Below are 144,179 nucleotides of genomic sequence, written 5' to 3' on the forward strand. Positions count from 1 at the left end.
TGCATTGCTGGCTGTTTGGGGTTTTTGGCTGGGTTTCTGTACAGCAATTTGAGATATCAGCTGATGTACGAAGGGCTATATAAATAAATTTGATTTGATAATAAGTTATTTTCAGAGTGAGTATAATTGCACTTAAATTGTTTCTTTTTTGTATTTTATTTATATTTGTTGTATGTTTGAGCATTGTTAATACCTGTGTTTGGTTTGCTAGACATGTTTGATGTAGCAGTGTAAGTTGATTTTTGTATTATGAATAATAAATAAAAATATATATATTTTTTTTAAATAGCTACTTTCCATGCTGAGGAGTTGGCAACACCGTTTGCAACCCTACTTGCAATGGGTACTGGTGCTCGAAGTCCCGTCCTCCCACGTTCCCATTGAGCATGTTTAGGGATCAGATCTGTTTTATTTTTTTACATAAAAGTTGTTTGATTTAGTTTATTATTATTATTTGATAGTTTGTTAGTTGTTTTGGTGTTTTGTTCCTTTTTTGGGAATATTGTTTGCATCCCGCACAGTAGGTGGCAGAATGCAAATTAAATTGTGCGATCGCTAATATAACAGAAGAACTACAATAACTACAGTAAGTACGGTAATGTATGGTCCTGAATCATAATTCAAAGGTAACGCGTAGCATATTCACCACTTGAATAATGTGATTTGAATGATGATTTCCACCTTTTAATCGGTTGATTGTAGTGTAATCGGGTTCGGGTTTCTGCAACAAATACTTTTTTGTTGAAATCGAAAGTAAATCTTTTGAATGACACAGCGGATCTGACTGCTAAGCTACCAGGCTGAGGACATTTTGCTGGGTGTTGGCTTCTAAGGTTAGTGTTGTTGTTTTTTAAATTTGATTTAATGGTGTGTATGGTTGTTAAATAATTGCCATAGCCTACTGTGGTGGTAGACCAATATATTGTACTTTTAGCTGATTTTTAGAGTGTCTGGCCTTGTTGTGGCCTATAGGTTTGCATTCATTAAAATAGTTTTGCTTTTCAGCTATATGTATGTTGCAGACAATGTTGTAGTAATCGGTCTCGAGACGACAATTTGCGTGTCTCGGTCTTGTCTCGTTGTCGGACACAGTCGTACTGGGTCTCAGCCAGTGATGTCGGAGAGTGCACCTTTTGTAAAACACAAGGGGACAGTGGTGTAGTGGATGCTATGCGCAGGTATACGCCTTATACCTACTTTTTTCAGTGGGCATTGCGTATACTCATTTCTTAATCCCCACTGATGTATATCAAAGTCGTTTAGTGGAGGTATATGAATGATTAATTATGTAGTACAATAGTGAAATCGTGCACAAAGTAGCCTACACAATCGCAAAACACGTGAAATATATTCACATGCGCGCCGTACACATTGTCCAGTTTCAGGGGAATATCATCTGCATTCAGCAAGAGCGCGCAGGTATGGGATCAATATCATGCCAAATGTATTGTGAACTGACAGCATGCTTTTTGTATTCGTGTATCATGATCTGTACGAATAAGTACCAATCCACAAATGTAAATCACCAATCCGCATATCTCTCCTATGTGCAAATCTTTATGGAAGTCATTTTACTTACGGCCCTTGGAAATGACCTGCATATCTGCAGTTATAAAACAATTCTAATGCAATATATCGATTTACAAATACAAATCAAACGGTGTTTGTTTGTGGATAGTGAATTGCATTTGTGGATAGTGATTTACATTTGTGGATTGGTACTTATAGATCACTACCTTACAAGTTGTACTTTATAATACGTGTTTCACTACTTATTTACTATGTACGTGAGTGATAAGTCACGACTGATGTTGACTGATTTCCTTATATGAATTGTAACTCAGTAAAATCTCTGACATTTTTGCATGTTGCATTTATATTTTTGTTCAGTGTACATAATATTAAATTGTCTTTATACTGTATTTCACTCAATTTTAGGTCCCACAGGCTGTCCCAACAGATAATGACATGCAATTGAATTCTGACAGTGTAAAAGTCCCCTAGTTGAATCTAAAATGTTATATTCTGTACTGATTTGAAGAGAAACAAGTTATTACTGTGCTTGATAAGATTAAAGACTCTCTCAGGGGACCCTATTTTCATTTTAGGGGAACCCATGTGGGTCCTGGACCCTAGGTTTGGGAACCACTGTACCCACTATACTACTAACCTCTCTCCCTGCTTGCTTCAATGCTTCCTCTCTCTGTGTATCTATTTGCCTCCTCCATTGCAGCCTGATTCACCACCGTCTGTCTCACTAGTCTCTATAAAGAAAAGGTATTTTGTTATGAGAACTTATAGTAGCCCATCTTTTGATTATAGCTAGCTTAATTCCAGTCAACTGCTCCTGCTGAGGTCAGGCTCTGTTCAACGTTAGCTGCTAATGTCATCCTTCTAGCCACCTAGTTATAGCTAGCTACCTGGCTAATAGCCAGAGTCCTGAGGTAACTAGCTAGCTAGACATCTGACTGAAATATCAGCGACTATTTACCAGTTGTACACTCATTTTCCAAGAGTCACGGGGGTTTGGGGGATGTCTACTGACACAGCAAGAGTCGAGGGATGTTAAATTAATTCCCACTGACAGTGTCATTGTAGGTCTGGGCTGAGGTACACTACATGACCAAAAGTGTGTGGACACCTGCTTTTCGAACATCTCATCCCAAAATCATGGGCCTTAATATGGAGTTGGTCCCCCCCCTTTTGCTGCTATAACAGCCTCCATTCTTCTGAGAAGGCTTTCCATTAGTTGGAACATTGCTGCGGGGAATTGCTTCCATTCAGCCACAAGAGCATTAGTGAGGTCGGGCACTGATGTGGGGCAATTTTACCTGGTTCGCAGTCGGCGTTCCAATTCATCCCAAAGGTGTTCGATGGGGTTGAGGACAGGGCTCTGTGCAGGCCTGTCAAGTTCTTCCACACCGATCTTGACAAACCATTTCTGTAAGGACCTCACTTTGTGCACAGGGGCATTGTCATCCTGAAACAGGAAAGGGCCTTCCCCAAACTGTTGCCAAAAAGTTGGAAGCACAGAATCGTCTAGAATGTCATTGTATGCTCTAGCGTAATGATGTCCCTTCACTTGAATTAAGGGGCCTAGCCCAAACCATGAAAAACAGCCCCAGACCATTATTCCTCATCCACCAAACTTTACAGTTGGCACTATGCACTCCGTAAGGTAGCGTTCTCCTGGCATCCGCCAAACCCCGATTAGTCTATCGGACTGCCAGATGGTGAAGTGTGAGTCATCACTCCAGAGAAGGCGTTTCCAGTGCTCCAGAGTCCAATGGCGGTGAGCTTTACACCACTCCAGCTGACGCTTGGTATTGCTCATGGTGATCTTAGACTTGTGTGCGGCTGCTCTGCCATGGAAACCCATTTCATCAAGCTCCCGACTAATACTTCTTGTGCTGACCTTGCTTCCAGAGGCAGTTTGGAACTCGGTAGTGAGTGTTGCAACCGAGGACAGATGATTTTTACATGCTTCAGCACTCAGCGGCCCCGTTCTGCACTCGGCGGTCCCGTTCGGTCCCGCTTGTGGGGCCTGCTACTTCGCGGCTGAGCTCGTTGCCCCTAGGTGTTTCCACTTCACAATAACAGCACTGACAGTTGACCGGAATACCTGTTCTAGGTACCCAGCTCGTCTCTGTCTGAACTACGTTCACTGCTTCTGCATACGAGATGTTACACTCACTTCTCACCTGCTGCACTTCCACCTGTCTTTTCATCACTGCACAACTCTGATATGCCACACTATGGGCTCCCCCAAAGTTACAGCACTTTAACTGGAGCCCATCTCCACATTCCTCATATGCATGTTCTCCCCCACACCACTCCTCTTGCCTGTGCACACCGTGACCAAACCTTTCACAATTATAGCAACGCAGTGGTTTCTGAACATAAGCTCGCACATAGTAACTCATATGCCCAATCCTAACTTTTCCTGGCAGTACCAGACCCTCAATGTTTAGTCGCACTGACAGGCTATCCACCTTCTTCCCATCTTATGTCATCTGGAGGTGCTTTGCTTCATTAAGAGAGCATTCCCTTCAAGTGGTCCTTTATTTATTTAATGTTAACTATTTCTGGAACTCCATTGGCTCACTGCCGTCCGGTTTTATCCGGCATGCTACTGTCAACCACACGTTTACATACCTGCTTGAGTTTGAGCACCTTTTTGATGCTGTTTAGCATTGATATACACCACCAACAACAAACTTCCATCGCAAAGAACTTAATCGGCTGTATGGCCAACAGCCGGCGCTTATGGAAAGCACTGTTGTTCATTGTTGGTTGATAAGTGTATTTCCCGTTGATCTGTTCAGTCTGTAGGTGTGACCCACTGCCTCTAAAATGAGTCTCTCTGGGGAGAGAGAGGAGGAGACCGCTGCCTCTAAAATGAGCCTCCCTCAAGACATCATTTCTGAGAGGTAAAACGTTCATTCTGAAATATACATTTTCTTTTATGTAATTAAAAAAAAAACGTACATACTTACACGTACAAAGACAACATACAGACGCACACAAACATCAATGACTTCACACCTGCTCAGACCCACCTGTTCTCACCCCTATCTTCAATACCTGCATTACTGTCCGCCACAAGTCCTCAAATTGCACCATTTTGTTTCTCTCCGTCACCCACACCCTTTCAATATTTAGATAATGAAGCATGTGATTTTTCCATTGTATACGGAAAATAAGTATACGTATATAAGTATACGTTTTTTCAAGATGATTGACGAGAAGAGTATCCTCCAACCCATCGGGTAGCTCACTGCACCCTCATATTTTGGGACGGCAAGTAGCCTAGTGGTTAGAGCGTTGGATTAGTAACCGAAAGGTTGCAAGATCGAATCGCTGAGCTGCCTATAGAATTTGTGAAATGTGTCTGATATATTCCACATGTTAATTTTTGCAGGATTAAGTGTACATTTTCATTAACTCATTTCGTATATTGTGTTCCAACATTCCCTCCATTTTGTGCCAATATCAGTTATTTTTAAGTCTTGTTCCAATAGTTTATATTATTTAACTAAGAGGTTGTCAGTTGGATATGCTCTCTGCAAGGTTTTGTATAGCTTACATACCTATCATATGAACATCCTTTTCTGACTAAAATAGGATTCCCTCAAGATTGCTCCAATGTCCAAAAGATGTATACATTCTGAGTTACAGTTATGCAACTGTTGAAACATAGTTGTTGAGGTGATCTGTTTCCCTGTTTTGTTTAGTGTCCAGCATCACCGAGCAGAGTCACCTACACCCAGCCTGTTATCAATGAGGAGTGACCACTCAATGTTTCTTCCACCTACTTTCAACCAGGAAACACAAACCGCTGACAAAGGGTATGATAAGATATAAGCTACACTTGGGTAGACGATGTGTAATTGATGAAGCTTGGGTAGAGGATGGGTAATTGATGAAGCTTGGGTAGAGGATGGGTAATTGATGAAGCTTGGGTAGAGGATGGGTAATTGATGAAGCTTGGGTAGAGGATGGGTAATTGATGAAGCTTGGGTAGAGGATGGGTAATTGATGAAGCTTGGGTAGAGGATGGGTAATTGATGAAGCTTGGGTAGAGGATAGGTAATTGATGAAGCTTGGGTAGAGGATGGGTAATTGATGAAGCTTGGGTAGACGATGGGTATTTAACTAAGAGGTTGTCAGTTGGATATGCTCTCTGCAAGGTTTTGTATAGCTTACATACCTATCATATGAACATCCTTTTCTGACTAAAATAGGATTCCCTCAAGATTGCTCCAATGTCCAAAAGATGTATACATTCTGAGTTACAGTTATGCAACTGTTGAAACATAGTTGTTGAGGTGATCTGTTTCCCTGTTTTGTTTAGTGTCCAGCATCACCGAGCAGAGTCACCTACACCCAGCCTGTTATCAATGAGGAGTGACCACTCAATGTTTCTTCCACCTACTTTCAACCAGGAAACACAAACCGCTGACAAAGGGTATGATAAGATATAAGCTACACTTGGGTAGACGATGTGTAATTGATGAAGCTTGGGTAGAGGATGGGTAATTGATGAAGCTTGGGTAGAGGATGGGTAATTGATGAAGCTTGGGTAGAGGATGGGTAATTGATGAAGCTTGGGTAGAGGATGGGTAATTGATGAAGCTTGGGTAGAGGATGGGTAATTGATGAAGCTTGGGTAGAGGATGGGTAATTGATGAAGCTTGGGTAGAGGATGGGTAATTGATGAAGCTTGGGTAGAGGATAGGTAATTGATGAAGCTTGGGTAGAGGATGGGTAATTGATGAAGCTTGGGTAGACGATGGGTATTTAACTAAGAGGTTGTCAGTTGGATATGCTCTCTGCAAGGTTTTGTATAGCTTACATACCTATCATATGAACATCCTTTTCTGACTAAAATAGGATTCCCTCAAGATTGCTCCAATGTCCAAAAGATGTATACATTCTGAGTTACAATTATGCAACTGTTGAAACATAGTTGTTGAGGTGATCTGTTTCCCTGTTTTGTTTAGTGTCCAGCATCACCGAGCAGAGTCACCTACACCCAGCCTGTTATCAATGAGGAGTGACCACTCAATGTTTCTTCCACCTACTTTCAACCAGGAAACACAAACCGCTGACAAAGGGTATGACAAGATATAAGCTACACTTGGGTAGACGATGTGTAATTGATGAAGCTTGGGTAGAGGATGGGTAATTGATGAAGCTTGGGTAGAGGATGTGTAATTGATGAAGCTTGGGTAGAGGATGGGTAATTGATGAAGCTTGGGTAGAGGATGGGTAATTGATGAAGCTTGGGTAGAGGATGGGTAATTGATGAAGCTTGGGTAGAGGATGGGTAATTGATGAAGCTTGGGTAGAGGATGGGTAATTGATGAAGCTTGGGTAGAGGATGGGTAATTGATGAAGCTTGGGTAGAGGATGGGTAATTGATGAAGCTTGGGTAGAGGATGGGTAATTGATGAAGCTTGGGTAGACGATGGGTAATTGATGAAGCTTGGGTAGATGATGGGTAATTGATGAAGCTTGGGTAGAGGATGGGTAATTGATGAAGATTGGGTAGAGGATGGGTAATTGATGAAGCTTGGGTAGAGGATGGGTAATTGGTGAAGCTTGGGTAGAGGATGGGTAATTGATGAAGCTTGGGTAGACGATGGGTAATTGATGAAGCTTGGGTAGATGATGGGTAATTGATGAAGCTTGGGTAGAGGATGGGTAATTGATGAAGCTTGGGTAGAGGATGGGTAATTGATGAAGCTTGGGTAGAGGATGGGTAATTGATGAAGCTTGGGTAGAGGATGGGTAATTGATGAAGCTTGGGTAGAGGATGGGTAATTGATGAAGCTTGGGTAGAGGATGGGTAATTGATGAAGCTTGGGTAGACGATGGGTAATTGATGAAGCTTGGGTAGAGGATGGGTAATTGATGAAGCTTGGGTAGAGGATGGGTAATTGATGAAGCTTGGGTAGAGGATGGGTAATTGATGAAGCTTGGGTAGACGATGGGTAATTGATGAAGCTTGGGTAGAGGATGGGTAATTGATGATGCTTGGGTAGAGGATGGGTAATTGATGAAGCTTGGGTAGACGATGGGTAATTGATGAAGCTTGGGTAGACGATGGGTAATTGATGAAGCTTGGGTAGAGGATGGGTAATTGATGAAGCTTGGATAGAGGATGGGTAACTGATGAAGCTTGGGTAGAGGATGGGTAATTGATGAAGCTTGGGTAGAGGATGGGTAATTGATGAAGCTTGGGTAGAGGATGGGTAATTGATGAAGCTTGGGTAGACGATGGGTAATTGATGAAGCTTGGGTAGACGATGGGTAATTGATGAAGCTTTGGTAGACGATGGGTAATTGATGAAGCTTGGGTAGAGGATGGGTAATTGATGAAGCTTGGGTAGAGGATGGGTAATTGATGAAGCTTGGATAGAGGATGGGTAACTGATGAAGCTTGGGTAGAGGATGGGTAATTGATGAAGCTTGGGTAGAGGATGGGTAATTGGTGAAGCTTGGGTAGAGGATGGGTAATTGATGAAGCTTGGGTAGACGATGGGTAATTGATGAAGCTTGGGTAGATGATGGGTAATTGATGAAGCTTGGGTAGAGGATGGGTAATTGATGAAGCTTGGGTAGAGGATGGGTAATTGATGAAGCTTGGGTAGAGGATGGGTAATTGATGAAGCTTGGGTAGAGGATGGGTAATTGATGAAGCTTGGGTAGAGGATGGGTAATTGATGAAGCTTGGGTAGAGGATGGGTAATTGATGAAGCTTGGGTAGAGGATGGGTAATTGATGAAGCTTGGGTAGAGGATGGGTAATTGATGAAGCTTGGGTAGAGGATGGGTAATTGATGAAGCTTGGGTAGAGGATGGGTAATTGATGAAGCTTGGGTAGACGATGGGTAATTGATGAAGCTTGGGTAGAGGATGGGTAATTGATGACGCTTGGGTAGAGGATGGGTAATTGATGAAGCTTGGGTAGACGATGGGTAATTGATGAAGCTTGGGTAGACGATGGGTAATTGATGAAGCTTGGGTAGAGGATGGGTAATTGATGAAGCTTGGGTAGAGGATGGGTAATTGATGAAGCTTGGGTAGAGGATGGGTAACTGATGAAGCTTGGGTAGAGGATGGGTAATTGATGAAGCTTGGGTAGAGGATGGGTAATTGATGAAGCTTGGGTAGACGATGGGTAATTGATGAAGCTTGGGTAGACGATGGGTAATTGATGAAGCTTGGGTAGAGGATGGGTAATTGATGAAGCTTGGGTAGAGGATGGGTAATTGATGAAGCTTGGGTAGACAATGGGTAATTGATGAAGCTTGGGTAGAGGATGGGTAATTGATGAAGCTTGGGTAGAGGATGGGTAATTGATGAAGCTTGGGTAGAGGATGGGTAATTGATGAAGCTTGTTTATTGCAACTCACTGTATGGTCGTAAGAAATGCCTAATAAAAACACTATTTTTGAGAGGTAAACATCAACATGCATCTCATGACTTGTCAGGACACAAATAAAGTGAATATGACAATGCATTGCAATAACACTCAACGTATGGCTCATTTATGCCTTGTGATTCATTTGCATTGAACAAGCAGGTTGAGAAAGACATATAAACTGTTCTTCCTTCCTCATCTCTTTAGTGGGCTAACAATAGACCTGTGTGCCCTGTGTGAAAGAGGGCCAAAGGATCAAGTATCCATTCCCTGTGGACACAGTTACTGCAAGCAGTGCATAAATGTCTTGGTCTCACAAAAACCTCTCCAACATCAACACTCCGAGTCAAGTCACCACTACGCTGGACCTGGAGATGTGGCCTGTGATCTCTGCACTGAGAAAAAGCTCAAAGCTGTGAGGTCCTGTCTGATCTGCACTGCCTCCTATTGTGAGAGCCACATAAGGCAGCATTACATAGTAGCAGCACTGCGAAAACACACCCTGGTGGAGGTGACAGGAAACCTGGAGCAGAAACTCTGCCAGCTGCACCACAAAGCTCTGAAAGTCTTCTGTAAGACCGACCAGATACTCGTCTGTAATGTATGTGCCGTGGAGGACCACAGAGGCCACAGAAAATGCTACATAGAGGTAAGAAATGATGTTCTGTATCTAATTCTTACTAGAGGAACACAACATTGAATAACCATTCCACTGGGAAAAAATGTTGAATCAACGTTGTTTCCATGTCATTTGAACACCCCAAAAAGAAATGTGACGACGTTGAGACAACATGGAAAACTGACTGGATTTGAAAAGTCATCAACGTAGCATTTCGGCTTTTTTTTCACCCAAATTTTAACCTCAGTCCAATGACATGTTGAGGTGTTTTGTAAAATTCACGTTAGTTGACCACTCAACCTAATGTAAATCAAAACTAGACGTAGAACTGACGTCTGTGCCCAGTGGGATCTAGCCTTGTAGGCTGAACAACTTTTAAATCTTTCTCTTATCTTGCAGTCTTGTTTATATATTGACAGCTTTTTCACCAGATTGCTTTCTTCTGCCTTTTTCGTAGAACCCCATGTTGTTGGACACTTCATCTCTACTTGGTCAGTCACTGAAAAACATGAGTGATTTGAATCTCTTCAAAAATCATCTGATCCATTGTTACCCAGAGTGCTTTGAGACCCAGCTGGACAATGAAGATGTCCGAGATTTGGTTGAGAAGATGCTGGAGAGTTTTGGAACAGAGGGTGCCTTGAAGATCACACTGAACTTTCTAGACATAAGAAGTAAGACTGCATTTCAGACAAAGGATCAAAGGGGGTTACAACCACCATCTCTTACACTTCAACCTCCATTTATCGAAATCACTTCTAATGAGCAGTGTCTTGATAATCTAGTTTCACTTTTGAACTACTGTATCTTCTTGTTTTGTGGTAACTAATATCAATCATATTCTTTTCCTAGATAAAACTCTTTGGAAAGCCAGAGAAATTAAAACTAAACTGGGGCAGAAGTTTCAACAAATATTTCAAGGAATTGGACACCATGGAAAGCAAACTCTCTTAAATGATATATACACAGAGCTCTACATCACAGAAGGTGGAAGTGGAGAGGTCAATAATGAACATGAGGTGAGACATATCGAGGCGGTTTCTAAGGAACAAACCACACAAAAGACCGCAATCAAATGCAACAACATCTTCAAAAGGTTACCTGGACAAAGAAAACCTATCAGGACTGTGCTGACCAAAGGAATCGCTGGCATTGGAAAAACAGTTTCTGTGCAGAAGTTCATCCTTGACTGGGCAGAGGGAAAAGCAAATCAAGATATTCATTTCATATTTCCTCTTCCTTTCCGTGATCTTAACCTGAAAAAGGGTCAATATAGTCTGATGCAACTTCTGCAATACTACTGCCCAGATCTAAAAGATATTGACAGCATTCAGTGTGGTGAAATCAAAACTCTTTTCATTTTTGACGGTCTGGATGAGTGTCGACATCCTCTAAATTTCCAGAACAATGAGGACCTGTATGACATCACAGAGCCAACCTCAGTGGATGTGCTGCTGACAAACCTCATCAAAGGGAATCTGCTTCCCTCTTCTCATCTCTGGATAACCACACGACCAGCAGCAGCCAATCAGATACCCTTTGAGTGTGTTCACCAGGTGACCGAAGTAAAAGGTTTCAGTGACCCGCAGAAGGAGGAGTACTTCAGGAAGATAATCGGTGATGAGGACCTGGCCGGCAGAATCATCACACAGATGAAGACATCAAAAAGCCTCTACATCATGTGCCACATGCCAGTCTTCTGTTGGATATCAGCCACTGTCCTTGAAACAATGCTAAAAGAAACAAAGAATGTCGAAGTCCCCAAATCTCTGACACAGATGAACACCCACTTCCTGCTCATCCAAACCAGTGTGAAAAACAAAAAGTACAACAAAGCCACAGAGAAAAACCCTAAGAAACTGTCTCAGTCAGACAAAGGCATGATCCTGAAACTAGGAAAGCTGGCTTTCCAACAGTTGCAGAAGGGTAACCTTATCTTCTATGAGGAAGACCTGACAGAGTGTGGCGTCGATGTCACAGAGGCATCAGAGTACTCAGCCTTGTGTACAGAAATGTTTAAAGACAAATGTGGGCTATACGAAGACAAGGTCTTCAGCTTTGTGCATCTGAGCATTCAAGAGTTTCTGGCAGCAGTATATGCTTTAGAGTCATGGCTGGGGAAGTCTGAAAATGTGTTTGATGAATCATTCAAGTGTGACAAGTTGTCTGACTTACACATGAGTGCAGTGGACAAAGCCTTGCAGAGTAAGAATGGACACCTGGACCTGTTCCTTCGATTTCTTCTGGGCCTCTCACTGGAGTCCAATCAGAATCTCTTAAAAGGCCTTCTGACAAGGAGAGGAGGTCAAACACCGAGCATTGAGGAAACATTCAAGTACCTTTCAGACAAGATTAAGATGGAATCCTCACCAGAAAGGATCATCAACTTGTTCCACTGTCTGAATGAACTTGGGGATAACTCTGTAGTTGAAGAGATCCAGACCTCCCTGCGATCAGGAACTCTTTCAGAAACAAAGCTACAACCTCACCAATGTTCAGCCTTGGCCTTTGTGTTACTGATGTCAGAGGGGGTGCTGGATGAGTTTGACCTGAAGACATATAACACATCAGTGGAAGGTCGTCTGAGGTTGCTGCCGGTAGTGAAAACCTGCAAGAAAGCATCGTAAGTTGTGTTGTATAATGAGATGCCGGACACCCGACATTAAACTCAGAAAATATAGGTGTTGATTGACCATCATCTGAGCTACTCTACACATTGCATTTGTTTGAAGTAAGAGACTCATTTTTCATTGTGTTTATGCATGTCATATTATTATTATTATTAAGGTTTTGAATATCTAAAAGTGTAATACATCTCTTTAGACTGGCTGGCTGTGACCTCACATATCCATCCTGTTGGACTTTGGCCTCAGCCCTGCGGACACCAAACTGCCCCCTGACAGAGCTAGACCTCAGCTACAATGACCTGGGAGACAGAGGAGTGAAGCTGCTATTCAGTCCACTCCACAACATACAGACACTTATGTGAGCATCCTGTGTGTGTGTGTGTGTGTGTGTGTGTGTGTGTGTGTGTGTGTGTGTGTGTGTGTGTGTGTGTGTGTGCGTGCGTGCGTGCGTAATGTTCAAGTGTGTCCTCCTTTCCACTACAGTCTAGGTCCATGTGGTCTGACAAAGGGTTGCTGTTCATATCTGGCCTCAGTCTTGAGTGCACCCAACTCACAACTGAAACAACTGGAGCTGAGATACAACAACCTGCAGGACTCGGGAGTTACACTGCTGTGTGCTGGACTGAAGGATCCAAACTGCAAACTGCAGACACTAGGGTACGTGTGTGTGTGCGCGCTGCATGCACATGTTTGTTTATGTTCATGTACTATTGTGTGTGCGTGTGTGTGTGAGTAAGATCGTGTTAGCTATACAATGTTCCTCTACTCCCTCCAGCCTAAGTCAGTGTGGTCTGACAGAGGGTTGCTGTTCAGATCTGGCCTCAGTCCTGAGTGCACCCAACTCACAACTGAAACAACTGGAGCTGAGAGACAACGACCTGCAGGACTCAGGAGTTACACTGCTTTCTGACGGTCTGGTGGATCCAAACTGTAAACTACAGAAACTAGGGTAAGTGTGTGTGTGTGTGTGTGTGTGTGTTAGGGCTAGTGTTGCACAGTTTACCAAACGTAGGTGCTTTTTCAATACTTAACATGAAAAATGGTTATGTTCTTACTTTCCTCCGGCCTGCCCCACTTAGCCTGCACTGTGCTGCATCATGTTAGCACCCCACTTAGCCTGCACTGTGCTGCATCATGTTAGCACCCCACTTAGCCTGCACTGGGCTGCATCATGTTAGCACCCCACTTAGCCTGCACTGTGCTGCATCATGTTAGCCCCCCACTTAACCTGCACTGTGCTGCATCATGTTAGCACCCCACTTAGCCTGCACTGTGCTGCATCATGTTAGCACCCCACTTAGCCTGCACTGTGCTGCATCATGTTAGCACCCCACTTAGCCTGCACTGTGCTGCATCATGTTAGCACCCCACTTAGCCTGCACTGTGCTGCATCATGTTAGCACCCCACTTAGCCTGCACTGTGCTGCATCATGTTAGCACCCCACTTAGCCTGCACTGTGCTGCATCATGTTAGCCTGCACCCATCATGTTAGCACCCCACTTAGCCTGCACTGTGCTGCATCATGTTAGCACCCCACTTAGCCAGCACTGGGCTGCATCATGTTAGCACCCCACTTAGCCTGTACTGTGCTGCATCATGTTAGCACCCCACTTAGCCTGCACTGTGCTGCATCATGTTAGCACCCCACTTAGCCTGCACTGTGCTGCATCATGTTAGCACCCCACTTAGCCTGTACTGTGCTGCATCATGTTAGCACCCCACTTAACCTGCACTGTGCTGCATCATGTTAGCACCCCACTTAGCCAGCACTGGGCTGCATCATGTTAGCACCCCACTTAGCCTGTACTGTGCTGCATCATGTTAGCACCCCACTTAACCTGCACTGTGCTGCATCATGTTAGCACCCCACTTAGCCTGCACTGTGCTGCATCATGTTAGCACCCCACTTAACCTGTACTGTGCTGCATCATGTTAGCACCCCACTTAGCCAGCACTGGGCTGCATCATGTTAGCACCCCACTTAGCCAGCACTGTGCTGCATCATGTTAGCACCCCACCTGTACTGTGCTGCATCATGTTAGCACCCCACTTAGCCTGTACTGTGCTGCATCATGTTAGCACCCCACTTAACCTGTACTGTGCTGCATCATGTTAGCACCCCACTTAGCCTGCACTGTGCTGCATCATGTTAGCACCCCACTTAGCCTGCACAGTGCTGCATCATGTTTGCTCCCCACTTAGCGTGAACTGGGCTGCATCATGTTAGCTCCCCACTTAGCCTGCACTGTGCTGCATCATGTTGGCTCCCCACTTAGCCAGCACTGGGCTGCATCAAGTTGGCTCCCCACTTAGCCAGCACTGTGCTGCATTATGTTAGCTCCCCACTTAGCCAGCACTGGGCTGCATCATGTTAGCTCCCCACTTAGCCAGCACTGGGCTGCATCATGTTAGCTCCCCATAACGTGCACTGGGCTGCATCAAGTTAGCTCCCCACTTAGCCTGCACTGTGCTGCATCATGTTAGCCTCCCACTTAGCCAGCACTGGGCTACATCATGTTAGCTCCCCACTTAGCCAGCACTGGGTCTGCATCATGTTAGCTCCCCACTTAGCCAGCACTGGGCTGCATCATGTTAGCTCCCCACTTAGCCAGCACTGGGTCTGCATCATGTTAGCTACCCACTTAACCTGCACTGGGCTGCATCATGTTAGCTACCCACTTAACCTGCACTGGGCTGCATCATGTTAGCTACCCACTTAACCTGCACTGGGCTGCATCATGTTAGCTACCCACTTAACCTGCACTGGGCTGCATCATGTTAGCTACCCCTTAACCTGCACTGGGCTGCATCATGTTAGCTCCCCACTTAGCCAGCACTGGGCTGCATCATGTTAGCAGGCCACTTAACCAGCACTGTGCTGCATCATGTTAGCTACCCACTTAGCCAGCACTGGTCTGCATCATGTTAGCTCCCCACTTAGCCAGCACTGGGCTGCATAATGTTAGCTCCCCACTTAGCCAGCGCTGGGCTGCATCATGTTAGCTCCCCACTTAGCCAGCTCTGGGTCTGCATCATGTTAGCTACCCACTTAACATGCACTGGGCTGCATCATGTTAGCTACCCACTTAACCTGCACTGGGCTGCATCATGTTAGCTCCCCACTTAGCCAGCACTGGGCTGCATCATGTTAGCTCCCCACTTAGCCAGCGCTGGGCTGCATCATGTTAGCTCCCCACTTAGCCAGCTCTGGGTCTGCATCATGTTAGCTACCCACTTAACCTGCACTGGGCTGCATCATGTTAGCTACCCACTTAGCCTGCACTGTGCTGCATCATGTTAGCTCCCCACTTAGCCAGCACTGGGCTGCATCATGTTAGCTCCCCACTTAGCCAGCGCTGGGCTGCATCATGTTAGCTCCCCACTTAGCCAGCTCTGGGTCTGCATCATGTTAGCTACCCACTTAACCTGCACTGGGCTGCATCATGTTAGCTCCCCACTTAGCCAGCACTGGGCTGCATCATGTTAGCTCCCCACTTAGCCAGCACTGGGCTGCATCATGTTAGCTCCCCACTTAGCCAGCGCTGGGCTGCATCATGTTAGCTCCCCACTTAGCCAGCTCTGGGTCTGCATCATGTTAGCTACCCACTTAACCTGCACTGGGCTGCATCATGTTAGCTACCCACTTAGCCAGCACTGGGCTGCATCATGTTAGCTCCCCACTTAGCCAGCTCTGGGTCTGCATCATGTTAGCTACCCACTTAACCTGCACTGGGCTGCATCATGTTAGCTCCCCACTTAGCCTGCACTGTGCTGCATCATGTTAGCCCCCCACTTAGCCAGCACTGGGCTACATCATGTTAGCTCCCCACTTAGCCAGCACTGGGTCTGCATCATGTTAGCTCCCCACTTAGCCAGCACTGGGCTGCATCATGTTAGCTCCCCACTTAGCCAGCACTGGGTCTGCATCATGTTAGCTACCCACTTAACCTGCACTGGGCTGCATCATGTTAGCTACCCACTTAACCTGCACTGGGCTGCATCATGTTAGCTACCCACTTAACCTGCACTGGGCTGCATCATGTTAGCTACCCACTTAACCTGCACTGGGCTGCATCATGTTAGCTACCCCCTTAACCTGCACTGGGCTGCATCATGTTAGCTCCCCACTTAGCCAGCACTGGGCTGCATCATGTTAGCAGGCCACTTAACCAGCACTGTGCTGCATCATGTTAGCTACCCACTTAGCCAGCACTGGTCTGCATCATGTTAGCTCCCCACTTAGCCAGCACTGGGCTGCATAATGTTAGCTCCCCACTTAGCCAGCGCTGGGCTGCATCATGTTAGCTCCCCACTTAGCCAGCTCTGGGTCTGCATCATGTTAGCTACCCACTTAACCTGCACTGGGCTGCATCATGTTAGCTACCCACTTAACCTGCACTGGGCTGCATCATGTTAGCTCCCCACTTAGCCAGCACTGGGCTGCATCATGTTAGCTCCCCACTTAGCCAGCACTGGGCTGCATCATGTTAGCTCCCCACTTAGCCAGCACTGGGCTGCATCATGTTAGCTCCCCACTTAGCCAGCACTGGGCTGCATCATGTTAGCTACCCACTTAGCCAGCACTGGGCTGCATCATGTTAGCTCCCCACTTAGCCAGCACTGGGCTGCATCATGTTAGCTCCCCACTTAACCAGCACTGGGCTGCATCATGTTAGCTCCCCATTCATGCTGCTCAGAAAACACACTTGCATATTTTAACACGTCATTGAAACTATTCTTCACCAGAGATGTGGACTCGAATCACGTCACTTGGACTCAAATGCTACTCGAGTCGCAAATTTTGCAACTTGAGACTTGACTTGGTAAAACGAGCAAACATTTGCCACTGGACTTCGACTTGAGCATCTATTATGCGTGACTTAACTTTGACTTCATCTGAATGACAATGTAGGCCTGTTTGACCTTCATATCGGAGTGCTGCAGATTCTGTGCGTTCTGTTCTGTGCCTTGACCAATCAGGTTCACTGAAATCACAGGTCCTGCAGGCTGGACACAAAGCAAGTCTTCTAGCAAAGCGCAAAGCGTGTGCCCCTCTCCACTGTCATCCGGGATTCATTTAGCAAACTTGATAACACATCACAGACACAAGAAAGAACTCTTCACAGAAATGTTGCAGCATTCTACACCTGACCCATATGGGAATGTGTTTTTCTTCAGCTGCAGGCTACAGCTCCCTGTCCCTTCTTGCGCTCCGGCCGGGGTAAACGCAGTGGGAATGTTATGTTTATAGCCTGTTTATAGCCCATTTATCTGTGTTAGGAGAAAATGTGAACGAGATCAAATTTGGTTTAGTCTATATTCAAACTTGGGCTGGCTAGGCCTCCTTGACTTTTTCAATCCAAAAATTGTTAATTGAAATGAATCAAACACAATACTGATTACATAGACTGTGTGAGTTACTTTTTAATTACATATGCAAATGCTCGGCCCTCTTAGTTCTATTGTCCAACTGCAATGGTTGTCTCCGTGTCTGTGTGAAGGAAACCCCTGTTAGTCAAGTTTTAAAATATAATTCATATGAACAAGTACAAGGTTGCTGCAGTTTGACATCGTCCCTAGGGCCAGAGGTTTTTACAGATTTTTTTTTTTTAAACCATGTGACCTGATTAGAAAATCTCTGGTCCCACTCCCAACATTGCCCATAGAGAAAAAAATAAAAACGTTTTTACAACTGATGAATCACTCAATCAAAGCCAAAATTCGGGTATCAGGACAACACTAGTTAGGGCTGCGCAATTAATCTAATTCACATCAAAATTGCAATACTGACATGTGCAATATCCATATCGCAATATTTTGAAACAGCTGCATGTAACGTCCATTTTTATAGTTTACTCTGTTTGTCGTCTCTCTCTCCCTCTCGCATCATGCAGCTGCATCCCACACACATAAAGCCTCCTCCCCACTTTTAGATATGTTTGCATGCTGTTCTGTTAATTCAAATGCAGTCAACCGATTGCTCCAAACAAGAACGATGCTGCTTTAAAAAACTGCTTCATACATTTCTGTGATTTAATTTTTTTGCAGAAGTGTAACGATGTATTCTATATCGCAATTACATTTTCTGGCCATGTCATGCAGTCCAAGTGTGTTTCTTTTGCTCTTTTTGTCTATATATATAGATATATATATATACACACACACACACACACACACACACACACACACACACACACACACACACACACACACACAGTCGGGATGTATTCAGACCCTTTCCCTTTTTCCACATTTTATTATGTTACAGCCTTATTCTAAAATGGATTAAATAGATGTTTCCCCCTCATCAATCTACACACAACACCCCATAATGACAAGGCACAAACTGGATTTTATACATTTTTGCAAATGTATTACAAATAAAAAAACTAAATATTCAGACCCTTTACTCAGTACTTTGTTGAGGCACGTTTGGCAGCGATTACAGTCTCGAGACTTTGGTATGACACTACAAGCTTGGCACACCTGTATTTGGAGAGTTTCTCCCATTCTTCTCTTCTCTGTGCCAGGTTTCCTCCAGACGTGACGCTTGGCATTCAGGCCAAAAAGTTCACTCTTGGTTTCATCAGACCAGAGCATTTTGTTTATCATGGTCTGAGAATCCTTTAGGTACCTTTTGGCAAACTCCAAGCGGACTGTCATGTGCTTTTTACTGAGGAGTGGCTTCTGTCTGGCCACTCTACCATAAAGGCCTGAAGTGCTGAGAGATGGTTGTCCCTCTGGAAGGTTTTCCCATCTCCACAGAGGAACTCTGGCGCTCTGTCAGAGTGACCATCGGGTTCTTGGTCACCTCCCTGACCAAGGCCCTTCTCCCCCGATTGCTCAGTTTGGCCGCTCAGCTCTTAAAAAAGTCTTGGTGGTTCCAAACTTCTTCTATTTAAGAATAATGGAGGCCATTGTGTTCTTGGGGACCTTCAATGCTGCAGAAATGTTTTGGTACCCTTCCCCAGATCTGTGCCTTGACACAATACTGTCTCTGAGCTCTACGGACAATTCCTTCGACCTTGTGGCTTGGTTTTTGTTCTGATATGCACTGTCAACTGTGGGACCTTATATAGACAGGTATGTGCCTTTCCAAATCATGTCCAATTAATTGAATTTACCACAGGTGGACTCCAATCATAGAAACAACACAAGGATGATCAATGGAAACAGGATGCACCTGAGCTGAATTTCAATTCTCATAGCAAAGGGTCTGAATACTTATGGAAATAAAGTGTTCATGTTTTTGCTACATTTGCAAACTTTTCTGGAAAAAAACAACAGTTTTTGCTTTGTCATTATGAGGTATTGTGTGTAGATTGAGGATTTTTTTTTTCAATCCATTGTAGAATAAGGCTGTTAATGTAACAAAATGTGGATAAAGGGAAGGGGTCTGAGTACATTCCGAATGCAACGTGTGTGTGTGTGTGTTTATCTGTAATTATCATGAATCCATCCTCAATATACTCTTGTGAACCCATGCTGCAGCCTAAGTCAGTGTGGTCTGACAGAGGGTTGCTGTTCATATCTGGCCTCAGTCCTGAGTGCACCCAACTCACAACTGAAACAACTGGAGCTGAGAGACAACGACCTGCAGGACTCAGGAGTTACACTGCTTTCTGATAGCCTGGCGGATCCAAACTGTGGACTTCAGACACTAGGGTACGTACAGCTGTTTAAAGAAGAACAATGTTATGAATTATTTCTGTTGTCATTATTGTCTGTCAAAGTCTGGTTTTGTTTGTGTCATGGACAAACGTATACTGTAGATGCCACGTGGTAGATCATTACACCAACCTAGACAGCTGTTGTGTCTGTCCCTCTGTAGACTGTCTGGCTGTGAAGTCACAGGGGAGGGCTGTGCTGCTCTGGCTTCTGCTCTGAGGTCAAACCCCTCCCACCTGAGAGAGCTGGACCTGAGCTACAATCACCCAGGAGACTCTGCAGGGGGACTGCTTTCAGCTGGTAAAGGGGATCCCACATGCAAACTGACGAAGCTGAAGTAAGAAAACAATTCTGCAGACAGTAAGACCTGGTAGTGTGATGAGCTTTTCTATCACGAGTGCGCATGTGTGTTCCTTGTTACGTAATCACTGTGTTGTTGTTTTTACTACAGTGTGAATCACGGTGCAGAGTGCAGGCTGGTATCCGGGCTGAGAAAATGTAAGTAATGTAATCAACTGCATCTTCAGAACTACAGATGTAGTAACTAATGCATACTTCCACGTACAAAATAACTGTCAGGACCCGGTTACGAACCTGGGTCTCCGGAGTGAGAAACAGTCACTTAACCAACTGAGCCACAAATAGTCAGCAGAACCCAGAAGATGAGGCAGACACAGCAGTACTTAAGACGGTGTATTTAATAAAGTAAAAAGGAGAAGTCCTTCAATACAAAAATGGCAAATCCAAAAGGTGGTAGGAATAGCACAAAAAAGCCTCAAGAGATACTCAAAAACAAAAACAGAATTCCACAAGAGCATCCACCGGAATCGACAAGAATACACAGAACACTAGGGCTGGGTGCTAACATACAAACACAGAGCACAGAACTGAGGGAAACTAAGGGTTTAAATACAATCAGGGGAAACGAGGCACAGGTGCAAATAATAATGGGGAACAAGGGAAAAAACATAAGGTCAAAAAGCACAATGGGGGCATCTAGTGACCAAAACCCGGAACAACCCTGGCCAAATCCTGACAATAACATTATATACGATTTTGTTTTTTCGGCGTTGAACAAACAATTGACCTATTTTTTCATATCCCATTCAGTATGCCTTACCAGTGTAAGAGATCTTAATTGAAGGGGCAATGTGCAGTTCAAACGACAGCAAGGTGGTAACCCCACCACCGTTTTTGGTAAACAGCTGAGGGATGAGGCTGGAGAAATTGAATCACTTTCAAACTCATAGAGCCGTGGGTGCAAGGACTGACAATCAATGAGATCAAAGTTATAGTTTTAACCATGTTTTGAGGCTATAAAGTGTTTGTTCACAAACATTGGAGTAAAACAAGCTTATATTTTGGGTTCTGATGGGGTATGACCATTGAACTAAGCTCACAAGTCATTTATTAGTTATATTCGTCAAGAATCAATGGATATATAATATACACTGAGTATACCAAACATTAGGAACACTTTCCTAATATTGAGTTGGCCAACATACACAATCCATGTCCCAAGGCTTAAAAATCCTTCTTTAATCTGTCTCCTCCCCTTCATCTACACTGATTTGAAGTGGGTTTAACAGGTGACATCAATAAGGGATCATAGCTTTCAGCTGGATTCACCTGGTCAGTCTGTCGTGGAAAGAGTAGGTGTTCTTAATGTTTTGTGTCCTCGGTGTATATCGCTAACTTAAAAGTCCAAAGATGTATGTAGCAACTGCAGATTGCCCCTTTAACCATACCAGTGTTATACATGCAGTAGAACCTCAAATAACTCTGGTTCTGGATTTACCTCAAACCCTGTAGTAAAACATAGCTCTCGCGATCATTGGGGGTAATAAAAAAAAACTGATTGTCAAAAACGATGCAAAGTTTCCAGCCAGTAGGTGTTTGCCTGCTCTCCGTGTTACTGCAAAAAAATAAATCCTTTTTTTATATACTTCTGATTACATCATTGAGAGTAATTCACTTAGTTTGACTACAGAACATAGAAAATGACTCGTTTCACTTATGTCGACACTGGTAGGGTGCTGGAGATAATGAATATGATCACGTGTCCCCATTGTCTACAGATGCCTGTCAGCTCTCCATGGACCCAAACACAGCAAACGCACACCTGTTACTCTCTGAGGAGAACAGGAAGGTGACACGGGTGGACAAGGAGCAGCATTACGAAGACCATCCAGACAGATTTAAATGGCATCCCCAAGTTCTCTGCAGAGAAGGCCTATCTGGATCTCGATATTACTGGGAGGTGATGTGGGATTGTGGAGAGCCTGACATTGGAGTGACTTATAAAGGAATGAGTCGGATGGGATGGGGGTCTGACAGTTGGATTGGACAAAATACCAAGTCCTGGAGTTTGAACTGCGCTGGTGAAGGTTACTATTACTTTTACAATGCGGGAGGCAATATCACATTCTTCCGTGGTCCTGTTTTGCACAGAGTTGGTGTGTATCTTGACTGGCCAGCTGGTACTTTGTCCTTCTATAGTGTGTCCTTTGGTAAACAGAAACACCTTCACACATTCTACACCACATTCACTGAACCCCTCTATCCTGGGTTTTGGATATACCCACACTCTTCCTTGTCTACATAAGTAGGGGTGCTGCAGCTGTCCCTGAAAAATGTCAATAATTTTACAAAAATGTACAGTGTATAAATACAAATGTTTTCCCCTAAATTATATTACTCCTGTCTGAACAGACCAACAGACTCATTAAAAATACTAAACCAGAGAGCAAAAATTAGAGAATTAATAGCATCTAGAGCTGGATTTTATCATAAACACTTCCAGTCAGGAAGGCTGCAGCACATGCAGCAAATGTAGAACAGCTTGTTATGGGGCGGCAGGTAGCCTAGTGGTCAGAGCGTTGGGCCAGTAACCGAAATGTTACTAGATCAAATCCCTGAGCTGACAAGGTAAAAATCTGTCCTTCTGCCCCTGAACAAGGCAGTTAACCCACTGTTCCTAGGTGGTCAATTGTAAATAAGAATTTGTTCTTAACTGACTTGTGTTAGAATTGCGTCAATTCGAATCTGGTATCAGGATAAATATGACAATGAGTCACCGATTGTATACTATGTATTTTTTATTAGCTAAGCAATAAGTGGTAAATGCAATTTTCGTATATACGGGCTCAGTCCCACCTCGCAGGGCAAAACAGAGAACTGACAAGACGTATGTAAAACAGTATTCTTTATACTGTGATAGACAGTTCCAACCCGTCTGTTGGCCTATCACAGTAGAGACTGGGCGTGGTTTAAACTTGTCCAGACTATTGCAGGTGCTCAGGCGGGTCCCCGCCTCTTGGCGCTTCTGTTGATAGATGTAACTTGCTTGTGAAGAACATCCAGGTTCTCATGCTTCATACCGTTATCTCGCACCTGGCTCCTGTTATCTAACAAAAGACCGCTTGTTCGCGCAACACCCCTCTCTGAATGTGCCCCCCTCCCAACTCATTGAACAGTTCCTGTCTTCATGCTTCTCTGTATTTTTCCATCATGAGAAAGTCCCATGGCCCTGATACTTTTAACCATGTTTCAAGTCAGCTATGTTGCATAACACATACATACATCCACACAAGCCAACAGCAGATCATATTCAATCATATATATGGTAATGGGCTATAGTGCATAACACAGAAACCTCATAATTGCCTAGTTAAATAAAGGTCATAAAAAAAGGACGTTGTGGTCATGTTGTCAATGGGAACTGCCATCTATGGATTGTAATTCTATGGTTGGTTGCGGCTGTCAGTTTGCCTTAAACACATTTTTAAATACAATAGCGACAAAAAAATATAGAAGACTAATCTGTAGAAGCTACAAAACAGCTTTTGAGCTATTTCTGAAGGAACAGCAATGTTTTTCAAAGTAGCTTATCTTGAGATAAGCTATCGGGGGTCGCCTGACTATAAAATTGCACTTTGTTCATAGAACCGGGGTTACCTGAGTAACCTCCTGTAGTCACAAAATATGTTATTTATTTTTTTGTTCCTAAATGTGGATCTAACTTAACGGTTTAAGCTACAAAACATTATGACCCCATCACTGAAAGCTAATACTCTCAGGCACACATATACACACACAAAGGTATGTGGACACCCCTACAAATTTTGTGATTTGGCTATTTTAGCCACACCCGTTGCTGACAGGTGTATACAATCATGCACAGCCATACAATCTTCATAGACAAACATTGGCAGTAGAATGGCCTTACTGAAGAGCTCAGTGACTTTCAACGTGGCACCGTCTTAGGATGCCAAACGAGTCAGTTCGTCAAATTTCTGCACTGCTTGAGTTGTCCAGGTCAGCTGTAAGTGCTGTTATTTTGAAGGCGAAATGTCGAGGAGCAACAATGGCGCAGGCATAAGGTGGTAGGCCACACAAGCTCACAGAATAGGACCGCTGAGTGATGAAGTGCCTAGCTCGTAAAAATTGTCTGTCCTCGGTTGCAGCACTCACTACCAAGATCCAAACTGCCTCTGGAAGCAATGTCATCACAAGAACTGTTCGTTGGGAACTTCATGGAATGGGTTCCATTGCCGAACAGCCACGCACACAAGCCTAAGATCACCATGCGCAATGCCAAGCATCGGCTGGTGTGCTGTAAAGCTCGCGGCCTTTGGACTCTGGATCAGTGGAAATGCCTTCTCTGGAGTGATAAATCACACTTCACAATCTGGCAGTCCGATGGATGAATCTGGGTTTGGCGGATGCCAGGAGAACGCTACCTGCCCTAATGCATAGTACCAACTGTACAGTTTGGTGGAGGAGGAATAATGGTCTGGAGCTGTTTTTCATGGTTTGGGCTGGACAGTCCCATAGCAATACATTGTCATTATGGGGTAGTGTGTGTAGATTCATTCATTTCATCCATTTTAGAATAAGGCTGTATAGTAACAAAGTGGGAAAAGTGAAGGGGTCTGAATACTTTCCGAATGCACCAGGGTGGCTACTTTGAAGAATCTCAAATATAAAATATATTTGGATTTGTTGAAACTTTTTTGGTTACTACATGATTCCATGTGTGTTATTTCATAGTCTTCACTATTATTCTACAATGTAAAAAAATAAAGAAAAACCTTGAGTAGGTGTTCTAAAGCTTTTAACCGGTTGTGTGTGTGTGTATGTTTGGAAATATATATATAAATTGCATGTCTGTGCATGATTGTATACACCTGTCAGCAACGGGTGTGGCTAAAATAGCCAAATTACAAAATTTGTAGGGGTGTCCACATACCTTTGTGTGTGTATATGTGTGCCTGAGAGTATTAGCTTTCAGTGATGGGGTCATAATGTTTTGTAGCTTTAACCGTTAAGTTAGATCCACATTTAGGAATAAAAAAATAAAATATATATATGTGTACAAAACAAAGTAACACCTGCTCTTTCCATGAAATAGACTGACCAGATGAATCCAGGTGTAAGCTATGATCCCTTATTGATGTCACTTGTTAAATCCTCTTCAACCAGAGTAGATTAAGTGGAGAAAACCGTTTATAGAAGGATGTCTAAGCCTTGAGACAATTGAGACGTGGATTGTGTACGTGCCATGCAGAAGGTGAAAGCTGGTGCAACCATATTAGGAAGGTGCAGTCAGTGTATATATTCCTCTTAATATTGTACAATCTGTATGTTTGTTCATTGGCCTGGGCTATTGGTTTGCATTCAAGTCCAGGTTGTTTTTATTGCTCTGTTTCACTGTCAGAGTAGCCACTCATTTCAGTCAAGCTTTTTTATCATGTAAATTACATATAATTGCTTTTTTTTTTTTTCGCTGATTTTTTTGTGTGTGGAAATTCTATTAAAAAAAACTCTGCTCAACTGTATGCCACTATGCAAATGTGATTATAGATGCATAGAATGCTTTTTCTCCCCACACCCCCCTTGAGTTGTTTTATTCCCATTATTATAAATCATTCCATGCATTTTATAATGCGATTTATAGGGGATTTCAACTCAAGCTATGCTTGTCTACCCAGACTCATTCATGTTTGCAAGAAAAAGTTGTCTATCCTTTCTTTTGTGAAAAAGATCAAAACCGATTTTGTACGATATCGGGCCTGTTCATTACCATGTTCCTTCCCTGACTTTAGCGTCGAGGACCTGGCATTATGATATTAAAAGGTGGCATAGTTCGGCAAGGTTATAATTCAAACCCCCAACGTAACAAATAAATGCACAAATAAGAATACTCTTATGAAAATATACTATCCAAAGAGCTTGAAAAACAAGTGAAACAGCTTTGATGTTGGTGAAAATGTTGACATGTTAAAGTAGCAACACATTTTCAAGTTAATAACACATGCCTTATAAATGAAAGTTGTGGTAAAGTGTTATCGGATAGGATAAGTATTCTTGGTAGTATAATTATGTGTTAATATGGTCTGTACCTCAGAAGCAGTGGAGGCTGGTGCGAGGAGCTATAGGAGGAAGGGCTCATTAATGGCTGGAGTAGATTAAATGAAACGGTATCAAACACAAAACTATGGAAACCACCTTTTGACTCTGCTCCATGTATTCCATTCCAGCCATTACAATGAGCCCGTCCTCCTATAGCTCCTCCCACCAGCCTCCATATATAAAATAAAATGTTGGGACAATAAATGTTCCCCTAGTTTTCCACTCGTATTTTTCACCTGGAATCTCAAACAATTTTGGATATCAGAAACCTGTTTATGACGATTACAAGAACTTTCTGCGAGTTTTGCAGTCTGATTTGGATGACTTTCTGACTTTCCTGTAATACAGAGAGAACACGAATGCAATGTAAGCCTAAGGGCTAAGTGCTTTATTCGGCCCTGTTTAAATACTTTAAGAATGTTTCCTTCCTGCCTGCCTGGATAGTTGAAACCTACAGTATTGTGCTATAACTATTTACTTATACCTATCAATTAGTGTTAGATCAGCGATTACTCCCGAGGGAGGAAGGAATGGTCTGTTTTAAAGTATTCAAACATTTTCCTAGATTATCTAGTGCTGCTGCTTCCTCTTCTCAAGTTTGATCCAGATGCCTTTCTCGGGGCGAAGTATGAGCTCCCCTAGTGGACGGAGGTCCTCGCGCTTCTGACACGCCTCCACGTTGAAGTAGCGCAAGATGGACGCCAGGATCACCTTCTCCTCCATCACGGCAAATCGCTGACCTGAGGGTAGGGATGTAACCAAAGCATGTGAGGATGACATCTTTCATCGCACAAACTTTTAATCGTCCATTTTGTTTTCACTATTTCAAATGCCTTATCAACCTTAATCTGTAACCATTTATTAAAGTAGCGAGAGCATGTGAGGATGACAACCTCATCGGACACACGTTTAGAGGCCCACCGTCGTAAAAAGTATGTTCCAAGCTGGTAAAAGATAGATCGATAAATACGAGTGATGTTCTACAACAACGTGACAAATCCTATGCCGTTGATTCTCAAATGTTCTAAAATGTTTGTACTATAAGCACTATTTAGTTGAATGTCTTGAATGTTTCCTGTTCTCACCGATGCAGTTGCGGAGTCCAGCAGAGAAGGGGATGAAGGCATAAGGATGTCTCCCAACGCAGTTTTCCGGCATGAAGCGTTCTGGGCGGAACTCTTCAGGCTGGGGGAAGTGGCGCGGGTCGCGGTGAAGGGAGTAGGGCATGATGATGGCATTGGCACCTTTGGGAACCTTGAAACCATCTACAGGCGCAAAAATGTGAAACAAGTTAGGTTATTAGGTCCACAAAATGTACACGTGAATAAATTAACTAATTAACACAACCACAAAAAAAAAAGAACTAAACAATATGACTGAAATGGAAAGGCGCTGGATAAACCAGGGTCGTAGGTTCATCTTCCACATGGCACAGGCCACCCATTGTGAATATGTACATTAATTAGTATGAATTAAAAGTAGTGTATGGCTAAATCCTGTAAATGTAAATCAGTTAGAAAATGAATGACAGACTGAAATAAACATTAATGGTTAAGATTGTGTCACTCACTGATGTGGCAGTCTTCACAGATGCTGCGGGCGAAGAAGGGGACAGAGGGGAACAGGCGCAGGGACTCTTTGATGACACACTCCAGGTAGTGCAGCTTCTTCAGGTCCTCTGTGTTCATTGGCCGGTCGGACACACCTGAGCACGGGGGGGGGGGGGGTACAAGACTTCAGGTTGCATCCCATTATATATGTTCTGTGGTGATGGGGCAATCGGACACAGCTACGAATGGAGGTAGAGGAATGGATGTTATGTTCTTCTGTCATCGATCATGGTAACTACACCGAACCTGCATCTACTGTCAAAGAGATACTCGTCATGGTAATATTGGAATGCTCGTTTGGATGCCAGGTCTGCCATGGCAGGGGTGGAAGACATTCCAAAAACGCTTCACAAATCAGGCTATTACTGTATACAACAGCCAATTTTGATATGCCACAGAACCTAATTCAGTTCATTAAATACATTTTGCTTTGGTGAGACTTTCCACACTTTCCCACTGTGCTTGATTGAACTCGCTTTGACCTGTGAGAGAAGGATTTGATTTGAATCAGGTGATAAGAGAAGCGAGTATAGTGACGGGAGGCTATGGCATTAGAATTACCAAGTACTTCCTTCAGAACCTATGGTCGAGCAGTAATGCGTCCAGCTTCTCTAAATACTTCTCCGAGATCAGGGTTCAATCCCAGCGTCTTCTCATTCTGACTGTCTCTCCCACTTACCAGTCACCATTGTCTAAATCAAGTGCAATAAAACTCATTCCACGGAGGGCCGAGTGGCTGTGGGGTTCTCACTCCACCTTGTACTTGATTGATGAGGAACTCCCCATACTGTACCTGGCTGTCTATGGCTTAACTGAAAGGGGGGGGAAAAACCTGCAGAAACTAGGCCCTCCATGGAATGCGTTTGACTACTGCATATGCATAATGATAGAACCATGCAAGAAAATGTTGGAATCTGTTGTTGTTTTTTTACTTAAAATGGCCCCAAATAGGCAAATGTAAAATATTATTTAGGAGTGTTTTTTTAAGTGTCATTTTAGGATTTTTTTGCCGTTATGGCAACACTGTGCGACAACGGTAAAAATATAAAAAAAATTACCCTAAATAAAACTATTGATAACATACAATTTTTTATTTTCTTATATAAAATGAGGTGTTTGAATTATAATTTGATTGTTTTTATTCCTTCACAGTATCATATTTATTTTGTTCTTGTAAAAAATAATATACTCTGGCCATATTTATTTTTAAGTTAATAAGATTATTCTAATGTAATTCAAATTTAACAGAATTGTTTTATACACCCTTATATAGCAAAAATATTATTTATTACCCCAAAAATACAGAAAATTATGATTTCACTGTGTTTTGCTTGGCCCCTCTCACCTGAATGGCAGTTCCACTATCGCCCAGTGTTGCCGTTTGCCAACAAATGCATTTGGTCAATTTCCCGATAACAAATTCTAGGGAAATTGTATTTAATGTTTAATATCACCTCTTAACTATCATGAGATCGGCAACAGCAGGCAATAAAGGGTTAAAAAAATAAAGGGTTAAAAAGAGGGTTGGATTACCGAACACCTCCTGAAGCTCTTGTTGAACCTTCCTCTGAACCTCTGGATGGGAGCCCAGCAGGTGAATGGCCCAATTCATGGCTGCAGCTGTAGTGTCATGACCCTGTTAGACGGGGACAATAAATACAACACCAATGATAAATCTGGAACACATTCTACATGGAGCATGTGATAGTGGTTTTGACATCTGACCCTGAACATGAAGGTGTCCACTTCCTCCTGGATGTCCTGGTGGGTGAGCTTGTTGCCCTCCTCGTCCGTGGTCTTCAGCAACATGTCCAGAAAGGCCCGCCTCTTCCTCATTCCCTGGTCCGATTCGCTGTCCGACTCGATGTAGGCAATGTATTCCGCCCTCTCGTAGATGACCTGGGGTGTTTTCAGTGAAAACATTTAACGTGTTTCTGAACATTGCAGATAGAAATGTAATGAATAGAGCTGACAGGACTTCTTATTTTATCGTATAGACAATCATTGATGTTCTACACAATACATTTCTATCTGAACATTCTGTAATAGTCATCCTTCCGAACAGGCCCTTGGCTGGATGAATGAGTTCTGATGGATGACAGCATATTTCCCTGGGTGCAGCTAAATAGTCAAAAGCCCATTTTTGATTGACTGATGACTCACATTGGAGGTGAAAGAGTGGACAATCATTCGTATAGACAATCATTGATGTTCTACACAATACATTTCTATCTGAACATTCTGTAATAGTCATCCTTCCGAACAGGCCCTTGGCTGGATGAATGAGTTCTGATGGATGACAGCATATTTCCCTGGGTGCAGCTAAATAGTCAAAAGCCCATTTTTGATTGACTGATGACTCACATTGGAGGTGAAAGAGTGGAGGACCTTGAGGCTCCTGTTGTGCTCCCAGCCCTCGCCAAAGTAGTTGTAAAAAAAGTCAGGCCAGAACCACGGCATCCTCTGTCGCCGTGTGATGATGTCACTCATCCTGGGGACAGTAGGAGGGATGCAAGGTAGAGTAAATTATGTTCATTTGATGCAATTTGATTCCACTCTATTACATTTTCTGCAATTAATATTATCCCCAAATGTCTGTTTATTTGAAACACTTACAGAGTATAACATGTGTGGTACAAGATGGCTACAACTTGCAACCAACTACCAACAGTGCAGACAGAAGGAGAGAGAGAGAGAGAGATGCAGGGACAGGGAGCAATGGTTGGCTGGCAATGCCCTCTACTCCAAAACAAAAACGGGCATGACAACATCTGTCTGTTGCATTCAGGACGAGGACTCACTTGTACACACATCGGACATACTCTGAGTCATAGTTACTCTGAGCGTAGATTTTCTTCCCCATTGCAGTCTCTGAAAGGAAAATCATATGCAGAGATATTTATTGCAAGATTGGTAGCAATTTTGATATATCTTTTTAGTTGATTTGAAGTGGCCACAAGAATGTGAAATCTTTTAACCCACTGAGCCTTTGTTCCCGCTAGAACCACCCCACATCCAGACCCGGACTCACCACAGATGATGTCGAGAGCACAGAGGGTGATGTGGTTGAAGCAGTTGAAGGGGCCCTTGCCTGCCTCCTTGTCCAGCTTCTCCACCAGCACCTCGGCCTGCTCGTTCATCACCTCCAGGAACTCCGTCAGGATGGAGAAGTGGAAGGTGGGGGTGAGCAACTTCCGCCGCCGCCGCCACTTGACCCCCGTGCTGGGGAGAGGGCGGTGGGGAGCGAGGGAGGGGGGGGGGATAGAGGAAGAGACAGACAGAGGGGTGAGGGGGACAGAGAGAGAAAGAGAGGGAAGGTGACAAAGAAAGAGTGAGACAGACAAATAAAGGGAGGGAGATGCAGAACAAGTGACACAAAGAGAGACCGTGTGAGAGAGAGAGAGAGAGACAAACGATGGAGTTCAGAAAATATGGAGGGAATGTGTTGACTGGAAAGTATTGACGTTTCTCAGAATGTATTGTTCTTTGTCATAAAATAAGTGCTTTCCCAAGACTTGTCAAAGGCTTATCTAAGAATTCCACGTTCCTATCTTGCGTTATAATACATATTTTCTGTCGTCTCAAATGCATATATGCGTTTGATCTTTCTCAAATGCAATCTGTTTTGAAACACCCACCTGGTTAGTAGCCCAGTGCCGAGCCAAGGGTGCAGGAACTTGTAAGCATAGGCCTTGTCCATATGAACAGGGTTGTTGAGAACCGTCTACAGAGTCGAATAGAATAAATAGAATCAAATAGACAATCAAACAGAAAATAGAATAGAATATGGTTGGCCGGATGTATTTCTATGAGGGAATGTTGGTCATTGGCATGGCATCATCAACAGACAGTTAACAGCAAATACATAACTTAAAACCCCAAGTACATAAAAATAATTGTTAAAGTTAATTATTTTTGCTTTCGTAAATTACGTTTTTATGGAAAATTCAACTCTTCCTCTAGTATAGCCACGCTATTGTTTTTTTCTGCTGATCAGTAATTATTTGTTATTCTTCTCTCTTACTTCTTGGGGGGTTATTTCCTTAAAACTGCATTGTTGGTTAAGGGCTTGTAAGTAAGCATTTCATTGTAAGGTCTACTACACCTGTTGTATTCGGCGCATGTGACAAAAACGTTGATTTTGATTTAGTATTCAATACAGTCTGTGTTTGCATTGGTACGCTTAAACCCAAAACAGCAGGCCAGAATGGGTTTTTATATTTGATAGCAGTAACCATACATTGTCAGGCTACCTGTATGTGGTGTAATTACTACCTTATTTACATAGAGTAGATTTCCATCTCCGTAGTGAAACGATGTAGTGTTCAGTAGACAGAAATGTTGAGGTTTCAAAACAAGTGTGACAACTTGTATGTGTCACCCTATTTAAACACTTTGTAAAACATTCAGGTGTTATGCATCAAGTTGATTCAAGTCAATTATTTGATTAATAGCCTACCTCAATGGTTTCTGCATGGAACAGAACGAGGAAGGGTACTGGTCCGATCCAAATCTTCAACAGTGGGGAGTCCCTGAACTGCTCTGTGTAGCCAATGACTTGACGGAAAAAATCTGAAACCAAAGAAAGATAACTCTGAAGTCATTCACTAGTTCATGCTTCTGACTGAGGTAATAGTAGATACATACAGATGAAGTCGGAAGTTTACATACACTTAGGTTGGAGTCATTAAAAATCGTTTTTCAACCACTCCACAAATTTCTTGTTAATTAACAAACTATAGTTTTGGCAAGTCGGTTAGGACATCTACTAAGTTATTTTTCCAACAATTGTTTACAGACAGAGTGAATTATAAGATAAATATTATATCACAATTCCAGAAGTTTACATACACTAAGTTGACTGTGCCTTAAAGCAACTTGGAAAATTCCAGAAAATTATGTCATGGCTTTAGAAGGTTCTGATAGGCTAATTGACATCATTTGAGTCAATTTGAGGTGTACCTGTGGATGTATTTCAAAGCCTACCTTCAAACTCAGTGCCTCTTTGCTTGACATCATGGGAAAATCAAAAGAAAAAATTGTAGACCTCCACAAGTCTGGTTCATCATTGGGAGCAATTTCCAAATGCCTGAAGGTACCACGTTCATCTGTACAAACAATAGTACGCAAGTGTAAACACCATTGGACCACGAAGCCATCATACCGATCAGGAAGAAGACGCATTCTGTCTCCTAGAGATGAATGTACTTTGGTGCGAAAAGTGCAAATCATTCCCAGAACAACAGCAAAGAACCTTGTGAAGATGCTGGAGGAAACCGGTACAAAAGTATCTATATCCACAGTAAAACGAGTCCAATATCAACATAACCTGAAAGGCCGCTTAGCAAGGAAGAAGCCACTGCTTCAAAACCAACATAAAAAAGCCAGACTACGGTTTGCAACTGCACATGGGGACAAAGATCATACATTTTTGAGAGATGTCCTCAGGTCTGCTGAAACAAAAATAGAACCGTTTGGCCAGAATGACCATCGTTATGTTTGGAGGAACACCATCTCAACCGTGAAGCATGGTGGTGGCAGCATCATGTTGTGGGGGTGCTTTGCTGCAAGAGGGACTGGTGCACTTCACAAAATAGATGGCTTCATGAGGTAGGAAAATGATGTGGATATATTGAAACAACATCTCAAGACATCAGTCAGGAAGTTGAAGCTTGATCGCAAATGGGTCTTCCAAATGGACAATGATCCCAAGCATACTTCCAAAGTTGTGGCAAAATGGCTTAAGAACAACAAAGTCAAGGTATTGGAGTGGCCATCACAAAACCCTGACCTCAATCCTATAGAACATATGTGGGCAGAACTGAAAAAAATGTGTCTGAGCAAGGAGGCCTACAAACCTGACTCAGTTACACCATCTCGGTCAGGAGGAATGGGCCAAAATTCACCCAACTTATTGTGGGAAGCTTGTGGAAGGCTACCCGTAACGATTGACCCAAGTTAAACAATTTAAAGGCAATGCTACCAAATACTAATTGGGTGTATGTAAACTTCTGACCCACTGGGAATGTGATTAAATAAATAAAAGTTGAAATAAATCACTCTCTATTATTATTCTGACATTTTACAAGTGGTGATCTTAACTGACCTAAAACAGGGAATTTTTACCTGGATTAAATGTCAGGAATTATGAAAAACTGAGTTTAAATGTATTTGGCTAAGGTGTATGTAAACTTCTGACTTCAACTGTATGTAGGTAGATTGGGAGAGCAATGAATGACTGAATGATTGAGTGACTGTTCGAAACTCCCCTCCCTAAACTACTGTCCTCTCGTCTCTCTTCCCTTCTCCTCGCTTCCCACGTCTCCTCTCCTTGTTCAATTCCGGCGTTGAACTGCAGTGCAATCCCTATGAGGGGGTATGTGCCTTCAATCTCTGGTATGGACTTCATCTCCCTCCATTTATACAGGTAACTGCTGAGTAGCTGGCAGGTGGCATAGGTCAGCATTGCAAAGAAGAGGCTCACCCCCTGCAGTTCCAAATTGTAAGCCCCCAAAACGATCACCATCTCTGGGTAGTACGTGGCCTAAACATCCTCACTGGATGTCTGAAACCTGCTGGCTTCACCTAATGTCAGGTGGACTTTAATCCTGACCTGTTCCCCAAATTTCCATGTCATTCCGGCTGCTAGTTATGATGAATGATTAACCAATAGCGATGGGTGGATGAGGTAAACATGGATGTTTATTAAGGCATACTATTTTTGTCATGCACACGCATACACACAGAAACACTTAAATATGCAAACAAACACACACACTGACAAAGATTGAAACATCACAAATGTATTCACTTGGAAATAATAATTTTAGATGTTGCTTACAATGCTGCCCTGCACATTTATATAATTCTCTAGAATCTAGATCGATGCTTCCTCTTTACGAAGTTATAGAAGAAAAACCATAGCTTTAAATAGTAGCTTTTCAAACCATAGCTTTAATAGTTGGTCGCCCATTCCTTGCCCGTAAAGTTGGGCCCTCTAATGCATTTCACAGTCACAAGAGATAATGCCCCGTATACATCTCATTACTCCATACTTCATTTTCACGCAATCTTGTCCTGCTTACTGGACGGAGAGCATAGGATTTCACAACGCAAGACGAGATGGAGGCTAGTCTCTCGTCAGAGATCGCATTTATTTTGGGAGATTGCAAAATATGACCTTTTCATTCAAGACAGAATAAACATATTGTTTCAGGTGATAATAAAACATGTTTTGTCAAGTTATTTTTTTCTCAACTTGTTTCTCTAACTTCTAGCAAGTCACGCTAGAGTACATATTAGCTAGCTAAAAGCAAGGCTAGGTTGACTATACTGTAGCTAGCAACTGCCACCTAATAACTATCAAAAACAAGCGTCAGTACCTTCACAATAAACTTAAGTGAGAGGCAACAGCCATGTAATATAATTGGTTAACAGTATTTAACATTACTATTAAAATAGTATTCACTTATCGGAGTGGGTAATTGTTTACAAGTTGCTTGCTATCCCATAAAGCCATCACCGAAAGCCACACATTTTCATCTTCTTCTGCGGTTTGGTAATTTCCTGTTCTATTGACAGACTGGCTGCGCTAAAGATGACACAAAGTTGAAAAAATAATAATCGTATTCGGAATCCGTTTCGCAACAGAGCCTTCAAAGCAAGGGGGTGCTGAGATATCACAGCAGCAACATTGTGCTACCACTCCATTGCAGACGGTCCCCATTGAAATAAATTACATCCAGCGCAACGCAATGGACTGCTCAGGTATAATGTGAATGAGGCTTACAAGCCTGGTGCCCACTAGTTGTGTCAAACTGTATGTGTTCTGGCAGAAGTCCATTCATTCCAATGGGAGGCAAATTCGCACAATTGCGATTCATCTGCCAGACTGGGATGCAGTGCAGTCTTGTATGCATTGGAGTTTTTCCAACTTTTGTGCATTTCTTTCCCGTGCGTTATCAGGAACGGAAGTAGAAAAACCACAGAAGTTGCTAATGTGTAGTGTGATCATTGTTGTTGTGATGCGCCGCATGTATTGTGAAGACTCACATTTACACGAGTCTCACTCAGTACAGCAACAATGCAGACAATATATTGGGTTTATAACAAGTCTCATTTCTAGGACAGATTAACATGATTCACCATTCAAATGGGATATTTGATCCACAAATCTTTTGAATCAATGGATTTAATTTCTCTCGTGTTAACAAGTACTTCTTCAAGTTATTATGGAAAGGCTGGCATCATTTGTCATCATGGTTAGAACCCAAATGTTAAACTAATAAAAGCAACCCCTCTTCAAAATACCCTTCTCGACTCCTTTCCCCCACCCCCCCTCTCCTCATAACCTCTCCTCTCTCACCTCCGGCGTTGGATTTGAACTGCAGTGCGTTCCCTATGAGGGGGTATGTGCCTTCAATCTCTGGTATGGGCTTCATCTCCCTCCATTTATACAGGTAACTGCTGAGTAGCTGGTAGGTGGCGTAGGTCAGCATTGAAACGAAGAGGCTCACCCCCAGCAGCCCCAACGTGTAAGCCCCCAAAACTATCGCCATCTCTGGGTAGTACGTGGCCTTTAACAACCTCCAAATGAATGTCTGAGACCTGCTGGCTACACTTCATATCAGGTGGACTTTAATCCTGACCTGTTCCCCACTTTTCCCTGATATCCCGGCCTCCAGTTATGAATGATTAACCAGTAGGGAAGGGGTAAGAGGTAAACCTGGATGTTCATCAAGAGATAGTATTTTGTATTGTCATGCACCCACATGTAGTACACAGGACAAAAAAGTATGAAAATGTATGCACTCTGTATTTATTGTAAGTTGTTCTGCTAAAGGACTAAAATGTAAAATACAAATGTAAACATGCAGACACAGACAGGTGCACACACACTCAGATGATAACTCCCTATCATAACACAGCAACGTTTTAGTCACAGCCAGTTATAAACCAAAACATGGTTAAAACTATCATTTTTATATCATGGATGGTCAGTCCTTGAATCCATAGCTATGTCTATAAAGTTGAGTGGTTACATTTTCCAGCCCAATCAGTTTTTTACCAAAACAGTGGCGGCTTGACCGCTGTTGTTGTTGTATGAACTGCAGATTGCAGGGGGGGGGGGCTCCAAAATATTTAGGAGTCACACCAGGTCTGAAGAAATTGCTGTGCAACGAATCTCCATACAGCAAAACCATGCAGACAATATATTGTGTTAATGAGAACAGCCTAATTTCTAGGACATTTGGGACAAACAGATTAACCTGATTCACCATTCAAATCGGATATTGTATTCACTTATCTTTTGAATCTATTTATTTTCTTTCTTTAATGCTACAAATGTATTTCCTAAAGATCTTATGGATGGCATAATTTAAGTCTTCATGGTTAGAAGTTTCCCAGTGCTGAATTGATAAAAAGCACACCCTCTTCAAAATTCTCATTATTCTTGGTATAGAAAAAAAAAGATATACACCTTACCTCTCGCATTACCTTTAAATGACAGAGTACTGCCCAGAAACGGGTAGCTGGGACTTATCCCTGGTATTGGTTTCATCTGGGACCATCTGTGCAGAGAGCTGCTGGGGACCTGCCAGGTGAAGACGCTGGTCAATATGGTCAGGAGTAAGACCAAAACGATCGAACCAATCAGCACCGATATCCACAGTCATCTTGGTTAGTTAGGTGGTGGTCCAATATTGACTCATAAATGTACATTTGCTTCAGAGTCTCATTCTTTCGCAATAGCAGACAAAAGGTTCCGTGTAATTATGGAAAGATATCCAACCACTGACCTTGTAATGCTCCTTGGTCAGTGGTTGGTCAGAAATCGGGTAGGCTACCCCTACGAGTACCCCTGAAGTGAGCCACAATAGCAGGCTACAAATACAGTCAACTTGCTTAGGATGCAGGCCCCCTTGGCAAGCCACAGTGAGATGCCCTTAAAAAAGGGGTGTTACTTTTGTAGCGAATGAAGGGGGAAGAGCTATGATTGAAGCTTGAAAAAGTATCAAATTGGGAAAAGGGGCCCACTTGCAATCCCCAAAACAAATTGGGTGGGTGTTGGACTTCCAATGAAGGCCTTGGACACTTTGCAACCTAAGGAGGGAGGGGGTCTGGGCTTGAACTAGCAACCCGGCAGCGTAAGTCTCATTTGGGCCTCTAAGGTCTTAAGGTCCAGACCTCTTGGAAGGACTTCGTGATATCACACAAGGGAACATTTCATTCTTAGGATGTATTTTTTTTAATCAATAGTACATTTCCATAATCTATACCCCGCCATCTCAACTCTGGACCTGGAAGCCAGTTTTACTGGATTTTGTCATTGTTCCCTTCTAATCAGGGACTGATTTAGACCTGGGACACCAGGTGTGCACAATTAATTATGAGGTAGATCAGAAAAGCATCAGGCTCCGGATCTCGTGGGGTAAGAGTTGATGACCCCTGCTCTATACTATTTCCAAACATTTCTGACACACACAAAGGAGTCTGGCAAGACTAGCCCTTGGTGGCAAGACTAGCCCTTGGTGGCAAGACTAGCCCTTGGTGGCAAGACTAGCCCATGGTGGCAAGACTAGCCCTTGGTGGCAAGACTAGCCCATGGTGGCAAGACTATCCCTTGGTGGCCAGACTAGCCCTTGGTGGCCAGACTAGCCCTTGGTGGCAAGACTAGCCCTTGGTGGCAAGACTAGCCCTTGGTGGCAAGACTAGCCCTTGGTGGCAAGACTAGCCCATGGTGGCAAGACTAGCCCATGGTGGCAAGACTAGCCCTTGGTGGCAAGACTAGCCCTTGGTGACAAGACTAGCCCTTGGTGGCAAGACTATCCCTTGGTGGCAAGACTAGCCCTTGGTGGCAAGACTAGCCCATGGTGGCAAGACTAGCCCATGGTGGCAAGACTAGCCCTTGGTGGCAAGACTAGCCTATGGTGGCAAGACTAGCCCTTGGTGGCAAGACTAGCCCATGGTGGCAAGACTAGCCCATGGTGGCAAGACTAGCCCTTGGTGGCAAGACTAGCCCATGGTGGCAAGACTAGCCCATGGTGGCAAGACTAGCCCTTAGTGGTAAGACTAGCCCTTAGTGGTAAGACTAGCCCTTGGTGGCAAGACTAGCCCTTGGTGGCAAGACTAGCTCTTGGTGGGCTAAAAGAGATCCGAATAGATAAGCATAGTCCAATGTGTTCCCCCAAGCATAAACAAATAGGGTAATATCATGTAGAGTATAATACAGAACTGATGAATTACTGGTTGTTTATGAATGAAAATATGATTGTGTAACTAATAACCCACTGGTCAAAAACTGGTTGAATCAATGTTGTTTCCACGTCATTTCGACCCCAAAAATCTATGTAATGATGTTGAATCGATGTGGTAAACTGCTTGGATTTCTTTTTTTCCCACCCAACTTTGAACCTAAATCCAATGACATGGTGAATTGTTTTTGTTGATTTGACGTTGACAACTCAACCAATTGTAAATCAAAACTAGATTTTAAAATTATGTTTGTGCCCAGTGGGAGTGTTCATTATCAATTGAACCAGGGGAGAAGGTTAATCTACCAGCTGTATCTCGGTAGCAATTAGCCTGTGAATTAAGTTGTTGCTAATAGAAATCCAACACGTGTGAGAAAGGACAGTGTTTATCCCTTTTTCCTCCCTTTCTTAATCCACAAACCCTTGAAGTAAGCCTCCTTTCTTTAAAATGAGCAACGTTGAGTTATTCCTCTCCTTTAAAAAAAAATACTTTCAGGGTCCCATAGTTCCTGTGCCGTTGGTTAGAAGTCTGTTTTAAGGATGAGGCCAGAAGCTGGCTAGTTTTTGAAATGTCTTTTTATTTTTTAAGTTATTCATCGAATTAAAAACAAAATGGGAGAATGTCACATTTAAAACCTAGCTTTTTCTCGACCACTTGAGGGCAGAAGATTTAGGATTTTAGTTCATTTGTAAAAAATTTCACAAAGTTTTGAAGTAAAGACTAATAATACGAATGTCAGAATCCAACTTTACTGAAAACTTTAAAGACATGCTGAATAGCATACAGATGGAAAAAAACACAATGTGTTCAAATATACTTGCAGTTCACTCAAATCAACACTATGTCTCATGCGACAAATACAAACGGGATTTTGGTTGAACCATACTCTATTAAACAACATTGTAACTGTCAAGTAAGTGTACAAAAGTGCTGAAACAAATTTAATATAGAGCTGTCCCAAACCCCTAACCTGAAATTACCTAATTAAAGCAGTTCCCACAGTGGAAAAACAAGAATATGTAGGTTTGTTAAAAGTTCTAAGTTCATCTGACATTTTGGTTATGAAGAGAACATTACATGGCTAATGAGTGCAATAGTGGGTTATTTTACAGTGGAGTTGTAATACTCCTGCTAGCAATACTAAAGTAATGCTGTAAAATAACCCTACTGTAATTGACCATGAAACCACATTTTAAAGCATTTTGTTAAGTCAATGATCTACTCTGTCAGTGATCTGCAAATCACCTTGTAAATAACTACTCATTATGATTTGGAGATCAGTCAACGATCAGCGGCAGCTCTCTGCACAGATGGACCCAGGTGAAACCAATCATGGTTTCAATTGACTGACAATTCACTTACAATTAGTGATGTGTTTTTTCTTACCAAGCTAAATGACGTTAGATAATTTAGCTTGCTAAGACAAAATATATATTTTTCTTATCAATAATTTAGCTTGGTAAGAAAAAAAACATCTTCTATTTGAAAATATATTTTTCTTATCAATCCCTCAATATTCAAAGATATTTAGGCTTGCTTAGATTTCACCTTTTGCATGTCACTCGGCTACTGAAACTGTGCCACTTAGCCCATTAAGTACACTTACTTTCTCATTCAGCGGTTAAATGAGACGTGCAATATTGCACACTTTCTAGTGAACACTTCCTCAACCATTGTTTGAAACCTACAGTATTGTACTTTCAAGTACACTTCCTTAAAATCTTATCCACTGAATGAAAGCTACAGTCGTGCACACCGCTAACTTTACAATGAGAGCAACAGTTTTGCACACTTTCCACACCCTTGCACCCACTGTCATTATTTAAGAAATAGAGCCAAGTATTACATAAACGTAGTAATACCGTCGGCAAGGCTCTCCAGAGTGTGGTGCGGTCAGATGTCCTGGAGGGCACACTGCCTGCCCTACAGGACATCTACAGCACCCGGTGTCACAGGAAGGCCAAGAAGATCATCGAGGACCTCAGCCACCCGAGCCACGGCCTGTTCACCCGCTACAATCTAGAAGGCAGAGACGGTACAGGTGCATCAAAACCGAGAGACTGATAAACAGCTTCTATCTCCAGGCCTTCAGACTGTTAAACAGTCACCACTACCCGGCCACTGCCGCAGTATCCCGCTCTGAACTTTAGTCACTGTTACTAGCAGGCTACCACCTGGTACTCTACCCTGCACCTTAGAGTCATTGAACACTGGTTGCTATAATAATGTTACATCCTGTTTGACACACTTCATATGTACAGTATATACTGTATTCTAGTCAAGGCTTATCCAATTGAACTACTGCTGTGCACACCTTTTCTATTCATATCCATACACACCATCAAATGCATTCAGTATATATTCATATTCCAAACTCTGACATTTCTTTCTTTACATTTTGGGGATTTGTTTGTATTGCTAGGTATTACTGCACTGTTGGAGCTAGAAACATAAGCATTTCGCTGAACCTGTGATAACATCTGGAAAATGAGAACACGACCAATATATTTCAAGTAAAAGAAGTAAAATTGTCAGTACACTTCTAAGCATAATGGCATGGAGAAAGTTACTGCACTCGGTTGGTGGTGCCCAGGGCGATGCGGAGCCTCTGGTGGAAGGCGGGCACCCTCTCCCTCTGCAGGGGCCAGTTGAGGAGGCAATGTGGACGAAGCATGCCCCTGCGCAGGAGCAGACAGCGGGACAACCTGTAGTCCTGCACATCCTCCAGGAAGACCAGCACCACCGAGTCCCGGCTGTCCTCGATCACCTGGTGCAGCGCGTGGTGGGCCATAAACCTGGGGGGGGGGGAAGGGAGAGAATGGTGGGAGGGGAGGAGAGTGAAAGGAAATGGGAGGAAGTGGTTTCCAGGGAGAGGAAAGGGGAGAAATGCAGAGAGACAGAAGAGGGCATTTGTCAGAGCGGGCAAATAAAAGAGGCTCAAAGTACCGAAGCATAACAGGAATTACATTTCAGATCTCAATCATATACACGTAACACTTATCCAGAGAGACTTGCAATCAAATCAATCAAAAGGGTGAAACATGAAGTGCTAGAATAAAATACAATCAAAGATATTTTTTTTAATGAAAAAAATCAATGAATGGCAACATTTAACACTGGTTTATACTGTACTGTTAGAGCAGCTTTCAAGAACACAGATTAAGCCAATAACCTCAACACTTCAAGGGTTTAGACAGAAACACCTGCCTTGGATCAGTGCTGTGGTGATACTTTAAATATACATTCATCACTTAGACATTCTTTGAGCATTATGGTCCATAGCCCCAAAAAAAAGGTAATGAGTACAGAATCATTGCATTTTACATTTATGTAATTTAGCAGTCGCTGTGGATATGAGCGTCTTTAGTTGTGGGTGTACCTACATAGTTTACACATTAATAGAATCTTTAGAATCATTATTGAATTGATTGGGGGGGTTTTCAATGAAGAAATGGTTATCCAGACGCTAAGATCATTTTCTGTGTAAAATGTTTTTTTTTACTGCTTGTTTGGGTTTCATATCTTCTTCCAGAATTGCCCAAACTCACTTACCCACTTCACACAGTCCACTTCCCCTGTTTGAGTAAAACTGGTTCAGTTCAATTTTAAAACAGAAAAATCATGGTATTATTACTATAATAACACATTAAAACGTCAACATTATTTACTTTCATTTCCTGAAATAAATATCCCTGCAGATTTTCCAACCACTGTCCTTATCAATGTTCTCTTTTCCATGACCAGTGACCACACATGCTCTACCAACGTTTATGCAACGTGAATGTTCGAAAAAAAATATATCAATGTTCATTCTACTTACTGTCGACACATGGAGTCTTCGAGAAGAGTTTCGGTGACCACAAATAGTATTTTCCTGGACCTTCTCATATTCTCCACAATGGACTCCAGTCGCGAATCACCTGGCACTGCATCTCGATCCTGCAGATAAAATGTATACCCCTGTTCATTCTCTAGAGGGAGCAAGCTTCGTTCCACCCAGGTTTTATCCTTTGCAGCATGAATGACGTACGCGTCGTAGTTGAACTCTCTCCCTTCCCCGGAACTGTTATCGCTCAATCCGAGCGTACGGTTGATCAGAACGTTCCAGTAGAACTGAATCCTCCAACCCTGGAAGCGCACTAGGAGTGAGGTCACCATTAAAGTCAGGACCACAGTGCTGGTGAGCACGTAGAGCGCCTGGAATGGTGTCATGTCCAGGCAGGAGAGCCTGTCAAACTCCATGATCGAGTGGTTGTAGTAGGCTTGCGGCGTGTTGCACACATACTCATCCCTGAGGCCCGGCACACTGGCGTGTGTTCCGTTCAGCCACGCCACAAACCACAGGATGCTCTCGCAGGTGCAGTCGAACGGGTTCTTCTCCATGACCAGCTGGCTGAGGTTGGCCAAAGCCGGCCCAAACACTTCCTTCCTCACCGACGTGATTAGGTTCTTCTGGAGCCGAAGCACCCGGAGCGACCCCAAGTCGTTGAAGACTGAGTCCCTGAGTTGGTTTAGGATGTTCCCACTGAGGCTGAGCTCTTGAAGGTTGGTTAATCCATGAAAGGCCTCATCGGGGATCTCATCCAGACCGTTGAAGTCCATCTCCAGGGCAACAAGGCTGCGGAGCCCCCTAAGAAACAGCACCGGCCCACCCGGGTTAGCACTCTTCCACAGCCGGGCCAAGTTGTTGTGCTGAAGCTTCAGCACCTTCAGATTCCCTAGTCCATCAAGAAGATCAATTTTTATGTTGGCGATGTTGTTGTTGCTGAGGTCCAGGATGGTGAGGTTGGACAGAGGCTTAAACGGAGAGGTATTCATATACAGGGTGCTGGTCAGAGCTCTCCCCAGCATCAGAGTCCTGAGAGCGGGCACATGGACGAACGACATAGGGCTGAGGATGAGCTTCTGGTTGCCGTAAGAGAGGTAGATCTCCTGTAGCTGGCCCAAACCCTGGAACTCTTTCCCCGTCAGGGTCTGGGAGATGGAGTTGTTGCCCAGCAGAAGGGTGGTGAGATTGCCCAGGCTGGAGAAGGCTCCAGGATCTAGACGGGAGATTGCTGTGCTTGTAAGCTTTAGCATAAGAAGTGGTGAATCTGCGAGGGACACAAAGGTCTGGTTGGTGATGATTTTGAGCGACATGCAGCTGGCCCCACTCAGGTGGAGTTGGCGGAGACTCATCAAACCCGCGAAGGTGAGCACCGAGATGTTTCGAAAGGCAGTATTCTCCATGCTCAGGCTCTCCAGGGCCCCTAGTGGCTGGAAGGAGAAGTCGTCGATAATAGGGTAAGAAGAAGTGTGACTCTTCACCAGCGCCATATTCAGGTTGAGCCGTGTCAGATTCCCCAGCCCGTTGAAAGTGTTCTTGGTCAGGCGCTTGAGGTTGTTCTGCTCCAGAGAAAGAACTTCCAGCATGGACAGCCACTGGAAAGAACCATCACCGATCTTAGCTATGCCGTTGTGGGATAGATCCAAAGTAGTGAGGTGGGTCTTCCCCAGGCCTTTGAAGGTGGTGTTGTCTAGTGTAATGAGCTGTGTCTTCTGGAGGGAGAGGCTGCGGATCGCTGTCCCAGAAAGCTCTGTGCAGAGTTTAGACGTGAGTGAAGGGCCAAGTTTGCTCCCAGTCATGACTAACTCATATATGCTTGCAATGGGCTTCAAGCAATCAGGCTCAAACTGCAAGGGGGAGAAAAAAAAACACTGATTAGTTGCTGCACAAGATGCTGCCATAGACTGTAGATACGTTGTCAAAAGACCTTGAACCTACTACTTCCTACTTATTTATAGCATCCCATTGGGCACAAACTGGTTCAATCAATGATGTTTCCATGTCATTTCAACTAAATTACGTTGAACCAACGTGGAATAAATGTTGAATTGTGGCAAGTGAGCTGTCGAGTCTGTGGCAAGTCTGTGGCAAGCGAGCTGTCGAGTCTGTGGCAAGTGAGCTGTCGAGTCTGTGGCAAGCGAGCTGTCGAGTCTGTGGCAAGCGAGCTGTCGAGTCTGTGGCAAGTGAGCTGTCGAGTCTGTGGCAAGCGAGCTGTCGAGTCTGTGGCAAGCGAGCTGTCGAGTCTGTGGCAAGCGAGCTGTCGAGTCTGTGGCAAGTGAGCTGTCGAGTCTGTGGCAAGTCTGTGGCAAGCGAGCTGTCGAGTCTGTGGCAAGCGAGCTGTCGAGTCTGTGGCAAGTGAGCTGTCGAGTCTGTGGCAAGTGAGCTGTTGAGTCTGTGGCAAGTCTGTGGCAAGCGAGCTGTCGAGTCTGTGGCAAGCGAGCTGTCGAGTCTGTGGCAAGCGAGCTGTCGAGTCTGTGGCAAGTGAGCTGTCGAGTCTGTGGCAAGCGAGCTGTCGAGTCTGCGGCAAGTCTGTGGCAAGCGAGCTGTCGAGTCTGTGGCAAGTCTGTGGCAAGCGAGCTGTCGAGTCTGTGGCAAGTCTGTGGCAAGCGAGCTGTCGAGTCTGTGGCAAGTCTGTGGCAAGCGAGCTGTCGAGTCTGTGGCAAGTCTGTGGCAAGCGAGCTGTCGCATTATCACAATCTTTCATGTGCGGCGTCATTGTATTTTTTTCACCATCATTTGTATTTGTCCGGACCCTGCCTTGCTCTGTTCCTCTTTTGCCTAATTTGGCATCAATTCGTTTAATATGAAAATGGCGGTTCAAAATGCCCTAGATGTTAATTTGGTGGCTTTGCACGACGCCTAGAAAATAAGAGAGGAAACACTGAAGGTATCTTGACAACATAAACAAAAGGTGCTTATTATTCCTAGTGTCAGCAGCTGAAAGCATGAACAGCCTTTTATTTCCCATCTCACAGGATCTTTTGTACCTTTGCTAGAGTTGTTAGATTCGACAGGTGGAGGACTCGTAGGGATGAGGAATTACTGAGAAAATAGAAGTCATCCTTTTTGAAGGTTGATATGCTGTTGCTAGACAAGATGAGAGTCACCAGGCTTGGAAGCTGAAGGTGGGTGCCCAAGTTGGCTGTCTTCAGGTCATTTTTGGACACGTCCAGCAGTGTCAGTCTCTGGTGAAAAATGGAAAGACATTCTTAAGAGGGTTTGAGAGAAAAATGTAACTGAGGCAACTGCAATCAAGTCATTATTTGCCTATGGTTTAGGCTTGAAAGAGAACAACCCAAATCCAATTCATTTGATGGTAAATGAAAGAATCAAAATAAAATGCTCCCAAAATATTGTCCTGCAGAGTCAAGAGCATCCCCTGCTCTCTCATCTGTATCATCATCTAGTACTGTATATCATCATTATCAACACATCCACAACCCCTGCCATTCTTGTCTTCACCATGACACCAGGCAGATCCCTACCTGTAAGGCAGCAAAGGGCTCTTCCTGTAGCTTCAACCTGTTGCCAGCCAGGTTAAGCTCTGTCAGATTGGTGCAGTTGCTCAGGTCCTTCTCCGTCAGCCGATGTACCTCGTTGTGCTGTACGATCAGTGTCCTCAGCAGGCCCAGGGTCTGACACAGGCTGTCCTCCAGCTTGGTGAGGCTGTTGAAGCCCACGTCCAGGTGCACAAGCCCAGGGTAAGTGGCCAGCGATGCTGGGGGTAGATCCACCAGCCTGTTGTGGGAGACATCCAGACCAGTGATATTCCAGGGCAGGTTGGGAGGGATCGCCTTGAGGCGGAGGTGGCTGCAGTCCGCCCAGCCATTTCGCACCTGGCATTCGGATTTCTGACGCTTTTGAGAGGCGTGGCATAGGGTAGGGCCAGTGATGATGTCACCCAGGTTGACAGCCAATAGAATGAGGATTATATCTGGCCAATTCATGGCTTCAGATGGTTTTAACAGCGTTTCATAAAAACTACAAAAGAAATGGATAGGTATATAGTAAGCAGAGCTATATAAAGAGTTCAATTATTTGTCAATTAATATTTGTGAACAGGTTTGGCAACGTATTTTTATATGGTGATTTATCATGCGTCATCAGCGAGAGAGAGAGAAAACAAACATAGCTTCTCCTATATAGTATACAGTTGCACTATCAGAACCATTGTCATCTTGCACACAAGATAATCACAATCTACATTTTGATCAATTGAAACAGTTAAACTGACAACTGCAGAGAGCAAAATAAGCTACACATTGGCTACAGAAACCTATTTCGATTCTAACATTTGAAAGAAAACTGAACATACCAGATGTCGTTTATTGAGACGGAGAGTGTTGCTCGTCAGTCATTTTGAACGTAAAAGTTGCAGAGTTATATACACGGTAAAACACGAGGAAGCATAGAAGGCTTTGAGACATGAACAGCTGCCGTGTGGGTGGCTGCAGGGTGTTGTGGAAGTGAAATGACATGGATCCGCATATCTGTAGCAGTGCGTTGTTCCGTCAGACTACGTGCTGGCCAACAAGACAATTTTTAATTTCTTCAAAAACGAAACTGGCAAGGAGCCAAAGTTTGTGGGTACATTTGGATCTTTGGCGGCCACTTTCGGTGTTGGCGGGATGGCATTGGAAAGTTCACCCAAACAACTGTGCAAACCTTTTAAAGGCATCACCTTTGAAAGTTTCTGTTTCATGTCCGGGTCTGTGTAGGTTATGTTAATGTACTTTAATAGACATGCAGTTATCAGTCATAGAAAATATGAATTATGTTTAGAAGATAGTTTTCCATAAATGTATATATTTTTTTGCTCACTGTTAGGACACTTGAAGTAAGCCTATAGTGAAACATGTGCGTCGCTTTCATTGCCCATCCAATTACACAAGAGTCTTGTGTAATTGAACTGTCTAGGGGGGACTTTCACAAGTATTTGATACACTGCCGATTTTGCAGGTTTTCCCTCTTACAAAGCATGTAGAGGTCTGTAATTTTTTTTATCATAGGTACACTTCAACTGTGAGAGATGGAATCTAAAACAAATATCCAGAAAATCACATTGTATGATTTTTAAGTAATTAATTAGCATTTTATTGCATGACATAAGCATTTGATACATCAGAAAAGCAGAACTTAATATTTGGTACAGAAACCTTCGTTTGCAATTACAGAGATCATACGTTTCCTGTAGTTCTTGACCAGGTTTGCACACACTGCAGCAGGGATTTTGGCCCACTCCTCCATACAGACCTTCTCCAGATCCTTCAGGTTTCGGGGCTGTCGCTGGGCAATACGGACTTTCAGCTCCCTCCAAAGATTTTCTATTGGGTTCAGGTCTGGAGACTGGCTAGGCCACTCCAGGACCTTGAGACCTTCTCCAATCGGCAGTGTATCAAATACTTGTTCTCCCCACTGTATATACATAAATTAAAGCTATAGTCTGCGATTGGTGCATCAATTTGTTTACTTTTAAACTAATGATATATTGATTATTGAAGAATATTATATGTAAATGCCAAATAACCTTAGTTCAACTGAACCCAAAATATAATGGCTATTATTAATTCTAAGTCCAAAAATGGACCAATTGCAGACTGCACTTTTAATAATATTTGATGAACTTAATGTCAATGACTTGTTCAACCTTGTGATAACTGCAAAGCTCACTAAACAGGGTCAGCAGGTAGCCTCGTGGTTAGAGCATCAGGCCTGTTGTATCCGAAAGGTTGCTGGAATGAATCCAGACCATTTCTAAACATACTGGCTGTTGTCCAGGAGATGGCGATAGTGATCAAGCAAAAAGTTAATTGGAAAATGAGTAAATTAATCAAATAAGTAGGTTGCTAATAGAAAATGACTCAAGTCAAAGTCACTCAGTTAAAAAAAAATTAGTGAAAGACTAAAATTATTTGGTTTTAAATATATTTAAATATGAAAAGTAAAAATAATTTCAAATTCCTTACATTAAGCAAACCAGACAACACCCTTTTCTTGTTGTTTTAATTTACAGAGGCACACCAACACTCAGACATCATAAACAAACTAAGTATGTGTGTTTAGTGAGTCCGCCAGATCAGAGGCAGTAGGGATGACCAGTGATGTTCTCTTCCTGTCCTGCTAAGCATTCAAAATGTAACAAGTACTTTTGGGTGTCAGGGAAAATGTATGGAGTAAAAAGTACATTATTTTCTTTACGAATGTAGTAAAAGTAGTTTATAAATAGTAAAGTACAGATACCAACAAAAATATCTACTTAAATAGAGAACTTCAAATGAATTGTGTAAACACAATAAACTGTTCCATTACAACAATCTACCATTTCCTTAAGTCTATTTTCATTTCCCTTTTTGGTCTATTCTTTGTGTATCGGGATTTCCCCCTCAATCCCTAAAATAGCAGATTATCCCTATTAAGAGTAGAGTAAGACAAAGAGTAAGACAAAATTCCACAATTTATTCCAAAATCAGCATGGCTATGAATTCATCTGAATCTAAGTAGTATAAAATAGTTTGGTAAATAAACAGAACTCTAATTTCTGCTTTGTCATAGTCTGAGATTTCTAACTTCTCTGTGGTACTTTCTCATCCCCATTCACACTGACTAATATGAATAAAGTTATTTCAGTTGAATTTACACACAATTACATTTGAGGGGTTCATTTGGCTACCAAACGTTCTGATTTCTTTCTCTATTGCTGACCAGGAAGTGAAAGTAGACCACATTGTGAATTTACAGAACCCCATGTTTTTTTATTACCATCTGAATCAGAGGTATTGTGTCGACAAAACAATCTCACTCCTCGAGCTAATCCATTCCCCCGTCTCTAGGAAATCCCACAGGTTTGTGTCAAATCTAGTGATTGATAGGGGAGTCAACTATGCTATCCACTTCTCAGCACAGGTTTACTCAATTGGCTGTAATAACCAAGATTCTATAGGCAAGTGGTTTTCAGCCCCATCCATTCTGAAACATTGGCATTCAACTCTCAAATGTACATTTTTGTTATCGTCCAGCACAAACACACCTGGTTCAACTAATCATCAAGCCCCTGACTTTTTTAATCAGGTATGTTAGGAGTGTTAGTAGTTGTAGTGACTTCCTTACCAATTGACCATAGCCACTGCCCAAGCCTGAAGTGTGGCTGTTTCGGACGCATACAGTCCACATAATAAGTTCCCAAAAGCCAAAAGGCAAAACATTCAATGAGATCCAGGGATATGGTGCAACAACAACAAAAAGATGAATTCTTCTTATATATAACACAAGATTATTCTCCAATCAACTTAAAGCACATTAGCTTACTTGAAGTGAAAATCAATGATATGGTTTATTTGTATTTATCTATGGTCAAAAGACTATACCGCTCCCGAGTCTAGCTCGGACTACAGTACCTTCGCCCACGAAGGCCCAACTTCCTGCCTTTATCCTGTCACTAACACACTTACCACAGTACAATGAATGGGCAAGGGGGGGTGCTAAGGTACACTAATGCCAAAGGAATATACCTCAATCAGGCAAATACAGATCGTAAAGGTACCTACCTAATATATTTTTTCACATACTTTCATATATTTACAAATACATACATGTCGCTCTGTATGTTCTGTCTGTAATACAAATATGTCTAAATCGGCTCTAACAGTGCTAGTCTGGAACAAAAATGTGGAAACCGTGTTGAACACCATTGCCACAGAATCGTAGATCTATAGATTCTAGACTGTATTGATTGACTTATTTACTCATCGCATCGTTGCCTCAGAAACAAGCCAAATAGGGAAAGGATCCATACCTACCATATCTACCATACGACAACTTGATTGAAACATCAACTTCTGGATATACACCCATTGATTCTTGTGGAATATAACTTACAAATATCTCTTCTTCCTTTACTGCCTCTGATCTGGCAGACTCACTTAACACATGCTTCCTTTGTAAAGGATGTCTACGTGTTGGAGCGTGCCCCTGGGCTAGCCGTAACTTTTCTTTAAATAAAGAAATGGTTTGCCTAATATAAGGGATTTGAAATTATTTATACTTTTGATACTTGAGTATATTTTAGCAATTACATTTACTTTTGATACTTAAGTATATTTAAAACCAAATACTTTTAGACTTTTTTTTACTCAAATAGGATTTTACTGGGTGACTTTCACTTTGACTTGAGTCATTTTCTATTAAGATATACTTACTTTTACTCAAGTATGCCTCTTTACAAATGTATGGTACTTTTTCCCACCACTGCCAAAATGTAAGCCTGTTTAACTGTACTGTTCGTAAACAATGCAATTGTAAAGCTTCAAAACATGGTTCAAAGTATAATTGGGACCTCATGGATGGTCAGTCCTTGTGTCCGTATCTTTGTGTCTGAATTTGAGAGTACTTACATTTATCCTGCCCCATCCGTCAGTTGTGGCACTTTGTTATTGTATGAAATTCAGATTTCCCCTTTAAGTGTGCATATCGGAACTGTTCCAGTCTGGCACTAAATTACTTTGAAACATGTTAATTGCAGAGCTGTCTGGGAGCTTCCCGTGTGAAATTACAGCCCCCTGATTCGCAGTTGTGTCGTTACCTGGCAACAACAGCAGGAAGAGAGCTGCGGTGACAGGAACTGTGCGGAGATAACTAATTGACAGAGCGCTTTACAGTTCCTGAGAATAGATAAGAGGATGAGGAAACTGTGGGGCTCAATTTGCTCAAACTTCAACTGATTATCACTTTCCTTTGATGATATTCAGAATATGAAGTCTGTAATGATGAGGATGAAGTTCATTATAACTCACTTTGAATCTTCGGTAATTGGAGAATGAGTTGACCCTGTCCGGCGGGAATGATGGCAAAGGTTGAAGGATCCGTTTGCCTGCTCTGATTGTGTCTATGAGTATCATTTCCTCAGAAAGTCTTACATCTAATGGCCTTCTTTTCTCTCTCTCAATCTGTCTCTCTCTCTCCTCCCTCCTCTCTCTTTACTCTGCCATTTCTATCTCTCTCTGTCTCTATTGATCTCAGTGGCTGCTGGAAGTAAATGGGGTGGGTGGGGGGGGGGGGTGGCACCAACTCTGCTGTCAGTCTGCAGTCTTTCCACTCCAGCTGTTCTGCAGGGCCAATCACTGATCAATCCTTCGGCCATATGAATCTCTCCCGTCAAATGGAGTACTGTGCTACCGAGTGACAGAGGATGTTCAATATGCTAGCCTGGTGCTATAGAGCGTGTATCATGTTGTATTTGTATACCTTATTGAGACAGGTAAGAAGTGTAGAAGGGGAGGTAAAGTCAGATGGGTACACATGGGGATTGAACTCCGGTCTCCGGTGGGGAGACACACACAACATATTATGTGACTAGCCATAGCTTTGGACATACAGTTGTGAACTGCTATTTGTGTTTTATTTCAGCAATATCGTCCTCATTGATATAATAGGATGACTGATGCCATTGAGATTAAAAGCATCCTGGATTGTAATGGAGATGTATCCCAAGTGTGTGGAAAGCTACCAATTAACAATTCAAGTCTTACAGTTCACATAATACACTTTTTACACATTATTTGCTAAATATGATTGGAAATGTACATTATGTTTATGGTAGTTTTACCATACACTTATTGTAATACATTTTAGGATAAGTTACGGAACAAAAGGACTCAAGTTTTTGCCCGACTAAAACTGCATTTTAAACAGATTCAATGTAATTACTTGTTATAGAGACAAAGGGTTCCTATGAGGCGTAGAGGGCTCTGTAAACATCAATAAATGACGATAACCACATTCTCTGTCGATACTTATCACAAACACAAAATTAATCTGTTTTTATAATACGCACCCGAGAGTCGTAATTTTAAAGCACATTGGATCGACGGGTGAGGTTAGGGCTGTTGTAAGCAAAAGCCCAATTAGCCCCAAGTCCCGGGATTGCACTTGATCGGAGTTTCTGGATGTATTTATTGATCGCAATGTGGATATTAGATTCTGGCAAGGTACCTATTAAAAAGATACGGAGGAGCCGAACAGTAGCTTGTTTGTGAACGTTTCATTGAGATAAACAGCATTGCAGTGGGATTCAGAAATCCCTGTTCATTCACAGTCAGTGGTTGCTTGACTTATTAGTTGTGTATAGCTCAACTTTCTCTTCCAGTATGTCTGTTATTAGTGTGTATGCTGAAACCAAGAGCACTAGTGTTATCCACCATACTTATTAGTACTGTATGCACTACTGTAATCCACTTTACTCATGAAACATAAACAAGTCATGTAGCTGTCGTTTTGTTCTTCATTCAACATTGCATTACACTCCATACATGCACAACCAACAATAGTATAATATTATAATCACTATTTCACGTGACCATTAGAGATTTCAGTTGAGTTTGAGAAATGCTATTGACAATTAATTTATTGTACAAATAATTATTTCGAAATTTCTAGGAGAGGAACACCTCCCTTCAAGTGCCTCCCGAAACAGCTTCTAAGTTCCCTCACTTATTCATGTGCACAGCAACACATGATTTGCCCGTCTGTCTCAGGAGAGCTGAACCTGCTTTTGTTCCCGCTCTCTTTATGATCCCCCCCTTTCATTCCATCTCTCCCATGAGACCTTTCACTCAGAGCTGTGACCCTACCATGACCTTTTGTCAAAACACTCTCTCGCTCTCTCTTTCAGAAACCTTTGAGTCATGTTACTGTGAAGGGGAAGCATAAACATAATCACACAAACTATGTTGGTTCCCCTGTAGGGATTTTGGTTGTGTTATTAGAAGCAGCTATATCCAAGATAATCAGTGACATTTGACGTCATTAAGTAGTAGCCTAAATTGGTGTACAGGCTAGCAGGAAGCATCAACACAAGCACACTGTTGGTTCTCTTACGGATGTTTTGTGTGATTTGAAGGAGTCATATCCAACCTGATGGATATATCTTGGAGGTTTAGGAGTATCAGCCTGTACTGGTGTATACTGTAGTCTACCAGGGATTGGCTCAATTCCATTTCAATTCAGTTCATTCAGGAAGTTAATTCTCATTCTCATAGAATCATTTAATTTGATTTCAATTCTGGTTGCAGTACTTCCCGCCGTGACTGAGTTGAAATGGCATGAACCATGCTGTGAGTGGCTGAAAAGCAGAACATGATTGGACCATAGGTCAATGCATAGGTCAATGCAGATGTTCCTCTATTGGTCTTTTTTATTTCTAATTGTCATACTTACACATACTGAATATTTTCAGGTCTTGGGGTAAATACGGTATTTTATTGGTTCAAGGTTATTAAGAACCATGGTCAAACGTGCACCTCTTGAACCCTTCTAGGATTCCGGTACAAATGAACATTTGCCTCCATGATCTGTAATTTGAATAGAATGTTATTACAGCAACATGTGTTGGAAAATTCATGTCATTCAAAATGTTTCATTGCACGTCTCTGTAAGGAACGACGCTGCAGAAGAGAAGCAGGTGGCGGAAGTTTACATTTCATTTGGAACGGACATTCAACAGGACAGGAACAGCGTCAGAACCGGGAAACACAATGACAGACGACAATCAATGCAGCAGCGGGGAACTGACACATACAGGGGAGGTAATAAACAGGTGATTGAGTCCAGGTGAGTCCAATATCGCTGATGCGCGTGACGAGGGAAGACAGGTGTGCGTAATGATGGTGGCAGGAGTGTGTAATGCAGGACAGCCTGGCGCCCTCGAGCACCAGGGGGGAGGAGAGTGGGAGCAGGTGTGGCAATTTCAAACACTCTCACGTACACTATCCACATGAGCCGCAGTATGGTGGAGGCTGCTGAGGGGAGGACGGCTCGTCGAGGCTGGAGTGGAGCAAATGGAATTGTAACAAACATCTTTTTTTGTGTGTTTGATACCATTCTATTCACTCCATTCCAGTCCCAACACTCCATTCCAGCCATTATTATGAGCCTATCAAGGCACAAGGCAAGAAAAAGGAGAAAGCAAAAAGCAGGAGAACGGGAAAACCGCTGGTTGACTTGGAACACACAAGACGAACTGGCACAGAGAGACAGGAAACACAGGGATAAATACACCGGGGAAAATAAGCGACACCTGGAAGGGGTGGAGACAATCACAAGGACAGGTGAAACAGATCAGGGTGTGACAGAGTCGTCCTCCCCTCAGCAGCCTCCACAGCCGCAAAAAAGATGGATTGCCCGTCTATAGTGAGCCGCTCTATGGTTGCATCCTAAATGATAGCCTATTCCCTATATAGTGCACTACTTTTGACCAGGGCCCATAGCGTCTCATACCCTGGGTCAGTGTCTGTGGATACAGGACAGTACCTTGTAGACATGGTGCAGTAGTGGGGCCCAGCTATTGAAAACTGAGGTTGGCTGTTATAATACTAGCCCTCCTGAGACAGGTTTCTATAACTGTGCAAGATAGTTGCAGCGATAGAGAGATATGAGGAAAAGAGAGTGAGGATTTAGAGGTAGATAGAGAGAGCGATACTGAAAGGGAGACCAGAGAGGAAGAGAGAGAGGCAGATAGGAGAGGGAGGCAGATGCCTAGAAGGATAGACAGACAGAGGGAGACGGAGAGAGGAGAGGGAAGCAGAAAAGGAGACAGTGGAGAGGGGGAGTTAGAAAGACAGAGAAACTGACAGTGAGGGGGAAAAAAGAGTAGAGCGAGGGAGATAGAGAGAGAGGGAAACTGACAGTGAGGGGGAAAAAAGAGTAGAGCGAGGGAGATAGAGAGAGAGGGAAACTGACAGTGAGGGGGAAAAAGAGTAGAGCGAGGGAGATAGAGAGAGAGGGAAACTGACAGTGAGGGGGAAAAAGAGTAGAGCGAGGGAGATAGAGAGAGAGGGAAACTGACAGTGAGGGGGAAAAAGAGTAGAGCGAGGGAGATAGAGAGAGAGGGAAACTGACAGTGAGGGGGAAAAAGAGTAGAGCGAGGGAGATAGAGAGAGAGGGAAACTGACAGTGAGGGGGAAAAAGAGTAGAGCGAGGGAGATAGAGAGAGAGGGAAACTGACAGTGAGGGGGAAAAAAGAGTAGAGCGAGGGAGATAGAGAGAGAGGGAAACTGACAGTGAGGGGGAAAAAGAGTAGAGCGAGGGAGATAGAGAGAGAGGGAAACTGACAGGATTCCAATGCGGATCAGATATCCCCACAGGAGTGAAACGACTTGCACTGGAGCCAGTGAGCAGGGGCTTGTGGGAAGAGGAGTACACCCAATCGTAGTACTTACTGACAGGCACAATGTGTTCTATCTACTGCAAGAGAGGTTAGTGTGTGTGCATGCGTGTGTGTTTGTGTTTGTGCGTGCAAGTGTGTCTGTGCATGTTTGAGTGCACTCATGCAGAAGGGATAACTGAGGGGGTGGTGGATCCATCATTGATCGAGTGTGTGTGTGTGTGTGTGTGTCACGCTCCTGACCTCCCCAACCTGGTTCAAATCCCCACTCTGTCAGTTGCCGAATGCATCTCTCGGGTGCTGGAATACCACGCAAATGACAGAAAGTTTTACATTCTGCTTCTCTTGTGTTTTCACACACTTGGTCTTGTGCGCAGTGTGTGTCACTGTGTCTGTGATATGGTTGTGTTTCTGTGTAGTATGTCAGTTTAATCTATATGTTTACATGTGTCTCTGCATGTTTCCTCTTCCGACCGTGGCCGATGTGATTGGCTATTGATTTCAGTGGTGTTTTCCTAATTGCATTGTGGTCAACCTAACACTTTTTAACATGTACTGTATGGTGCATTGCCTGAGTTTAAAGGCACAATCTGCAAGTTTTCCTGCAGTTCAATAGTTATTTCAATTGGATATACGATATACGATAGTTTCAAGTACCGTTGTTATTGTTTGTTTCTGTTCATTTGACTCCTGAGGACCTTACAGATGTAGTCATTAATTTGATCGCCCTGTTGCCGGAAAACTTTAAAACTTGCAGTCTATTTGAGGTTTAAAGAGGCTTCTGAAGTTTGTAATTACCACATCGATTTCAGACTTGACAAAAATGTCCATGAATTGTAAACCACATAATAATTCACATTTCTTGTTGCTGCAAGATTATTTTCCTGCTGTAGCAAACTGGCTCAAATTAAGATACTACACCTGTGTCTGAAAAATATCTTTGCAATTGGATTAGGAACATTACATCGGATAAGCAAATGTAGTTAAATAACAATCAAAAAGACACGTGCTCTTATCATCTTATGGGAAGTCACATAATGTTAGCATAAAGTATATTTTCTATGTAAACATGGTAATTGAACAGGCAGTTGCAACAAGGGTTCCTACTGAGCAGAACAGCTGAGGTAAATAGAGCCCTCAACAGATCTAGGATCGAGCCTTCAACAGATTTTCCAACCCCAGGAGGGTAGAGAGTGGCAGGAGGAGAGGGAGAAGAAGAGAGAGCAAGCAGGAGAGGAGAGGAAAGAGAGAGGGTAGTAACGCGAAAAATATAGAGCGGAAGATGGAGAGATTAGAGACAGAGAGAGAAATAGAGAGGGGGTACATCAAAAATGTAGAGACAGAGGGGAGAGCCTAGTGCGAGAGAAAGAGGGGGAGAGCAAGTGGGAGAGCAAGAGAGAGCTAGGAAGGGGAAGGAGAGAAGGGGGAGAGAGGGAGAGGTGAAGCAGGAGAAGGGAGGAAAAGAGAGAGGGCTAGCGAAAGAAACAGAAAGATATAGAGACAGAGGGGAACAGAGACAGAGTGAGAGAAAAAGGGAGTGGGATAGGGGGAGGGAGAAGGCAGCAGTACTACATTATCTCTCCTTGTAAAAAAAGGAAAATCTCTGCAGTACAGCTCCCCCTCCTCATTTGCTGACAGATGATGTTTAGAGATCAGACACAGGCAGGTGGCAGCGATGGGATCCAGAACACACTGGGCTTGCATTCCCAATTTCATCCTATTCCCTACATATGAGGTCAAAAAAAGTCCAAAGTAGTGCACTATTAAGGAATAGGGTGCCATTGGGGACAGTGTCTGGGTAGTACTGGATCAGAAAGTCAAGGACACAGAGTGTGTCCCAAATTACACCCTAGTCTCTATGTAATGCATTACCTTTGACCAGGTCAAAAGCAGTGCACTATGGGCCATGTTCAAAATTTGTGCACTATATAGGAAGTATGCGGCCATTTTGGAATCATCCAAACACAAAAACATGGTGTGCTCAGAGCCATACTGCATGACATAGCCATTAGTCATAGTGACAAGGGCTCAACATGCTGGAAAATGGATTATAGCCATATACAAATATTTAAATTTTTTATGCCTATATGGTGACTTTCAATATTCAAAAATCTGAAGTCATGTTCATCCATTTCTTATACTGTGTAGTTGTGACTCATTTGATTAAAACAATTCAAATACAAAATCAAAGTATTGCATCTTCATTATCATTTCCCGCCAATCCGCTATCGACCCTAATCAAAGAGCCCCTACTGCATATACAGTAGCCAGCAGGCGCTGTTATTATCAATGAGGTCAGTGGCATAGTGATTTTGAACAATGGCCGATGGTGTGTTTTTCTCATTGTTGGCTCGTAGAAAGGGACAGACTGGGACCAGAAATAGGCCCTGGCATTTCTAACACACTGGCACAATATTTTTTCTTGAGGGCCCCACACTTTCCCATTTTGTTTTCCCTTGAGGCTCCATTATTAGCCAAATCATGTTATTTCTGCATGAAATCTCAAACTTAGACAGACCTGCTGGGCTATATGTGGACCAGCCCATCTGGCATTTGCCAGACTTTCCCTATGGTCAGTCCATCTCTGTCCGGGTGCTGAGTCAGGTCTCTTCTCAATCTAATGCCCTCGGGGGGGTGACAGAACATCAATAACTGAACTGGGATCAGCAGCGTGGCTACTCTATGCTCTCCCCTCTGCACTGCACTGTAATGTAATGTAATAAGATGACATCAACACTGAACTGGGATCAGCAGTGTAGATCTACAGTACTAGGATCTCCCCTCTGTAGTGTATTGCAAGTAATAATGTAATGAATATTGGTGCTACATGACATCAATACTGAACTGGGATCAGTACCGTGGATCTACATCACTGTGTTTTGCTCTGTACTGTAATGTAATGATATTAATACTGAACTGGGATCAGTAGTATTGATCTATTAGGCCCGAGAGCAGACAACTTCAATGTCAGTCTGTGTGCAGGGCCTTTTAAATGGCAGTTTGATACATATGCAAATCAAACGATAAAAGGCCAGTTGATTTGATTGATCATTGCTCTAAATCCCATGCACAGTGAGGTGAGGGTGCATATATGTGTGTAGGTGTATGTGTGACTAAGGAACACACTCTCTAAGTCAAAATGTGCAAGCCCTCAGCAAAAATCTCCTTTCCACACTCTCACAGGCTCTCCAACCCTGAGCTCTGACAGATGTGTGTGTGCATGTGTGCTTGTGAGTAAGTGCATGTGATTGTGTGTGCATGTTTCTGTATTTCCTCACACACACCACACACACACACACACTCACGCACACACACACTCACAAGCACACATACACACACACTGTGCATAGCCTCAGATCTCTTGGCCTCTGCCGTGTGAGATGTGTCTGTTGGGCAGATAGAGGGCTTGGTGGTGAAAGTGAGTGGTGGTAGTGATACTGACTGCTGGTGTTGGTGTTGATAGTGAGTGGATGTGGTGGTGGTGGTGGTGATAGTGAGTGGATGTGGTGGTGGTGGTGGTGGTGATAGTGAGTGGATGTGGTGTTGGTGTTGATAGTGAGTGGATGTGGTGGTGGTGTTGATAGTGAGTGGTGGTGATAGTGAGTGGATGTGGTGTTGGTGTTGATAGTGAGTGGTGGTGGTGATAGTGGTGGTGGTAGTGAGTGGTGGTGGTAGTGAGTGGATTTGGTGGTAGTGGTGGTAGTGAGTGGTGGTGGTGGTGGTAGTGAGTGGATGTGGTGGTGGTGGTGGTGATAGTGAGTGGATGTGGTGGTGGTGGTGGTGGTGATAGTGAGTGGATGTGGTGTTGGTGTTGATAGTGAGTGGATGTGGTGGTGGTGGTGGTAGTAGTGAGTGGATGTGGTGGTGGTGATAGTGATAGTGAGTGGTGGTGGTGGTGGTAGTGAGTGGATGTGGTGGTGGTGATAGTGAGTGGTGGTGGTGGTGGTGGTAGTGAGTGGATGTGGTGGTGGTGATAGTGAGTGGTGGTGGTGGTGATTGTAAGTGGTGGTGGTGGTGGTAGTGAGTGGATATGGTGTTGATAGTGAGTGGTGGTGATGGTAGTGAGTGGATGTGATGTTGGTAGTGGTGGTGATAGTGAGTGGTGGTGGTGGTGATTGTAAGTGGTGGTAGTGAGTGGATGTGGTGTTGATAGTGAGTGGTGGTGGTGGTGGCAGTGAGTGGATGTGATGTTGGTAGTGGTGGTGATTGTAAGTGGTGGTGGTGGTGGTAGTGAGTGGATGTGGTGTTGGTGTTGATAGTGAGTGGTGGTGATGGTAGTGAGTGGATGTGATGTTGGTAGTGGTGGTGATAGTGAGTGGTGGGCATTAGCACCAAGCAACTAGCTGTGGTGCAAGTGGCTTTATCAGGGGGATGATTACACTCAGACAGCTTTAAGTGCACCGAAGCCAAAGAGATCATGATCCTTAGTGCCCTCAGCTTACCTGCCAGCCTGGCAGAGTCTGTCTACCAGCTGGGTTGGGGCTTGATGCATGGACATCTCATTGGAGTAGGCAGATGGTAGTTAGAGCATGGTAACATTAGGGTTCTGGGTTTCTTTGCTTAATGGGTCAAATATACTGAATATGTGTTTCAAAGTTATTTGTAAGTCAAATGACACCCTATTCCCTAGATAGTGCATTACTTTTGTAGTATTTTAATGTTGGAGAACTCTGCACACCTGGACAAAACCACCACTGATGATTATACATGTGATGCAGTTGCTTTACTTCCTGGTCATACATTGACAGGGTTACATGAGAATATCCCAACCTGTACAGATTTTTTGGAATAATATGCCGTTTAGCAGACACGTCCAAAGCGGTGCTTGCATACATTTTCCTGTGGGTGGCCCCAGCGGGAATTGAACCCACGATCCTGACGTCAGAAGCACTGCGCTCTTCTACTGAGCTATATAGGAGAGGAATAGCGGGGTATGTAAATATCAAGGAAAAAGATGTTTGGCACTCTTATCTGTCAGGTACTGAGATGAGTCATGAGAGCAGCCAATACCATTAGCATTTTGTTGTTTGAATTTGATTATGCAAATACTGTATCATGGACAGGGACTGACATTAAACATTAACTTTTGGCCTGTTAAACCGGTAGACAAAATGCCCATTGCCACATTATTTTTGCTTTCCACTGCATGCTGTAAAATGAGATCTGTTTCAGTTGTACAAACATGTACATTACCATGTAACACAGATGTTGTTACCTCGTTCTGTCAACCACCTTGTTTCCCCGAGTTGGCATAACTTAACCTTTTATCTCAGTGAAAATAAATATTATTTTTAAGTTGAAACACTACACATTTTACAGTTAATATATAAATGATGATGTATGTATACTGCTGAAATGTTTTGTTTTTACAAGTCAAATAGAGTGGGCAATTGGAAATGGAAGCTACAGTTTAACTGCCATGGTTTTGACAATCTGTGTCCCAAGCTAGGTTTGGGCAGTATACTTTATATACCGTATACCAGGGTATTTTGAAATACACATGGTATGATTTTCAATACCATCAACAACAAAAATGTTGGGGTGCCCAAAACCTTGTTAACTATATAAATGACCTATCTAAGATGTTCATATGAAATTATCTCCAGCTCAGGGCTCTAGCCTGGCATTTGGTTCGCTAACTTGCTACCTAAGTGGCTAGAAGTCAAGGTTAACTTCTTGGTTCATTTGTAATGCTGAGCCATGTGTTTCAGACTGCACACACAGATGTCTGTCTCGGGTGGTAAACAACATGTCCAACAGAACATGTTATATAACCCTGATCAACACACACACTAACACACACACACACACTAACACACACACACACCCCATGTATGCATATACGTACACACACACACACACACACAAACACACACACACACCCCATGTATGCATATACGTACACGCACACACACACACACACACACACACACACACACACACACACACACACACACACACACACACACACACACACACACACACACACACACACACACACACACACACACACACACACACACACACACACACACACACACTTAATCAACACAGAGTGACACAAGGGTGACCTTTGCCATTCCCACTATGGGTAAAAACTTCCATGTGTAATTTGACCACCGGTCAAGTCATGACTTGACATGTGCAGTCAGCTGTTAGGGATGCAGTGAGGGGAAGGAAGCTTTCCATCAGCTCCAGTCAACCTGGCGGCATTAATGGCTGCGTCTCAATAGTGCAGAGTGGCCTCCTTTCCTCGCCTCCCTTCCTTCGTCTGCACTGATCTGACATTTGAATAATAAAGCGACGCACAGGTGAAAACAATATGCCTCTGTCATAACTGAGTGAAGTTTAGAATGACATTTGCTTCGCTCAGCCTTTTCCTATTTGTCTTGATGTCCTTTGGTTTGGTCAACCAGGAGGCTGTTCAGTTGAGTTTGTTGGCAGTGGAACCATAGTCAACACACACATTTCCTCTGAGATTATGTAAGAGTTGTGACGCAGAACAACACTTCTGACTCATGGTTGGCACAGAATACATGTCATCTTGCTCTCTGGGTTCACGAACTGTGGACTTCGTCACTCACTGAAAAAAAAAATGGCATGCAGTTGCTTATTCTGAACACACGAGAGCATGGTTGTCTTCCTGAGTGTGTTTCTGCAGACATGGCCAAAACTTGACAGATTGTTCCACTGACCTGGTCTTCCGTTGTGAACATCTGTCCAGCATGACTCTTGCAAAATATATGTTGTTGAACAGCACCATTTCATTACTCAGACACATTTTGTGCCAGTTTCTGCTATTTCAGATATTCATGTGTTAAAAGCTGAAACCACACAACACAATCCCATCCCGAATCCGACTTTGTGCCTCTGTGCCAGGCCCCCTCACTGTGGCCCACAAGCAGCACACTATGAAAAGTTCAAATGACAGCCTGGAGTGAGCTAGCCAGCAGGAGGAATACGAAACAAGGTAAACGTTATCTTTATCTCAATGAGGTGAACATTTAATTGCTAACGTTTTATCCCTGATTTATACAAATATTAGGTGTCTAAGACGGGTTTGATCCGGTTTCCTTGCTTGCTAGGTTAGTCAAGTTAGATAGCTAGCTAGATAGTTAGCTTGGTTGGACTGTTCGACCAACACCGATATACTCTCAGAAATGTGAGACTGACACAAACCTTGGTTAATTCTCTCAATAAGTGTACGTTTCCGAGGCGTCCCATTAAATGTATTTTAATAACTTGACTTTCATTCTTGTCTAAAGGTACTGGGACATATCCAGCTTGGTAGTTAGCTAGCCACATGCGAAGGAACAGAGCTGCTTGTGTGTGCGCCGTTGCTGTGACCTTCTCCCACTCTCGTTTACGGCAGAATTAAGTGGGGAAAGTCTCGAAATTCTATCAAAACCTCCGTGATAAAACTCCCTAAAGGCAGCCTGAAAAGTAGCTGAATTTGTCGTTAGCCTCTTTTACCAGTAAAAGCCACTGGAGGGGTCTGAAGGCTCGCTAAATATAGTGACAACGTTGCTAAATTGGCAACACTGACGACAATGTCGCAACCCCCCTGGAGGATGAGAACCTGCGCCATTGACAAACTTCAAGCTATACTGGGTTTGCAACAAATCATATCCTATCCAACTACAGTTCATTCTTCTATATCTCAGGTACACAATTTCACTGAGTTGGTTTCTCTGGACAGCATATCTGACTGGCTAAAAATCTAATAAATATATTATTTGAGATGTTTCAAGAAGGATATTTTGTGTGCACAAAATGTGTTTTCTGTCAAATTCCGTATGGGGAACACTGTAGTAAATGTGTACTCATGACATAGATGCAGAAAGTAAACAGCATAGTGGGTAAATGTCCACAACAACTAAGAGAGTTGAAGCGCGAGGCTCAACTTCCCTGCTGTTTTGGTTCCCTGGCGTCCACGCTGTGAACACTGTCAAGAAAACTTGTGCACATGGGCCGACACTGTGTGTGACTCACTCATCTCAATATTTCTGCTCTTTTGCACACCAGTATCTCTACCTGTACATGACCATCTGATCATTTATCACTCCAGTGCTAATCTGCAAGGTTGTAATTATTCTCCTACCTCCTCATGCCTTTTGCACACAATGTATATAGACTCACCTTTTTTGTAGTGTTATTGACTTGTTAATTGTTTACTCCATGTGTAACTCTGTGTTGTCTGCTCACACTGCTAAGCTTTATCTTGGCCAGGTCGCAGTTGCAAATGAGAACTTGTTCTCAACTAGCCTACCTGGTTAAATAAAGGTGAAAAAAAATATCTGCAATGCTGCTCATGACAACATCATTTCACTGAGTCTAACTTTACTTGAATAAATGGCTATCGTTTTACAGTGGAATATAACACAATGTGTACAAAAAAACCCACATCTTTTGACACACCCCTCCCACTGGGCAAAAACTGGTTGAATCAACATTGTTTCCACGTAATTTCAACACAAAAAACAAAACAATCTAGCGATGATGTTGAATCAACGTGGAAAACTGATTGGATCTGATAAAAGTAATCAAAGTACAGGGCATTTAGCATTTTTTTCACCTAACTTTTAACCTAAATTCAATGACATAGTGACTTTTTAATATTCAATTCAACCAAATGTAAATCAAAACTAAGCGTAGAACTGACGTCTGTGTCTAGTTAGGGACAACACATGCTGTGTTACTTTTAACATGATCACTGTGTTGGAAAATGAGCACAACATGCATCATCTCCAACTAGACACACGGATGTGTTAAGAAACAAGCACAACATCTGTTGTTGTTTTTTTTTAAACACATTTGTTCTTAGAGAGTGTGGGTTCAAACCCAGGTCTCCTGCATACCACATGAGTGTTACCCCGCTGAGCTAAAGCCTAGGCATTAGCTCTGGGATTTAACACAATTATTCAGGTCTCAGATTGATTAATCATGCCACCTCCGTTACATTCTATCAAGCTATATCAAAGCTTGTTGGATAAAAACATTCTGAAAAGAGGAGGGGTATTCGTTCAGCGGAGGAGGCAAAAGAGGAGAGATATTTATTCTCTTTTATCAGTCTGTGGGGTCAGAACAGTTAGCTTTTCTGAATGTCTTAGTCCTTTTAACTGAGGTGCTGGAATTTACAAAACGGTCAAATCGGGTTCCTCACAACAGATTCCGGCTCATTCCGTTTGGAATGTGCTCTGAGAAGAAATCCATCATTCTTAACATTTTTCTTCCTTTTCATTCCTCTTCAGGGAATCCAGCCCTTTTCGGTCATGGTGTGCCTACTTTCCTGTGTCATGTGGTCAAATACTGATCTCCAGATGTAGATTTTTTTTCTGAAGTGAGGGAATGTTGATACCAAAGAAGGAGAAAACGGAGAGGAGAAAGGAATGTTTGAAATTCCATCCTAAAAATGTATGCTGTCAGACTCAAATGTACCCCGAAATCTCACAGAAGACATTGGTTGTGGTGGGTCTGCTGAGGGTGTTTTAACCAGTTGTATTTCATTTCAAACCTCTTCATCTCTCCTCTTCTGTCTATCATATTTGTCTCCCTCCCTCTTTGACCTTTTGACCACCTGTCTCTTCTCACATATATTTTTTTATCTTCCTCTCTCGCTCTCTCTTTCCCTCCCTAAACCCAGTATTTATTTTCTCTCTCTCCACCCTCCCTCTCTTGACCTCCCACTCCACTCTCTATTTTTCTCACAACTTCTCTTGTTTCTGCTCTCAATCCCCCCTTTTCCAGTTGACATAAGGTTAAGCCTCCGGGTCATTTTAAATTCTTTAACGCGTGTCGGTTATTAGAGTACATTTTAATTCCCCAAAGCCAGGCATTACCAGACCTGAGGTGCTTTAGTACAAACTAAATGACATTGTTCATCACCTTCTTCCACCTGCAAAGCTGCACAGTCAGTGGTAGAGATAAGGGTTTAAAGTGACATTGCCGCGCAGAGCTGTGGTAACACTTCAGGCCCGACACATACTGCTTCCCACCAGAGACCAGGGTAAATCCCCACGTCCACCCTTCCCACTGTTTCTCCAACCTGCCTGTATCCACATTCTGATTTCCGTTCGGTCTCAATAAAGTTTTAAAATACCCAAAAGTAAGTGTAGCCATGTAGAATTCCCCCTGGTAACAAGACCACTGTAGGGCCTGTGCCTGGTTTGATCCCTAGCGTACCTCTGGCTCTAACTGAATAGAGCTGTTCACCTGATTTAGAATTCCTCACAATCAAATGTCGACCGCATTATCTACCAAGGGAATTCTCTTCTATTATAATCACAGCCGTATATATTCCCCCCCCAAGCAGACACATCGATGGCTCTGAACGAACTTTATTTGACTCTTTGCAAACTGGAATCCTACATCCTGAGGCTGCATTTATTGTAGCTGGGGATTTTAACAAGGCTAATCTGAAAACAAGACTCCCTAAATTGTATCAGCATATCGATTGCGCAACCAGGGCTGACAAAACCTTGGATCATTGCTATTCTAACTTCCGACGCATATAAGGCCCTGCCCCGCCCTCCTTACAGAAAAGCTGACCACAACTCCATTTTGTTGATCCCTGCCTACAGACAGAAACTAAAACAAGAAGCTCCCACGCTAAGGTCTGTCCAACGCTGGTCCGACCATCTGATTCCACACTCCAAGACTGCTTCCATCACGTGGACTGGGATATGTTTCATATTGCGTCAGACAACAACATTGACGAATACGCTGATTCGGTGTGCGAGTTCAGTAGAACGTGCGTTAAAGACGTCGTTCCCATAGCAACGATTAAAACATTCCCAAACCAGATACCGTGGATTGATGGCAGCATTTGCGTGAAAATGAAAGCGCGAACCACTGCTTTTAATCAGGGCAAGGTGACCGGAAACATGACTGAATACAAACAGTGTAGCTATTCCCTCCGCAAGGCAATCAAACAAGCTAAGCGTCAGTATAGAGACAAAGTAGAATCTCAATTCAACGGCTCAGACACAAGAGGTATGTGGCAGGGTCTACAGTCAATCACGGATTCCAAAAAGAAAACCAGCCCCGTCACGGACCAGGATGTCTTGCTCCCAGGCAGACTAACTAACTTTTTTGCCCGCTTTGAGGACAATACAGTGCCACTGACACGGCCTGCAACCAAAACATGCGGCCTCTCCTTCACTGCAGCCGAGGTGAGTAAAACATTTAAACGTGTTAACCCTCGCAAGGCTGCAGGACCAGACGGCATCCCCAGCCGCGCCCTCAGAACATGCGCAGACCAGCTGGCTGGTGTGTTTACGGACATATTCAATCAATCCCTATCCCAGTCTGCTGTTCCCACATGCTTCAAGAGGGCCACCATTGTTCCTGTTCCCAAGAAAGCTAAGGTAACTGAGCTAAACGACTACTGCCACGTAGCCCTCACTTCCGTCATCATGAAGTGCTTTGAGAGACTAGTCAAGGACCATATCACCTCCACCCTACCTGACACCCTAGACCCACTCCAATTTGCTTACCGCCCAAATAGGTCCACAGACGATGCAATCTCAACCACACTGCACACTGCCCTAACCCATCTGGACAAGAGGAATACCTATGTGAGAATGCTGTTCATCGACTACAGCTCGGCATTTAACACCATAGTACCCTCCAAGCTTGTCATCAAGCTCGAGACCCTGGGTCTCGACCCCGCCCTGTGCAACTGGGTACTGGACTTCCTGACGGGCCGCCCACAGGTGGTGAGGGTAGGCAACAACATCTCCACCCCGCTGATCCTCAACACTGGGGCCCCACAAGGGTGCGTTCTGAGCCCTCTCCTATACTCCCTGTTCACCCACGACTGCGTGGCCATGCACGCCTCCAACTCAATCATCATGTTTGCGGACGACACAACTGCGGTAGGCTTGATTACCAACAATGATGAGACGGCCTACAGGGAGGAGGTGAGGACCCTCGGAGTGTGGTGTCAGGAAAATAACCTCACACTCAACGTCAACAAAACTAAGGAGATGATTGTGGACTTCAGGAAACAGCAGAGGGAACACCCCCCTATCCACATCGATGGAACAGTAGTGGAGAGGGTAGTAAGTTTTAAGTTCCTCGGCATACACATCACAGACAAACTGAATTGGTCCACCCACACAGACAGCATCGTGAAGAAGGCGCAGCAGCGCCTCTTCAACCTCAGGAGGCTGAAGAAATTCGGCTTGTCACCAAAAGCACTCACAAACTTTTACAGATGCACAATCGAGAGCATCCTGGCGGGCTGTATCACCGCATGGTATGGCAACTGCTCCGCCCACAACCGTAAGGCTCTCCAGAGGGTAGTGAGGTCTGCACAATGCATCACCGGGGGCAAACTACCTGCCCTCCAGGACACCTACACCACCCGATGTTACAGGATGGCCATAAAGATCATCAAGGACAACAACTACCCGAGCCACTGCCTGTTCACCCCGCTATCATCCAGAAGGCGAGGTCAGTACAGGTGCATCAAAGCTGGGACCGAGAGACTGAAAAACAGCTTCTATCTCAAGGCCATCAGACTGTTAAACAGCCACCACTAACATTGAGTGGCTGCTGCCAACACTGACTCAACTCCAGCCACTTTAATAATGGGAATTGATGGGAAACAATGTAAAATATATCACCAGCCACTTTAAACAATGCTACCTAATATAATGTTTACATACCCTACATTATTCATCTCATATGTATACGTATATACTGTACTCTATATCATCTACTGCATCTTTATGTAATACATGTATCACTAGCCACTTTAACTATGCCACTTTGTTTATATACTCATCTCATATGTATATACTGTACTCGATACCATCTACTGTATCTTGCCTATGCCGCTCTGTACCATCACTCATTCATATATCTTTATGTACATATTCTTTATCCCCCTACACTTGTGTGTATAATACAGTAGTTTTGGAATTGTTAGCTAGATTACTTGTTGGTTATTACTGCATTGTCAGTACTAGAAGCACAAGCATTTCGCTACACTCGCATTAACATCTGCTAACCATGTGTATGTGACAAATACAATTTGATTTGATTTGATCTCCGTGGCAGCCTTGGCTTGATAGGATTAAATGAGCCATTACTTAATTACAGACCAGAGGAAAATCAAGCCGATCGCTAAAGCTGATTTTCCATAGAAATGCCTTCGACTACAGCCGGTAATGAGAGAGAGAGAGAGGGAGAGAGACGAATATTCTATTCCGATCTTCGACATCACATCCTTCAGGCAGTCTGCTCAACAGAGCATGACCGATCTTACAGTCACTCAGGATCAAACTGGATTCACTAAAGCACCAACGCACAGCACTAACCCCAGGCAGCTAGCCAGCAACGTCAGCTGTTGAGGTTGTACCCTCACCAACCTGTGCTTGTTTTGTGCCCCTTGCCAATGCCCTCAGGGTCTCTCTGTGCCACCCTATTCTGTCCTTCCCTGGCACTGCTGGCATGCTGTCCATCCCAAATTCAACAGCAGGCATCCACGTATTTATCACAGGCACGGTGTGTGTGTGTGTGTGTGTCTGTATGTGCTTGTGTTCCCACTAAGCGGTGAAAGTGAGGAAGACACAAGACGTAACCCACAGCCATGGGAGCCAAACTGATACACTACTGAACCAGCCACGCTCATTGATATCTCTCTGTCTCTCTCATTGATATTTTATCTCTCAAACACGCATGCACTCTCTCTCCTTCCTTTCTTTCTTTCTTTCTCTCTCTCTTGCTCTCTCTCTCTCTCTTCTTTTCCCCCCATACCTTCAACAACATGATAAAAGACACCTGTTCTTTTGGTATCACATATCAGGCCTTGCATCATCGTCGAGCTACAGTAACCTCGGAACGTATTCAGACCCTTTGACGTTTTCCACATGTTATTATGCTACAGTCTTATTCTAAAATTGATTGAATACATGACAATCCTCAGCAATCTACACACAATACCCCATTAGCGGGGTTATACCTTCTCTAAATAAGTATTCAGACCCTTTGCTATAAGACTTGACATTGAGCTCATGTGCATCCTGTTTCCATTGATCATCCTTGAGATGTTTCTACAACTTAATTGGAGTCCACCTGTGGTAAATTCAATTGATTGGACATGATTTGGAAAGGCACACATCTATTTATATAAGGTCCCACAGTTGACAGTGCATGTCCGAGCAAAAACCAAACCATGAGGTAAAAGGAATTGTCCGTAGAGCTCCAAACAGGATTTGTACGGCACAGATCTGGAGAAGGGTACCAAAACATTTCTACAGCATTGAAGGTCCACAAGAACCTTCCAGAAGGACAACCATATCTACAGCACTCCACCAATCAGTCCTTTATGGTAGAGTGGCCAGACAGAAGCCACTCAGTAAAAGGCAGATGACGGCCCGCTTGAAGTTTGCCAAAAGGCACTTAAAGGACTATCAGACCATGACAAACAAGATTCTCTGGTCTGATGAAACCAAGATTGAACTCTTTGGCCTAAATGCCAGGCGTCACATCTGGAGGAAACCTGGCACCATCCCTACAATGAAGCGTGGCGGTGGCAGTATCATGCTGTGGGGATGTTTTTCAGCAGCAGGGACTGGGAGACTAGTCAGGATTGAAGGAAAGATGAACGGCGCAAAGTACAGAGAGATCCTTGATGGAAAACCTACTCCAGAGCGCCCAGGACCTCAGACTGGAGCAAAGGTTCACCTTCCAACCGGACAACGAACCTAAGCACACCTCTGGCTTCGATCGAACATCTACGGAGAGACCTGAAATTAGCTGTGCAGTGACGCTCCCCATCCAACCTGACAGAGCTTGAGAGGGTCTGCAGAGAAGAATGGGAGAAACTCCCCAAATATATATATATATATGTGGAAAAAGTCAAGGGGTCTGAATACTTTCCGAAGCCACTGTATACCCCATCCTCTCAACCAACCCCCACTTATCGAGCCAGCCAGCAATCAGACTGAAGAGACCGTGCTGAGAATTGGATGTGTGACTAAACTACACTACAGTGCACCATCTAACAGGGGTGTTGGTGTAAATTCCTGCGTCGAGGGCAAATATTTAATAAAACATTTTGCTACAGAAGCCAATCTGAGTCTCTAATTGGACAAGTCCAGGTAGTCCCTCTCTGTTTGTTTTTCTTTTCAGTTTTCCTCCGTTCCATGCCGAATAAAGCACATGGGAAAATGTGAAGGAGGATGTTACTTAATAAAGTGTATCCTACGCACCTAGGGAAAAGGCGAAAAGTATTAGCTGGGTTGTGAACTTGAGTGGCACACCCCCTCAAAATACTTTCAATATTATTCATTTCCATGTCGGCTCTGGAAAATGCCTGGAAAAGTCCTTGTCCGGAGAAAAGGATCCCAATTTCAAAAGTGTTTAAAATTAAAAAATCTGCCAATTTTTTTTATTTACATTTTATTTCACCTTTATTTAACCAGGTAAGCTAGTTGAGAACAAGTTCTCATTTACAACTGCGACCTGGCCAAGATAAAGCCAAGCAGTGCGACACAAACAACAACACAGAGTTACACATGGAATATACAAGACCAATAACACAATAGAAAAAAAATTAAGTATTTTTAGTGTGTGTAAATGGCATGAGGAGGATGGCAATAAATAGGCCATAGTAGCGAAGTAATTACAATTTAGCAGATTAACACTGGAGTGATAAATGAGCAGATGATGATGTGCAAGTAGAGATACTGGTGTGCAAAAGAGCAAAAAAGTAAATAAAAACATTATGGGGATGAGGAAGGTAGATTGGGTGGGCTATTTACAGATGGACTATGTACAGCTGCAGCAATCGGTTTGCTGCTCAGATAGCTGATGTTTAAAGTTAGTGAGGGAAATAAAAGTCTCTAGCTTCAGCAATTTTTGTAATTCGTTCCAGTCACTGGCAGCAGAGAACTGGAAGGAAAGGCTTTGGGGATGACCAGTGAGATATACCTGCTGGAGCGCGTGCTATGGGTGGGTGTTTTTATCGTCCCCAGTGAGCTGAGAGAAAGCGGAACTTTACCTAGCAAAGATGACCTGTAGCCAGTGGGTCTGGCGACGAATATGTGGGCCAGCCGACTAGAACAGTGATGCTAGTCGGTTGGGTGGGTACGGGCAGTGAACGCTTGAAAAGCATGCATTTGGTTTTACTAGCGTTTAAGAGCAGTTGGAGGTCAGGGAAGTTGTGTTGTATGGCATTGAAGCTCGTTTGGAGGTTAGTTATAGTGTCCAAAGAAGGGCCAGATGTATACAGAACGGTGTCGTCTGCATAGAGGTGGATCAGGGAATCATCCACAGCAAGAGCGACATCATTGATATATACAGAGAAAAGAGTCGGCCTGAGAATTTAACCCTGTGGTACCCTCATAGAGACTGCCAGTGGTCCGGACAACAGGCCCTCCGATATGACACACTGAACTCTATCTGCGAAGTAGTTGGTGAACCAGGCAAGGCAGTCATTTGAGAAACCAAGGCTGTTGAGTCTGCCGATCAGAAAATGGTGATTGACAGAGTCGAAAGCCTTGGCCAGGTTGATGAAGACGGCTGCACAGTACTGTCTTTTATCGATGGCGGTTATGATATTGTTTAGTACCTTGAGCGTAGCTGAGGTGCACCTATGACCAGCTCGGAAACCTGGATTGCACAGCGGAGAAGGTACGGTGGGATTCGAAATGGTCAGTGATCTGTTTATTAACTTGGTTTTCGAAGACTTTAGAGAGGCAGGGCAGGATAGATATAGGTCTACAGCAGTTTGGGTCTATAGTGTCACCTCCTTTGAAGAGGGGGATGACCGCGGCAGCTTTCCAATCTTTAGGGATCTCGGACGATACAAAAGAGAGGTTGAACAGAATGGTAATAGGGGTTGCAGCAATGGAGGCAGATAGTTTTAGAAAGAGAGGGTCCAGATTGTCTAGCCCAGTTGATTTGTACAGGTCCAGGTTATGCAGCTCTTTCAGAACATCTGCTATCTGGATTTGGGTGAAGGAGAAGCTGGGGAGGCTCAGGCAAGTAGCTGTGGGGGGCGGGGGGCGGAGCTGTTGGCCGGGGTAGCCATGCGGCAGGCATGGCATGCCAGAGAAATTCTTATTGAAATGTTCTATTATCATGAATTTATTGGTGGAGACCGTGTTACCTATCCTCAGTGCAGTGGGCAGCTGGGAGGAGGTGTTCTTATTCACCATGGACTTTAGTGTCCCAAAACTTTTTGGAGTTAGAGCTACAGGATGCAAATTTTTGTTTGCAAAAGCTAGCTTTCCTGACTGACTGCGTGTATTGGTTCCTGACTTCCCTGAACAGTTGCATATCGTGGGGACTATTCGATGCTATTGCAGTCTGCCACAGGATGTTTTTGTGCTTGTCAATGGCAGTCAGGTCTGGAGTGAACCAAGGGCTATATCTGTTCTTAGTTCTACATTTTTTGAAAGGGAATGCTTATTTAATATGGTGAGGAAATTACTTTTAAAGAACGACCAGGCATCCTCGACTGACGGGGTGAGGTCAATATCCTTCCAGGATACCCGGGCCAGGTTGATTAGAAAGGCCTGCTCACAGAAGTGTTTTAGGGAGCGTTTGACAGTGATGAGGGGTGGTCGTTTGACCGCGGACCCATAGCGGATGCAGGCAATGAGGCAGTGATCACCGATATCCTGATTGAAAACAGCAGAAGTGTATTTGGAGGGAAGGTTGGTCAGGATAATATCTATGAGGGTGCCCATGTTTACGGATTTAGGGTTGTACCTGGTGGGTTCCTTGATGATTTGTGTCAGATAGAGAGCATTTAGCTTAGATTGTAGGACTGTCGGGGTGTTAAGCATATCCCAGTTTATGTCACTTAACAGAACAAACTCTGAAGATAGATGAGGGGCAATCAATTCACATATGGTGTCCAGGGCACAGCTGGATGCTGAGGGGGATCTATAACAGGTGGCAACAGTGAGAGACTTTTTTCTGGAGAGATTAATTTTTAAAATTAGAAGCTCGAACTGTTTGGACATAGACCTGGAAAGTATGACAGAACTTTGCAAACTATCTCTGCAGTAGATTGCAACTCTTTTCCCTTCTATCTTGATGGAAAATGTTATAGTTGGGTATGGAAATCTCAGAATTTTTGGTGGCCTTCCTAAGCCAGGATTCAGACACGGCAAGGACATCCGGGTCGGCGGAGTAAAACAAACTTAGGGAGGAGGCTTCTGATGTTGACATGTTGACATTCGATTACAGAAGTCAACAAATGAGAGTGCCTGGGGACACGCAGGGCCTGGGTTAACCTCTACATCAACTGAGGAACAGAGGAGGATTAGGATGAGGGTACAGCTAAAGGCTATCAAAACCAGTCGTCTAGTGCGTTGGGGACAGAGAATAAAAGGAGCAGATTTCTGGGCGTTGTAGAATAGATTCAGGGCATAATGTGCAGACAGGGGTATGGTGGGGTGCGGGTACAGTGGAGGTAAGCCCAGGCACTGAGTGATGATAAGAGAGGTTGCATCTCTGGACGTGCTAGTTATACTGGGTGAGGTTACCGCATGTGTGGGGGGTGGGACAAAGGAGGAATCTGAGGCATGTAGAGTGGGACTAGGGGCTCAACTGTAAACTAAAACAATGATAACTATCCTAAACAACAGTTTACAAGGCATATTGACCTTTGAGAGAGACATAAAGCGAGGCATAAAGCAATCACAGGTGTTGATTGGAAGAGCTAGCTAAGACAACAACAGGTAAGACAACAACAGCTGATCAGCTAAGTCAACAACAACAGGCAAAATGGCGATGAATGGGCAGAGAGAATCGGTTAACTACACACAGAGCCTGAGTTCGGGGCTAGGGCTGACAAGTAAACAAAAAAAAACAAAAAAATGGAGTACCGCGATAAAAAACAATGATGGATATTAACTGAAAAATGACCTGATGTAGTTTCTTTGATGGGGGGGCCTTGATCGAACCTTGCGGGGGCCCCGCGAAACTGCTCTACACTACTGATGAGTGGTATGTTATTGGAGATACCAGTCTACAGTTAGGTATTTCCTGTGATGAGGTAGGGGGTTATGGTATGAGGCATATCACTAGGGACATAGACAATGTGAGCTATGAATCTAATATTTAATCATTAGTCAAAGGTTTGCCTTTGGCATTTTCAGTTGCGTCGCAATTTTGCAAACCAGACAGGTCCTCTTCTTCTTTTGTTGTTTTACTGGGGAGTGACTGGCAGGTTGCTGGCACAGCTGTCAGACAAAATGCCATCTCCCATCAGAGATAGGAAGAGATTGAGAGAAAAAGGTCCAGACAGAGAAAGACAGTGGTTGAGACAGACGTGGAAGCATCCTGGTTGTGATGTGTGACGCTTACTGGTCCTGGCTATACACACACACACACACACACACACACACACACACGCTCTCTCTTTCCCTCTCTCTCCGTTTCTCTCCCTCTCTCTTCCCCTCTCTCACACACACACACTGAGCCAGCCATCTGTGTCTGAGTAGAGGTGTGAGAGGCAGATATACATTGCTAAAACAGTGGCTGCAGCTAAATTACCATGCGAATGTGACGAAGGTGAAATGGTGTCATTGGTCGAGTGTACAACCTTTCCTGTCAGTGGGAATGGGAGTTCACTTTTTCATTTGATATTCTGTCAGACTAAACGTGTTTTATGAAGTTGTGGTTTTGGGGAAGGTGAGCACCAAGTTGACAATATGGCACCTTGTGTTTGTGTGTGTCAAGTCAAATCAAATTGTATTGGTCAAATACATGTGTTTAGCAGATGTTATTGCGGGTGTAGCGAAATGCTTGTGTTTCTAGCTCCAACTGTCACGCCCTGACCTTATAGAGCCTTATTATGTCTCTGTTTGATTTGGTCAGGGTGTGATTTGGGTGGGCATTTTATGTTCTGTTTTCTACGTTTTTGTGTTTCTATGTTTTGGCCGGGTATGGTTCTCAATCAGGGACAGCTGTCTATCGCTGTCTCTGATTGGGAATCATACTTAGACAGCCTTTTTCCCTTTTGTCATTGTGGGAAGTTATCTTCGTTAGGGATACTATAGCCCTTGTAAGCTTCATGGTCATGTTGTTGTTGTTGTTGTTATGTCTTGTTTTGTTGGTGACATTTTAACAAATAAAAGGAAAATGTACGTTCACCACGCTGCACCTTGGTCTCATTCCGACGATGGCCATGACACCAACAGTGCAGTAATATTTAACAAGAAATATCTAACAATATCACAAAAATACACAGTGTGTGTGTGCACGTGCCTGACTTTGGGCATGTGTGTGTGCGTGCACGCTGGTGCACATTTGTTCATGCACTCATTTGTGTACAGATGTAGGATCTTCAACTTAAGATCCTACACCTGTATGTACGCACAGGCACTTTTGTGATTGTCTGTGTGTGTCACATTCTGTGTATTACAGCCTTTCCAGTAGGTGTGATGTCTGGTTACACCGGTCATTCCCTCGTCTCTAGCCCTCTCAGCACATCCCAGTATTACTGATAAGGCTGTTCTGAGAACTGCTTGGAGAAGCCTTTTCACAGTGGCTGGATACAGGATGAAGTCACTGTATTTTATATAACCAGGCTTTGATGCCTGGAGAGCCTGTGATTGTGTGGCTGCTATCATAGGAGCTGGTGTTGAGAGATGTGAGGAAGGATATTATTCAGTTCTTCACTACATTCAGTTCTTCATATCATAGATATTATACAGTGTGCGTTAATATAGTTGCTACATCCATTTTTGGACTTATAAACGAATGGTATACCCATTGATTTTTGAAGAATATAACTTATAAATGCCTCGTGAGCTTAGTTCAATTGTCATTCCGCATCAGAACCCAAAATATAAGCTTGTTTTACTCCAATGTTTGTAATGAATGTAATTGTAAACAAATACTAAATAGGCTGAAAACCAGCCAGGTCACCCATGATACAAGTCAGTATTCAACGTCCATCTAAACTCAGCAAAAAAAGAAACGTCCCTTTTTCAGGACCCTGTCTTTCAAAGGTAATTTGTAAAAATCCAAATAACTTCACAGATCTTCATTGTAAATGGTTTAAACACTGTTTCCCATGCTTGTTCAATGAACCATAAACAATTCATGAACATGCACCTATGGAATGGTCGTTAAGACACTAACAGCTTACAGACGGTAGGCAATTAAGGTCACAGTTATGAAAATGTAGGATACTAAAGAGGCCTTTCTACTAACTCTGAAAAACACCAAAAGAAAGATGCCCAGGGTCCCTGCTCATCTGTGTGAACGTGCCTTAGGCATGCTGCAAGGAGGCATGGGGACTGCAGATGTGGCCAGGGCAATAAATTGCAATGTCCATACTGTGAAACACCTAAGACAGCGATACAGGGACACAGGACGGACAGCTGATCGTCCTCGCAGTGTCAGACCACGTGTAACAACACCTGCACAGGATCGGTACAATCGAACATCACACCTGCAGGACAGGTACAGGGTGGCAACAACAACTGCCTGAGTTACACCAGGAATGCACAATCCCTCCATCAGTGCTCAGACTGTCTGCAGTAGGCTGAGAGAGGCTGGACTGAGGGCTTGTAGGCCTGTTGTAAGGCAGGTCCTCACCAGACATCACCGGCAACAATGTCACCTATGGGCACAAACCCACGATCGCTGGACCAGATAGGACTGGCAAAAAGTGCTCTTCAATGACGAGTCGCGGTTTTGTCTCACCAGGGGTGATGGTCGGATTCGCGTTTATCGTCGAAGGAATGAGCGTTACACAGAGGCCTGTACTCTGGAGCGGGATCGATTTGGAGGTGGATGGTCCATCAAGGTCTGGAGCGGTGTGTCACAGCATCATCAGACTGAGCTTGTTGTCATTGCAGTCAATCTCAACACTGTGCATTACAGGGAAGACATCCTGACATGACCCTCCAACATGACAATGCCACCAGCCGTACTGCTCGTTCTGTGCGTGATTTCCTGCAAGACAGGAATGTCAGTGTTCTGCCATGGCCAGCAAAGAGCCCAGATCTCAAACCCATTGAGCACGTCTGGGACCTTTTGGATCGGAGGGTGAGGGCTAGGGCCATTCCCCCCAGAAATGTCTGGGAACTTGCAGGTGCCTTGGTGGAAGAGTGGGGTAACATTTCACAGCAAGAACCCTTAACCATTACCTTAAACATTCAGAGTTAATGCCTGAACTTAATCTTATACAATTTGACGTTTGGAACAGCTTCGAAATTTGACGTTTGAGAAACATGGATCAACGTCTAATTCTGACATGAGACTGTGATATCTGGTTGCTGAAAACATGGTTAAAACAACCATTTTTATACTGTGGATGGTCAGTCCTTGCATCCATAACTCTGTTTATGAATTTGGGAGTGGTTACATTTCTCCAGGCCCATTCCTTTTGCTTTTTACCAAAATAGAGGCGGGGTGCGGCTTTGTTACAAGTACATAAGCATTTCAGAAATGCTTTAGTTAACTTTAGTTAACAACTGCAGTGGATGTCATGCAGTTGCTGCTTAAATGGATTTATTTGAACAAATCTAATTATTTTTGAGAAAAGGATGTCGTCGTTTGCATCAGAGATTTAGGACAATACTACAGTCAGGTGTTTTTTGGCTTGACAAGCATGTCCCTCTATGGCTGACAAGTGGTGGTTACGACACATTTCAAAATCCTCACTGTTATCCGAAGGCATTCATCCATCTACCTCTCTCTCTCTCTCTCTCTCTCTCTCTCTCTCTCTCTCTCTCTCTCTCTCTATCCCTCTCTCTTTCCCTCACTGTCTGTCTCTGTCTCATTATTTATCTCTGTCTGTCCCCCACTGACGTGCATCAAATAACACCAGAATGCCGGCTGGCCTAATGTGAAATGCAGTGCCATGAATAAGATGTGCCCGCTGTGTGGATTAATGCAGGCAGGTGGGGGGTGGAGCTTGGGGAAAGGAATAGCGGGCATAATCTGTGCTAGGCTGGTCAAGGGAGGTGGGTGGGTGACAGAATCAGCATCTCTATCCCCTCCTCCGGAGCGAGGTGGAAATCGATGCCAGCTTTAATTGTTTTTAATCAAATGTTGGCAGGAGTCAATGCCTCTTAATAGTGATGGAGGTCTGACTAAGACCAGGTAATGAAGCGTATAGGAGGGAGGTTAGGGTCTGACAGGAAAATAAAAGGGTCTAGATGACAGGGACAATGTATAATGCAGGTCCTGACTTTAAAGGTAAAACATAGCATGGTCAACCAACTCCATGACGATTCAGGAGATATTAGATTTGCTTAGACCCGATCAACTGTGTTACAAATGAGTCATACTAAATTGAGTACATTAATTATTTGTATTACAATACCTTAAAAGGACCTGCGTCAGCAACCTTGGTCTATCACATTTCTGGTCAGGCACTTGACGTGGCCAGCCCTCAAAGCAATTTCATCAAAGACAAGTCTGTCTGGAATTTACAGTGGAAGTGGCAACATAGTGTAATGCCCCAACAATGTGCCTGCCTGTGCCCTCTTTGCATACCTGCCAACCATCCATTCAGCACCACATGGCAGTGCCCTTAATGCTCACCAGGCCACTGATAAAGACAATATCGGATGTTTGGTATGTGTACCCCTCTGGAAGCCAACAGAAGGGAACAGCCATGTGAGAGGAAAATCTCAGATAAAGAAGTTATTTTGTCCTATGGAGTGTCGAGTCGACCTTTCTAGCTCTTTTATTGTGGGCTGTGTGAACGGCCATTGACGAGGCATGGCGCTATGTTTAACCCTCGGACGTGAGATCCTTAAAATTAAAGAGAGACATGGGGGCAGGGAGCCCCCCTTTTTTTTTAACTAGGCAAGTCTGGTAACAAATTCTTATTTACAATGACGGCCTACCACGGCCAAACCCCAACCCGGACGATGCTGGGCCAACTGTGCATTGCCCTATGGTACTCCCAATCACCGGTTGTGATACAGCCTGGTATCGAACCAGGGTCTGTAGTGATGCCTCTAGCACTGAGATGCAGTGCCTTAGACCGCTACGCCACATTGTGATGGCGTCTACATGAGAGGTGGGATGGGCGGTGCCAAAAGATGGCACACCTTAGTTATGCCAGACTGAATTCTGTGCTGGACCCCTTATGTTTATGAATCAACCTTCAGCTATTAGCTCCTACATTCACAGACACCTTGAAGGCAGGTTGTCTCTGAATGCCCAAGAACCAAAGGTTTATTTCTAAAGATTTAATTCTTAGACTCTCAGGCCTTTTCCTTCTTTCCTCCCCACATTGAAGTGACTACTGGGCTGAGATGATTGGACAACTTCTGGGCCAGATAGGAAGTATTCACCTATCCAGTCATGTCTTATCAGTGATTATTCCCATGAAAGAAAAGAAAGATGCATTTGACAGTTTCTAAATCCTTGGCTCAGTGAGGCCTAGTTCCAATCCTGACCTGGGTATGAGCTGAAAGCAAATCAAGCCAAGAGACCCAACAGACAACCCCGACCTCCATGAAACTAGCTGGCTTTTTCCATGAACCACCAGTCCGCCAGTGTATTGGAATGGCCCCAGCCGCCACCCCTAAGTATATCTTCCTGTGTCCCTGTCACCGGCAGGTCCCTGCATACTAGACGCCACCGCAGCGTCACCCTCTCTCTCAAGACCCAGCGAGGGGCCTGTCCCATGTCTGTCCCCCTGGAGTCGACGGGATAAGGGTGCTATTTAAGGACCCACTATGCCCTGCGGATAACACCCCCCCCCCCCTAAAATAAGGGCTCCACTTGACAACAGTAGGATGCTTTTGGATTTTGCAGTATGAGTATATTGTTTCAAGATGGTAGCAGAAATTAAACAGACCACACACACACACATATTTGGATACACACAGGCCTGCGCACACACCCACACTCTTTGATGTTGTTGCCACCCCTCAAAGGTCATCTATCAACGAAAGGTTATATTTGGCCATCTTTGACCTTGTGTAGAGAGAGGGGCGGGGGACACCAAACTGGATGGAAGCTTCAAAACGCTTCATATACAATATGCCCTTAACCACAGATCTAGGATCAGTTACCCTGAACCCCAATCCTAACCATAACCATCAGGGGGGGGGGGGGGGTGATAACATCTAGATCAGTGGTTGGGGCAACTTCTACCAACGCCATTCAAAGGACCACAATGGAAATAAGCCTTCAAGCTTTGTTGTGATTTTATCCTTGATAGTGTTTAATATATGTAATGTTATCTCCGGCTGGAGCAGCCTACTACTTTTCATTATCATATAAATTCAATCAATCAGTCAACATGACTACTGTAGGATAAGCGCCTCGGCTGGAAATACAAGGCCACTTTCCTGTCTTCCAACTAATGTTTTTCTTTCAGGGGCATTTCTTATGTCTTCACTTCCTTATGAGGTCGTCCCCCACTGATATGCCCACTAGACTGTTCATAACAACCTGCACTGGAAAAACATTTTAAGAATTCATAAGCGATATGGGTTCCTCTGGTCGTGTGTGTGTGTGTGTGTGTGTGTGTGTGTGTGTGTGTGTGCCCCCTTTCCGCTAGTCTCATTCATTTCTGTCCCAGTGGTGTTTACGATGCATTAGTACTCCACGTAAACTCAGTTTGTTCTTACTCATGTTATTCCACTACGACATCCGTTATGGGTTTACAACTGTCTGGGCAAGTGTAGCAAAACACCAGCGGTCTAGCGTCTGCTATAGAACTGGTAATGAAGCAGAGAATGTAAAGAATAGCCCTGGGCACTGAGGCTAAATGATTCCTTATCTGTTCAATCAATCAATCAATGAAATGTATTTATAAAGCCCTTTTTACATCAGCATTTGTCAGAAAGTGCTGTACAGAAAACCCAGCCTAAAACCCCAAAGAGCAAGCAATGCAGATGTAAAAATGAAAAACTCCCTAGAAAGGCAGGGACCTACACTGGAAGACTTTTCTGTAATTTCAACAGTAAAACACTGTAGAATGCACAGTAAAATACCTTAAATGTGTTTTACAGCATTCATGCTGTAGATAACACTGCATTATGGGTAAAATGCTGAAAAATACTGTTTAACTCTCATTGTAAGCCTCCTGTAAAAATAACTATCTTACTGTATTTCTTTACAGTAGTACTCGAACACTGCTGTAGTTGGCGGTGCCAAACTTCTGTGGTAAGTGTGTGTGAGAGAGAGAGTGTCATCTCATCGTTGAAACCAATACTGTTCTCAGGGCAGGTCTGTCGGTTTTGACTAGCTGAAGTTGCTTTTCTTAGCAGGTTACGAGAATTAACGCAGCAGGTTAGCATAATTAGGGAACGGTTAGGGAAAGCTAAAAGGCTATCAATGTCCCCAACGCGACTCGCACCTATATACAAACAGGCCTGCCCTGAGAACAGACTTGATTTCCACTAATGCGATGCTCCGTGCCAAACGGTCTGTGAGGGAAGACTAATGAGAAAATAAGCTTTCTGTTCTACTCAAGCTATTTTATTTTGTATTTTCGTGGAAAAGTTGCCAACATATTTTTGAGAAGCTGCTAGGTTGTTTTCTCAAGGGTAGGGGGCAGCATTCGGAATTTTGGATGAAAAGCATGCCCAAATTCAACGGCCTGCTACTCGGGCCCAGAAGACATGATATGCATATAACTGGTAGATTTGGATAGAAAACACTCTTTTTGGATATAAAGAGACTTCATCGAACCAAAGGAACATTTATTGAGTAAATGAATGTCTTCTGATTGCCACCATATGAAAATCATCAAAGGTAAGGGAATAATTTTTTCTCTATTTCTGAGTTTTGTAACGCTTCTGCTTGGCTGGTTACTGTTTGTAATAATTTGTCAACTGGGCTATTTTCTGGGCTAGGTATGTTCTGTGCACGGTATGCTTTTGCCGAAAAGCATTTTATAAATATGACACTGTGGTTGGTTTAACAAGAAGTTAATCTTTAAACCTATGTAAAATCTGTTTTGTTTTCTGAATTTTTATAATGAGCATTTCTGTTATTGGATTTGGCGCTCTGCAACCTCACTGGATGTTGGCCAGATGGGACGCTAGCGTCCCACGTACCCTAGAGAGGTTAACTCTAAGCTACTAACTAGCTAGCTAACGTTAGCTTGTTTGGATTGTGTTAGCTAACAGTATAGCCAAGTTGACATCTCGGTCTGTTGCGTTGATCTTTATTGCTGGTAAAATAATCTGTGATATTGTAACTATAGAGCAAATCATTTTAGTATTAACAACGTACAGAAATCCATATGTGTGTTTCTTTGGATAGGCTACTTAACCGGTGGGTGCATGACATGGGTGACATGGTGCTAACGCTATGGTATTAGTGGCAAAGTGGTCGTAGGCTTCACCGGACAAAAATACAGTTCACAAAAATACAGTTCACAAAAATAAAGTTTGGAGTGAGTTTAGCTATGTCGAATATGCCTTCAGTTTCGGATTGACATGTTGCATTGGGATGTATACCTTTTGGGTGATGGGTGATTCTGCAGTTGGGATGAGAGGAATGGAATCTCTCAGATGAAATGGGAATTGTGCTTGCTAACGTTAGCTATAGTTCAGGGATGAGGAACTCTATTGGACACCTTTCTCTAAATATCTCTGGTTAACGTTAACTTGAACCCCGAGACTGAATAGTGTGATTGTCACGCCTTGGTCTTAGTATTTTGTGTTTTCGTTAATTAGTTGGTCAGGCCAGGGTGTGACATGGGTTTATGTTGTTGTATTTCATAGTGGGGTTTTGTAGTATTTGGGATTGCGGCTGATGTCAGGTGATTCTCGTTGTCTCTGATTGGGAACCGTATTTAGGTAGCCAGGGTTTCACTTTGTATTTCGTGGGTGATTGTTCCTGTCTCTGTGTTAGTGTTCACCAGACAGGCTGTATAGGTTTTTCACGTTCCGTTTGTTGTTTTTTTATTTATAAGTTATTTCATGTATCGTCATTTGTTTCATTAAAGACATGAGTAACCCACATGCTGCATTTCGGTCCGACTTTCTTGCGACATACGAAGAACGGCGTTACAGAATCACCCACCACACACGGACCGAGCAGCGTGTTAACAGGCAGGAGCCACACGAGAGGCAACAGAAGCAGCTTCAGTGGGAGAGGCTACACCACTTGGAGAATTGGACATAGGAGGAAGAACTGGACGGAAAAGGACCCTGGGCTCAGCCTGGTGAATATCGCCGCCCCAAGGAGGAACTAGAAGCGGCTAAAGCGGAGAGGCGCTGGTATGAGGAGGCAGCACGGCGACGTGGATGGAAGCCCGGGAATCAGCCCCAAAAATTTCTTGGGAAGGGGGGGCTATCAGGGAGTATGGCTACGCCAGGTAGGAGACCTGCGCAAACTCCGTGTGCTTACCGGGGGCCTAGAGAGACCGGGCAGGCACCGTGTTATGCAGTGGTGCGCACGGTGTCCCCGGTGCGGTATATTTCAGCTCCGCGTATCCGCCGGGCTAGATTGAGCGTCGAGCCAAATGCCATGAAGCTGGCTCTACGCATCTGGTCCCCAGTGCGTCTCCTTGGGCCGGCTTACATGGCACCAGCCTTGCGCTCGGTGTCTCCGGTTCGCCTACATAGCCCAGTGCGGGCTATTCCACCTCGCAGCACTGGCAGGGCAACCGAGAGTATTCAACCAGGTAAGGTTGGGCAGGCTCGGTGCTCAAGAGCTCCAGTGCGCCTGCACGTTCCGGTCTATCCAGTACCACCTCCACACCCCAGCCCTCCGGTAGCAGCTCCCCGCACCAGGCTTCCTGTGCGTGTCCTCGGCCCAATACCACCAGTGCCAGCACCACGCATCAGGCCTACAGTGCGCCTCGCCTCTCCTGCCCTGTCGGAGCCTTTCTCCTCTCCAGCGCTGCCGGAGCCTCCTGCCTGTTCGGAGCAGCCTGAGCTGCTAGTCTGCATGGAGCAGCTAGAGCTGCCAGTCTGCATGGAGCTGCCAGTCTGCATGGAGCTGCCAGTCTGCAAGGAGCTGCCAGTCTGCAAGGAGCTGTCAGTCTGCCCAGCGTCGCCAGTCTGCCCAGCGTCGCCAGTCTACCCAGCGTCGCCAGTCTGCCCAGCGTCGCCAGTCTGCCCAGCGCCGCCAGTCTGCCCAGCGTCGCCAGTCTGCCCAGCGCCGCCAGTCTGCCCAGCGCCGCCAGTCTGTCCAGATCTGCCAGACAGCCAGACTCTTCCAGATCTGCCAGACAGCCAGACTCTTCCAGATCTGCCAGTCAGCCAGACTCTTCCAGATCTGCCAGTCAGCCAGACTCTTCCAGATCTGCCAGTCAGCCAGACTCTTCCAGATCTGCCAGTCAGCCAGACTCTTCCAGATCTGCCAGTCAGCCAGACTCTTCCAGATCTGCTATTCAGCCAGACTCTTCCAGATTTGCCAGTCAACCAGACTCTTCCAGATCTGCTAGTCAACCAGACTCTTCCAGATCCGCCAGTCAACCAGAATCTGCCGGATTCAACTGCCTGGCTGGGCTTCACCAGTGCTGGCACCCCGCACCAGGCTGTCTCTACGTCCCATCAACACAGGTGCTCCCGCCTGTCCGGCGCTACCGGAGATTCCGCCCCTCAGTCCAGAGGCACCAGAGCCCTCAGTCCAGCGCTGCCAGAGCCTTCCTCTCCAGCGTTGCCGGAGCTTCCCGTCTGCCCAGTGCCGTCTGAGCTACCCGTCTGCCCAGCGCCATCAGCGCAGCCTGAGCCGCAGTCTGCCCAGCGCCACCAGTGCCGCCAGTCTGCCAGGAGCCGCCAGTCTGCCAGGAGCCGCCAGTCTGCCAGGAGCCGCCAGTCTGCCAGGAGCGCCAGGAGCCGCCAGGAGCCGCCAGTGCCGCCAGTCTGCCAGGAGCCGCCAGTGCCGCCAGTCTGCCAGGAGCCGCCAGTGCCGCCAGTCTGCCAGGAGCCGCCAGTCTGCCAGGAGCCGCCAGTGCCGCCAGTCTGCCAGGAGCCGCCAGTGCCGCCAGTCTGCCAGGAGCCGCCAGTGCCGCCAGTCTGCCAGGAGCCGCCAGTGCCGCCAGTCTGCCAGGAGCCGCCAGTGCCGCCAGTCTGCCAGGAGCCGCCAGTGCCGCCAGTCTGCCAGGAGCCGCCAGTGCCGCCAGTCAGCCAGGAGCCGCCAGGAGCCGCCAGTGCCGCCAGTCAGCCAGGAGCCGCCAGTGCCGCCAGTCAGCCAGGAGCCGCCAGTGCCGCCAGTCAGCCAGGAGCCGCCAGTGCCGCCAGTGCCGCCAGTCAGCCAGGAGCCACCAGTCAGCCAGGAGCCGCCAGTCAGCCAGGGGCCGCCAGTCAGCCAGGGGCCGCCAGTCAGCCAGGGGCCGCCAGTCAGCCAGGGGCCGCCAGGGGCCGCCAGTCTGCCAGGATCCGCCATTCAGCCAGGAGCCGCCAGTCAGCCAGGATCTGCCAGAACTGCCAGTCAGCCAGGGTCTGCCAGGACTACCAGTCAGCCAGGATCTGCCAGAGCCGTCAGTCTGCCAGGATCCGTCAGTCTGCCAGGATCTGCCAGGATCCGCCAGTCAGCCAGGATCTGCCGGAACCGCCAGTCAGCCAGGATCTGCCGGAACCGCCAGTCAGCCAGGATCTGCCGGATCCATCAACCTGCCTGAGCTTCCTCTCAGTCCTGAGCTTCCCCTCAGTCCTGAGCTTCCTCAGTCGTGAGGCACCCCTCAGTCTAGGTGGGCCCTTTGTTGGGATTAGTAGGCCTGGGTCGGCGGCAAGGGTCGCCAATCAAGGGACGCGAAGGAGGTGGACAGAGACTGTTGGAATGGGGTCCATGTCCAGTGCCAGAGCTGCCACCGTGGACAGACACCCACCCAGACCCTCCCCTGTGGATTTAGGTGGCGGCCGGGAGTCCGCTCCTTTGGAGGGGGGGTACTCTCACGCCCTGGCCTTAGAATTCTGTGTTTTCGTTAGTATTTTGGTGAGGCCAGGGTGTGACATGGGGATTTATGTGGTTTGTTTTGTCTGGGGTTGTTCGTAGTTATGGGATTGTGGTTAGAGTAGTACTAGGTAAGTTTATGGTTGCCTAGAGTGGTTCTCAATCAGAGGCAGGTGTTTATCGTTGTCTCTGATTGGGAACTATATTTAGGCAGCCATATTCTTTAGGTCTCTTGTGGGTGATTGTTCCTGTCTCTGTGTTTGTTGCACCAGATAGGGCTTTTTCGGTTTTTTCACATTTCTTGTTTTGTAGATTGTTCATTGTTCATCTTTATTAAAAATGCTTACAAGTAACCACGCTGCGTTTTGGTCCGCCTCTCTTTCCCCAGAAGAAAACCGTTACAGTTTCATTATTTATTCGAGGCTAAATTGATGTATTATATTAAGTTAAAATATGTGTTCATTCAGTATTGTTGTAATTGTCATTATTACAATTAAAATAAAAAAATTGGCCGATTAATCGGTATCGGCTTGTTTGGTCCTCCAATAATCGGTATCAGTATCAACGTTGAAAAATTATAATCGGTTGACCTCTACTGGAGATGTCTAGTAAGTATACACTAACAACCTTACATTTGTGTATTTCAGGAAATACTCTATTGGTTTCCTCAAAATGGATTGTGTCGATCGAGGGGAGCGTGGTCTGTGTTTTGGACAGTGAGTCCAACTTTGCTGCTGCCCTCTCTAGGTTTTTAACATAGAATACCAGGAATCAGCTTCTGCAACCTTGGAGCTGATACAGAGGTAAGCATTGAACATTCATTGATCCAACACTTACATTTAGCATTTCTTAGTTACATTGCAATGGTATTTATTTTTATTTTTTCAATGCCTCAACTGATTTAATCTATTCTATATTTGGTTGTACAGGTTCCTGGTTCGAATAAGCCCTGAAGGAACCAAATGCACAGTGAAAGCAGGAGTGATCCGCAAGACCGGAAAGGTCGCTCAGAGGAAGCCGTTGCCAATTGACCCACGTGTTACATGCTTTCTCGCAGACCTGACGGAGTTTGAGTGGAAAAACTCCAACATGTAAGTACACAAACACACACACACACACACCTGATGAACACAAACTTTATTTGTCAGTTGTAATAGCCTTTTTACCTAGCGAGTAGTAGTAGTAGTATTAATAGTGGTAGTATTGATAGTAGTAGTGATGGTAATATTAGTAGTGGTAGTAGTAGTGATGGTAATATTAGTAGTGGTAGTAATAGTAGTAGTATTGATAGTGGTATTAATAGCAGTAGTATTGATAGTAATAGCAATCTCTCTCTCTAAGGAGGATCAGAGTTTTGAAGATTGGGGTGATAACCTGCACGCCACCGAGATTTATTTGAGACTTGTTTGCAGCTCTCATTCTCTCAGAAATCCTGCCATGCGGGTTGGGTCAGCAAATGACCTGCTTGTGCCATCCCGGAGCCCGTATTGGCTTGCGGTAGCATGCTACTCTGGCTCCAGTCTAGCCCTGCTCGCTCCTCTCTATCCATCTTTCTCTCTCAGCCTCTTTCTTTCTTGATCTCTTTTTCTCATTTCTCTCTCAAAGACAGGCAGGCAAGCAGTTCTTGTTATAGTTTTTTGTAAAGATTTCTCCCTGTTCAACTGTTGTTTTCCAATTTTTCATTGATCTGTTTAGATTTTTTTTTTCTTACATATCCTGTATTTTCAAGAATGACCTATTCTGATGTCTTAGTTTGTGTATGGTGAAGGACATTATTTGCTAGTATTTGTCAATGTTCTTATCACTATCTCTCTCCCCTACTATCTGGAGTTGTAATGTTGCTCTTTTCAAATGTTGTTCTTTGTGGTTTAAGTGCAATTCATGTGGTGAAATTGGATAAATATATATTTGTACACATATTGTTTTTCTTACAATATTACATTTCAGCGAGCTGTCTTCTAAAGACAACCTGCAATGCTGCTTGGTACTGTAAAATAATTGTATATTACTGTATGTATTTTCCTGTAAATTTAAAGTATTATACTGGCACCACAGTTGCCAGTTTAATACTGTCATTTTGCTTTACAGCAGTGACGATGTAGTATAGTTTATAGCATGATTTTCCTTATTGTAAAACATATTACAGCATCCTTGCTGTAAATTTACAGCAGGAATGCTGTAATATTTTTTAATATTATGGAAAATACTGTAAACTATTACAGAATCACTGCTGTAAAGCAAAATTACCGTATTAAACTGGCAACTGTGGTGCCAGTATAATGCTGTAAATTTACAGGGAAAAGTTTTACAGTGTAGGAAGAAACCTAGAGAGGAACCAGGTTCTGGGGGGTGGCCAGTCCTTTTCTGGCTGTGCCGGGTGGAGATTATAAGAGTACATGGCCATTTAAGGCAAGATCGTTCTTCAAATGTTCATAGATGACCACCAGTATCAAATATGAATCACTGTGGAGTTGAGGTCATCTCTATCACTTGAATGGCCCAGAGTGATGTATCGAAGGCTGGCAGAGTATAGCGACTGATGAAGTTGTCATCTTTCCTTCTTGAGCTGGTTGGGAAGCCTGGGTTTCGATAGCTATTTGGTCACAGACACTCGTATCCAAAAAATGTTTTCTGAAATGTACAATTTCACTTTGAAACACTTCACAAAAATTATGCCCAATGTTTCACAGGGAGTATCGTATTTAATTCAGAGCATATAGCTTTCAAAGACATTTGGACCGTGACTGAGGTTATGGTAGTGAGTATGAAGCTTCCACTGTGTGTATGCAGCATGTGTCAATCCTGCTCTCAAAGCAATGTGCTTTCCACTGCCATGACCAGGAACCACAGAGGACATCTATATGGGTCATGGGCAACCCCCTTACACTTCATCTGAATAATTCAGTGGTGTGTGTGTGGTGTGTGTGTTAGGCTATATCATGCTTTCAATACTCACTGTGTGTACAGCATGTAATATTGTTGGTATACTTTGATGGCTATGGTGATACGATATGGGTGTGTGTTTGCAATGCCTGATAAAATGCAACTCTTGATAGCGCACCTGCAGAAGATAAAGTTATATATTTGCCTAACAATGGATCTTACACTGCAGGCTTATTGTGCATCCTAACTAGTAGTGCAGAGAAACAGGCCATATAGGCTACAGGCTCCAAGATAGGCCACTGCATTGTAAGCACATGTGAAGGTCTTCTGCAAACTATATGCAGAGGTAGGGGAATGACACTTTGCCCTGTTATAGGTGACCTGCACATCTCTCATCTCCATCCTCCCAGAAGAGCACATAATTGAACCTGGGTCGTTGCCATGACTACGGGAGGGACCAATGAACTGCACCATAGGCTACTGCACTAGGCCATTTTACACGTGGAGGAGAACACAGCATACAGCATCATCCTCGCATACAACCGCCCTTTCCCTGGGTAACAAGGAGGCAGGCTCGAGCCATTGGATGATATCTGATAAACGCGAGCTGTTCCTGGGCTGTCAGATTGGCGGCACCCAGCCGCGTCGCTACGCGCACCGATCATGCGGGAACAATGTGAGCTCTCGTCTCCTTCTCTTCAGCTAGCCCCTCTTCAGTCAAGAGGTGTTGTCGTGGTGAGACGGCGTTTTGTCAGGAGTAAAGGGACAGTTTTACTGCAACGCTATCTCCATAGCTCCGAATGAGAGCAAGTGACCCGGGAGAAAGGGTGTTGCCTTGCTTTTGCCTGCCCGTGCACGGTGTAGTAGCAACGTCCATGCGCCGTTTGCTAATTTGAAATTGGACCGAGCCAATTGAGGACGTTGAGGCAGGTGTGCGGCGTCATTCGTAATTCTGCGTATACGCGGCCCATTTTCCCGTCTCATCTCAGATGTGTATGGACTTTAATACCGGCCAAGCAGGCTCCTGTCGACGAGGGTGATACAGTATTTTGTTGCAGAGCGAATTTCTTTCAGATGTCTCCGCGTTCGCTTTGAGGTAAGCAATGTTGCAACAGCCACTGCAAGCTACCGCTACTGCAATTAGCGCACATCTGATATTGTAGCTAGGTTATATACATAGTTTCATATCATAGACAAAACATTATCCAATATCCTGAGAAAAGTCTACAATGTTGCCAATGTTCAAATTAAGGCAACATTAATGGAACATCGTGTTTTGCGGTTTGTTTATTTGGGAATGCATTCACGAAAACAACAGTGCGGATGCTTAGCCTAAATGTCCTCTGCCATAGCAGAATAGTTGTTGTTACGTATCCCAATACATTTTCTATATTGTAGCATATTTATAAAACATCATTTGAACAACAAATTGGAGCTTTTATTATGGCGAGTTTCTCCTTGTCAACTTCTCGATAACACGACTCGACTTCAATTCGATCTAAGTGGGTTTGACCGCATTCCAATGAACCGGTGTTGCCAGTTCTTGGCAATGAATAAGAAGGTTTACGGTAACCCAGTCGAGCGTAACCTTCTTGAACAAGAAAGGATGCTCTCGAGTTGATGCGCCAATATTTTTCCACGTTAATTAACATAACAATTAGACAAAGACCATCATTAAACTGTCATTAGTGGAGACTGGCCCAGGGGGTTGTGAGTAGAAAAGTGGATTTCTTGTCGAATACAATAATGACATTGTTGCACTGTTCTTGCTTGTGTGTTTCCCAAACTCGGTCCCGGTGCACCCGCTGGCAGCCTGGTCTCATAGATTAGACGTAACATAGTAAATGTAAACCCGGCACACTCAAATTAGTGTAATATGTTACGTTTGTTATGGTTACATAAAACAGATGGTTACTTAAGGCAAAATTGAAAGTATGTTGGATGGGTGAGCGCATAGCCTAGCTAAGCTAGAGTTCTGAAGATATCATACGTTTGCAAATTCGTAACATATAATACAAATTGTATTTCGTAACATAATGGGGTGGGGGATGGACATCCACAAATTAATACATATAATACTTTTTGTATGGTATCATACTAATTGAAAGGTCTCAGATTTGCATACAGAATATTACAAAATGCTCTGAGACCATGTTGCCCCTGGGTGTAAATGTTTATATTTTTGCCCTACACTCTAAAAAGAAAAGGTTCCTGGAGTATGCTTTAGGGTTTCTTCAAATGAAAACTGTGGGTGAACCCCTTTTAATGGTTCCTCGAATAACCTTTTTGGGTCATTTTTTTAAACTACCCCTTAATAGTAATAATGCTACATATAACAATAACATTTGAGTTGTCAGTGTTTATTGTGTTTCTTAGTGGCAAAGCAGAATTAAAAAATCCAAATATGAGAAATTCCCACATAGCCCCAAATATAATGGGTATATCCTCGAGTGTGTTAGTTTCCCCCAAGAACCCCCACCAACTAAGGAGGATCCTCAATGAATCCCACCTCCCATGGAAGAACCTTTTGGGGACAATGTTCAGTGCCAAGAACCCTAAGGTTCTTCAAAGAACTTTAAAGCTATTAGAATAACCCCTGTTGAACCCCAAGTTGCCAAAGCTTGATGATGAGTTGGTTATTTGAATCAGTGGTGTTAGTGCTAGGGCAAAAACCAATCCATGCACCCAGGGTGCTGGTGTGCCCAGGCCTGAGTTTGGGAAACCCTGGACCAGGTGATCATTAGCCAAGCCAGCAATCAACACCATCCATGTTTACTTTGTAAGTTGTGTAGGAGATAATCATTTCACTCAATAGCCTACTTGGAAAACCGGACATTGAGTAAATTAAGTTATGTTTTCTCCAGTTTTCATACTTACCAAATAATGCCCTCTTCTTCCCTCTTCCTTTGAACATTTTAAAATTAATACAGTGATAAAATTGATTTTAATTTGTTATCACCCATTCACTTTCACTGAAGAAAATCCCATTCTTTGGATTCAAATGCTCATTAACCTCCCTTCACTCACTGGGCTCTAGCAGAATGGACTCGCGTCATTACACCATCCCCACTGCATGGGCATAAAAGGCTTAGTGCACATTAAGAAGATTACCCTGGCCAATTGTTGCAGCATTACTGGGGTTTCACTTCCTTCACTCACTGCTATGCCCTTCAACAATGGCAATCAGTCTTAACATTTGCCATAGTAGGCAATTATTGATTAGTCTTAAAATTATAATAATTATCAGCCTGAAGGTGGTCGTATGATGTCAGTTTATGCAAAACATAACCATCAAAATTAAGAAAGTCGCACACTCCATGTATAAATTCCCAGCAATTTAATGGGTATTTACCAACGTTTCGGCATCACTGTGCCTTCCTCAGGGGGTTTTGCATCACATTAGCTGATCAATTGTATTTGTTATATGCAGTAGCACAAAATAAATGACTTGTTTTACATTCAAATTTTTTATTTTGAAGAAAGTTGATGGCACTTCATGGCCTATTCAATTAAGTGAAATGAATTCTGTCACATAAATAGCCCACATGACAGTTCAGCTGTTCTAAGTCAGACACCATACGGTGGCTGTGGAAAAGACTACCGTGTCTGACATACAGTAGCTCAGTGAGCTCACTCATGCCCAGCGATCTGACAGGAAATGTTCAAGAGAATTGAATCCCTTTTAAAAAAAAACTGTAACTCGGTCCCACCCACAAATAAAGGGATGACATAATGAGAAAAAGTGAAAGGCCGGTGGTGACTTCCTGTTGTCAGTCTCGTCATTTAGACACACATATGCACGTACACACACACACACACTCAATTTCATGCCTTCCCTTCTTCCTGTTCAGTTCCGATTGGTTTTGAATGATATTGTGTAATGCTATCACTACGGAACCGCATACCGTGGTACCTGCGAGCGAGTCTGGGGTGTGTGTTTGCAGAAGTGTCAGTGTGTGGGTTTGTGTGTAATTCTGGATGTAGGTGTGTGTATTTGGAAACTACTTTGTAATGTGTGTTTGTGTGTCAACGAGAGAAATCCAACCTCGTCCAATGAAACTCATAATGGGACTCAACAGTTGGCAACTTGGCGTTTGAATGGATGTCACTAAGACGAGCTAGCCAATAAACAGTCCGGAGGGACGGCTTAAATATAACCATACATTAATGAGACAATCATCGCATTTACACTTGATTGATTTCCCAGGGTGGGACGGCTTAAATATAACCATACATTAATGAGCCAATCATCGCATTTTCACTTGATTGATTTCCCAGGGAGGGATGGCGTTAGTGTCCTGCCTCTACAGCTATGTGGCTGCACCTGCTACCTGCCAGTTAGAGTTACTGAGGGGAGTGGTGCAGGATCTAGGCGGGCCATCTGGGATTTGGAGAATGCGATACGGTTTCTCCCGAAAGAACAGAACAGGGGTCGCACATTCTCTCTCCCTCTTTTCACTTGCTCTCTATTTTATTACCTCTTCTCTCCAACTCTCTTCCTTTCTATGTCCCTTTCTTGCCCATTCACTCTTCCTTTGTGTCTCTCTCTCTCTCTCTCTTTCTCCCTCTCCTGCTTTAGAAGAAGAGCTGATGTCATGGCTCAAGTGGTCTGTCTTTGAAAAGCTTGCCTGACCTGCTTCTCAGAACCCTTTTGATTAAAGTGCTGTGGAGGATATTTGCTGGTCTCCAATACAGCAACTCAATTACCTTTTATTCAGACATACTGTAGTTTTCCCATGACAGTTTTCCACAGAAACTTTCATCTTAGTAGCCCTTCCAACTATCTACTGTGTTTGCCATCAGTTTAAATGGACATTTTAGTCATTTAGCAGACTCTCTTATTTTACAGAGATTTAGTCAGTGAATTTAACTGAAGTAAGTTAAACGACTGCATATCACGGTAATTGTTAATTGTTCGAAATGATGGAGAAGTGAAGCTGAAGGTTGCATTGCGTGCCGTGGACTTTAGGGCTTCCCTCATAGTAAGCGGCTCAGTTGCCCTTAGCCTGATTTAGCTATAGTGGGATTACAGTCACAAAAGGCTAGATCTGGTCTGGTTTTTAAATAGTCATATTGTTCTTAAGTCATAGTGCGTCCTCTGAAACACAAGCCAACCAAGCCGCACTGCTTCTTGACACAATGCCCACTTAACCCGGAAGCCAGACACACCAATGTGTCAGAGGACCATGTCAGCGTGCACTGCGCCCGGCTCGCCACAGGAGTCGCTAGTGTGCGATGAGACAAGGACATCCCTGCTGGCCAAACCCTCCCCTAACCCGGACGACGCTGTGCCAATTGTGCGCCCATCCCATGGGTCTCCCGGTCGGCTGCTACAGAGCCTGGACTTGAACACAGAATCTATAGTGGAACAGCTAGTACTGCAATGCAGTGCCTTAGACCACTGCGGCACTCCGGAGGCCACGTTAATTTAAAAGTTTAACAAATAATATGCACCAGGACAAGAGGTCGACCGATTATGATTTTTCAACACCGATACCGATTATTGGAGGACCAAAAAAAACCGATACCAATTAATCTGCCAATTTAAAAAAAATATTTGTAATAATGACAATTACAGCAATACTGAATGAACACTTTTATTTATCTAAATATAATACATCACTAAAATCAATTTAGTCTCAAATAAATAATGAAACATGTTCAATTTGGTTTAAATAATGCAAAAACAAAGTGTTGGAGAAGAAAGCAAAAGTGCAATATTTTCCATGCAAAAAAGCTAACGTTTCAGTTCCTTGTTCAGAACATGAGAACATATGAAAGCTGGTGGTTCTTAATATGAGTCTTCAAGATTCCCAGGTAAGAAGTTTTAGGTTGCACTATAGTATTGCCAGCCTAATCTCGGGAGTTGACAGGCTTGAAGACATAAACAGCGCAATGCTTGAAGCACAGCGAAGAGCTGCTGGCAAATGCAGGAAAGTGCTGTTTGAATGAATGCTTACGAGCCTGCTGCTGCCTACCACGGCTCAGTCAGACTGCTCTATCAAATCATAGACTTAATTATAATTTAAGAACACACGGAAATACCAGCCTTAGGTCATTAATATGGTCAAATCCAGAAACTATCATTTCTAAAGAATAAACGTTTATTCTTTCAGTGAAATACGGAACCGTTCCGTATTTTATCTGACGTGTGGCATCCCTAAGTCTAAATATTGCTGTTACATTGCACAACCTTCAATGTTATGTCATAATCATGTAATCATTAATTCTGGCAAATTAATTACGGTCTTTGTTAGGAAGAAATGGTCTTCACACAGTTCGCAATGAGCCAGGCAGCCCAAACTGCTGCATATACCCCGACTCTGCTTGCACAGAACGTAAGAGAAGTGGTTTAAAAATATATACTTGTGTGTTGATTTAAAGAAAGGCATTGATGTTTATGGTTAGGTACACATTTGTGCAACGACAGTGCTTTTTTCAAATGCGCTCGTTAAATTAACAGGCACCGCGTCGATTATATGTAACGCAGGACAAGCTAGATAACTTCACATAGTTGATGATATTACTAGTTTAACTATTAATTATGTTAAGATTGATTAATTGTTTTTTAGCAGCATCATGCAGTGGGGATGTTTTTCAGCAGGAGGGACTGGGAGACTAGTCAGGATCAAGGGATAGATGAACGAAACAAAGTACAGAGGGATCCTTGATGAAAACCTGCTCCAGAGCACTCAGTATCTCAGACTGGGGCGAAGGTTCACCTTCCAACAGGACAACGACCCTAAGCACACAGCCAAGACAATGCGGGAGTGGCTTTGGGACAAGTCTCTGCATGTCCTTGAGTGGTCCAGCCAGAGCACCATCACACCACCACCACCATGCTTCTCTGTGGGAACCACACATGCGGAGATCATCCGTTCACCGACTCTTTGTCTCACAAAGACAATGCAGTTGGAACCAAAAATCTCAAATTTGGACTCATCAGACCAAAGGACAGATTTCCACAGGTCTAATGTCCATTTCTTGTGTTTCTTGGCCTAAGTAAGTCTCTTCTTCTGTGTAGAATTCTGAAGAGGGTGGCAAGCAGAGATAGGTGGAATGGGCTGAGGGTTGGGATGTGGAGTTGCTTTGCGGGAGATTGAATGATGGTCAAAGATAAATCAAAATAAAACATGATAAAAAGTGAGTTTGAATGACACTGACGGGCAGTGCTTTTACAGCTAATGCCGGTTTGCCTGAGGCTGATGTGCAGGTGTTTATACACATGCATATACACACACTCTCATTCAAATACACACATACACACGTAATAGTGCCAGATGTGCACTCAAAATATACAGTTGATTTTGCTGTTATAATTTTAGTTGTCCTTGATGTCCTTTTTTTCTTTGGTTGTTTGCTGTTTTCTTTTGTCTTTTCTCTCTTTAGTTAATTTTCTTGGTTGTTGGTGCTTTGGGGGGGTGGGGTTCTTTGGGGTGGGGAATGGAATTAATTGTATTACATTTTTTCATGGGGGGGACTGTGGGAGGGGACTCAGATGGTTGAGGGACAGCTTTTGGGGAACTGTGGGGGGATGTTGGAAGGTTAGGGTTCACATCTTTTGGCCTGGTGGGAGATCTGTCAATGTGCCCTTGGTTAGGGCGTTGACCCTGGATGTTTCTATGTGTCGCTCTAAATGGGCGTCTGTTGGATGATTGATGTGATGTAGTTGTTGAGCGGCTTCAGCGCAAGTATATTATATGTTTTGGAAATTCAATAAAATCTTCTTTCTTATTGGTGTCCTTTTAGTAGTGGTTTCTTTGAAGCAATTCAACCATGAAGGCCTGATTCACGCAGTCTCTTGTCACGCCCTGGTCGTAATATATTGTGTTTGTCTTTATTTATTTGGTCAGGCCAGGGTGTGACATGGGTTTATTGTGGTGTGTTTTGTCTTGGGGTTTTGTTAGGTATTGGGTGTGTGGTTTAGTGGGGGTATCTAGCATAGTATATGGCTGTCTGGAGTGGTTCTCAATCAGAGGCAGGTGTTTATCGTTGTCTCTGATTGGGAACCATATTTAGGTAGCCATATTCTTTGAGTGTTTCGTGGGTGATTGTTCTTGTCTCTGTTTTCACCAGATAGGCTGTATAGGTTTTCACGTTCGTTCTTTGTTTTGTTCGTTATTTCATGTCTAGTTCATTTATTAAAGAACATGAATAACCACCACGCTGCATTTTGGTCCGCTTCTCTTTTGACAGACGAGAACCGTTACACCTCTGGACAGTTGGTGTTGAGATGTGTGTGTTACTTGAACTCCGAAGCATTTATTTGGATTGCAATTTCCAGTTTCATCATAGCGCTTCATGGTTTTTGCGACTGCACTTGAAGAAACTTTAAAAGTTCTTAATTTTCCACATTGCCTGACCATCATGTCTTACAGTTTTTTTCGATTGCTAAACGACAGTGGGCACAACTGGAGTCACATGTGCAAAACTCTTAACTACAGTCTGCACTACCAACAGTCACCTGAGCTAAACAGTTCACATCACCTGCAAAACTCATTCCAAGCAACACAACTCTTAACACATGGCTCAAAACACGCTCAGTGCAGCCAAACACTATGCACAACCCTCACTGAGATAACACACACTGTCTCTCAGAACACACTGAGAGTAAAAACACTAGCATCAAACACCAATACAGAAAATACAAACTTTTCATCTTTACAGTTTGAACAATTTCAGTGACTTCATACAAAGTAATATTTTCTTCAAAGAAAAGAGTGACATTCTTTCACATGATTTATATATTTTTTTAGAACATAACAATTCTTTAAGGTAAATGAAAATTAGCAGTTTGCTTCAATAGTCTGTAGTAATTTACGGAATTACAGTAATGAGAAAAAAAGGTAGAAACTAAAAGTACATACTGTAATTCGAACAAATAATTGAGGGGCTAATCCTGCCTCTCTCTAGCATCAGGCCACAGGTTTTCTTCAACATCACATCTAATGTTTTCTCTTGCCATGCACCTGGGGAAGAACCTTCTGGAGTGCCTTATCCATCCCTGGCAGTCCTCTGGACTCGTGTCCTCACATCCGGCACGCATGGCTTCCAAAAGAGACATTTGGTCATGTGGGTGGTGACCAAACACTTTCCACCTCCAGGCAGAGAAAAACTCCTCTATTGGGTTGAGGAAGGGTGAATATGCAGGCAGGTACAAAACCATAAATATGTTATGTGCTGCAAACCAATCTGTGACAGCTGCAGAGTGGTAAAAAGCAACGTTATCGCAAACTATGACAAAAACTTGGGGGTTTCTTACTGGCTCCCCCTGTTCTGCTGGCACTAGCTGAGCATAGAGCTGTTCTAGGAAAGCTATAAGCCTTTCTGTGTTGTATGGGCCAGAGTGGTGTGTTGAGAAGCAAACCATCATTGGCCATTGCAGCACACATGGGGATTTTTCCCCCCCTTTGGCCTGGAACCTATAACATTCCTTCCTCTGCGCCGTGTTTTGGCAAGGTTAAATCCAGCTTCATCGATAAATACAAATGAATGTGGTCTTTCCAGTGCTTCCACCTCCATTACTCTCTGAAAAACAGTAAGTGCACAGTTTTACTGTAGAAATGCTAGTGTTTTTTTTACTGTAAATATTTTGTATAGCTGTGTACGTAACCTCAGACGTCTTACCTGGACATATTGGTATCTTTGCTCTTTTACCTGTTCACTGTTTCTCTCGAACGGTACAGTGTATAACTGTTTCATTGTAACTTGGTGTTTCTTTAGGACTTGAGCAATAGTTGTTGTGCTGACAGAATTAACATTTTCAGATATATCATTATCAGCCAGCACTCTATCTTGAATCTCCCGCAGTTTTATTGCATTGTTGAAAACAACCATGTCAACAATAGCATTTTCCTGCGCATCTGAAAATATTTTTCCTCTTCCCCCTGTTGGGGGCAGCCTTTGGGTCCTGTTTTTTATTTCACCTTTATTTAACCAGGTAGGCTAGTTGAGAACAAGTTCTCATTTGCAACTGCGACCTGGCCAAGATAAAGCATAGCAGTGTGAACAGACAGCAAAACAGAGTTACACATGGAGTAAACAATTAACAAGTCAATAACACAGTAGAAAAAAGTGGAGTCTATATACAAGCTGTGCGCAAAAGGCATGAGGAGGTAGGCGAATAATTACAATTTTGCAGATTAACACTGGGGTGATAAATGTTCAGATGGTCATGTACAGGTAAAGATATTGGTGTGCAAAAGAGCAGAAAAGTAAATAAATAAAAACAGTATGGGGATGAGGTAGGTGAAAATGGGTGGGCTATTTACCAATAGACTATGTACAGCTGCAGCTGAATTTTTGCAATTCGTTCCAGTCACAGGCAGCAGAGTATTGGAACGAAAGGCGGCCAAATGAGGTGTTGGCTTTAGGGATGATCAGTGAGATACACCTGCTGGAGCGCGTGCTACGGATGGGTGTTGCCATCGTGACCAGTGAACTGAGATAAGGCGGAGCTTTACCTAGCATGGACTTGTAGATGACCTGGAGCCAGTGGGTCTGTGTAAATATTATATAATTGCAATACAAAATAGATTCCTGTAATGTTTTCATTTACTGTAAGGATGTAACTCTCACCTGTTTGTATGATGGAAAATTCGCATTACAGATGCCACTGTGGATCTTTGCAGATTGGGTTGCACCCTCAACCCTGCCTATCTCAATGAGAGACCATGGTTCACGACATGGTCTATAAGTGTAGCCCTTATTTCATCTGAAATAACAGCTCTTTGTCTTCTTTGTCTTCCTCCACGCATCCACCCTCTCCCTGCCACCCTTCTCCCTCCACGAACCCATCTTCCTTGTTCCATTTCCAAAATTAGTCTTTCTGAGCTCTACCTATATATACTGTAATATGTGTGTGTGTTCACTAACAAGTCTAAAACAAGACACCTGCTTAGCCTATCAGCTGAAATTGCGATCAGCAGTGTTCGAAAGGCACAAGGCTGAAATCTATTCCGTTTTGAATGTGTGGTTCACAGTTTTGACAGCAGTGTGTTAGCATTTGAACAAAGTGCTGTAAATCCACAGTGTTGTGCAGGTTGTGGTTAAAGTCATGGGATAAGTGTGTAGAGTTTTGAAAACTGTGTTCAAGCAATGAAAAACGAACTAGAGTTTGGTCCACATGAACTGCTGCTGTGCAGACTGTAGTTAGAGTTTTGCACATGTGACTCCAGTTGTGTCCACTGTCATTTAGCAATCAAAAAAAACTGTAAAGTAATGATGGACTGTCATTGTTCTTTGCATGTTTGAGCTGTTCTTGCCATAGTATGGACTTAACCCTATTTGGTAAAATACCATCTTCTGTATACCACCCCTACCTTGTCACAACACAACTGATAGGCTAAAACACATTAAGAAGGAATCAAAAATATTTTTGGGTTACTACATGATTACTACATGATTCCATATATTTTATTTCATAGATTTGATGTCTTCACTTTTATTCTACAATGTAGAAAATGGTACATTTAAGAAAAAATCTTGAATGAGTGTGTCCAAACGTTTGATTGGGACTGTATATACAATCAATCAAATGTTTTTATAAAGCCCTTTTTTACATCAGCCTATGTCACAAAGTGCTGTACAGAAATCCAGCCTAAAACCCCAAACAGCAGCAATGCAGATGTAGAAGCACAGTGGCTAGGAAAAACTTAGAAAAGCAGGAACCTAGGAAGAAACCAAGAGAGGAACCAGGCTCTGACGGGTGGCCAGTCCTCTTCTGGCTGTGCCTGGTAGAGACTACAAGAGTACATGGCCATTTAAGGCCAGATTGTTCTTCAAGATGTTCAAACGTTCATAGATGACCAGCAGGTTCAAATAATAATCACAGTGATTGTAGAGCGTGGAACGGGTCAGAACCTGAGTAAATGTCAGTTAGCTTTTCATAGCCGAGCATTCAGAGGTAGAGACTGCAGATGCGGTAGAGAGAGCGTTGAAACAACGTAGCACGTACGGTGAACAGGTCAGGTTGCCCTAGCCGCAGGCAGAACAGTTGCAACTGGAGCAGCAGCACAACCAGATGGAGTGGGAACAGCAAGGAGTCATCAGGCTAAGTAGTCCTGAGGCATGATCCTTGGGCTCAGGTGCTTCTGGAGAGGAGGGAGAGAGAGAATTAGAGGGTGCATACTTTTAAATTCACACAGGACACCAGATAAGACAGGATAATGACACCAGATATAACAGACTGACCCTATTCCTCCGGCACATAGACTATTGCAGCATAGATACTGAAACGGGTGGGTCGGGGGCACACTGTGGCACCGTCCGATACCCCCGGACAGGGCCAACCAGTTAGGATATAACCCCACCCACTTGAGGGATATCTTCAACCACAACTTACTACCTTGAGACAAGGCCGAGTATAGCCCACTAAGATCTCCACCGCATGAGCATGGGGGGGGGGCAAAACCGGACAGGAAGATCACGTCTGACTCAAGTGATTCACCCCTCCTAGGGACGGCTTGAAAGGGCACTAGACAGCCAGTGACTTATCCCCCGTAATAGGGTCAGAGGCAGAGAATCCCAGTGGAGAGAGGGGAGCCAGCCATGCAGAGACAGCAAGGGCAGTTTGTTGCTTCAGTGCCTTGCCGTTCACCTTTGCACCCCTGGGCCAGACTACACTCAATTATCGGACCTACTGAGGAGATGAGTCTTCAGTAAAGACTTAAAGGTCAAGTCCGAGTGCATCTCTCTCATGGATAGGCAGATTATTCCATTAAAATGGAGCTCTATAGGAGAAAGCCTGCCCTGCCTCCAGCTGTTTGCTTAGCAATTCTAGGGACAGTAAGGAGGCCTGCGTCTTGTGACCGTAGCATACGTGTAGGTACGTACGACAGGTTAGCAGTAAAACCTTTAAAATCAGCCATAACCTTAATAGGAAGCCAATGTAGAGATTTTCTGTGTCAAAATTGTGGCTTTCTCAAGAGGGGCTTTATTACTGCCACTTTTAGTGAGTTTGGTACACATCCGGTGTATAGGGTAGAGGTCGACCGCTTATGATTTTTCAATGCCGATACCAATTATTGGAGGACCAAAAAAAGCCAATACCGATTTAATTGGACGATTTTATAAAAAAATAAATGTATTTGTAGTAATGACAATTACAACAATACTGAATGAACATTTATTTTAACTTAATATAATACATCAATAAAATAAAATAAAATTCAGTTCAATTTGGTTTAAATAATGCAAAAACAAAGTGTTGGAGAAGAACGTAAAAGTGCAATATGAAAGCCAACGTTTAAGTTCCTTGCTCAGAACATGAGAACATATGAAAGCTGGTGGTTCCTTTTAACATGAGTCGTCAATAATCCTAGGTAAGAAGTTTTAGGTTGTAGTTATTATAGGATAATTTCCCTCTATACCATTTGTTTTTCATTACCCTTTGACTATTGGATGTTCTTATAGGCTCTTTAGTATTTCCAGTGTAACAGTATAGCTTCCGTCCCTCTCCTCGCTCCTCCCTGGGCTCGAACCAGCAACACAACTACAGCAGCCACCACATCGAAGCAGCGTTACCCAAGCAGAGCAAGGGAAACAACCACCCCAAGGCTCAGAGCGAGTGACATTTGAAACGCTATTAGCGCGCGCTAACTAGCCAGCCATTTCACTTCGGTCACACCAGCCTCATCTCGGGAGTTGATAGGTTTGAAGTCATAAACAGAGCAATGCTTGACGCACAACGAAGAGCTGCTGGCAAAACACACAAGTGCTGTTTGAATGAATGTTAACGCGCCTGCTTCTGCCTACCACCGCTCAATCAGATACTTGTATGATGTTCAGTCATTATTTGCAACACAGGACACGCTAGATAATACCAACCATGTGTAGTTAACTAGTGATTATGATTGATTGTTTTTTATAAGATAAGTTTAATGCTAGCTAGCAACTTACCTTGGCTTACTGCATTTGCGTAACAGGCAGTCAGTCTCCTTGTAGAGTGCAACGAGAGAGAGGCAGGTCCTATTGCGTTGGACTAGTTAACTGTAGGGTTGCAAGATTGGATCCCCCGAGCTGACAAGCTGAAAATCTGTCTTTCTGCCCCTGAACGAGGCAGTTAATCCACTGTTTCTAGGCCGTCATTGAAAATAAGAATGTGTTCTTAACTGACTTGCCTAGTTAAACAAAGATGAAATAAAGGGTGTAAAAAAAATTATAATAATAATCGGCGCCCAAAAATACAGATTTCCGATTATGAAAACTTGAAATCGGCCCCAATTAATCGGCCATTCCGATTAATCGGTCGACCTCTAGTATAGGGAGCCATTTGTTATGTTCAACATAGGAGGACCAAGCACAGGAAGTAGCTCCCTCAGTAGTTTAGTTGGAATAGGGTCCAGTATGCAGCTTGACGTTTAGAGGCCATGACTATTTTCATGAGTGTATCAAGAGATACAGGATCTAAAAACTTGTCTCCAAAAATTTGTCTCCATTTTTCCTAGGTCCTGGCAGTTCTGAGCAGACTCTGGACAACTGAGCTTTGGAGAAATACGCAGATTCAAAGTGGAGTCCGTAATTTGCTTTCTAATGATCATGATCTTTTCATCAAAGACGTTTATCATTGCTGAAGTGAAAGCTATCCTCTCTTGTTCAATGCTGTTTTTTAGTTAGCTTTGCGACAGTATCAAAAATACATTTTGGTTGTCTCTTTCTCCTCAATTAGTTTGGAAAAATAGGATGATTGAGCTGCAGTGAGGGCTCTTCGATATTGCATGTTACTGTCTTTACAAGCTAGTCGAAAGACTTTCAGTTTGGTGGAGCGCCATTTCTTTTCCAATTTTCTGGAAGCTTGCTTCAGGGCTTGGGTATTTTCTGTATACCAGGGCGCAAATTTCTTGTGACAAATGTTTTAGTTTTTAGGGGTGTGTCTGCATCTAGGGTATTACGCAAGGTTAAATGAAGATCCCCAATTAGGTGGTTCAATTATTTTTTTACTCCGACATCCTTGGGTAGGTGGAGGTAGTCTGGAAGGGCATCTAGGAATCGTTGGGTTGTCTGAGAATTTATAGGACAGCTTTTGATGATCCTTGGTTGGAGTCTGAACAGATTATTTGTTGCGATTTGCAAACGTAATAAAATGGTGGTCCGAAAGTCCAGGATTATGTGGAAAAACATTTAGATCCACAATATTTATTCCACGAGACAAAACTAGATCCAGGGTATGACTGTGACAATGAGTCCAGAGACATGTTGGACAAAACCCACTGAGTCGATGATGGCTCCGAAATCCTTTTGGAGTGGATCTGTGGACTTTTCCATGTGTATATTAAAGTCCCCAACAATTGCAATATTATCTGCCATGACTACAAGGTCTGATATAAAATTCAGGGAACTCAGCGAGGAACGCTGTATACGGCCCAGGAGGCCTGTAAACAGTCGCTATAAAAAAGTATTCATTTCTTCCTAATATTGAGTTGCACTCTCTTTTTGACCCTCAGAACAGTCTCAATTTGTCGGGGCATGGACTCTACACTGTGTCAAAAGCATTCCTCCGGGATGCTAACCCATGTTGACTCCAATTCTTCCCACAGTTGTGTGAAGTTGGCTGGATGTCCTTTGGGTGGTGGACCATTCTTGATACTTACGGGAAACTGTTGAGTGTGAAAAGAAAAACCCAGGAGCGTTGCAGTTCTTAACACACTCAAACCGGTGTGCCTGGCCCCTACGACCATACCCCGTTCAAAGGCACTGAAATATTTTGTCTTGCCCATTCACCCTCTGAATGGCACACATACAATATCCATGTCTCAATTGTCTCAAGGTTTAAAAATCCTTCTTTAACCCGTCTCCTCCACTTCATCTACACGGATTGAAGTGGATTTAACAGGTGACACCAATAAAGGGCTATAGCGTTGATTCCTGGATTCACCTGGTCAGTCAATGTGCCTCAGTGTATATGCCTTCATAGACTCTTAGCTTTCATCCGGCACCCAATTGTACATGCTCCTATGAACTTCACATGTTGGTGCTCATGAGTCCTTTACATGGAAATGACCTGGATAAGGAAGTCCCACGGCTGAGTTCTTTGTGACAAAGGACCCCATTGACCTTTACCCTTAGGCAGCGGGATATGACACGTTGAGTGTCCCAAATGGCACCCTGTTCATAGAGCTATGGTTGGAAGTAGTGCATTATATAGAGGGTAGGGTGGCATTTGGGAGCCAGGCGTTATTTTCACAGCATTAAGAGGGGTCGATGTCACTGGAACGCCAACATATCTTCTCTGTGTGAAAGAGGACACACAAACAAGCTATTTTCACTACATGTAGCAGGACTATTGTACTTTTCTAAAGTGCTTCAGTGGGGAACAAAGTGACAGTTTGAATTGACACCCCCGCCCCCCTCCCCTCTCTAGAAACAGCTATCGCTGAGTTAAGCAAATCCTCTATAACGCTTTAGGGCGCTGTAGAATATTGTAGATATCAACATAAAGTACTGAAAGCTTAAGCCTGCAGTGTTTTCAAATGTAGGAGTTCTTTCTGTGGTTATTAAATGTACGAAGCCTACGTTTCTTCATGAGACAGTTATGTTTTTATAGTGTCAAACCAGCTACTCCCTTCCCGGGTCTCGTTTGTTTACGTCCTGTTTGTTGCGAGCGGTGGAAAAAGTGTGCCGTGATTCATGGTGGTCAAAGGTCAAGCTCTCTCTGAAAAGGCACAGTGGTGGTGCCCCTCTGGCCCTGGCCCAAGGCTTGTTCCTCTGTGACCTTTCTGTGGGCCCGGGATAAGCTGTGAAAATGAGCGGTAAGGATTACGGAGGAGGAGAGTATTAATGACAATCCTACATCCGTTTCACTCTTTTTCTCGCGCGCTCTCTCTCATTCTCTCTGTGTATTCTATTGTGGCGATGACGTACGCTACCAGACGGTGCACCAAATGCGAGAGTAGTTTGCGCCAACAACTCTGCAATATATGGCGGAACTGGCGTTGGGGTATGTAGAGGAAGTAAGGGCTACACACACACACACACACACCACCTCTCTCTTTCCCTCCCTTGCTTCTGTCTCTCCGGTTTGATGAGAGGTATAGCGCTAAAGAAAGCCCTCCCGTCTCTAAACTTTGCACCAGTCAAGTATGTGTAAATCCCGGGGTCGACACGTCCTAAGCCAAAATGGCTGGGCGCCGCCGTCAACAGTTTGGATCCCGTTACCGGGCAGAATGCGAGGGAAGTAGTGAGCAGGGGTGACCGATTGGCTGCCGGGCGAGGTGGTAGGAAATGGGCCTGTCGGTGGGTCCCAGGGCAGAGGTGTGAGGGAGTCTGGGAGAGGTTGAGCTGGGTTGATGGATGACTCGTGTCATAATGTTCATTACATTCTTACGGCACTCTATCATAGGAGAATAATGTTCCCACTTATGACATCGATCTCCCAACACTTCACGTCCCAAAACGTTTGATAAGGTTCAGGCTCAACAGTGGGATGCAGTTTATTTTATATGTGAAGGGTATGTTAACTTTAGCCACAGCCTACTTTGAATTCTATTTGGGGTCATTTTGGCATTAATCTTATAGGGCTGCATCTAGCCTTTACATGGCAAAGGTCACATAACCTGCTACCTGTATACTGTAGCTCTGTAAATGATTTAACTTAGGCCTAGTTTAAATAGACTGTTATAACAGGTTTTATATAATCAACTTACCAGGACAGTGTTCCCTGTTATCAGTAGGTGACATACATTAAGCCAACCATTGAGTATTTGTATGAAGCCAGTGGGGTAAAATATAGGCCTAGGGCCCCATTTTAATATTTTTGGTCCACCCATAAACTGAGTTCATATGTGCCCCAAATGGCGCTCTATTCTAGGGATAGTGCATTACTTTGACCAGAAGTAGTACACTATAGGGGAAAAGTGTAATTTGGGATGCAGACATTGTGCCACTGTAATGTGTGTTTATCCTGCTCCTCTCTGCTTTTTATAACTTGTCACTTACTTAGCTGGGAATGGCTGGACCCATATTGGTGCTGATAATGGATTGGGTGTTGAAATCAGGCCGGTGAGACAATGTTGACGTGCCCCGTCTAGTCCTGATTGGCTCATAGGTTTGTGTGTGCGCCAGCTTTTTGTCTCTGGTACTTTAATGTAATAATTCCAGAGCTGTTCGTGCAACCTATTTGGTTCATTATTTTCTCCCTCTAACAATCATGTATTACTGAAGTCTCTACCTGAACAGCAATCAGCGACAATGCCCAATTTGTGTTAAAATGCCGTAAGACTGGTCAGTACCAGGTTGGATGAAAACGTCCCATTTGATCTTTCTTCATGACTAGAACTGGAATGCAACAGGCTGAAAATTGCTCTCTTTCTGGCCCTCAGAATAACAGACAGAATGACAGACCGTTCCTTTTAGGTCCATGATCTGTCTGAATAGGTTACATCATTAGCACATGTCAATTCTCTGCTCGTCGAGATACCGCAGCTAGCGCTGCCAGTTGCAGCTTAATCATGACAGCTGACACCCCAATCGCTGTGGTCCTCAAGGTGCCAGGCTTATAATGGGACTACTTCAGTGACAGGAGACATGTTATCATGTCGTCAGCGCTGCTTATTTCCATAGTGGCCGTCTGTACCTTTTTTAGAGGGGATTTGAGCGTTACCACTTCATCATTGGCAGGGTGACAGGGACTCGGACTGTGTTGATCCAGGGCGGGCAGCTGGCTGAATCGATGCTCCTTTTACCTTTTTGTCACACTGCATAGTTGCTGGACATACAGGTGGTTGAGAGTTTCTCTGGGCCTGCTTGTTAGCACTGTGTTAGCTAGCGGTAGTGGCTCAACTGTCGGTAGCTCTATTGCTAGGACTTAGTTTGTTGTTAGCATCAGTTAGCACCAGGTTGTTGTTGTTAGCACAGTTCGCGGTTGACTTGATGCTAGCTCTATTGCTAGGAGTTAGCTTGTTGTTAGTATCCGTTAGCATCAAACTAACTAGTTGAAAGTATGAGCAAAGACTGTGCAGTATGAAGACAGGCTGTAATTGCTTCTCAGTGTGACATTGGCTAGCTAAGCTCATGTGCAGAAACACGTCATCGGGTCTAACGGTCGTCTCGCGCCGAACTTCATGAGAATAAAAACGTGCCAGTTTGCGACTTCACAAAGTTGGAGTAATAACGTACGACTTCTTAGGGCTGCAATCCCGTTAACGGGATGATATGACAACAGCCAGTGAAAATGCAGGGCTCCAAATTCTAAACAACAGAAAACTCATAATTAAAATTCCTCAAACATGCATGTATTTTATACCGTTTTAAAGGTAATCTTGTTGTGGTGTGATTAACAGTGTCCAATTTCAAATAGGCTTTACAGCGAAAGCACCACAAACAGTTATGTTCGGTGACCACCAACTCACAGAAAAACCCAGCCATTTTTCCAGCCAAAGAGAGGATTCACAAAAAGCACAAATAGAGATAAAATTAATCACTAACCTTTGATGATCTTCATCAGATGACACTCATAGGACTTCATGTTACACAATACATGTATGTTTTGTTTGATAAAGTTCATATTTATATTTAAAAAATCTGAGTTTACATTGGCGCGTTACGTTCACTAGTTCCAAAAACATCCAGTGATTTTGCATCATAAATGTAGATGAAAATACAAGTTATACACATGGAATTATAGATATACCTCTCCTTAATGCAACCGCTGTGTCAGATTTCAAAAAAACTTTATGGAAAAAGCAAACCATGCAATAATCTGAGACGGCACTCAGAAGATAAATAACATTTTCTGTCTTCGCTATCATGTGAAATGCGCTTGACCAGCCCTTGGCTCTCTGCCAGACACCTGGCTCATTCAGCTCCCATTCAGCCCCACAACACAGTAGAAGCCTCATTCAAGTTTCTAAAGACGGTTGACATCAAGTGGAAGCCCTAGGAAGTGCAACTTCATCCATATCCCACTGTGAATTCAATAGGGGCTGGGTTGAAAATCGACCAACCTCAGATTTCTCACTTCCTGTTTGGATTTCTTCTCAGGTTTTTGCCTGCCATATGATTTCTGTTTATACAGACATCATTCAAACAGTTTTAGAAACTTCAGAGTGTTTTCTATCCAATACTAATAATAATATGCATATATTAGCAACTGCGACTGAGGAGCAGGCCGTTGACTCTGGGCACCTCCTGGCACCTTTCATCCAAGCTACTCAATACTGCCTCTGCAGCCATAAGAAGTTAAGACATTGGCGCCAATCTAGGTTGTGCCTTTTTAGATTTCGAGAAAATGAACAATTTAAGAATGGTTCACTTCTCACATTGACTTCTCAAACCACAAACCCTGGTCTGCTTGGTTGGCTTCACAAATGTTCCGGGAAATTTTGCGATTTCACGTTACTGGGTTTAGTTAGCATCACGTTAGTTAGTGTCAGAATCATTTCAACACCTATTCGATTAACAGGGATTTCTGTGTCTCGAAGCATGTGGTTGATAAAGACTTTCAATTCAGGTTGCATGACCTTAACTTTACAATTAGACTACTCATTTCACACAAAGTATATTTGTCTATGTATTGTACGGTACATTCACATGCGAGGCATCCATATTTATAGCTCAATAATACATGATGTTAAGTAAAGTTCGGAAGTAATCTTTGCAGACCATTGGAGCCATTTTAACGCAAGAGGAAGTTCTAGCAGTGGATGGAATACAACTTATTTTTTCCTCTCCCATCACAGATAGGTATAGCATTGTCCTCATCTCTCCAACAACATGAAACTCTCCGTTTCCCTTAGCACGTTCACAGTGGGAACCCCTTAATAGACACCGTGCTGTACGTTGATTGTGCCTTTCTGCAAACAGCATAAATGCATCGCAGACCTCACAACACACAAAGTTACACCCCAAATGGCCAAAGTAGCTCTTGTGGTTGGCAATTGTAGGAGTCACCCAAAATCCGCAAGAAAAGGGAGTGGTTGGCACAGAAGTTTCTGTAGGCATGTTTGTTATGGAAGCCTCTGCCTCAAAATGGTAACAAGTAAAACATCAATCTCTCTTTATTCCACTATTTCCTTGAAAGCTTCCTCATCTCATTTCCTTCATGGCCACTGATTTTTAAATTACTCATCTTGATGAAAAAATGTAATTGAAAATCTATCCAGTCTTGTCATCCATCTGTTTTGATTGGAAAGTAGGAAATGAAGTATGAGTAAGTAATGATGCATTACAGTATATTGGGGCGAAGCCCGTGAGAGAGCACTGGAGTGTGAGCCAGTGAAGTTCACCGGAAAGATTGCGGTAATGAATTGAGGTTCGTCCACGATAACTAACTCCTTTTGTTAAATATGTTGAATAATTTATCAGTCTTGGCTACCTCATCAGTGACCACCAGTGAGTTTAATTTGACTCATCCAAAGGGGATCATTAAAGGAACTTAATGAACATCTCAGGGACCAGGCGGATGAAGCTTATGTTATGTTGTGTATGTCCCTTGCTGCATCTATTTGTGTCTGTTTGGTTTACTGCTGCGTTTAGAGAGGTGGAAGTTGTCCAGTAGCTGTGTTACGTTATGGGATGACCAGCCTCTAAATGCAAGGTGAATATAGCTCTAGTTACATCACTTGGCTGCGAATAGCTGGTCGGGATAGGGTGGAGGGGACGGTGTGTGTGTGTGTGTGTGTGTGCGCTTAATGTTTATGTGCTCGCGGATCATCACACTGAGCCGGGCCAACTTTTCTGACGGATGATCAAACCGTTAACAGCAGAGAGCAAAAGCTTGTGTCCTGCATGGGCTATATCAAATGTGGCTTGTTGCTCAACATCATTTCTGTGTAGGAACTCCACTTTACATGGCGCCCAATAAGTTAATGGCACACACATAATGGTTCAAATAGCGACGCTGGGGAGAGATGGGTGTGCGTTACTTATTTGACACCTCACTCCGCAGTCTGCCCATTCCGTCCCCCTTCTAGTCTATCCATCATTTATTTTGACTCTGCAGCTTATCCTGACAGAGGAATGCCTGTCTGCTACTGAGCTACTGCCTCGCTGACATAGCTCATGCCTGGGATGGGGAGGTGTGTGTGTGTGTGTGTGTGTGTGTGTGAGCTTGTGGGTTTGTAACTGCGTGATGGCTACTTGTATTGTATGTATGTAGGCATATATATTCAGAAGCCGATCCTGTCACTTTATCCACCCCCCCATACACATTCCCACACACTCTGACCCACCTACTCTAGGGGTAACTTTCCAGTCCTGTAGTTGCAGCATGTCTGTGTCTCAAAATAGCCCTCTCTCATCACTGCTTCACCTAAACAGGGAACTCTCTCGCTCTCTCTCTAACTCTGTTTTCCTCTTCTCTCTGTTGCATCTGGGTGCTTCCCAGGAACGGACAGACGAGGCTCTGGATTTAAAGCCTGAGAAGGAGTGCGGAATTCTCCGGAACGAGTGAAGAATTGAGATCACTGATGCCCGTCTCTCCCGAATAAGTCTCCCAGCTTTTGATTTTTATGACGGTAAGATTTTTCTTTTTGCCACTCTTGCAGTAGCTATCTGTACATGAAAGGTAATGAGTTTTTGCTGTGTTTGCAGGTGTAATGTCAGTCAGAGTAGGCTTTGTTTGAACGGACATGCCACACAAACCATTGGGAGTCGAGCACTTGCGGATCAGTGGACTGGATGTATGATTTTGATAACATTTCATAAGTTTTCATAAGATGAACAATGAGGGCAAAGTGAATGGAATAGTCCAGCAGTAATTTATTTTTTATTTCTATTTATTTATCTGTTATTTTACCAGGCACTCCAAAATTATGAATAATAAACAAGTATTTATTTTTTACTATTTTTTTAATGTGTATTTGCTTTTTGCATTATAGTATTTGATTTTAGTCATTTGTTTTTGATTGAGAATCTGCACTTTAAAAATGTTTTCGTAATATGATTAGATCGGATACTCTTTGTCTGTTGGAACAGAACAGTACCACTACATCCCAGCACTACACCATAGCCAAACCCAACAGTGGACAGGACAAAAATGGTTTCAATTAAAACCAGGGTTTTTCTTCCCGAACCTCTAACCTCAGGAAAAAGCCAGACAAAAAACCGTACTCTGCTTTCATTTGGAACATAGGAACATCTAACACAAACCAGGCTCTTCAAATAGTCTACAATACAGCCACAAGAAAACAATACGTTGCTTGCATTTTCAACTCTAACATGTCGGCTGCCTGTCAAAATGGTGTATGGCCTTTAGGGCTTTCGCCTCTGCAGTCTTGTCAATGCTCATCATGTTTACACAGCCTCGCTGGTCCCGTGCCACTTGTCTGTCTTGAACCCTGATGTGTCATCATATTGCAAATACAACATGGCTAAAATAATGAAAGAGCGGGAGAACGGGGGGAAGATGGAGGCAGAGAGAGAGAGTGACATGGGTTGAATTTTGTGCAGTATCCGGAAGGTTTCCATAACTCTAACTTGAACCCATATTGAAATACAACCGAAACTAACCAATTCCCCAAACCCCCCCTGCCTTTTCTCTCCCTCCTACTTCATTCTACCCTTTTCACTTTTTCATCCTGCTCTTTTTCCCCTCCACAATTATCTGTCCATTAGGCCAGTCTCTGAGGTGTTGTGGAATGCCACCTTGACCCCACCCACCCCTTGAGTCCACATTCTCTCACATGGAGAGAGAGAGAGAGCGCGGCTCCCTTGGCCCTTGTTCCCCCTGACCTCACACACACACACAGGGACGCTTTGTTGCATGCCCATTGGCGAATGGGACAAGGACATTTTTACCCCCACCACCACCACACTTTCGGGTGACGATTTCACCTCACAGGGTTGTGTACGCACAGTGTCCACAGTGATCAATCGATAGGGCATAATGGATGGAATGTGGTTCAGTTTTATTTACAGGAAAAGGATTTCAATTTAGTTCAGGAAGATGAGGGCTTGATAGGCAAGAAGTCTCAGTTGAGGTATTAGCAGATTTCGGGTTAGGTTGAAGATAAATGTGTCTGGTTTGGCAACTCTTGTTTTTTATTTATTTTTATCTTCCTCATACCATGCCGTTTAGGGTCATTTGTTAAAAGGCCCTGTCGTACACAAAGACAAAGATTGCTTTGCAGCAAGCAGTGAAAAAACAAGCTTCTTGAGTTACAATGCCGTGTAAGAAAGTGAAACTCGGCAAACACGTATGCACAGTTGCACCAACACACGTGCATAACGACCACCACACGCATACAAACCGTTGCATGCTCACACACACACACACACACACACGGAGGTTAGCAAAGACACCCACAGACCTGCACAGACAATAACACACACACACACACACACACACACACTCATTTTCAGTGCTATGTAATGTCTGCTATTGCTTACCGTTAGCTGGGCGAATAGTGTGTCAGGGTTGTCACAGCGAGACTCTTGAGGCCTGTTGCTATTTGATGACGGCGATGAAAATAGAAGTATAATTGTCTGTAACAAGAGCCCAAAACACCAGGAGGGTACTTAAAGTATTTTTCTGGTACACAGTCCTACCCCACAAGATTGAGACTGGTACCAAAACAAGGGCTCTCCAGTCCAACTATACACACCAAGAGTTTATCTTTGACATTCTTTACATGTCAAGCCTTTTGACTTTGTCCCCTTTCCCAGATACTTTAACCTCTGAGTCTATAAACGTTGTTTGCATCAGTGACCTTTTCTGAGCCACTTGCCCTACGATCTCGCGGGGAACTTTCGGAGTGTTATGAAGTTGCCCCTTGAAGCTGATCAGAAGACAATTTTGCATTACCCCCCCCTACCCCCTACTCCACCCTCACCTCCGAAGGTTGGGGGTGATAAACTGAGCTTAGATCAGTGTCTAAGGACAACGACTCAACTCAAAGTTAAATGCGGCATCATTACAGAGTGCCTATCCGACAGTAAAGCATCCTGGCCGGGAATATCTTAACTCGCAGAGGTTAGTGTTACCCTCTCCGACACGGATCCTATAAAGTCCCCTCCTGATAGAGCAAGGCGCTAAACCCTAATTGCTCCTGTAAGTCGTTCTGGATAGGAGCGTCTGCTAAATGACTAACATGTAAATAGACTTCTCTCTCTGCTCCAGAGCCCTCTGGAGGGCAAAGGGCCTGTCTAAGGGACGTAAGTATAACCCACTCGCCCCTCGTTTAAAGACCACCTTATCCTACTCCACACAGTTCACACAGGCACCTGGGGAATTCAGTCCGTCTATGGGGAGGTAATACTGTATAAGCTACAGCTGATAGTCAATCTTGTTGTGTTTACTTCTGTCTTTAATCATGCTTGTCTCGTAGCCTGATTGTAGGTTATATGAACATCAATGTTTTATCCACCATGTATTCATTGAGTGGGGTAATTCATTAGCCATACCGCTAAATTGTCTTTTGCAAGGATGCAGGGAACGCTGTCCCCCTTTGCAGTTGAAGAGCAATTGTCTTAGCATGACATTACCCCTACTGGTTCATTCCCACAGATAGCCACATTCACCCCTCATTCCACATTCCACCTTCGCCTTCAAAACATTTAGCAGTTAGCTATTATCATTAGTGATGTAGCATTAGCATTGAGCCTGCCTAGATAATGATCCTCTCTATCCTTCTTTCCTTCAGTGCTAAGCTAGCTGCTTCACTCTTACTACTACATTCCCTCCAACTTCAAAGTCGTTAGTGTTAGCATTAGCATAGGAGTGTTTTAGAATAACGAGGCTCTCGAGCCTGCTGTCCAAAGACTCTGCAGGTCTCCTCTTCGCACATCACGAAAGGTCTTCTTTCCAAAAGGCTAAACACACAGCTAACAGACGGTGCTCTCGCTCCCAACTCCCCCATAACGTCTGTCTCGTCCACACCGCCTAGCCGCGAATAGGAAATGTCAGGCCTATTAAAATATATGTCGGGTCGGCTTCACAGAGATGGAAAGACGGTATAGAAGCCCTCACCAAGGCTTTTTAATCGCAGGCCTGCAGAGCTTCCGTTTCCTTTTCTACCTAGTTGCTCGCCAATGGATTGATTCGTGTCACGATTTAAAGCGTAGATGAGGAACACCGGCAGTGTTTGGGGCTCAGCCCTCCAAGCATGGAGTTGAAAAGTTCTGCGCCCTATGCCCTCCTAGGAATTCAGAACCTATTACCCTTCTCAGCAGTGGCCCGTTTTAGGACCCTTCTCAGATGCTTAGCAGTGACTTTTCACTGATTTGACTTACCAACCTTGACCTGTCAGGAATACCTGCTGTTTTACTGAGAGAGTCTCCATAAAGAGACTATCTGGCAGGGCAGATAAGAAAACTGCTTTGACAGTCAGCCCATGCAGTGTGTCACACAGAGAGATCGAAGGCCCTGTCACATTCCAAGATGGGTTGAAAATGAGAAGTATGGTTTTGAATATAGTTGACAGAGAATTGTTGACTATTGTGTCTGAAATGAACTGTTTTGCCATTTCTGCAGCATTCAATTAGACGATTCCACGAGACTCCATAGGACTGAGCATGGCTGGCACTTGACAGGTGAAATATGATCGCGAGACAGTGGTCAACATTGGGGTTCCGTCATACTATCAGTCCACTGACTCCACTCTTTTCTGTTTTGTTTGTGAGGTCACATGGTGCCAACGTCTGCCAGGCCTATTCATCAGGGTATGCAATATGGACATGATGGCCTGTGGACAGACAGTCCCTCAGTAGAATAAAGATGTGAGCTGAAATACCATCGCTGACGAGGCTCCTCCAGCGTGTCCACACACACACACACACACACACACACACACACACACACACACACACACACACACACACACACACACACACACACAGAGAGAGAGAGGGAGTCCTGCCAGACTACAGACTTTGCAGGTCTACAGAGATGGAGGGACAGACCGAGGAACTGACAGGACCACAGGTAGACAGAATGACAGAGACGGGCAGACAGAACAACAGAAAGAGTGCCAAATTGAGCAAGATTTATGGGCAGTCCTTTCACTCCAGGCTACCTTGTTTATCCACATCTCCACACATTGGTAGGGAACCACATTTTGAATGCATACAAACTACTCGTATGATAATTCCCTACTTTTCTGATGAACCGGTATGATCTGGTTTTGGATAGCAGTCCATCTCTATACTGCAATTACTTCCCGTTAGCGCTAACTGTTAATCGTTATGGCCATGGTCCAGTGGGGTGGAGGAGACCGCAGAGGCAACTCTTGAGGTATTGTTCACTGCTAGAGGACCATTCTGCCTGTGACGTAGAAGTCCGTCACTGGCCGCGGGCAGCATTTGGTTCTTTAACGCACACACATATTCATCACTCCTCCCTGCGCCATTATAAGATAAGTTAACAATGTGGGTCGACACACAAATTAACTTCTGTCTTGGTGCATGCATTTCACACTTGTCAATGTTCATATTTGAGAGATACAATAATTATTATATATATCAATGTTGTGGATGAGCGCTTTGTTTGTTTGTTCTGTTCCTCTCTGTCCATCTCTGTAGCTTCCGGGTATGCTGGAAAAGGACCCGAGCTAAGGGAATTGTGTTGGCTTTATAGTGCCTGTCCCAAATGGCTCATTAATGCATATGGGCATATTGAAAGATATTGTCAGTAGTGATGTAATGTTGTAAATGTTATGTTGTGATATTGTTTAAAACCGTGTTGCAATGTATGTCCTTTAGTATGTTCATGGAAAATGTAGTTTTGTATTGTTAATTGATTGATTAATTAGGGTTAATTGTTCTGAGGGGAGGGGCTAGCCCTACAAAAGGAGCCTCTCCTCTAGTCTCTAAAGAGGCAGTTTGGATTGAGCTGTGGATGGGGCAGCACTGTTGATGGACGTACTGTAGACGTTGATGGCAGTACTGTTGTTTTTTGTTCCAGAATCACTTGTAAATAAACACCTTTGCACAGAAGAACTTTTGCGGTTCCGCCATCTTTTTTATTTTGATAGAGGTTAGGTTATCCAGTTTAGCCTTCTGGCCTACTCTACGTGACACTGCCGTACATCTTACATAACGCTACCATGCTAATCGTAGCTAGCGCTATTGCTAACGCTAATGCCCTTTCTCTGTTTCTGCCTGACGGGATGAAGTGGTGACCTGAACAAGTCCTATTCTGCTCCCCGTCTCTATTTCTATCTCTCGTTCTCTGTCGTCATGTTTTTTTCGAACTGTCACTTTGCTCCCTCTGCCTCTGCCCCTGTTTTCCATTTTCTTTCTCACTCTTTTTCTGTCTTTCTCTCCTCACTCTTCTAATCATCATCCTGTGCCTCCAGAAGTTTCTACTGTTGCTCTATAACAATACCAGTAGCACAGTGTAATCCCGGACCCACACTGGACAGAAGCAACACCGCAGGTTGTCATATTCAATTGCTTCTGCCCCCAGCCACAGAGCAGGGCCTTGTGTTGCGTAATTGCATTAGCTTACATTAGCGCTCTCAGGGCAGTGGCTACTGCTCCTTGGCGGTTAGCCGCCATAGCAATGATGTGATGCAGCCCTGCTGGGCGCTGTTGTTGCCTCGGACCTAGTATGGGTATTGGGAATGAGGGGGTCAGCGTATTGTCCCCCCCCCCTCCCAGGCTCATTTGTTCACACAGAGGGGGGTCCGCTAATGAGTAGAGAGGATGAACAAACAGATCCCATGTAACGGGGAGATATTATTTGATTTAAAACTGTTAAGTCCAGTGGAGGGCTTGTTGAGGATCAAATGTGATATGGGGGTCTAAGCAGTTTGATATTTCCATTTTAGTCATTTAGCAGACGCTCTTATCCAGAGTGACTTACAGGAGCTATAAGGGTGAAGTGTCTTGCTCAAGGGCACGTGGGCAGATTTACTATCCCAAAGCAGCTTAATAGCTCCTTTTAGTACAGATGTGTGGGCTAAAGGTGTTCTCAAGTCTTCTACACTCCAGCTGCCTATTTGGCTACGTACTGTTTAGTGAATACTACTTTAGGACTGTAAGTAAATAAATAGTAGTTGCCTATTTGTTAGGCCTTTGACCGAGTTATCATAAATGTACTGTGTATACTGAACAAAAATATAAACGTAACATGTAAAGTGTTGGTTTCCTGAGCTGAAATAAAAGATCCCAGAAATTTTCCACACGCACAAAAAGCTTATTTCTCTCACATTTTGTGCATAGGTTTGTGGATTTGCAAATTGTGGGTTTTAACAACCAAAGGATTTCTGCACAAACTGTCAGAAACCATCTCAGGGAAAATCATCCGTGTGCTCACCGTCCACACCAGGGTCGTGACCCGACTACAGTTCGGTGTCGTAACTGACTTCAGTGGGCAAATGCTCGATGGCCGCTGGCACGCTGGAGAAGAGTGCTCTTCACAGGTTAATCCTGGTTTCAACTGTACCGAGCAGATGGCAGACGCCATGCATGGTGTTGTGCGGCTTGCTGACATAGTTGTGAACAGAGTGCCCGGTGCTGGTGGGGTTATAGTATGGTCAGGCATAAGATATGGACAAGGAACACAATTGCATTTTAGCGATGCCAAATTGAATGCACAGAGATACCATGACGAAATGCTGAGACCCATTGTCATGCCGTTCATCCGACGCCATCACCTTATGTGTCAGCGTGATAATGAACGGTCCCATGTCGTAAGGATCTGTACACAATTCCTGGAAGCTGAAAATATCCCCGGCCTGACTACTCACCAGACATGGCACCCATTGAGCATGTTTGGGATGCTCTGGTTTGATGTGTACGACAGCGTGTTCCAGTTCCTGACAATATCCAACGACTTTGCACAGCCATTGAAGAGGAGTGAGACAATTTTGCACAGGCCACAATCAAAAGCCTAATCAACTATATGTAAAAAAAAATCTACATTTGTCACGTGCGCTGAATACAACGGGTGTAGACCTTACAGTGAAATGCTTACTTACAGGCTCTAACCAATAGTGCAAAAAAGGTACTAGGTGAACTCCATTGATTAGGGCCTAATGCATTTATTTAAATTGACTGATTTCCTTATACGAACTAACTCAGTAAAATCATTGAAATTGTTACATGTTGCATTTTATTTTTGTTCAGTGTAGTAATACAAGCTACTAAATATTGAGAATTCTGGGAAAAGGTATTCTTTATCACAGCGGCACTTCCTGATTTTAAAAGGCTAAATAAAAAGTCAGAGTGCTGATTTACAGTGCATTCATAAACAGATACCTTATTTACATAAGTATTCAGACCCTTTGCTATGATACTCTAAATGGTTTCCGTTGATCATCCTTGATGTTTCTGCAACTTGATTGGAGTCCACCTGTGGTAAATTCAATTGATTGGACATGATTTGGAAAGGCACACACCTGTCTATGTAAGGCCCCACAGTTGACACAGCATGTCAGAGCAAAAACTAAGCCATGAGGTTGAAGGAATTGCCCGTAGAGCTCTGAGACAGGATTGTGTCGAGGCACAGATATGGGGGAAGGGTACCAAAAATATTCTGCAGCATTGAAGGTCCCCAAGAACACAGTGGCCTCTATCATTCTTAAATGGAAAAAGTTTGAGCTGGCTGACCGGCCAAACTTAGCAATCGGGCCAGAAGGGCCTTGGTCAGGGAGGTGACCCTAAAGGATGCTCAGACCATGAGAAACAAGATTCTCTGGTCTGATGAAACCAAGATTGAACTCTTTAGCCTGATTGCCATGCGTCATGTCTGGAGGAAATCTGGCACCATCCCTACGGTGAAGCATGGTGGTGGCAGCGTTATGTTGTGGAGATGTTTTTCAGCGGCAGAGACTGGGAGACTAGTCAGGATCACAGGAAAGATGAACGGCGCAAAGTACAGAGGTCCTTGATGAAAACCTACTCTAGTGCTATTAAAAAAAAAACATTTACAAAAATGTCTAATCCTGTTTTTGCTTCGTCAAAAGAATGATTTAATACATTTTAGAATAAGGATGTAACGTAACAAAATGTGGAAATGGGTCTAAATACTTTCAGAATGCATTGTATCTGACCGATATATTATACAAAGGAAATCCACTTGCAGCCATTTGAATGACAGGCGCTAGCTGATGGGCACATTTTAATTGACACATTTCTAGATCAGATGTTGCTCTTAGAGAACGTGCTGACTGTGGACAAGAGTGGGTTTTACTGACCTTGGATCAGTTAACAGAATAAACTGTTCTAATCCCTGATTACGACCCACATTTTCATCTATTTCCTTCTCAGGAATTGTTCAGTTCAGCAGAGAAGCTTTTGTATGATGTTTTGTTTATTGTTTTGGGTTTACCAGATTTTTTTATTTCAAAGCTTAATGGGAATCATGCTTTTGCTCGGAAAATACCGCTTAGAAGTGCCGCACCAAAATACCCACATCTGAAACCAAAATTGGACCTTTTTTGCCTTCTCTTTGCTTTTGTATTTTGTTTTGTTCATTGTTTTGGGTTTATTGATGTATATTTCAAGGCTGAATGCAAATCACGATTTTTCTCTGACAACACTGCTTTGAAGTAACGCACCAAAATTACCTGCAGCTAATACCCCAAGCAACCCATAAAATGGACCGTCTCCACCAAAAGCACACCAGCCTTCTCCAGGTCTTATTCTATTTCCCAAGCGTCTCTTTTCCTGTGCCACCAGCCCGAGTTCCTCACATATTTCCCACCAAAAATACACTACTAAAATAACTTGGCCCCAATTCAGTTAATTGTGGAAGAGAGTAATTGTGGATTCTGTCCTTTTTTGGCCGTAGCGTTGAGGTGACCCGTCGGCATCGGACGATTTTAAGGTTGAGTCTCAGACTCACCATGTTGTGACTGAGATTAACTTTGGATTTGGACGGACATTCCTTTGCTTTTACATTTCTGGTCTCCGTCTCTCATTCTCTGTCGTAGAGATCCTCACCAAATTGCCAGGTTATGGTTTATTCTCAACCCCACAGTACATTAACTGGGACTTTGAAACTATCTCTGGGGCTTCAATTACCGGTAATAATAAAATGAACTAATTTCACATTTACCTCCGGATATTGCACTTAGTCAACCTCCATTAGCACCAGAACCAAAAACATTTTTCACAGACAGTTTAAGTAATTCTTATGCGTGCCTAAAAATAGACTCGACCCAAAAAAGGCTATCGGCTGCGTTTTTGGTGTGCGTCTTTAAATAGCCCTTCCCCCACCCCGTTAGGACTTGCTGACCTCTTGCTAGCGTGTGTGGCCACTGTGGGGTCATGGCCATAGAGGTCATAGAGGAGACCATAGTCAGCTTATCTAACAGCGGCCGTCCGAGTCGCTCATGTGTCTGCGTACACACAAACGCGTACAGACACTCACGCATACTGTACGAATTCAAACAGTCTGGCCATGTTCACCAACTAACCTGAACTTTTATATATATATATATGTGTATGTATGTGTGTATGTATGTGTGTATGTATGTGTGTGTGTATGTATGTGTGTATGTATGTGTGTGTGTGTGTGTGTGTGTGTGTGTGTGTGTGTGTGTGTGTGTGTGTATATATACATACACACACACACAGGAACCTTCCATGTACACTAACCAACCTGAAAACATAACCAGACGCACAATCAATCCTCTTTTTAAACGCTGTATGTTTGAATGTGTGTGTGTACATGCGTGTGTATCAAGGAACACAGAGATCAAAACCACCAGCTGCACCTGGCTTTTTTTCCAATGGCAAACATTATGCCTCATTTTTTAAAACTTTTTATATGAAAATTACACTGAGCGCAACTGCAGTGTATTACCTTGGTCACGGACGTCAAACGGCATATAGCATGTCTCTTTTGCATCCATTATTTCATCAGGCCTTTCCGCTCAAATACACCAACCAGCTCCTTTTGAGACATAACCCTAGCCTCTAGTATGATTAGGTCTTTGATTTGAAAAGTCTGTATTTGGAGAGGCAGAGTTTGGAGACATTGGCAATGCTTTTCCCCCTCAGCCTCTTTGCTGAGATTTTCCTTGACGTATATAAGGTTGCGTCCCAAATGGCACTCTATTTGCTGTTAGTGCAGTACTTTTGACCAGGGCCAATAGGTGCCATTCCAGTCTCTGTTTCCAATAGACTTCCCCTATATCTACTGTCACTGAGTGACGCTAGCGGGTGGCGCTAAGCTTAGTTTCATTTTCTGCTCTGTTTTTATTTACCTCCAAGGCTACAGCCAAGCTCGCTTAAATGCATTTGAGGGACCCACGTAAAGCATCTGCGATCACTCTCCCTTTCTCTCCTACTCAAATAACATTTGTGGCCAATAAGTTTTGTTGAGGTCACCATTATTATAACACGAGCTCCGACAGGTCGGGAAAAGTGCCAAGTCATCGGGGGAGATGGAGAGGGAACACCTCAAATGGCCACAGATGGAAGAACACGCTTTAATAGTCACCACCTCTCTCCCCAGTTATCAGCACACACCGACAAGGACTCTCTAAAGTGGAGAAGGGGGGGAGGACGCTCTTCACACAAGTCACTATCTAATCTCTTGAGTGCATTTAACACCCCTGCGTGTCAGGAGTAGTTCGATCCACTGATAGAATGTAACCGGTGATCCCTGGAGGTCATTCATTCAATCAGAAATACATTTGATTGATTAAGTCGTTTTTACATCAGCCAATGTCACAAAGTGCTATACAGAAACCCAGCCTAAAACCCCAAACAGCAAGCAATGCAGATGTAGAAGCACGGTGGCTAGGGAAAACCTCCCTAGAACCTAGAAAGGTAGGAACTTAGGAAGAAACCTAGAGAGGTACCAGGCTCTGAGGGGTGGCCAATCCTCTTCTGGTTGGGCCGGGTGGAGATTATAACAGAACATGGCCAAGATGTTCAAACGTTCATAGATGACCAGCAGGGTCAAATAATAATAATCCGTGGTTGTAGAGGGTGCAACAGGTCAGGAGTAAATGTCAGTTGGCTTTTCATAGCCGAGCATTCAGAGTTAGAGACCGCAGGTGCGGGACAAGGAAGCACGTCCGGTAAACAGGTCAGGGTTCCATAGCCGCAGGCAGAACAGTTTAAACTGGAGCAGCAGCACGACCAGGTGGACTGAGGACAGCAAGGAGTCATCAGGCCAGGTAGTCCTGAGGCATGGTCCTAGGGCTCAGGTCCTCCGAGAGAAGAGAAGGCAAGAGAGAGAGAATTAGAGGGAGCATACTTAAATTCACACAGGACACCGGATAAGACAGACTAGGATGGTCCAAACACACATTGACCGCTGTGAAGAGAGCACGACATAGCCTTTTCCCCCTCAGGAAACTAAAAAGATTTGGCATGGGTCCTGAGATCTTCAAAAGGTTCTACAGCTGCAACATTGAGAGCGTCTTGACTGGTTAAATCACTGCCTGGTACGGCAATTGCTCGGCCTCCGACCGCAAGGCAGTACAGAGGGTAGTGCGTACGGCCCAGTACATCACTGGGGCTAAGTTGCCTGCCATCCAGGACCTCTACACCAAGCGGTGTCAGAGGAAGGCCCTAAAAATTGTCAAGACCCCAGCCATCCCAGTCATAGACTGTTCTCTCTACTACCGCATGGCAAGCAGTACTGTAGTGCCAGTCTAGGACAAAAAGGCTTCTCAACAGTTTTTACCCACAAGCCATAAGACTCCTGAACAGGTAACCAAATGGCTACCCAGACTATTTGCATTGTGTGTGCCCCCCACAACCCCTCTTTTATGCTGCTGCTACTCTCTGTTTATCATATATGCATAGTCACTTTAACTATACATTCATGCACATACTTCCTCAATTGGCCCGACCAACCAGTGCTCCCGCACATTGGCGAACTGGGCTTTCTGCATTGTCCCGCCATCCCCTCTTTTACGTTACTGCTACTCTCTGTTCATCATGTATGCATAGTCACTTCAACCATATCTACATGTACATGCTACCTCAATCAGCTCGACTAACAGGTGTCTGTATGTAGCCTCGCTACTTTTATTTTTTACTGTTTAAAAAAATATTTTTATTTACTTACCTATTGTTCACCTAATACCATTTTTTCCACTATTGGTTAGAGCCTGTAAGTAAGCATTTCACTGTAAGGTCTACACCTGATCTATTCGGCGCACGTGACAAATAAACTTTGATTTGAAGACTGGAGAAATACTCCAGATGTAACAGGCTGACACTAGCCCCCGACACAAACTTTTGCAGCATAATTACTGGAGGCTGAGACAGGATGGGTTGGGAGACACTATGGCCCCGTCTGACTATACCCCCGAACAGGGCCAACCAGGCAGGATATAACCCCACCTACTTTGCCAAAGCACAGCCCCCACACCACTAGAGGGATATCTTCAAAACACCAACTTACACCCTGAGACAAGGCAAAGTATAGCCCATGAAGATCTCCCCCACGGCATGAACCCGAGGGGGGTGCCAACCTGGACAGGAAGATCACGTCAGTGACTCCACCCACTCAAGTGATGCACCCCTCCTAGGGACGGCATGGGAGAGCACCAGTAAGCCAGTGACTCAGCCACCGTAATAGGGTTAGAGGCAGAGCATCCCAGTGGAGGGAGGGGAACCGGGCCAGGCAGAGACGGCAAGGGTGGTTCGCCACTCCAGTGCCTTTCCGTTCACACCACTGGGCAAGACTACACTCAATCATAGGACCCACTGAGGATATGAGTCTTTAATGAAGACTTAAAGGTCAAGACACGGTCTGCGGCCATCACTCATTCATATATTTTTATGTGCATATTCTTATTCATTCCTTTACACTTGTGTGTGTATAAGGTAGTTGTTGTGAAATTGTTAGGTTAGATTACTTGTTAGATATTACTGCATGGTCGGAACTAGAAGCATAAGCATTTCACTACACTCGCATTAACATCTGCTAACCATGTGTATGTGACAAATAAAATTTGATTTGATTTGGATAGGCAGACCATTCCATAAAAATGGAGCTCTATAGGAGAAAGCCCTGCCTCCAGCTGTTTGCTTAGAAATTCTAGGGACAATAAGGAGGCCTGTGTCTTGTGACCGTAGAATAAGGTATGTACGGCAGGACCAAATCGGAAAGATAGATAGGAGCAAGCCCATGTAATGTTTTGTAGGTTAGCAGTAAAACCTTGAAATTAGCCCTAGCCTTAACAGGAGGCTAGCACTGGAGTAATATCAAATTTGTTGGTTCTAGTTAAGATTCTAGCAGCCGTGTTTAGCACTAACTGAAGTTTATTTAGTGCTTTATCCGAGTAGCCGGAAATTAGAGCATTGCAGTGGTCCAACCTAGAAGTTACAAAAGCATGGATATATTTTTCTGCACGGACATAAAGTTTCACATTTTTGCAATGTTACGTAGATGGAAAAAAGCTATCAAGACTGTTTCAAGGACATGTTCATCAAAAGAGATCATGGTCCAAAGTAATGCCAAGGTCCTTTGCCGTTTTATTTGAGACGACTGTGCAACCATCAAGATTAATTGTCAGATCCGACAGAAGATCTTTGTTTCTTGGGACCTAGAACTAGCATCTCTGTTTTGTCAGAGTTTTTAAAAGTAAAACATTTGCCACCATCTACTTCCTTATGTTTGAAACACAGGCTTCCAGGGAGGGCAATTTTGGGGCAGCATCGTGTTTCATTGAAATGTACAGCTGTGTATTGTCCGCATAGCAGTGAAAGTTAACATTATGTTCCGTATGACATCACCAAGAGGTTATATATTATATATGTGTAAACAATAGAGGTCCTAAAACAGAACCTTGAAGAACACCGAAAATTTGTTGATTTGTCAGAGGACAAACCATCCAGAGACGAACCAATATATTTCCGACAGATAAGATCTAAACCAGGCCAGAACTTGTAGACCAATTTGGGTTTCCAGTCTCGCCAAAAGAAAGTGGTGATCAATGGTATCAAAAGCAGCACTTAGGTCTACGAGCACGAGGATAGATGAAGAGCCTTGACCTGACGCCATTAAAAGGTCATTTGCCACCTTCACAAGTGTAGTCTCAGTGCTATGATGGGGTCTAAAACCAGAGTGAAGTGTTTCGTATACATTGTTAGTCTTCAGGAAGGCAGCGAGTTGCTGCGCAACAGATTTATCTGCATTCTAAAATGCTTTTTATAAAATGTTTGAGAGGAATGGGAGATTTTGATTTAGGCCAATCTTTTTTTCTGGGTCAAGGTTTGGCTTTTTCAAGAGAGGCTTTATACTGCCTATTTTTAATGAGTTTGGTACACATCCGTTGGATATGGAGCCGTTTATTATGTTCAACATAGGAGGGCCAAGCATAGGAAGCAGTTTTTTCAGTAGTTTAGTTGGAATTAGGGTCCAGTATGCAGATTGAAGGTTTAGAGGCCATGACTATTTTCATCAACAGACTATTTTAATTCAACAGACTAATAAATCTCGTGGGTCTTGTGGGGGCGAACCGGGGGCCTTTCTGTGGCTTAGACATTGCTAGCTCTGGGCTGTGTCTCTCGGGAGACCCAGTGAAACTATACTGAACAAAAATATTAACCAGCCTCACAACCACAGACCACGTGTGACCACGCCAGCCAGCAACTCCACATTTGGCTTCTTTACCTGTGGGATTGTCTGAGACCAGCCACCTGGACAGCTGATGAAACTGAGGAGCCACCCCCTTTTGTGGGGAAAAACTCATTCTGATTGGCTCCCAAGTAGTTGGGTCTATGCCCTCCCAAGCCCACCCAAGGCTGCACCCCTGCCCAGTCATGTGAAATCCGTAGATTACGCCTAATTCATTTTTCAATTGACTGAGTTCCTTCAGTGAACAGTAACTTAGTAAAATTGCTGGAATTGTTGCATGTTGCGGTTTTATATCTTTGTTCAGTAATTATATACACAACTCTCCAGAGGTCTCCACCAACACCTAAATTACAAGCTACGGATAAACCACTGTGACTCAATAAAATATAACGGCTCTAGGCAATCTCAACGTATGTTTTTAGGGCTTGTAAACAGGAAGAAGGGAGTAGTACTTGGAGATTTGGAGTTCCTCGTCTCCAGGCTTTTTGCTCGGCATTAGCCACAGATTTTGCAGTTAGCGGAGTTTATTTTAACTCTTGGGGGAGGATTCAATAAACTGCAAAGCTGAGAACTGAAGAAATTCAAGTATGAGAGAGAAACTCCATGTGAGAAAATAAAGGAAATGCATTATTTATCCATACAGAGCTACATCAGGCTCAGATTGAATCACCTTTTATGTCATTCAAAACATCTGTGGTATAAAAAGAGCGATGTTAGACTCATAACATGCTCCGTGGCACCACAAGTGTCAGCTGGATATGATTTATGAGCCTACCCTAGACGTTTTCGTCAAAATTAGATTTTACTCTATCCTCAAAGGGCACGGGAGTATGGGAGTAGCGCATAGTGCTGCTATGTCAATAGACTTCTGAAAGTTATGAGGTTTTCCCCGAGAACAAGCCAACAAAAACTCCGGAGAAGTAAAAAAAATATATATTTATGCGAGTTGGAGTCTGGCATTTTATGTCTTAACTTTGGGAAGGAACTACAGTCCCATTGTTTGCCCCGGAGTACAGTTGGAAGTTATTATGGACATTGTTTTTGTTGTCGACGTTTTGATAGTGGCTCTTTGTGTACAGTAGGTCCCTTGATATGAGGTTTAGTGTTTTTATTGCCCTCCGATAAAGGTAGACTTACGTGTTCCTAGGACTGGGGCTGTGAATCTTTTATAGAAATATAACATTTTGCCATACACTTCAGTACATCATAAACCATAACTTAAACCACCATCCTGATTCAGAGCATCTGTTTTCTTAAGGCTACAAAATATAACCTAATTTTAAAACTGTAATAGTCTCTTTTTTAATTGAAAACTGTGCATTGTCAATCGGCTGATAATGTGCCCCACTAGACTCTGACTAAACCAATAAAACTCATGGCTAATCTACCTTTTTTAATGCCATTAATCAAATGACTTCATGGCAAAGGCATGATTTCTTATCCCTTATGGGAGAGTCTGATGGGGATCCAACTGAAAGGAACCACCTGGTTAGAGTGATTTCACAATGCTTTCATATTCAGAGGGCTCAAATTACCATCTCTAACGGATCGTTTCACATCCACTTTTGGAAGTATGAAACACCTTTTAAACTCCGTGATCACACCGACAGCGCCATTGTGCAAAATAGTACGCTGCATCACCTGGGTATGTGTGCAACAAAAGTTCAACATTCACATTCTGCTACCATTTCTGTCAAGCCCTCTCTACGCAGACAGTTTGACTCATACTTTTGATGAATTCAACGTATGCACCACACGGAACGCACTGCGACTGCCTCTGCAACGCAATGCTTCAAGGCAAACGCAATGTTCCATTGGAAATGAATGTACTTCTGCTGTACCAAAATGCAATGCCTCTGTCGTTGTGATCGAGGCTTAAGCAAAGTTCCCTCAGAATGCATTGAGTAGGATCCTATTGCATGACTCAGGCCCCTACTCGACACAGACCGGTACGCCATAAACAATCAGAGCTGCTGTAGGCCTATATGCAAATAGACCATTGCCATAATGTGCCATTTATTTTGAACTGGACTGTGTTTACAGCATGATCGGTCATGAGTAGATGCGCTTGTTATGAGATCAATATGAAAGCTGCTTGAAGCCATGTGTGCACATTTTGTTCATAGCCTTTGCTAGTATGTGAGTTGTAGATCATTTGTAGTCTGCAACGGGGGAGTGATTTCTTCCTACAAGAGCACAAAACGTGTACATTTCTAGACATCTTTGAAAAGCGAGTCAGGTAAAGTGCTTTTTTTGTCTTAAAGGGCAGTGTGTATTTTAAGACGGACTTGAATAAGCTAAGTAGACAATAGGCAGAGGGTAGCATAATTTGTCTGATCCTCTAATTATGATATGGGAATAATGCATTTTATGTTGTAAAGTGGTTTCTTGCATCAGGCTACACATCAACATTGTGGATTAACAGGTTAATTTCAAGCCCTGCATTTTTGTTTTTCAAAAGTCTCAAGGAATATAGGCCACATTGGCTGAATATAGCCCACATTGGCTGCTACTGTAGGCTGAATGAACAGCTATTCCATGTTGTCATGTCTTTGGCTATGCCAGATTAAGTGATATGACATGCTATTCTATAAAATCCTTTCTCTGTAATTAATATTACCTGATTGAGCTAATCATGTAAATGTAATTAACTAGAAAGTTGGGGCACCACAAAATAATACTTATAGAGCTGTTATCTTCCGAAAAAACTCTTAAAGACCTAGTAATATTTTACATCAATAGCAGTCAATATTAATTTGTCACCTTATTTCAGTCTCATCTGAAAGTTGTAAATTCTTGGTTATCTTCACGAACCCTGGCTAACAAGTTGAATCAGCAATACAAAATTACACACAGAATTACATATACACAGAATGAATCATACCTTGATTACAAATTACGTCATAAAGGAAAACGTCCCTAGCGGGCGGAACAGATATGACAGCTGGTTACACAAAGAAAAGGGGGTTGGGTTTGAGTGGGAAGACTGAAGAACAAAGGGAGAAGCGATGTCTCTATCCGGCCGAAGGCAGTTACTCTATCGTAAATACAATATCCTATGCATTCTAAATTACCGCCCATTTGGAGAAGGAAAATGCAATAAATATTTAATCTGAGCTGCGCATCAATAGGTTGGTGGTAGATGGAAGGCCGTGTTGCTCGACAGTCCTTTTGTCCTTTAGAAGAGTGTCTCTGAAGGTGAACGGGATACGCTGTAGTGTCGTCATTGTGTGGTAGACGGGATACCCTGTCTGTCCTTTCCTAGCCCACGTTTACAGCTGCTGTTGCTAACTCAACGGCTAGGATGTCTCACTTCTTTAGTGAATAAGAGTTCAAAGTTCATACCATTCACAACCAAAGCTCACGCTGAGGTTGGCTTAGTTCTGTAGTTGACATGTTAGTCCTTTTCAACGTATAGACCGTCGTCCTCACGTCCTCGGAACAGGTGGTTACATTTTTGTCAAGAGCTTATATGGTGGAGGGAGAAGGGTGTGTTTTCATAGTTTTATAACCCATGTCTCTTCACAGGGGCGGGTCACTGATTGAGCAGAGCCCTAACCTTATGAAATCTCCAAATCTCTCATTTGGAAGCTAAAATTACATTTAATCTTTTCACCAATAATTTTATATTCAAACATTTAAATTGCACAACAATTCCATCTGATAACTATAATGTGTAGACTTTCCACTGTACCGTTTATGTCATCCTATCTTTGGTGAGAATGTCTCAGATGACAACCGAACTGACATATTCATTAAGTACCAAAACATGGTTAATTTTCCCCCACCTTCTGATGTTCCCAGAATCTCTACGTTAACCAAGGGATTTTCAATAGTCACATCAGTAGGGTAGAGAGAGGGGGAAAAAAGGGGTGGAAGAGGTATTTATGACTATCATAAACCTACCCCCAGGCCAGCTTCATGACAATGTTATGGGATGTGTTTTCTCTGGTAAGCCTACATTATGATCATCCACAGTAGCCTACTTGACCCCAGTCTGAAACTGTATCTTCAAGCCGGTACAGCCTCAGTGTTCACAGTAAGCGAGCACAGAAAGTTGCACAGAATCTTCACAAATGTTAGTTTGAGTTCAGCAGATGTGAAATTTGCTCTGTGCTGAAGAAAATTTGAGGGAACATTGCTACTAAGCAACATTTTAATAGCCCCACATTGCTCTCTTAGCCTGACAACTATCCGATCCATGCAATATCCTCTACACCAAGGCTTCCCAAACTGCCCCCCCCGGACTAGGCCTAGTCCAGGACAAAGAAATCATTCTTAATGGAATTTTGATGCAAAGGCCGGCCCGGGGCCGTATGCAGCCCACAACCTGATTTCAATAAGGCCCGCAGAATCATGCTCAGATCACATAATGAATTTGCGATAGTAAAGTGGTAAACTTCATAAAAGAAAAATATTTAAATCACAGGCAGTTTGTCTCACTGTTGGAAGAGACAGAGTCGGGTCATGCAGATCTCCCCTATCACACAAACGTGAGATGGCTGAGTTTGGGGAAGGTGCTTAAAAGGGTGTGGGACCTGAAGTCAGAGATTGCTGAGTTTTTACAAATGAATGGAAAATATGTGGATTTCCCTCAACTGCAAGATAAAGAATGGTTGGCAGATTTTGCCTTCACCGTGGATATCATGGCCTCATGAATAAACTGAATTCCAAACTACAAGGGAAGGGCCTTTTTGTACATCAGATGTACAGCCTTGTCAAAGCCTTCAAATGAAAATGACTCATCCTGACCGGCCAAATAGAAGACAACAATCACACCCAGCTTCCGACACTACTAGTCTGTTCCCTATCAGTAGACCAGCAGGAGAAGTATACATCACTGCTGCATGCTTTGAACGGGAGTTTTCTCATCGATTTGAGGATTTCAAAGTGTTGGAAAATGACATGCTGTAATGCTGACTTGCAACTTGAGCTTATCGATCTTTACTCTGATGCAGTGATTGGAGAACTATTCAAAACAATGTCACTGACGGGGTTCTATTTCATCTCTTAATGAACAACACTTTCCAAATATGTACTTTTTGGGTCAACAGACATTTTCAGGGAGGAAATATAACAAGTCAAGGCATAGATCTCTTACTGACTCTCACCTCTCAGCAATCCTACTCATAGCGATGTCCGAAACTTTACTTGACTTCACTGCTCTAGTCAATGCCCATCAGAGACATCACTCCTCACACTGAGGAGTTGAAATGTAATGTTGAGCTCTCTCTCTTCCTAGTGCTTTTGTGCAACCCGTTAACAAGAGTTCTGTCCGTGGTGCTGAATGCACAGTGTACTTTTCCCTCTGTGTAGTTCATTGCATGTTTAATAATGAAAATACTGAGCAAAAGGAGAACATGGATGTGGTTTATTTCTGTGCATGTTAAGCAAGTAAAATAAGTAGCATATCTGGATGTGATTTACAGTAGATATATCGGTCAACACAGTCATACACATGTAATATGATTCTGGCCCGTGATGGCAAAAATATATTCTATTGTGGCCCTCCATGGAAAATAATTGCCCATGTCTGCCCTAGCACTCTACAGCTGATTGAAATAGTCAAAGCTTGATGATGAGTTGGTTATTTAAATCAGCTGTGTAGGAGTAGGGCAACAAACTAGACATGCATCCAGGGGGACCCCAGGCCTATGGGGTGGTTTCGCTGGCACAAATTGTCTAGTCCTGGAAATTCCATTTGGAATGTGTAATTTTGTTTTTTCTTAGACTAGGCTTGATCTGTGTCTCGGAAACCGGACCAAAACATTCAGGGTTATGATTCAAAGGGGTCCATTTGAAATTGAGTAGGAGTTGGCAAAAGGTATAAGTTTTTTTTGCCCAAGACCTACTAGCATACATAGTCAAACGCACATCACCTGGGACGAAGACATCTTGTATAGGGAAATCCCCCCCCACCCCCCACTTGTTCAAATATGTGTGTGACTGAGTACGCCAATCCTCCCAAGGGGTGTGATGCATTGGACATCCGAGAAGCTCAGAGGGTTTTATTTTGAGAAGTTCCCAAAATGTCGCAGTGAGATACATTGTTTGTGGGTCATCAAAGATCAGCGGTGTGCTGGAGTGTCTTCCTTTTGCCATGAGAAGTGCACAGGAGAACAGCGTGGGTGCTCGGTTGGTTGTCGACGCAAAGCGAAGAGATTTGTATAGTGATGACCCAGCGAAATGCAACACTGAGGCTGAGCATATCTGTTCACGTGACGCAAAGTTAAGTGGTCACTGCAGTGGCAGAGAATGGCACGATTCGACCACGGTAGTCTCATTTTCTGAGTGTAATGGTTCAGACATTGTGTATGTATGTATCCGTGCAATAAGGAGCTCTGGTGAGAGCATCAAGCAGTTATCCCTCTCTCTCCCTCTTTTTATCCTCCCATCCGGCTTACTCGTTTCCTGTTCGATAAATGATTCCGTTGATGTGTGGCGATGTGCTCGTCTGGGGATTCATCAGGTGCTGGCAGCTAATGCCTCGTAAACAGCGCCTCGCCGCCGCACTCGCCGATTAATCACAGCGGTACGCGCCAGGCCTCAATATTTACAGCCGCTGTCACAACCGTCCCCATGACCATCTGATACGAAGACACTGACTTGTTTTATAGGTATTAAAGCTTTCGACACTGGAATGGCTCCATGCTGGTTATCTGGGTCAGAGGTAGGGTAGGCAAAGTGTAGGACACTGCCCCCCAAAGGGGACTCAGTGGAATTGCAGGTGGATATGGGGCTCGGTGTGGAAAGACATTTTAGGTGTACCTGCGTCTTCCCAGATTCCAATTGGACACAAGTTGTGAATTATAGTTGTTCTCTCAGTCAACTTGCATTGTGAATTAAGGGTTAGACAAAAATGTCTTCCTATTGGACACAAGTTTCAAAAAAAAAATGTTATAGCTGAAAAAGTTTGAATACCATTATTTACATTCAGAGAGGGAGGGGGAGAGAGCGAGAACGTGTGCTCGGATCCAGTGTCCCACCAAAACACTTCCCTTGTGGGCCGTGGTGGCCACAGCTGCTGTGTCGCCGCTGGTCTGTCCCCCGGAAACATGATCTTTTTAATCTGGCCCTGGTTTGGATGGCGACAAGCCACGACGCCGGTGCCGTGATTTACCCCAGTGTGTGTGTGCGTGTGTGTGTGTGGCCATGCTTGTGTGTGTGTGTGTGTGTGTGGCCCTGTAAGATTTCTAAATGGACAGACAGCTAGCCATTTTATAGCAGCATTTACCATCTAGTATCATTGGCGCTCTATAGAAACCCATCACAATGCTAGCCCCTTGGCTAACACCACCAACACTGACTGTGTTGGCAAGACTTATGGCGTGTGTTTTTAAAAAAATCAATAGAGTCCTAAGTGCTTCTCTTGCACATTCTTTAAAACGGAGAGAAATTAATTTTCCAGTTCGCTGTTCAAGCAGAGGTGGCCTCGGTTGTTGGATGGGCTTTATCGGCTGTCTGTGAGCTTGTTTATCTGTTAGCGTTCTAAAAGGACCAAAATCGATAGGTTCTCTTTTTCAGCCATTAAATGATTATTGAGAGAACCCTTTGTGTTAATCCATCCATGGTTGTGCATTTGGGGATTTCTGAGCTGCTGTGGTTTGAGCAGAGCAACTTTGTATCAGATGTCGAAAATATACGTTTTGTAGTCAACTGTTTAAAGTGTTGTCCACGAACAACCTAATCCTACTGTATATGTTAATTAGGGTAAGTTGGGACACCTGAAAGTTAGTTGGAGGTTTTGTATATTAACACGCTTATATTGAACTGTGAGTTTTTACTGCCATTTCACGTCTTCCTATGGATGTAAAAGATCGTTCTATTTCCAGTCCCCTCCGTGTGACAAGTGTGGTGTGGTGTGTCACTAACTTGTAGACATGATGTGTGGAGGAGTCGTCACCCGGTGATGGCTCTTTCCCACATATCTCAAAAAGTCTAAAAATGGCTTCCTCCCTGTGTGTCATGTGGGTTTGGTTACCCGATGACAACCATGTCAGAGGAGACGCTGTTTCTGTAGCTTTTAGTTAAACATCACTTGTGGGAGCAGCAAACAAACGGTGTCTGGACATAAACCTTTTTCGAAAGTGACTCTCACCTCCTCATCCTCTGCGAAGGTTCTGAAAACACAGGATAGGTGAAGGCAGTGTGCAGGATGCCTGCTATTGTAAGTTGCTTTCACTTGTTCAGCTCTAATGCCAGTGCAGATGTGGAGACCATCTTTGGTATATTGAGATGTCCTCCTGGCTCCTGCTGTAACCAGAATGCAACACTTCCCCTGTCAGTCAGACAGGGTGTTGGTATAGCCATCATCTTCCTGCTGTAATATGTTCTCAACCTCCCGGGTCCATTTTCACCTGCTGTATTTTTAGCCACCTTTTGCCTATTTTCAATGCTGCATAGAGGCTAAGTGGTTTGCCATGTACTGTACTGGCTGCCAGGAAAGGATTGTGGGTAATGGGCATTTCCATGTAAAGGACCCATGAGAACCAATATGTGAAGTTCATAGGAGCATGTCAAAGTAGGTGTCAAATGAAAGCTACGAGTCAATATTTTTGAGAAATGAATGCATATATATGCGATATATATATATACACAATTTTCAACCGTTTTCCATCCTAAAATGAGGAATAAGCAAAGGTTTTGATTTTCAGTCAAACAGACGGAAAAGGGGTCTTTGACAACATCTGCCAGAAAAAGTATTTCAAAGGGATTAGAAACATACTAATGCTGAAGTAAAGACCTCTGCCAACTACACTGAACAAAAATATACATGCAATATGTCAAGTGTTATAAACGCAACATGTCAATAGAAATATGTCATGAGGTGAAATAAAAGTACACAAATGTGTTTACATCCCTGTTAGTGAGCATTTCTCCTTTGCCAAAATAATCCATCCACCACAGGTGTGGCATATCAAGAAGCTGATTAAAAGAAGCATGACCATTACACAGGTGCACCTTGTGCTGGGGACAATAAAAAGCCACTCTAAAATGTGCAGTTTTATCACAACACAATGCCACCGATGTCTCAAGTTTTGAGGGATCGTGCAATTGGCATTCTGACAGCAGGAATGTCCACCAGAGCTGTTGCCAGAGAATTGAATGTTCAATTCTCTACCATAAGCCGCCTTTAAAGTTGTTTTAAAGAATTTGGCAGTACGTCCAACCGGCCTCACAACCGCAGACCGAGTGTATTGACAGTGCCCTATGGTGGAGGTGGGGTTATGGTATGGGCAGGCACAACCAAATGTGGTCTCGTTTGAGAGCGGAGCTCATCACACCATTAGCCAATGTGTAGAATAATACCCAAATTTGCATTTCTGTAAAAATCAGGGACCCATGATGTAATTCCGTTACCAGATGTAAATCCACTTCACTTACTGTAGTTCAATAACCAAAAGAGATGTGTTCAAAGTCCAGGTGTCATGTCATAGCTGACACACCATTCTTTCTGCTGTCACCTTTGAGTCTTATTTCAGAGCAGATATATGAGATTTTGGAAAACATGGTCACACAAAGAACTGAGGGATATTTTTACATATATTTTTCAAAAGTTTCCAAACGTTGCATCTGCATAGTTCTTTCCGTAAATGTGCTTTTGCGTGAATGTTCAGTGGAAATTGTTCAAATTAGTTCTTGTGCATAGAGTTTTACATGATTTTGTTCACCTTTTTGTTTTTTGTTTGGCACACATTTAAAAGTGAAAAATCGGAGTCAAAGCGTAATTCCATTATCATGTAATTGCCCTAATGTTTAAATAATGGCTACCACTTTTCAAGGCATTCCCCTGAAAACATATCTTCCTGTATCTGAACTAAACCACCATTGCTTGTATGGTAGGCCACACAGACCTCCTGAGATAATCCAACTCAATTGGCCTGGTCTGTGTGGCCCGAGCTTAAGTAAACCGTTTGAAATAGTGATCTACTAGAAAATGGCTGTTTTACAGCCTCAATGACATTTACTCTATGGCTCACATTCTATTCAAGCAGACTAGATTCAAGAAGCAGCGCTATGGTGGGGAGGATCTGTGTTGACAGCCGTCTGAGGCATTGCTGTAAAGAGTGTGCATGTGACCCCAACCAGTACTCGAGTCACCACACAAGGCAATATCACCATTTACTTCAAAAGGAGTTTGTTGACAACGTACCCCTATAAGCATGCTAATAAGAGGGCAATTATATGCATTTGGGGGGAAACCTTAACTGAGCCTCTCAGCTTTCAAACTGATGAAAAGGACCAGCATGCAGACCTAGGTTAGAATACTGTCATACTGATGAACTGGACCAGCATGCAGACCTGGGTTAGAATACTGTCATACTGATGAAAAGGACCAGCATGCAGACCTAGGTTAGAATACTGTCAAACTGATGAAAAGGACCAGCATGCAGACCTAGGTTAGAATACTGTCATACTGATGAAAAGGACCTGCATGCAGACCTACAGTAGGTTACAATAGTGTCATACTGATGAAAAGGACCAGCATGCAGACCTAGGTTAGAATACTGTCAAACTGATGAAAAGGACCTGCATGCAGACCTACAGTAGGTTACAATACTGTCGTACTGATAAAAAGGACATGCATGCAGACCTAGGTTACAATACTGTCGTACTGATGAAAAGGACCAGCATGCAGACCTAGGTTAGAATACTGTCATACTGATGAAAAGGACCTGCATGCAGACCTACAGTAGGTTACAATAGTGTCATACTGATGAAAAGGACCAGCATGCAGACCAAGGTTACAATACTGTCATACTGATGAAAAGGACCTGCATGCAGACCTAGGTTAGAATACTGTCATACTGATGAACTGGACCAGCATGCAGGCCTGGGTTAGAATACTGTCATACTGATGAAAAGGACCAGCATGCAGACCAAGGTTAGAATACTGTCATACTGATGAAAAGGACTAGCATAAAGACCTAGGTTACAATACTGTCAAACTGATGAAAAGGACCTGCATGCAGACCTACAGTAGGTTACAATACTGTCATACTGATGAAAAGGACCAGCATGCAGACCTAGGTTACAATAGTGTCATACTGATGAAAAGGACCAGCATGCAGCCCTAGGTTAGAATACTGTCAAAATGATGAAAAGGACCAGCATGCAAACCTAGGTTACAATAGTGTCATACTGATGAAAAGGACCAGCATGCAGACCTAGGTTAGAATACTGTCAAACTGATGAACTGGACCAGCATGCAGACCTAGGTTACAATACTGTCAAACTGATGAAAAGGACCTGCATGCAGACCTACAGTAGGTTAGAATACTGTCATACTGATGAAAAGGACCAGCATGAAGACCTAGGTTACAATACTGTCATACTGATGAAAAGGACCAGCATGCAGACCTAGGTTAGAATACTGTCATACTGATGAAAAGGACCAGCATGCAGACCTAGGTTACAATACTGTCATACTGATGAAAAGGACCTGCATGCAGACCTACAGTAGGTTACAATACTGTCATACTGATGAAAAGGACCAGCATGCAGACCTAGGTTACGATACTGTCATACTGATGAAAAGGACCAGCATGCAGACCTAGGTTGCAATACTGTCATACTGATGAAAAGGACCAGCATGCAGACCTAGGTTACAATAGTGTCATACTGATGAAAAGGACCAGCATGCAGACCTAGGTTAGAATACTTTCAAACTGATGAAAAGGACCAGCATGCAGACCTAGGTTAGAATACTGTCAAACTGATGAACTGGACCAGCATGCAGACCTAGGTTACAATACTGTCATACTGATGAAAAGGACCAGCATGCAGACCTAGGTTAGAATACTGTCAAACTGATGAAAAGGACCTGCATGCAGACCTACAGTAGGTTGCAATACTGTCATACTGATGAAAAGGACCTGCATGCAGACCTACAGTAGGTTGCAATACTGTCATACTGATGAAAAGGACCAGCATGAAGACCTAGGTTACAATACTGTCATACTGATGAAAAGGACCAGCATGCAGACCTAGGTTGCAATACTGTCATACTGATGAAAAGAACCAGCATGCAGACCTAGGTTAGAATACTGTCAAACTGATGAAAAGGACCTGCATGCAGACCTACAGTAGGTTACAATACTGTCATACTGATGAAAAGGACCAGCATGAAGACCTAGGTTACAATACTGTCATACTGATGAAAAGGACCAGCATGCAGACCTAGGTTAGAATACTGTCATACTGATGAAAAGAACCAGCATGCAGACCTAGGTTAGAATACTGTCAAACTGATGAAAAGGACCTGCATGCAGACCTACAGTAGGTTACAATACTGTCATACTGATGAAAAGGACCAGCATGCAGACCTAGGTTACGATACTGTCATACTGATGAAAAGGACCAGCATGCAGACCTAGGTTGCAATACTGTCATACTGATGAAAAGGACCAGCATGCAGACCTAGGTTACAATAGTGTCATACTGATGAAAAGGACCAGCATGCAGACCTAGGTTAGAATACTGTCAAACTGATGAACTGGACCAGCATGCAGACCTAGGTTACAATACTGTCATACTGATGAAAAGGACCAGCATGCAGACCTAGGTTAGAATACTGTCAAACTGATGAAAAGGACCTGCATGCAGACCTACAGTAGGTTACAATACTGTCATACTGATGAAAAGGACCAGCATGCAGACCTAGGTTACAATACTGTCATACTGATGAAAAGGACCAGCATGCAGACCTAGGTTAAAATACTGTCATACTGATGAAAAGGACCAGCATGCAGACCTAGGTTACAATACTGTCATACTGATGGAAAGGACCAGCATGCAGACCTAGGTTACAATACTATGGGAAATCTTTCAAATAATTTGAGCTTGAACATTTGCTCTCGCCTGACTGGAGAGCCAAATGGTTGAGGTTTGCCATTTTGGCTATATTCTATTGGCACATAAAGATTTTTCTCAAATTTAGCTCGGGAAGAAAAAACCCTTTTATTTTGATCGGCGAACTTTGAGTGCACTAAAATGGTTCCGTGGCGGCTTTCCTCGTGCCAATGCTGTGCCCTCTGCCTAGTAACATCTCTCTGTGGCTAACCTAATCATCTGTGTCACGACTGCTAAGTTGTGCATTTGTAAACAAAACGTTTATGATTGAAGACATTACTGTGCATTGCCTTTTGTTTAGCGTCTTTGTGGACCATGCTTTACTGTAAATGGTTGGCTATAAATAATGAAGTGATGGAGTTTCATAGGACAGTGTTTTTCAACTCCGGTTTAGGGGTACCCTCCAGGTTGCACATTTTAGTTCTAACCCAGCACTAACACGTTCTCATTTAAACTAATAGTGGGTCTGGGTGAATAGTTAAGTAGCTGAATTAGGTGTTTGTCATAAGGCATTTACATATACATATCAGACACGTATGATCGCCGCCACAGCCCCTGTGAGCTGACACTAGCTGGATCTGTCACGCTCAAAGCCTCAGTAATGAAACGCATATGCACATACTGTGCCTTCAGAAAGTATTCATACCCCTTGACTTATTCCACATTTTGTTGTTACAACCTAAATTCAAAATAAACCCACAATAACCCATAATGACCCCCCCCCAAAAAAGATTCTCCAATTTATTGGAAATGAATGACAAATGTTTACGTAAGTTTTTACACCCCTGGGTCAATACTTTGTAGAAACACATTTGGCAGCGATTTAAAGCTGTAGATCTTGGTAAGTCTCTAAGAGCTTTCCACACCTGGATTGTACAATATTAGCCCATTTTGGTAATAAAAAAAATGTCAAGTTGATTATTGATCATTGCTAGACAACCGTTTAAGTCTTGACAGATTTTCAAGACGATTTTTAAGTCAAAATGTCGTTTTGGTAAGCAACTCCCGTATAGATTTGGCCTTGTGTTTTAGGTTATTGTCCTGCTGAAAGGGGAATTTGTATTCGTGTCTGTTCAACAGCAGGCTGAACCAGGTATTCCTCTAGGATTTTGCCTCTGCTTATAGCTGTATTACTTTCATTTTTATCTTTAAAAAACTCCCTAGTCCTTGCTGATAACAAGCATACTCATAACAGGATGCAGCCACCACCATGCTTGACAATATGGAGAGCGGTACTCAGTGATGTGCTGTGTTGGATTTGCCCCAAACGTATTCAGGACAAATAGTTTTTTTGCCACATTTTTTGCTGCAGTATTACTTAAGTGCCTTGTTGCAAACAGGATGCATGTTTTTGGAATATTTGTATTCTGTACAGGCTTCCTTGTTTTCCGTTTGTCATTTAGGTTGGTAATGTTGGGGATCCATCTTCAGTTTTCTCCTATCACAGACATTAAACTCTGTTTTAAAATCAACATTTTCCTAATGGTGAATCCCTGAGCAGTTTTCTTCCTCTCTGGCAACTGAGTTAGGAAGAACACCTGTATATTTGTAGTGACTGGGTGTATTGATGCACCAGCCAATATCTAATTAGTAACTTCACCTTGCTCAAAAATATATTCTGTCTTTTTTCATTTATTTTCTTCACATCTACCAATAGGTGCCCTTCTTGAAAAACCTTGCTGGTCGGTGGATGAATCTGTGTTTTGAAATTCACTACTCGATTGAGGCACCTTACAGATAACTGTATATGCGAATACAGAGATGGGGTAGTCATTCAAAGATGTTAACCACTATTATTGAACACTGAATGAGTCCAAGCAACTTCATTATGCAATGAAGTTGAAGAGGAGATGCAAAGTGCCTACCTCGCCCAATAGTCCCCTCCCCTGGTCCCTCCTTCACTCCAACCACAATGGAGAGATGTTCTGACCAGACTCAGATTCAGTGTGATGATGGTCAGCAATTCTACTCCGACTGGAGCTGTCTCTACAGCAAGCCTGTGTCTCATCAGCTTACACCCGTCTCCCCAAACCTGGCAGAATCCCTACTGTGGGACGAAGACTGCCGATCTCACCTGGAATCTCTTGCTGCTACCACTGCACCCGTTGGGAGGCAAGCACACTCCTCACGACCATACCGGGATGGGTTCAACCAGCCCTGCGTGGGCACCTCTGGGCATAGGAACTTTAAGCCACAGACTGTAGCTGGCTCACAGGTAAGATAGTCATCAAACCTCAGTGGACCAGGTTGTCCCCTCCCGTCCGCAGCAGATGTACTGGGATGTGACTCAAGGAGAGGGTCATCATCCTCAGGTGGGCCCCAGACCTCCATCGGATACATCTCAGACCTGATCTATAATGCTGCTATTGTCACCAACTTCCTGGAGTTCAAATTTCCTGCCCCTGCTTACCTATTGTATAGCCCGGTGGTCCCAGCTCTGGTTGTGCGGTCAGTAAATTAGGTGTCACCTGCCAAAACCACAACGAAACAACCATAAGTATGCGTGGAGAGAGGATACTCTTGCTGAATGGGGAAACAGTGGCTTTGTCACAGCTGATCTTTCACAGGTGTGCCCCATCAGCCCTGACGACCCTCCCAGCTCCGCTCACCTCTCCTACTCCGCCCACCAATCTCCAGCAGGAAGTAAGCACAGCAAAACCCATTAGACAGAGCAGGGAGGGGCCGTCACAGTGCATGTTTGGTACGGGTACAGACAGTACAGTTAAGTAGCTGTACTGTCAGCCTGTACCACTTATCAATCCCTTATCAGGGTGTTATTCCAGTATGACAGCATGGACATTGAGTGTCTCCTATTTGTTTGTATGTTCCTCAAAGGGAATATCTGTCATACAAAGGTGATATTTTGCTCCATCTGCCAGGGATATTCTGCGGGAAGATACCTACCCTATTGTTGTAGGTTGGAAATGGATAAGACTGTATTGGATAGCACGAAATTGGGGAGAAAACAGAGTAAAAGAATATATATAATTTAAAAAATTATACTGCTTCCCTAGCTACGGTATGACTGCGTGGACTGGTGTCCAGCCAAGCAGTAATCAACCTGATTCAGAAGTCAAGACAAACACAAAGAACCAAGATTTAATGTTCATTTTAAACTACAAGCACTATTGAGCCTGAACTAAAACTGCTGCCAATGGAAGGAATGAATGTTGGGACTATTTGAGGAAATTGTCTATTTTTAGATCCGCACTGCTTTTTGTAATAACAATCTCCCCCTTAAAATGTTTAGATTTTGAGCAGTTTCTCAAGTTATTCCTGATGGAATTGATTTTTTTATTCACAATGTCCATTTCACAAATACACATTGGCAGTTTACATGGCATGTCAAACTGACTTGCACCAGGTAATGTGAAAGAGAATTCTGTTTCCCTGAGGGCATTACAGTGGGTAATAATCTAACCTCTACTCTAACCTCTATCTCCGATTCCTTTATTCCAGGAAAGTGTACCCAGCTACGGTAGAACTGTAAGGAGACCTCTTCAACATGAATACAGGTATGTGACATGCCTCTTTAAACACTACGCAACACATGTACACACACACACACACTAGGATGTTGAACTCGAGGCATTCCGTTGTGTCTGATCTGAATCATTTTGACCATCCATATCCATGTTTTTTTTAACATTTGCCAGCTGTTGAATATTGTTTGCTGCCGGAGTTGCATAGCTAAGCAAAATTAACATTTAATTCATCTTCTTTTTTTTCAACCAACTCATTTGATTTGATGATTCAGATTGAAGTAAGTTCGCAACAGGACCTCCTCTTGTTTCAGAAAATAACAAATTATCTGTTTGAAGGCTTTTCGAGCTGTTAGTGTGGACATCTTGTGAAGGACGGCGATTCCGGTCTTGATCAATTCAACATTATTTAGCAAGGGAGTACACTTTCTCCCTGGAGAGCTACTCTCCTGCAGGGTTTCGCTCCAACCCTGCTGTAACAAACCCAACAAATCAGCTGCTCACAGGACCCCCCCAAAAAAGGAGGAGGGATGGCCTCCCCTGCTCTATAATGTAGAGGCATTACACATATTGCATTGCTTTATGGTCTTCTTATACACCCACATAATTCCTCTCATTCATAAA

At 43.6% G+C, this 144,179-nt stretch overlaps 4 protein-coding genes and 1 long non-coding RNA gene across 9 annotated transcripts in view; 3 read left to right on the forward strand and 2 right to left on the reverse strand.

Annotated features, from left to right (window-relative positions):
• The first annotated feature begins 336 nt into the window (after positions 1 to 336).
• On the forward strand, positions 337 to 25,091 carry LOC135506791 (NACHT, LRR and PYD domains-containing protein 3-like). Of its 3 annotated transcripts, XM_064926169.1 has the most exons (16): positions 337 to 586; positions 776 to 833; positions 4,326 to 4,430; positions 5,235 to 5,348; positions 5,855 to 5,968; positions 6,504 to 6,617; positions 9,136 to 9,577; positions 10,005 to 10,221; positions 10,400 to 12,170; positions 12,371 to 12,532; positions 12,658 to 12,831; positions 12,950 to 13,123; positions 19,667 to 19,840; positions 20,007 to 20,180; positions 20,295 to 20,341; positions 21,922 to 25,091. In XM_064926169.1, the coding sequence occupies exons 3-16, from the start codon at positions 4,354 to 4,356 to the stop codon at positions 22,446 to 22,448; spliced, it is 4,281 nt and encodes a 1,426-aa protein (XP_064782241.1). In that variant the 5' UTR covers positions 337 to 586; positions 776 to 833; positions 4,326 to 4,353; the 3' UTR covers positions 22,449 to 25,091. The 3 variants fall into 3 exon arrangements, with proteins under 3 accessions (XP_064782241.1, XP_064782242.1, XP_064782240.1); XM_064926170.1 differs by lacking the exon at positions 776 to 833; XM_064926168.1 differs by lacking the exon at positions 337 to 586 and having other exon boundaries at positions 595 to 833.
• A 1,533-nt stretch (positions 25,092 to 26,624) lies between these two features.
• LOC135506792 (cytochrome P450 4V2) lies at positions 26,625 to 36,489 on the reverse strand. Its single transcript, XM_064926171.1, has 11 exons — positions 36,233 to 36,489; positions 32,327 to 32,439; positions 31,506 to 31,591; positions 30,899 to 31,089; positions 30,669 to 30,738; positions 30,232 to 30,358; positions 29,593 to 29,766; positions 29,401 to 29,503; positions 27,828 to 27,962; positions 27,343 to 27,522; positions 26,625 to 26,997 (listed from the first exon to the last, which is right to left on the reverse strand). The coding sequence occupies exons 1-11, from the start codon at positions 36,423 to 36,425 to the stop codon at positions 26,828 to 26,830; spliced, it is 1,542 nt and encodes a 513-aa protein (XP_064782243.1). The 5' UTR covers positions 36,426 to 36,489; the 3' UTR covers positions 26,625 to 26,827.
• Positions 36,490 to 39,680: 3,191 nt separating this feature from the next.
• tlr3 (toll-like receptor 3) lies at positions 39,681 to 47,489 on the reverse strand. Of its 3 annotated transcripts, none has more exons than XM_064926172.1 (6): positions 47,265 to 47,489; positions 46,435 to 46,930; positions 45,937 to 46,134; positions 42,944 to 44,796; positions 41,694 to 41,918; positions 41,051 to 41,142 (listed from the first exon to the last, which is right to left on the reverse strand). In XM_064926172.1, the coding sequence occupies exons 2-6, from the start codon at positions 46,894 to 46,896 to the stop codon at positions 41,136 to 41,138; spliced, it is 2,745 nt and encodes a 914-aa protein (XP_064782244.1). In that variant the 5' UTR covers positions 46,897 to 46,930; positions 47,265 to 47,489; the 3' UTR covers positions 41,051 to 41,135. The 3 variants fall into 3 exon arrangements, with proteins under 3 accessions (XP_064782245.1, XP_064782244.1, XP_064782246.1); XM_064926174.1 differs by having other exon boundaries at positions 41,662 to 41,918; positions 47,265 to 47,488; XM_064926173.1 differs by having other exon boundaries at positions 39,681 to 41,918; positions 47,265 to 47,488.
• Positions 47,490 to 87,589: 40,100 nt separating this feature from the next.
• On the forward strand, positions 87,590 to 88,733 carry LOC135506514 (uncharacterized). Its single transcript, XR_010450529.1, has 3 exons — positions 87,590 to 87,712; positions 87,839 to 88,000; positions 88,251 to 88,733. It is a non-coding gene; the product is annotated as an uncharacterized LOC135506514 (long non-coding RNA).
• Positions 88,734 to 90,430: 1,697 nt separating this feature from the next.
• Positions 90,431 to 144,179, forward strand: part of sorbs2a (sorbin and SH3 domain containing 2a) — a 105,035-nt gene continuing 51,286 nt past the window's right edge. Inside the window, exons 1-3 of the mRNA XM_064926175.1 lie at positions 90,431 to 90,888; positions 112,114 to 112,243; positions 143,533 to 143,588. Of these exons, the coding sequence (XP_064782247.1) occupies positions 143,579 to 143,588 (10 nt within the window). The 5' untranslated portion in view covers positions 90,431 to 90,888; positions 112,114 to 112,243; positions 143,533 to 143,578. The remainder of the gene's footprint in view (positions 90,889 to 112,113; positions 112,244 to 143,532; positions 143,589 to 144,179) is intronic.

Source organism: Oncorhynchus masou, chromosome 20, assembly GCF_036934945.1.
Source record: "Oncorhynchus masou masou isolate Uvic2021 chromosome 20, UVic_Omas_1.1, whole genome shotgun sequence".
Taxonomy (NCBI): Eukaryota; Metazoa; Chordata; class Actinopteri; order Salmoniformes; family Salmonidae; genus Oncorhynchus; species Oncorhynchus masou.

What these genes read in the sequence shown, in the direction of transcription:
- LOC135506791 (XM_064926169.1), top strand. Translation starts at nt 4,354, where the DNA reads ATGAGTCTCTCTGGGGAGAGAGAGGAGGAGACCGCTGCCTCTAAAATG. An exon ending in CAAGACATCATTTCTGAGAG is followed by an intron (nt 4,431 to 5,234) that starts GTAAAACGTTCA and finishes TGTTTTGTTTAG; the next exon opens with TGTCCAGCATCACCGAGCAG. An exon ending in TGTGGACTTCAGACACTAGG is followed by an intron (nt 19,841 to 20,006) that starts GTACGTACAGCT and finishes GTCCCTCTGTAG; the next exon opens with ACTGTCTGGCTGTGAAGTCA.
- tlr3 (XM_064926172.1), bottom strand. Translation starts at nt 46,896, where the DNA reads ATGAATTGGCCAGATATAATCCTCATTCTATTGGCTGTCAACCTGGGT. An exon ending in AGCCCTTTGCTGCCTTACAG is followed by an intron (nt 46,135 to 46,434) that starts GTAGGGATCTGC and finishes ATTTTTCACCAG; the next exon opens with AGACTGACACTGCTGGACGT. An exon ending in GAAGACTCCATGTGTCGACA is followed by an intron (nt 41,919 to 42,943) that starts GTAAGTAGAATG and finishes CCCCCCCCCCAG; the next exon opens with GTTTATGGCCCACCACGCGC.
- LOC135506792 (XM_064926171.1), bottom strand. Translation starts at nt 36,425, where the DNA reads ATGGCGATAGTTTTGGGGGCTTACACGTTGGGGCTGCTGGGGGTGAGC. An exon ending in TATGTCCGATGTGTGTACAA is followed by an intron (nt 30,359 to 30,668) that starts GTGAGTCCTCGT and finishes TACTGTCCCCAG; the next exon opens with GATGAGTGACATCATCACAC. An exon ending in AGAGCTTCAGGAGGTGTTCG is followed by an intron (nt 27,963 to 29,400) that starts GTAATCCAACCC and finishes CCCCGTGCTCAG; the next exon opens with GTGTGTCCGACCGGCCAATG.